This window comes from Aquarana catesbeiana, linkage group LG08, assembly GCF_042186555.1.
Source record: "Aquarana catesbeiana isolate 2022-GZ linkage group LG08, ASM4218655v1, whole genome shotgun sequence".
NCBI classification, from domain to species: Eukaryota; Metazoa; Chordata; class Amphibia; order Anura; family Ranidae; genus Aquarana; species Aquarana catesbeiana.
Window position 1 is genome coordinate 168,149,243 of NC_133331.1, and position 130,027 is coordinate 168,279,269.

The window sequence follows — 130,027 nt, forward strand, 5'->3', positions numbered from 1 at the left end:
GTCGAGGTAGCTGACATGTTGCCTCGGCGTGTCTTCTGGGTATTGAGGCTCCAGCGCTGTGAGTGGCTGGAGCCGCGTGTCGTCACTCCCACGCATGCACGCGGGAGATTTCTTTCCGGCAAGGTTCGGCGCCTGCCGGGCTTTCAGCCAAGAATCCCCCGTGCGCATGCGCCGCTGCAGTCAGTGGCTGATTGCAAGGGGAATATCTCCTAAACCGTACAGATTTAGCAGATATTTTTTTTACCTACAGGTAAGCCTTATTATAGGCTTACCTGTAGGTAAAAGTTAAAAATGTGACTATACAACCACTTTAAGACAAAAGGGAGTCAAAACCGGTACTAGCATGGTGTACCTAATAAAGTGGTCAGTGGGTGAACATTCTAAGGGGCGTATTGTGATCTCTGTGAGAGGAAATAAACACTTACACATTAGTTGGCATACACAGTCTTCACATGATCAAATATATTTCATGTTAGGTCCCCCTTAAAAGAGGAGTATGGCCAAGGCTTTTTTGGCCTTACATGGGTCAAAGAAGTGCACTTACTTTTGCCAACAGTGGATTAAAGCCCAGTGTCAGCTGACATAATAGAGCCACTCCAGGCTCTGAAATGATCCCAACCATATTGTCGAGATCCACTTGGATGTCTGATTGACTGCTGACTTTATTCTCAGCGTGCCACAGAGAGCCGGAACGAGCTGCTCCCATCCCTCCCCAACCCGCTACTTCAGTGAGCACTGGAAACACTGACTGACAATCACCGCTCTCAGCTCTGAGAAAACGAAAAACTGATCAATCAGTGGTCATTTGATCTCTCAGTTCTCAAGCTTAGTGCCAGCAGGGGACAGCTGCAGCATGGAGGTGAGTATGTAAGTCCATACTGCTCCTTTATTTTCTTTATTAAAGTTCTACCCTCATGTTTCATAATTATTTTTTTTGATTATTTATCTTTGCTTTATTTAACAAATAAGAATTGAATACTGTGTGCATCCAAGCTTTTCTAATAAAAAGGCCTAAATAAATAGTACTGCCCAAATGATTGTTGATAGCTTATGTAAACCAATTCAAATAGTTTCATCCTAGCTAAGAATGTCCCTCCTCTGTGTCATTCTGCAGCCTATGTGTTTTGGTAGTACCTGCTAATCTAGTCTGAAGGAAAAATATAATTGATGGGGCCAATTTTATTTTACTTTCTTTTTTGGTTTATAAATTTATGAAACTAATGTTTAGATCTTTTTGCATTATACAATACATACATATACAGATTTTTTCATAAATAAACATACAATGGCATAACAATGAATTCCCAGAGAACTACGGGTTATCTAAAGAGACACCACAGGGAATGCTCCTAAAGCCCCATACACACTATCAGATTTTCTGATGATTTTTGTCTTCAGATTTACCAAAACCATGTAGTGCAAGGCCTGCCTGATTGCATACAAATTGAAACTCCTAAGGTTTGACCTCATATTATATGGTTTTGGTAAATCTAAAGGAAAAAATCTGCAGAAAATATGATAGTATGTATGGGGTTTTACTTTGAGACTTTGGCTGTCGAATCTTTCCGGCAGCTGAATGCCCAAATATTTTAGGGATGACTTGGCCCAGGTGAACAGGAAGGTCGCTTGAAACCTGCTAGCCAGGGAGGGTGGCAGCTATATAGGGAGTATCTCAGATTTTGTGTCATTCATTTTAAAGTTAGAAAGTGTCCCAAAATGTCAGAGTTCTCGCATCAGGTTAGGCAATGAGATCATGGGGTCCGTGAGGTGGAATAGCACATCATCAGCATACACTGAGAGCTTGTGCTCCGTATTACCAACCGTCAGGCCCCTGAAATCCATGCTCATCCGCACTGTGCGTAGGAGGGGTTGAGGCACCAGGGTGAAAAGAATGGGTGAGAGTGGGCACCCCTGTCTCGTGCCATTTCTGATCGAGAATCTGGGGGAGAGGAGTCCATTGACCTTGACCTGAGCACTCGGGTCAGAATACAAGGCCATGATCCACGTCAGCATATGCGTTCATAGTCTCGGGGTCTCTAACACTGCACGCAGATAGGTCCAGTCGACCCGGTCAAATGCTTTTTCCGCATCGGTGGACAAGATCAGATAGGGAGGGGAGTCCGGGGAGGTATGTGCCAAGTGGATAGGTTGTATTGCCCTGATGGAATTGTCTCTAGCTTCATGACCCGCAACAGAGTTGGCTCTCCACTCGAGGCTCTGTGCCAGCAGGTTACCGCCCTCACACAGGCAGTGCAGAGACTCCAGGAAAGCTACTTTCAATTGGAGGGTCGTCTGCAGCACCTGCTCCTGTAGATTCAGGTCCATCATCTTCCAATACAGCATCCTCCTCTTCTCCATAAGACCGGGCAAGCTCAACTTCCGCAGTAATGGTGGCACCCCCTGAACCAAGAGTTCCTACACCTGAATGCTTCCTGGGGAATCGGAAGAAATTCAGAGCCTTCAAAAATGCTTGCTCGTTGTATCTAGCCCTCCAGCCCAGACTGTAGCGTAAGATGAAGCTGCGTGCGTTTGAGCAGGAGTCCTGGGGATTGTGGGAGCCCTGGGCACACTGGTTTGTGGAAAATGGTATTATCCACTTGAAGACCGGACACCTGACGTGCCAGGACAGGAGAAACACACACAGAATGACCCCATTTTGAAAAGCAAACACTCCAAGGTATTTTTTTGAAAGGCATAGTGAGTCTTATTAAAAAGTAATTGCAGGAAAGAAAAAGAAATTATCTTTTTTCTTACACAAAGTTTAAATTATTAAGATATTTCTCACACACAGGCATACTTAAAATTACACCCCTGTAGTGGCACCCCCACAGAGGCTACTGAGAATTGCGGTATGTCTGTCACCCTGCCCAGCCCTGCATTCACTCTCAGGCACTCCATGACATAAAGCAGTCCAGCACTTCACTTGATTCCCCAGGAACAGCTAGCACTAATTGTTGGTTAGGCCTGACACTGACTTAGCTAGGCCTCAGCAAATGCCCTTTGTAGGCTGAGACCGTGGGCCCCAATGGTGTAGCAGAAAAGTGCTTGTGCTAGCTGCCCTATTATGGCTACTTATCCCAGTTAGCCCTCTTCAGGCCCTGCCAGCCCTCCTGGCTGCAGCTGCCTCTTTCCACTGCCCCTTCCACCACAGTCCACACTTCTGGTTCTGCATCCATCTCAGACTGCAAGCTCCCAGTTCTCTCAGGCGTGCCTCCCTAGTCTTCCCGACTGTGCCTTACTCACCAGCCCTCCTGGTTGCGACCAGTTGTCCTCCCTGGAGCCTCTTAGCAGTGCTCTCTCCAGCTGTCCTCTCCTTGCTCTCTCTTGTGCCTCGGTCCAGGACCTCTTCATGAGTTCCTGAAAGTGGTCTCGACTGCACCCGAGCCCAGGCCCAAGGTCACCCCTACCCCAGACTGGGGAGCTCCCTCAAAGACCCAACAGCCTCCACACCCTCTCACTCAAGCTCTTACACCCGAAAACTCCTCAATAGCTGGGCTGACCCTGGGTATTTAAGGAGGCCTGCCCCCTGACAATCCAGATTGGGGATTGGTTAGGGCTCCTTATACACCACAGGTGGCTCCACCTCCCCTCCCAACTCTCTTTCCAGAAAGCACTAGCAGCCTCTGGAAAGAAATGGGAGGTCCTGATGACACCACCTGTGAACCACTCCCAGCCCAGAACGAAAACAAACAGGCCTAGCAACCAGCCAGGCCTGCTTAAATGTAACTATCCTCTCTAGCACACTACTAGAGGGTGCTACAGTCACCCCCCCCCCCCGTAAAATCCAAATGATCCCTCAGCTGGGAAATTGAATAATAGGGCTTTCAGACTTTGTTCGGACATTCCGACAACAAAATCCTAGGATTTTTTCCGACGGATGTTGGCTCAAACTTGTTTTGCCTACACACGGTCGCACAAAGTTGTCGGAATTTCCGATCGGCAACCACGCGGTCACGTACACCACGCACGACGAGACTAGAAAAGGCCGGTTCAGAACCAAGCGCGGCACCCTTTGGGCTCCTTTTGCTAATCTCGTGTTAGTAAAAGTTTGGTGAGAGACGATTCGCGCTTTTTCAGACTCGTGGCTTTCAGATCGTTTTCTGCCGTTCAGTTTGTGCTTGTGGGTTTGTATCTGCTCTTCAGTGCGTGCAGTCAGTTCGTATCAGAGTTTTCTGTGTGATCTTGCCTGCTCGTTGCTGTTTTTCAGGTCGCTCTTCACAGGCCTTGCTGTTCTTCAGTGCGTTCTGTTACTTCGTTCTGAGCAGCCGACCGTTTTCTAGCCATGTTTCGCATGTGTACTCCTCGTAGAGTTCGTGCTGTGCGGGGGCTTGGTGTTGGGGTCCTGACCTTGACACAAGTCCAGTCCATGAACAGGGTGAGGAGGAGTTCATGGACCAAGAATTGGTTGCTTCAGCGTGACCAGTTCTGTCATATGCCTTTGCTCCGTGAGATCCGTGAGAATAATCCTGATGATTTCAGGAACTTTCTCCGGATGACGGACCCCGTGTTTCACCGTTTGTTGGCTTCGCTGACCCCCTATATTAGCAGGCAGGATACCTGCATGAGGCAAGCCATCACTCCAGAGCAGAGGTTGGTCGCTACCTTGCGGTATTTGGCCACAGGGAGAAGTCTGCAGGACTTGAAGTTCTCGACAGGCATCTCACCCCAGGCTCTGGGGATCATTATCCCAGAGACCTGTTCTGCCATCATACAGGTCCTGCAGAAGGAGTATATGAAGGTAAGATTTTTTTCCTTTTATATCACATTTTATTGTATTTAATGTTTGCTAATATATTGTATTTCTTTCCTCATTCCCTAATTACCATGATTGTAATATGCTGTGAATATCCCCTTTGTCCTCATGCATGCTGGATTTTTATGTAATTATTATTTTAGGTCCTTCATACATATTTGGCCTTCACTAACCTCCCCAGCATGGTGTCTCCTGCCCCTATATAATGTATTTTATCAGAGGCTTTTTTTTGTGGTGTCCCCAAATAATTTTTAGTAACCCTCCCTCCCCCCAACTGCTAAGTCAGCTGATCCCAATTCTCTATCCTCAATCATCTATCTGCTGACTTTGCCAAACCCATACACACTATACCCATCTATTTTGTGCTGAGATTTATGGATGAATTCCCCAAAGCATGTAGTGCAAGGGCCTGCCTGTATACTTTCAAATTGTACTGTTTAAAGTTTTTGTATCCTATTATTATCTTGATAGGTAATAGCAGAATGTCCAAATGTGTACAGTGTGTATTTATATCTTTGTATTATGACACTTCTTACCTGTCCAGTGGGCTGACAATAGTGTAAGTAAGGAGGGGCTGTTCCAAGTAATACCCATTATTTAGGCATTCATCTCTCAATGAAGTGAAGAGGGTTACCTGTCCAAGAGTTCCCCCCCCTATAATGTTAGAAATGGCCCATGAGAGGGGGGGAGGGGGAATATGATAGGTGTACCTTATACTTTGGCCTTGTTAAATTCCCCTTAATAAATGCTATCTGGAGGTTGCCCCATAATGTTTGTGTCTAATCTGCTTGCCATGTTTCTGTGAAAAAATAGTAATGTTTATTGTTTTTTCCTCAACAGTTTCCTTCCACGCCACAGGAATGGCAGACCGTGGCCTCCCACTTTGCCCAGCGGTGGGACTTTCCTAACTGCGGAGGGGCAATTGATGGGAAAAACGTCCACATCGTCCCACCACCTAACTCGGGGTCGTACTATTATAATTACAAGGGGTTTAATAGTATAGTGATGTTGGCGGTGGTGTCGGCTAATTACGACTTCTTGTATGTGGACGTGGGGAAGAATGGCCGGATGTCCGATGGTGGAGTCATCGCCCAGACGGAGTTCTACAGGCATCTCCAGAATGGCAGCTTGGACTTGCCAGCTCCAGAGAACAATGTGGAAGGTCTCCCATTTGTGTTCGTTGCTGATGAAGCGTTTGCGCTGGGGGACCACCTGATGCGGCCATTCCCGATGAGGACCCTCACCCCGGAACAGAGGGTTTTTAATTACCGGCTGGCCAGAGCCCGAAGAGTGGTGGAGAACACATTTGGAATACTGGCCAGCCGGTTCCGACTATTTCTGACACCCATCCATATGGCGGAGTATAAACTGAACCATATAATACTGGCATGCTGTGTTCTCCATAATTTTTTAAGAAAACATTCTGCCAACTATGCTGGCTCAGTTGGGCCTGAGGCCGGAATCCTACATCCAACAACACTGACAGCGCTTGAAAGTGGCCGTCCTGGCTTGCCCTCCCTGAGTGCCCGTGATGTCCGGTTACGATACCTGGAGTTCTTTGCGGGTAGGGGGGCTATCAATATGCCAGACAATATGTGAAGCCTTTTTCAAATAATAAAAAAAAAAAAATTCTTTGTGGACATTTATTGCTTGTGTTTGTTTTAGCTGAACCTGACAGGAATGTTTTGAGTGCAGAAAATGTCGTGATTGGGTAACCTTATACAAAGCACTGTTGGCTGGTATTTCCTAAATGCAAAAACACATTTCACTACAAGTGCACTTGCAACTGCACTGAAACTGCACTTGTAGTGCAAAGAGGATTTGCCCTTAGGAAATAACCCCCATTTTTGCATAAAACAGCTATTACATCACCCCAAAAGTATTGTAGTGTTGAGACAATAATCCACACATTCTTGAGTAAGCAACTTTTTTATACCTGCACAATCACATGTGCATTTACCAAAGGTTTTTAAAACAAACCAACATGTTTGTTGTATAACAATTTTTGCAGTAGCATTATCAAAAATCGAAATATCCATTTCAGATAAAACAGGCCTGTGTAAAACCAACAAGAAAGCCAAAAAACTTGAACTTACAAAGTTCACATTAGGTAAAACCTGAAGGCTATATCAGACATCAGTATTTAGGAACTGGGTTTGATATAGCGTTCAGATGGGGGGAAATCACCCCTGGAAAAGCCAAATTTGGAAGATGCACACCAATTTACGAATGTCAACATGTGCTATCTGCCATCAGGGGGGATCAAGGGACGTGTTTTGGGGGAGCAAGCCCTTCCTCAATGCTACTTTATAATTGAGGAAGGGGTTGCACCCCCAAAACGCGTCCATTGATCTCCCGTGATGGCAGATAGCACATGTTGGCACACTGTGTGCATCCTCCAAATTTGGCTTTTCAAAACATTGCAAAAAAATTTAAAAGAGTGGACCACAATCCAAAAATTGATTTTGTGGGGTTTAAATTCGCCCCAAAACATCAATGATGTTATTATTTTTTTTAATAACATCATGGATTTTTTGCTGGATGTTTTGCAGTTCGGCATTACACCCCATGATCTCCCCGATCAGGATCTGGGCACTTTCAGCTGTAAAGCGTTCGGGATCCACAACCTCACGATCACCTAAAAAGAGATAAATAAAAAAAAAAAAGGTCTTAAAAATCTGCCACCATCCATCTCGTTTACCTGAGTCTGTGGTCGCAGACACTCACCTGTTGTGGTGCCAATCTCCACCACATCTTCTTCTTCCTCCTGCTCAGCTTTGTTTGGGGGTATTTCACCTTCTTCCATAGGTGGGGGGTCTGAGGGGTGTCCTCCGAGTCTTTTCTCCCCTATGTAAAACAAAAATGGTATAATTAGCACACAGATATTTGATGGCAGAACTAGAAATAGGAAACATTGCTTGGAAGTGGGGTACAATTGTCTATTTTAGCCGAGTTCCAAGATGTATATTTTTTATTGGCCTTTGTCAAGCTGCAATACTTTACCTGTTTGGTACAAGCTTCACAGATGTAGCCCCCCCTATAGTATACACTGGAGCACCTGTGTGGCCCCCTAATAAAAATGGTGTTCTTGTGTCCCACACTAGTGCTCCAGTGTCCAGATGTGAAAACAGCTGCTCAGTGTCCTCTCCTTACACACAATCTAGTTGGCATTTCATTCTAGTAACAAACCCATCTACACAAACAAATATTTGGCATCCAAGTAGGCCCAAAAAAAATGTGTGAAAATGCATATGGCCTAAACAATGGTGTTCTAGAGGCCGAAAGAAAAATGTTTGATACGAACGAATAATGGGCCCATGAACATTAAAGTTGCCCTTTTAAACGTTACAATTAATACAAGCATATGGAGCAGAACGAACGGAATAAAGACAGAAAGAATAGGAACACAGCACAACTACTTACTTTTTTGCAGCACTCTCCGGATCTTTCGGTACTGCTCTGGCTCTCTCAACTTCAGGTCCGACCACCGCTTCCTGAGCTGATCTTTAGATCTTCGTACCCCGAAATTCCGTCATAGTCGGACTTCCTCATGATGTCGACCATCTCCAACATCTCCCCAAAGGACATATTTGTGGCCTTAAAACGTCTCCTTCTGGATCGGGACGTGTCCGGATCCGGGCTTTCCTCCTCCTCGTTGCTATAATTAGCACACACCTGCTCTAACTCCGCCATCATGCTCTTCACCCACTGCGCCGAACAAAAAGGGGCGGGGAATAGACTAGAAAGAACGTCAGGGGCGGGCGGAGTTACACGCATGCGCAGTGTGTATAAAGCGTAACACGCGTGCGTATTACGTACGATCTGTGAGCGGAGGAAGGAGCATTGGACGCACCAATCGTAAGAACAAAGGTAAGAGACAAACTTGTGCCTATACTGCTTCTAGATTGAGGCCTATATTGTAACAAGATTAGGAGAGTTTTGTCTGACATTAGGCTTTGTCTTGTGTTGTGTCTTGCAGTGAACATGGATATGGTACTCAAAGATAATGACTTCATGTCAGTATTCATAGATATGCTAAGGGAGCTGCCCTGTCTGTGGGAGATTAACCACCCCCATTTCAAGAACCAAACAAAGAGGAAGGCAGCACTGGTGCAATTGTGTGAAATTGTGAAGCAGGTGATCCCCACGGCAGACATCACCTATTTAAAGATATTAATTGGTTGCCTGAGGAGCACATATCTAAGGGAGCGCAAGAAAGTCCTGGATTCACAGAGATCAGGAGCTGCTGATGACATCTATGTCCCCAGGATGTTGTACTATGACAGGCTGCACTTTCTGGCAGGCCAGACTGAACCCAGGCCATCCCTCTCCAGTCTTCCTTCCACGCTTCCTTCCCCCCCCGGCTGAGGCTTCTGATGCCCATGTGGAGGAGCCCAGATTGAGCCAGGTATAGCATTCCTCTAAATATTTCTGCTTGTCCAATCAATGATGTTAACTAGATGTTAGTTGGGAGTACTAATTTAGGATTGTGATTGATGAAGCAAAAACTAAAACCATGTCCCTTTTTCATACACAGGGAAGTCTCAGCCAGGAGGTGGCCGGGCCGAGCCGGATGGCTGATCTGCAGGTCCCTCCACCCCCCCTGAAAAGAGAAAGTGGCAGTAGGAGGAGTGCCCTAGAGGAGGCTGCTATAGGATTCTTTTGGAGGGCTACAGAGGTCCTGGGAGCACCCCACACCATGGAGGAGAACATTGCTGCCTTCATTGCATATAAAATGCAGAGGATGGAGGAGGGCCAAAAAGTCATGTGTGAGGCCCTCATATCGGAGGCTCTGGAGAAAGGTATGAGGGGCCAAATTACACCTCAGACACACCTTCGCGATGGTCCTCCTCCTCCTCCTGCAGGTCCTCCTCCTCCCTCTCCTCCAGGTCCCCCCAGTCCTCCTCCAGGTCCTACTCCTCCTCCTGCCACATCTCCAACTGCACAGCCACAGCCGGTGTCTTGTCAAATAGAGTCCCCTATCATATAGTGTCCTCCCTGTACTGCGCAGGCGCAGTACGGAGGACAAACGAGACGCCGAAAGTCTCCGAAGTTTAACAGCTGATCATCAGCTGTACACGGCGCCTGCGCTGTTATTCTCACCCTATGTCCAGGATCATTCCCTACTATCCAAGTGGACATAGAGTGAGAATATATAGTTGCCGAGCGCAGCGAGGCCGTGCCCGAAGCGTGGCGAGCGAAGCGAGGCCGTGCCCGAAGCGTGGCGAGCGAAGCGAGCCCGCGAGGGGCCCTCTTACACTGCCATCGCTAAGAACTGCCGAAGCGCCGTGTACAGCTGATGGTCAGCTGATCAACTTCGGACATTTTCGGCATCTCCTTCTGCTCCGTACTGCGCAAGCGCTGCGCCTGCGCAGTACGGAGCGGACACTATCCGATAGGAGGACACTATATGGCAGAACACCGGGAAGGAAGCGTGAAAGGAAGACCAGACAGTGATTGCCCTGGGTTCAGTCTGGTCGGCCAAAAAATGCAGCCTCTTGTGGTACCACAGCCTGGGGACACAGATGTCATCTGCTGCTATCCGGATCTCTGCGAATTCTGGACCAGACTGCCCTCCCTTACATATGGACTCCTCAGGCCACCAATTTTGATGTTGAAGAATTGATGTCTGCCGTGGGGGTCCAAGGCTTCGCTAATTTCTCCTGTTGATCCAGTGTTGCCTTCCTCTTTGTTTGGTTCTGATCCCTTAATAAAGGATTTTTGTTTTGAATTATACTCTCCTATGTGTTTTACTTCAAAAACAGTTGGTTTGTGAGGATTCAGGTACATTTCAAATATACAATGTGAAATGAACAAGGGACACCAACACCAAACAATCTCCTTGAGATTAAATAATAAAAGATATCAATGGTGTTGGGGTAACTTGACACACAAAACACACCCAAAAATATTCTGGAGTAAAAATAAAAATAACATTGAACAAAGATCAGCCTTGGAAAAAATCCAAACATTAAAGAAAAAAAAGGCTGAAAATCCAAAAAAAAAAAAAAATATATAAAACTGTCAGATGTGACAACTAATAACAATATATTCAGGGAATCCCACTAAAAAAACACAAATCAAACTTTGTGAGAAGTGTGTGTGAATATGAGCAGCAAAACTACTTAATTCTTGTCACATTATAAAGAAGAAGAGAGTGCGCTGTATTAAACCATTTTTAACATTGCAGCGTGACGAAAGTGCTGTATCCATTGCGAACGCTAAGTTTACCAGAACGAGCTGTCCCGTCTCGGAATTTCTTCTGAGCATGCGTGGCACTTTGTGCGTCGGAACAGGCCACACACGGTCGGAATTGACGCGATCGGATTTTGTTGTCGGAAAATTTTATCTCCTGCTGTCCAACTTTGTGTGTCGGAAAATCCGATGGAAAATGTCCGATGGAGCCCACACACGGTCGGAATTTCCGACAACACGCTCCGATCGGACATTTTCCATCGGAAAATCCGACCGTGTGTACGGGGCATAACAGCTTCTGGGCCCAGGAGCAAGGGCACCCCACAAATTGAATAGGAGGGGAAAAAGGGAACAAACTTGGATGAGAGACATACACTGTATATATACAAATAAATATGTATCAAAAATATAGAAGATTATTTTGTTCAGTATCTACAGCATATATATTGCATTCGTACAAATCCCTACAACTAGGCAAACATTCAAATACAATGGACCAATGTATCTCCCCCCCAAAGGAAACCCTCCGTCCGCAGTATTCATAGCTCCAGCCGGAGATAGATAGACAGCCGTCCCATCCAAAGGAGTCCTGTGAAAACAAACACAACTAGCATCCTATTCTACCAGCTACCTGTACACTTTACAAACTTTCTGTCAGAAGGAGGTTATGACCCTACTGACAGAAGGAACAATCAAATTACACGAGTCACTTCAAATACACTTTCACCTATAGTTCTGTGAGGAGACGGTTATGACAAGCTGACAGAGCATTAAAGGAGAAAAAAAACACAGCAAAAAGAAGCAACATCCCTCTTCGAATTACATGATGGGAGGGGAAAAATGAACAGGCTCCTTAAAGAGTTAGTTCAAGAAACAGACCTCAACCTTAGTGTCCTTGCAACAGGAAAAGAGATTCATCCATTGGGCACAACAGGGTGGCAGCCCGGTCTGATCCTACAAAGTCAGGGAAAAGAAGCACTTTACATAGTTACATAGTAGGTAAGGTTGAATAAAGACAATAGTCCGTCCAGTTCAAACTGTGTAGGTGCACATGTGACAGTGTCTAGAATTATTTTCCATATCCCTGTATGTTGTATTCTTTAAGATGCACATCAAAGAGTCTCTTAAAAGTATCCATACCCCCTGCAGCCACCACTAATTGTGGAAGAGAGTTCCACATCCGTATTACCCTGACAGTGAAAAACCACCTGCACAGTCTAAGGTTAAACCGCTTCTCCTCCAATCTCATTGTGTGTCCGCTTACACTCCTTGAGACTGAATTGTTTTTTTCCTATGCCGGGATCGCCATTGAGGCATTTGTAAATCGGTATCATATCGTCTCTCAAGCTTCGCTTCTCCAGCGAGAATACATTTAGTGTTTGCGGTCATTCCTCATAATCAAGGTTCTCCAGTCCCCTTATTAGTTTTGTTGACCTTCTATGGACTCTCTCCAGTTCCAGCACATCCCTTCTGAGGACTGGTGACCAGAACTGGACAGAATACTCCAGATGTGGCCTAACCAGAGTTTTATAAAGTGGCAGGATTAAAGTTTTATCCCTGGAGTATATCCCTTTTTATATGCATGCTAATATTCTGCCGGCTTTGGTAGCTGCAGCTTGACATTGCATGCTATTGCTCAATCTGTCATCTACTAGGACCCCCAGATCTTTTTCCATCCTTGATTCCCCCCAGCGGTTCTCCCCTAGTGAGTAGTTTGCACTTATGTTTTTTTGCCCCCAAGTGCATGACTTTACATTTTTCCACATTAAACCTCATTTGCCATGTATTTGCCCACTCTATTATTTTGTTCAGGTCTTTCCGTAAAATTTCTATATCCTGATGTGAAGTTATTGCCCTGCTTATTTTTGTGTCATCCGCAAAAACTGAGATTGCGTTATTTATGCCATCCCCTATATCATTTATGAATAAATTGAATAGAATTGGCCCCAAGACAGAACCTTAGGGCACCCCACTTACCACTCCAGACCAGCCTGAGTACATGTATTTATCACCACCCTTTGGACACACCCCAGTAACCAATTTTTTACCCAAGAACAAACCTTATGGTCCACGCCTGCAGACCTCAGCTTGTAGATTAACCACTTGCCGACCGCCTAACGTAGATATACGTCGGCAGAATGGCACGGGCAGGCAGAATCACGTACCTGTACGTGATCTGCCTCCCGCGGGCGGGGGGTCCGATCGGACCCCCCCCGGTGCCAGCGGCGGTCGGCATTTGACTGGGAGCGTCGGGAGGCGAGGGGGAGACCATCCGATCGTGGCCCCCCCCTCGCGATCGCTCCCAGCCAATCGGAATCCTCCCCTGCCTGTGTGTAGTTTCACACAGGCAGAGGATGTGATGTCATCTCTCCTCGGCTTTGGCAGTTTCCGTCCCAGCGCCGAGGAGAGAAGACATGTAAGTGCACAACACACACACACACACAGTAGAACATGCCAGGCATACTTTACACCCCCGATCCCCCCCCGATCGCCCCCTGATCCCCCCCCAATCACCCCCCCCCCGTCATAAACTGACACCAGCAGTATTTTTTTTTTTTTCTGATTACTGCATGGTGTCAGTTTGTGACAGTTACAGTGTTAGGGCAGTGAGTATTACCCACCTTTAGGTCTAGGATACCCCCCTAACCCCCCCTAATAAAGTTTTAACCCCTTGATCACCCCCTGTCACCAGTGTCACTAAGCGATCATTTTTCTGATCGCTGTATTAGTGTCGCTGGTGACGCTAGTTAGGAACGTAAATATTTAGGTTCGCCGTCAGCGTTTTATAGTGACAGGGACCCCCATATACTATCTAATAAATGTTTTAACCCCTTGATTGCCCCCTAGTTAACCCTTTCACCACTGATCACCGTATAAGTGTTACGGGTGACGCTGGTTAGTTCGTTTATTTTTTATAGTGTCAGGGGACCCGCCGTTTATTACCTAATAAAGGTTTAGCCCCTGATCGCCCGGCGGTGATATGCGTCGCCCCAGGCAGCGTCAGATTAGCGCCAGTACCGCTAACACCCACGCACGCAGCATACGCCTCCCTTAGTGGTATAGTATCTGTACGGATCAATATCTGATCCGATCAGATCTATACTAGTGTCCCCAGCAGTTTAGGGTTCCCAAAAACGCAGTGTTAGCGGGATCAGCCCAGATACCCGCTAGCACCTGCGTTCTTCCCCTCCGCCCAGCCCAGCCCAAGTGCAGTATCGATCGATCACTGTCACTTACAAAACACTAAACGCATAACTGCAGCGTTCACAGAGTCAGGCCTGATCCCTGCGATCGCTAACAGTTTTCTTGGTAGCGTTTTGGTGAACTGGCAAGCACCAGCCCCAGGCAGCGTCAGGTTAGCGCCAGTACCGCTAACACCCACGCACGCACCATACACCTCCCTTAGTGGTATAGTATCTGATCGGATCAATATCTGATCTGATCAGATCTATACTAGCGTCCCCAGCAGTTTAGGGTTCCCACAAACGCAGTGTTAGCGGGATCAGCCCAGATACCTGCTAGCACCTGCGTTTTGCCCCTCCGCCCGGCCCAGCCCACCGAAGTGCAGTATCGATCGATCACTGACACTTACAAAACACTAAACGCATAACTGCAGCGTTCGCAGAGTCAGGCCTGATCCCTGCGATCGCTAACAGTTTTTTTGGTAGCGTTTTGGTGAACTGGCAAGCACCAGCCCCAGGCAGCGTCAGGTTAGCGCCAGTACCGCTAACACCCACGCACGCACCGTACACCTCCCTTAGTGGTATAGTATCTGATCGGATCAATATCTGATCTGATCAGATCTATACTAGCGTCCCCAGCAGTTTAGGGTTCCCACAAACGCAGTGTTAGCGGGATCAGCCCAGATACCTGCTAGCACCTGCGTTTTGCCCCTCCGCCCGGCCCAGCCCAGCCCACCCAAGTGCAGTATCGATCGATCACTGTCACTTACAAAACACTAAATGCATAACTGCAGCGTTCGCAGAGTCAGGCCTGATCCCTGCGATCGCTAACAGTTTTTTTGGTAGCGTTTTGGTGAACTGGCAAGCACCAGCAGCCTAGTACACCCCGGTCGTAGTCAAACCAGCACTGCAGTAACACTTGGTGACGTGGCGAGTCCCATAAGTGCAGTTCAAGCTGGTGAGGTGGCAAGCACAAGTAGTGTCCCGCTGCCACCAAGAAGACAAACACAGGCCCGTCGTGTCCATAGTGCCCTTCCTGCTGCATTCGCCAATCCTAATTGGGAACCCACCGCTTCTGCAGCGCCCGTACTTCCCCCATTCACATCCCCAACCAAATGCAGTCGGCTGCATGAGAGGCATTTTCTTTATGTCCTCCCGAGTACCCCTACCCAGCGAACCCCCCCAAAAAAGATGTTGTGTCTGCAGCAAGCGCGGATATAGGCGTGACACCCGCTATTATTGTCCCTCCTGTCCTGACAATCCTGGTCTTTGCATTGGTGAATGTTTTGAACGCTACCATTCACTAGTTGAGTATTAGCGTAGGGTACAGCATTGCACAAACTAGGCACACTTTCACAGGGTCTCCCAAGATGCCATCGCATTTTGAGAGACCCGAACCTGGAACCGGTTACAGTTATAAAAGTTAGTTACAAAAAAAAGTGTAAAAAAAAAAAAAAAAAACACAAACAAAAATATAAAATAAAAAAAAAATAGTTGTCGTTTTATTGTTCTCTCTCTGTCTATTCTCTCTCTATTGTTCTGCTCTTTTTTACTGTATTCTATTCTGCAATGTTTTATTGTTGTTATGTTTTATCATGCTTGCTTTTCAGATATGCAATTTTTTATACCTTACCGTTTACTGTGCTTTATTGTTAACCATTTTTTTGTCTTCAGGTACGCCATTCACGACTTTGAGTGGTTATACCAGAATGATGCCTGCAGGTTTAGGTATCATCTTGGTATCATTCTTTTCAGCCAGCGATTGGCTTTCATGTAAAAGCAATCCTAGCAGCTAATTAGCCTCTAGACTGCTTTTACAAGCAGTGGGAGGGAATGCCCCCCCCCCCAACGTCTTCCGTGTTTTTCTCTGGCTCTCCTGTCTCAACAGGGAACCTGAGAATGCAGCCGGTGATTCAGCCAGCTGACCATAGAGCTGATCAGAGACCAGAGTGGCTCCAAACATCTCTATGGCCTAAGAAACCGGAAGCTACGAGCATTTTATGACTTAGATTTCGCCGGATGTAAACAGCGCCATTGGGAAATTGGGAAAGCATTTTATCACACCGATCTTGGTGTGGTCAGATGCTTTGAGGGCAGAGGAGAAATCTAGGGTCTAATAGACCCCAATTTTTGCAAAAAAGAGTACCTGTCACTACCTATTGCTATGATAGGGGATATTTACATTCCCTGAGATAACAATAAAAATGATTAAAAAAAAAAAATATGAAAGGAACAGTTTAAAAATAAGATAAAAAAATAATAATAATAAAGAAAAAAAAAAAAAAAAAAAAAAAAAAAGCACCCCTGTCCCCCCTGCTCTCGCGCTAAGGCGAACGCAAGCGTCGGTCTGGCGTCAAATGTAAACAGCAATTGCACCATGCATGTGAGATATCACCGCGAACGTCAGATCGAGGGCAGTAATTTTAGCAGTAGACCTCCTCTGTAAATCTAAAGTGGTAACCTGTAAAGGCTTTTAAAGGCTTTTAAAAATGTATTTAGTTTGTCGCCACTGCACGTTTGTGCGCAATTTTAAAGCATGTCATGTTTGGTATCCATGTACTCGGCCTAAGATCATCTTTTTTATTTCATCAAACATTTGGGCAATATAGTGTGTTTTAGTGCATTAAAATTTAAAAAAGTGTGTTTTTTCCCCAAAAAATGCGTTTGAAAAATCGCTGCGCAAATACTGTGTGAAAAAAAAAAATGAAACACCCACCATTTTAATCTGTAGGGCATTTGCTTTAAAAAAATATATAATGTTTGGGGGTTCAAAGTAATTTTCTTGCAAAAAAAAAATTGTTTTTTTATGTAATCAAAAAGTGTCAGAAAGGGCTTTGTTTTCAAGTGGTTAGAAGAGTGGGTGATGTGTGACATAAGCTTCTAGATGTTGTGCATAAAATGCCAGGACAGTTCAAAACCCCCCCAAATGACCCCATTTTGGAAAGTAGACACCCCAAGCTATTTGCTGAGTCCATGGAATATTTTATATTGTGACACAAGTTGCGGGAAAGAGACAATTTTTTATTTTTGCAGTATTTTGCAGACCTCACTTTTTGTCACAAAGTTTTGAAAATTGAAAAAAGAAAAAAAAAAATTTTTTTTCTCGTCTTTCTTTATTTTCAAAAACAAATGAGAGCTGCAAAATACTCACCATGCCTCTCAGCAAATAGCTTGGGGTGTCTACTTTCCAAAATGGGGTCATTTGGGGGGGGTTTGTGCCACCTGGGCATTCCATGGCCTCCAAAACTGTGATAGGTAGTGAGGAGTAAAATCAAAAATGTACGCCCTTAGAAATCCTGAAGGCAGTGATTGGTTTTTGGGGCCCCGTACGCGGCTAGGCTCCCAAAAAGTCCCACACATGTGGTATCCCCGTACTCAGGAGAAGCAGCTAAATGTATTTTGGGGTGCAATTCCACATATGCCCATGGCCTGTGTGAGCAATATATCATTTAGTGACAACTTTGTGCAAAAATAAAAAAAAAAAAAAAAAAATTAGTCACTTTCCCGCAACTTGTGTCAAAATATAAAACATTCCATGGACTCAACATGCCTCAAAGCAAATAGCTTGGGGTGTCTACTTTCCAAAATGGGGTCATTTGGGGGGGTTTTATGCCATCTGGGCATTTTATGGCCTTCAAAACTGTGATAGGTAGTGAGGAGTAAAATCAAAAATGTACGCCCTTAGAAATCCTGAAGGCAGTGATTGGTTTTCGGGGCCACGTACGCGGCTAGGCACCCAAAAAGTCCCACACATGTGGTATCCCCATACTCAGGAGAAGCAGCTAAATGTATTTTGGGGTGCAATTCCACATATGCCCATGGCCTGTGTGAGCAATATATCATTTAGTGACAACTTTTTGTAATTTTTTTTTTTTTTTTTGTCATTATTCAATCACTTGGGACAAAAAAAATTAATATTCAATGGGCTCAACATGCCTCTCAGCAATTTCCTTGGGGTGTCTACTTTCCAAAATGGGGTCATTTGTGGGGGTTTTGTACTGCCCTGCCATTTTAGCACCTCAAGAAACGACATAGGCAGTCATAAATTAAAGGCTGTGTAAATTCCAGAAAATGTACCCTAGTTTGTAGGCGCTATAACTTTTGCGCAAACCAATAAATATACACTTATTGACATTTTTTCTACCAAAAACATGTGGCCGAATACATTTTGGCCTAAATGTATGACTAAAATTGAGTTTATTGGATTTTTTTTAGAACAAAAAGTAGAAAATATCATTTTTTTTCAAAATTTTCGGTCTTTTTCCGTGTATAGTGCAAAAAATAAAAACGGCAGAGGTGATCAAATACCATCAAAAGAAAGCTCTATTTGTGGGAAGAAAAGGACGCAAATTTCGTTTGGGTACAGCATTGCATGACCGCGCAATTAGCAGTTAAAGCGACGCAGTGCCGAATTGTAAAAAGTGCTCTGGTCAGGAAGGGGGTAAAACCTTCCGGGGCTGAAGTGGTTAAGCGCTTATGGGGGACTGTATCGAATGCCTTTCAAAATCCAGATACACTGAATTCAAAGGCTTTCCCCTGTCTAGATGGCAGCTCACTTCTAGAATGTTAACAGATTGGTCTGGCAAGAACGACCTTTCGTAAACCCATGCTGATTACTACTAATGACATTTTTTCCTCAGTAAATTTCTGGATATAGTCCCTTATCATCCCCGCCAATAATTTACAAACGATTGATGTTAGGCTAACTGGCCTGTAGTTTCCAGGGATTTGTCTCTGTCCTTTTTTCAATATTGGTACCATATTGACTTTTCTCCAATCAGCTGGTACAAATCCTGTTGGTATGCTGTCCACAAAGATTAGAAACAATGGTCTGGCTATAACCTAACTGAGTTCTCTGAGGACTCTCGGGTGTAAGCCATCTGGTCCTGGTGATTTATTTGTATTAAGTGTATCCAGTCTTTCACGCTGCAACTCTCCAGCAGTCCATGTGACCACTTTTATGATGACTGTACATCCAACAGTCCTTTCAAGCATAAGAGTGTGGGTTGGGCAATCTCCTCCTGCTGCCCCCTTCCTCCCTGATGGCGACAGAGTGACTCTTCGTAGGCCGTCCCATCTTGGCAACTATCACTCTGTCCCTGTAGATGAACCTCCCCAGCCGCCATTCCTTACGAATGTCCTCAAAGCAGGCCCAGGTCTCCTCACATTCTGGCACCACAACGGCTTGGGGATGTGTAGATACTCCCAGACCAGGTCATTCTCCCACTCTCCCCTTGAGCTCTCTACGATGTCCATGGTTGCGGGAGGGACATAAGGGTAGTCCCGACCCCACTCCATAGCTACTCTATGCTGAACTTCCCGCTGGAACCAGGAAAATCTGGGTAGCTCCCTTGGTTTTCCTTTCCCGGGCAGGACACAGGCATCAGAGGACTTCTGCACCCACTGCCGGTATTCAGCTGCTCTGGTCTGGGTGGTGGATGGTCTGTTCATAAAGATTTGTCTGTAACTGATGGTAGTTCCTGCAGCATCTTCAGGCCTCCTAGCAGAGTCTGGCTCCTCTCCTCCCTCGGACGAGACCTCCAGGACCTGGGAACCTCTTGTCTCCTATTCCTCCTCCGAGCTGCTGCTTGGGGACGACCACTCTGCTAACTTTTCCAGGGACCCGAATTCCGCTATCGGTCTGAGAGAACCCCAATCTATAGCCTTCCCCCTGCATTCCCCAGCCAGCTCACCTGAGGGCACACCCCCCTTCAGCACTGGGTCCTTCTGGACTGAGATAGCAGGGGACATAGGAGCGCCCGGCACTTCAGGGAGAGTTTCTGGTTCCTGCTGGGCAGTACTCACAGTTATCAGGTCCCCGACCAGGCGGCAGGGGAGTCACAAGGCTCAGACTCTACCCCGCCTTTCGACGATGATTCCAGGCCCGCTACAGCCTTCTGGAATTTTCGCGGCTGCACGCGACACAATCCTGAGTGCAGGTCCACGCTGTAGTACTGTGGTTCCTGCTGGCTGGATGCAAGCCAGGTGAGCGGTCCACCACAATGACCGCACCGGATCCAGGCACTGACCACTGCGGTCGGTATCCGGCAATCTGGACACAACAGGCATAGCCGCTCCATCCCATCAATCACCCCGAGGGTGAATCCCCCGCGATGCTCCAACCGAACACTGGTGTCGACCAGTGTTCGTTCCTGCACATCAGACAGCCAGGTTAGAGCTGAGAGTATGCGACCACCCTCCACCACCTTGCTCCTCTGCCTCGTGGTATCTGCTGCTAGCAGGGAATGCTGGGTCTCCTCTAGGGTGTGGAACCGCCTTCTAGCTTCCAGACAAGCTGGCGTCTGTTAAACAGATAGGCAGGCCCCTCGCTGCTGTAACCCCTCGTTGGATGAACTGAAGTTTGCAGGCATGTTGCGACTAGCAGCGATTTCAGCCATTTTGTATGCATCCGCACCAAAATGGTGCAGGACCTTTTTTTCCCCACACCTAAATCGCATTGCATGGATGTTCACACCTATTCAATGTGATTCTGGCAATCGCACCGTGTTTTGCAATCTGTTTCAGGGTGTTGTTAATCTATGACTGATACCCGCAGCAGATTGCCATGCGATTGCCAAGGAGTGCAATGCAATGCAGGGAAACGCAGTGTATCGTGTGCATTTCCCGAATCGCATCAGTGTGAACCAGGGCTCAAACTTGTGTGGTGGTGATCAGAGACACTGTGACTGGCATGGCAGTGGGCACTGGACTGGACTGGGCAACCGTGGGTGCGTTTTTGATGTGTTTTTGCTACAGTTTTGATGCTTTTTCTGTTCATTTCAATGGGGAGGTGCATTTTTGGAATGCTTTTTTTATTGAACTAAACATGCACCAAAAGTGCAGCAAGCAGGACTTTGAAAAACGCAGAGGAGTTCCATAGGATTTAGGGTTAATGCATTTTTCTTCCGCTTTTTTTAATGCAAAAACTGAAGAAAAACGTATTGGTGTGAAAGGAGCTTAACTGTGTCACAAACTTGTGCCCGCAAAATCAGTAACACTGGTGGTTCAGACACAAATACAGTAACATTGGCATTCGACAGGGGAGCCGGAGCTGCTGAATTACATGACCGAACCAAATTAAAAAAGAGGTAGGTACGAAGATTTTTTTAACAGAGTATGCAGAATAAGTATGAGGAAGGGGGTGAAAATATTTTTAAGAATAGTTAGATGTGGTCTCTACAACCACACTAAGAGCCCTTTCACACATTGGGGGCATCGGCGGTAAAGCATCGCTATTTTTATCGGCGCTTTATTATCGTTTTTTTGCCCGCTAGCGGGGAGCTTTTAAGGGTTAAACGCGCCAGCAAAGAGCTGCTGCAGCTGCGCTTTGCCAGCGCTGCCCATTTATTTGGGCAGGGGCGCTTTAGGAGCGGTGTATACACCGCTCCTAAAGTGCATCAAAGATGCTGCTTGCAGGACTTTTTTTGACGTCCTGCCAGTGCACTGCTCCATTGTGAAAGCCCTCGGGCTTTCACATTGGAGTGACAGGAGAGGCGCTTTACAGGCGCTTTGCAATCGCTATTTTTAGCGCTATAGTGCCTGTAAAGCGCCTCAGTGTGAAACGGGTCTAAGGCTAGGTTCACACCTGTGCATTTTTAGTGCATTTTCAGAAGCACCAAATGCACAACAATCGATATAACATGGTTTCCTATGGGTTCGGTTCACATCTTTGCAGTTTCCTACAGTGCATTTTTAGAAGAGGTGCAGGGACTTTTTACACAATGCCTTTTTGGGTCCATAGACTTCAAAAGAAGCGCATAAGAAATGCATGAAAAGCTTTTGTACAATCGTTAATGGTGCATTGTTGATAGGGATTTGTGTTTAACCCCTTCCCGCCTCTCGGCCCTTTAAGAGGCTCTAAATGCCAGGAGGCAGAGGTGGGCATTCCCATCATGTGACCTCTGTGAATGTCTTTCACAGTGGTCACATGATCGGAAAGCTTCCGATCACAAGTATACATCAGGAGATTTCCAGTACCTGGCGATTGCTGTGCTGGCTGGTTTACACAAGGCTGCATATATATATTCAGTGACTTGGCGTTAAAGACCACCCACCGAAAGGCCGCATTTAGGCGTATGGCTGGCGGGAAGTTGTTAACAGCCTATTTCCCCCTCCTACCAAAAAAACCCCAAAAATAAAACACAGGAGGCACGCAAGCATTGCATAAAAATGCATTGCATAAAAAAATGAGTAAAAAAAACACATCAGCCGCACACGCAAAGGCGTAAACCTAGCATGAAGCCTCATTTGCACAGCCGCAGAGGGCCATACACCATTAGGAATCAGCATATTTATGCGGCCGGGATTCACAGGTGTATGCGCTAGCAGCCCGTATATTATTAATAAATAATAACAGGCTGACAGACGCTGCAGCTGTATGCATGTAACCACACATCTGAGCAGTAACCTGCAATTAGGGAGCGAGCAGCTTGGTAGACGTAGACAGTTTGAACGCAAACACCTGTGAATTCTGGCCGCACGCATACGCTAGTAGTGAATAAGGCCTAAAAAAGTGCAGCCCAAAAGGAGCATGCTTTTGTTTTGTTTCCTGATGGCGGTGATAGGGTTAATGTGTGTACGTATTGGTTTTAGTTTCACCTCAGGCCTAGGTTTGTGCGTTCTTCCTGTCACACAGCTCATGCATCCTGCTGTGTACACATTGTAGCTGAGCTCCATTATAATGGAGGCTGTTTAGCATGTCACTGTCCTTTGCTGCCCTCGGCCTAAATAAACACACAGCAATGAGGAAGCAACCTTCTTCCTATATATATAAAAAAAAAAGCAAAGGTTAAAAGCATGCATTATTATCGGCTTAGAAACACATTCGGTTTCAGGTGTGGCGAAATCAAAAAAACTTTTGCGCATTTGGTCTTTCTCTGTCTATGGCATGTATCCCTTTAAGCCCAAACTTTGTGCTTTCATGGACGCTTAAAAAAAAAGCACAAGGCTGCTGCTCTTCCAGACAGTGCAAACCCCACCTAGGGGTGGTGATAGATTTGAATGTGTACTCAGAGCAGGGCCCTCTCCCCGCCTCCCTCCCTCCATCCCTTCTCTCTCTCTTCTGTGCCCTGTGTCCCACCTCCTGGTTTTACTATCAGCTTTCAGAGCTTCCATTTACACACTGGAAGGGGGGAGGGAAGAAAATAAAATAATACAAAAGGAATCCAAAAGACAAAACAATAACAATAGGAACAATAAAAAAAAGAAGAGGCCAGCCTTCTCCAACTTGCATCCTGGCATCTCCTGGAAGGAACAGACAGGAGGGATAGGAGTAGTCTATAGAGGAAGGTAAGCCTGGTGTGCAGATCTCTTTTCAATGAATGGCTGCTGCTCTGCAAATTAATAGGCACAAACAGCGAGGATCAAACAGAAAAATAAAATGCATTTAAAGGAGAACCACCCTCCCACCTCTTCCCCCCCTTATCCTAGCTGTGCGATGACTGTGATTAGAAATGACCCCGGTGTGGATTATGATTTAGACCCAAGAAAAAATGAGCACCCGGCGCCGAAGGGGAGGAGACACAAATATAGACTCGTCGCCCCCCTCTCGCAATGCGAGATATTTCCACTTTAATATCCCTTTTTATTAGGCTCCGTCTCTTGTCTTGTTTACATGTGGTTGGGGGTAAGAGGATGAAATCTAGCCGTCACATAGTTCCTCCGAATACCCCACGCCAAATTTGACGGCAAAGATTTCTACGCAGGGTTCACTTATTGTTACTCGCGTCCCCCCCACTTCCTGGGCCTGCGTGCCATAGCCGAATCAAAATGATTTGAAATTAGTATTATTTTTTTTTTTTTTATGTATTTTTATTATTATATTTTATTATTTTTTTTGCATCTGTTTTTTTAAGGTTTTGCTGTCTTTATTTACATATATAGATTTTTTTTTTTTTACCTATTTTATTCCCCGGCAGTTCCCTCGCAGTAACAATAAACGTGATCTGCTAAGAATGGATGAGAGCACCTTGGTAACCCATTCTGCTCTTTTCATTCCAGCTGTCATTTTAATTCCTAGACGCCGGTTTGTTTTCAGATCCTGAGTATGTGGTCTGGTCCTTCTGCTTCACTCACCCCCCACCCCCCTCCAAGGCCTCATTTCTCCCCAGGGCAAAGATTCTTGCCCTTTAGTGTTCATCGTTTTACTCTTCAGTGTACGTTTGAATTCCATTTTATTTGTACATTTCTGTTTTTTTTTTTTTTTTTTAATTATTTTTAAGTGCAATTTCTGTTTTAACCCGGAAGCACAAATTAACGATTTCAATATGCCCTTTTCCTTAACCTGTAAAGAAGGTGTCGTGCTATATGGGTTTCTTGTCATATTTCTACGGATAATCCGGATCTCAAGGCTTTGCTGCCTGTGGTTTTGCAACTAGGCCTCTTAAAGAGGCAGACACTGTGTATTCGGAGTCTTCGAGGAGCAATCCCACATTCTTCCTCCATTTACAGAAGGTTTTCTGGCTCCATTTTCCTGCAGCGACGTGACATGTTCCGTGAGGTTTTTACGCGGTCAGACGGGCGGTCTGTGCAAACGCCAGGTTGCCTCCATTCATTGTGTGCTGCTCAGTCTGCAGAGGTGATAAAGTGAAAGTTCTGACATCACCTCGGTGTGAAGGATTTATTCCACCTTGTCGGGATGGTACTGTTATTGTAACAAAAGCGTGTACTTCAGCGCTTAAATAAATCCCATTATGCCTCGTCTTTGAACTAATCCTCGCCACTTCAGCTGTCTTCATCATTTTTCCTCATCGCATAAAAATAAAGCAGATTGATTGGAAGCAGATTTATGGCGCAGGCGTAAAACGAAATTATTATTGAGTATATGTCATCGATAAATATTTTATATATGCCCATCAAATCATTTATTTGGTGTTTTACAATAAGTGTGATGTATAAATTGGGCGTCGGGACATAAATACATCCATTTGTTTCAGTTTTTTTTAGTGAGCTATAAACATATTTACGTCTGTTTTTCTGAATCCACACACATACATGAGCAGACCTCAGCATAGGCCCTATGCACGTTTGTGGTGCGATTGACGTGTTTTTGGTGTGTTAAAACCGCACTACAAACACCTATTATTAACTGTAATGTACTACCGCACCGCAAACTTACAGCACCTGTGTGCTAGCGCGGTTGCGGCACGTTACCATACATTTTAATGGAAGGAGCCCAAATGCTTCAACTCCGTTTAAACTCAACATGAAGCATCAATTTTGAAGCGAAGCGATGCTAACGCTTCATGTTTTCATAATGTGAACAGCACTGTGTGCTGTCCATATTATCATCTGCATAGGCATTTGAGGAGCATTAAAAATGCCCCTCAAACACCTGCTTTCAAAGCAGTGTGAACTAGGCCTAAAGTGGGTGTAAACCTCAGACATGAAATATGAACAAAGCATATCCCTCTATAGTGTGCGCTTGTCTCAATAAGAGCACTAAGCCCCTCGTTCACATTGGAGCGACTTGTCAAATCTCATGACAAGTCACACCCTATTGTCAGCAATGGCACTGTTTAAATCGGCGCCACACTGACTTTGCAGTGCCGCATTGTTTTGAAAAAAGTAGTTCTTGCTGTTTTGCTGATTTTGGGTGCGACTTGCATAGACATCTGTGCATGAAGCCACACAGATGTCTTCAAAGTTGCACCTGAAGTCAAACTGACATGCAATGAAGTTGCACGATTTCAAAGCCACACTCAATGTGAACGATGTGTAAGTGTCATTTCTGCCTGCTGACACTTGCACATCGTTCCTCTGCTATCAGCATGAATCACTTCTGACAAGTTTTCCTGACACCAAGAGAAAAAAGGAGACAGGGGAGGGACTAGCAGCTGATTGACAGCCTCAGCGCTGTTTCTGTGTGCTGTTAGAAGGGGGTGTGTCTCTTCCCTCTAGTCAGCTCTCAGAGCTCTACTCACTGAGCTCTGCAGAGTGTAATTTCAGCTCTCCGCACCCTTTTTTCGGAACCCTCACACAAGCTTTAAAAATGCAGCACATTGAATGGATGTAGAGAAGAGAAGACTGCAGATAAATGCGTACAACTTATGTAGGGGATTTGTTTTAATCTTTGTGTATCACCTGAGGCCAATCACTTCGATGGGTATATGTACGGATTTAAATCCATTTTACCAAATAACAACCAGTTACAATTTATCTGTTACTGATCTGACATCAGTAAACCAGCTCATATTCTGTGCATTGCCCGAAAGCTAAATGCCTCTCTAAACCCCTCAGAGCCAGCGCCTGCAGGGTTTAGAATGCCAGGAGGCGGGGTGGGGCTTATGGTCATGTGACCGCTGTGATTGGGTGTCACGGCGGTCATATGATCGTAAAGTTCCCAATCACAAGCAGCGAACGGGAGCTTTCCATTAGCCGTCGGTAACTGTGCCGAGAACACGCAGGGCATGCGTTGTTCACACAGCTCTATCGGCGCTATTGCACGCAAATATGCGGCCGCTCGGTGCCAAGGCCTGGCTGGCGAGAGGCCGCATATTAGCATGCGCTCAGCGTGAAGAGGTTATTTATATCCTTCAATAAAAACTATAAAAACTAGAAATCCACCTTGTGTGCACCAAATACCTTTGCAAACTCAGATATTGCCATGTAAAAGTAGCAGTGACATCATCACAGTGCTGTACATAGCCTGTTCAGAGAGTAGAGATGTGGGAGGGACCCAGCAGGCCACACCTACTGCAGGCTGCCTGCAGAAAAGTACAGCAGGGGGCGGAGACAAGACCAGTCACCCTGTACAAGGAGAACAGCAGTGACCGGTCTTTATTACAGGAAAAGACAAAGCGCACATAAGTGAAGGAAATACACAAAGGACTTCAAGATTTTGGCGCCATTCACACTTGACGATTTGGAATCGCGGGCGCAATCGACATGATCTTGCCTCAATTCCACAAAAAATCACGTGGCAATCGGTGCAAAATGCACATTTGGGTGCCAATTCATTCTAAACGGCACCACAAACGCAGCTCGATTTTACCACGATTGTTGTGTGACAGAGACCACGCTGCAATTGTGGCAAAGCGCAACTTTTCAAATCGCATGAAGTTTGCCGTTCAAAAAGTATCAGGAGCTTGTTTTGGGTGACAACGTGAATAGGCTGTCCTATGCCAGGCGCCTGGAAAAGTTTGAATATCGCCCACACAAAACCAATAACCATGTCTCTTGTATTCAGACAGACAGTTTTGCCTGGAGTCAGGTTTGAAAAAAAAAAATGCTGTATATTCTTTTCAAGTATGTATTCTTAAAGAGGAGATCCACACAAAAATGGAACTTCCGCTTTTCGGAACCCTCCCCCCCTCCGGTGCCACATTTGGCACCTTTCAGGGGGGAGGGGGGTGCAGATACCTGTCAAAGACAGGTATTTGCACCTACTTCCGGCATAGACTCCCATGGGAGTCTATGCTTCTTCCTGTCCCGACCGCGCTGTCTGCTGGGAACACACAGCTCCCAGCAGAGAGCGGGGACCACTAGGGACGCGCAGCGCGACTCGCGCATGCGCAGTAGGGAACCGGGAAGTGAAGCCGCAACGCTTCACTTCCTGATTCCCTCACCTAGGATGGCGGCAGCAGCTGCCGAGAACCGAGCGGGTTCTCGGCGTCCCCTGCCGACATCGCTGGACCCCGGGACAGGTAAGTGGCAATGTATTAAAAGTCAGCAGCTGCAGTATTTGTAGCTGCTGGCTTTTAATATTTTTTTTTTTTTTGGCGGTGTGGGTGAACCCCCACTTTAACTCCCTTAAAGTCCCTTCCATTGCTTTTGCTATTGCTGCTCCAAATCTTCCTTTTGCTGTGATTGGACTTCCTGTTAGAGGGTGGCTTCATTCATTCTCCATGATCTCACTGTATGTAGGAATGTAGCCACCCTCTTTCTTGCCCCTGAGATGTACTAGGGGCTGTGGACTATGGGATGTGTAGTGTGCATAGAATAGTGCACATAACCGCAACTAATGCTCACTGCTCATTCCAAACAAATAGAAGTGAGGGGGGGAAAAGGGGAGGTTTGGTAGCTTGTGCAGAATGTTATGAGATGGAAAAACAGTAATAAACTAGCTGCTTAATTGCTTTTAGAGGCAGTGGGAGGGGATGTCGCCCCCCCCCCCCCCCTTCTGCGGCTTCCTCGGGCTCTACTGTCCCACCGGGAGATCCAAGCAACCAGCCGACACATCCACCAGATGATCGGGAAGCCAAACAATGTCGGGATCGGCTTTGATCGCCTCCTGGCTATGGTGCCCCAGAATCGATGACCTGACATTACTTCCGGTTAATCCGGATGTCAACAGCGCCATTTATAAAAAATCAAAAGCATTAGACAACACCAATCTTGGTGTTTTGAATGCTTTTAAAGTGGTAGTAAAGTCCGCTTTGTTATTTTTACATACAGGTAAGCCAAAGCTTACCTGTAGGTAAAATGAATATCTCCTAAACGGTGCACGTTATTCTCCCTGGATGCTCCCGGTGATGTCACCGGCGCATGCATCTGAAGGTCCGGCATACCGTGTCCGACCTTCAGTGCACCATGCTGTAACCGAGGGTTCCCGTGCGCATGCGCGGGAGTGACGTCATTGCGGCTCCAGCCACTCACACAGCCACAGTCCGTGAACCTGTAAGGAAGACCTGGGAAAGATGGAAGCCCTCTCAGTGGTGACAGTGTGCCACAGGAGGGCTTCGTTTTAAGGTTAAGTATTTCATAATGTGCTTGTATGCATTATGGTATTATTTTGCAGGGTAAAGTATTTATTTTTTATTTGCAGCGGTTTACTACTGCTTTAAAAGCAGAGGAAGAATTTGGGGTCCTATAGACCTCAGATCTCTCCATAAAGAGTACCTGTCACTGCCTATGGGATTTTACACCCCATTAACACCCATCATACCATAAGAACATACCTAAAATACAGAATAAAACGCACAAGGATTGTGAAGAAGTTTAGGCCGCGACCCCTTTATTGGGTTTAAAACAATTTTGATTATGAAATGAACTTTAACCTTTAATACCAAACAGAATCGCTGTTAACCCTTAACACTCCAACATGCTTTGTCACTACGACTCAAGCAGCAATATCTTATATCAACCAAATAACAGTTTATCAACCACTGTCCACCCACAAAGTGGGCGACATTACCCAAAAAGATGGACCTTCAATATTAAACAGAACTGTTGGTAACCAATAACAGACCAACGTACTTAGTCACTAAGACTCAAGCAGCAAAATCTTATACCAACCAAGTAACAGCGTAAAGGCAAACATGCACGTCGGTCCCACACGCGCACAAACAACGATAGCTGCACACGTGTGAGGTATCACTCCAATCATGGGCAGTACTTCTAACACTAGACCTCCTCTGTACATCTGTGGTAACCTGTAAAGGCTTTTAAAGCATGGCCTATGGATAGTAAAATGTACGTCTTTTGTCGCCTTTGCACGGGCACATGCAATTTTAGAGTGTTATGTGTTTGGTATCTATTTACTCGGCATAGCATCATCTGTTATATTTTACCAAAAATTGGGTTATGTATTGTGTGTGGTGTTTTTTTTTTTTTTTTTTAAAGTGTATTTGTTCCCAAAAAATTGCATTTGAAAAAACGCTGCACAAATACCGTGTGACATAAAAACTTGCAAAACCCACCAATTTATTCTCTCGGGCCTCTGCCTTAAAATATATATATATATATATTCGGGCATTCTAAATAATTTTCTATCAAAATATACCGATTGTTACATGTAAACAAAAAGTGCCAGAAAAGGCCCGGTCTGGAAGTGGATATTCTACTATTTGCAATCCCAGAGTACACGTTTTGCATCCATGTGTATGTGTATAAATGCGTTTACACATGTCTGCACATAGGATGCATGTCCTCCAATGCAGATTTTTCAATGTGTGGTTAAGGATCTGAACGTAACACATATTAATGCACCTTTTGCACGTCCCCCATTGAAAACAATACACCTGAATGCAGATCTTTATACAAAAAACGCTTTGAATTGCGTTTTTTTTTTTTCTGGCCATGTGCATATATTGTAATACTATGTGTCAGCTGTCAAGTTCTAGGCAAAATAATAGAAAGTCGAGTATATGTATGACTTCCACTATACACAGCGGACACCATTTCCTTTCCTGCTTTGTTTTTAAGAGGCCTCTTGTGCATACTTCCTGGTTAGATAGAAGACTTGCCTGACTGGAAAGGATTTAACCTATTAGTGACTGACCACACTTCTCTGTAAAGATAGTTTATTACAAAACTGATATGGTGACCATACACGCTTCTATAAATTATCGATTTCTTCTCCGATCGATCTCTTCCGATAGGAATAATTTATATATAGCCGACAACCCATACAATCAATAGGCCACACATAAGGAAGTGGATTTTGATTGATAGCTAAATGCCATTGTAATTTATTATAGTGAGTTATCATCATTCGCAGTTTTATTTCCACCATGTAATCTCATAATCTGATCGATCAAAGCACAGTCGTATTTATGAAGAATGTATCACAATACTACTGATTAATGCGAAATGATTGATAATATTCTGCCCTGGACTTCGTAGGTATAGAATAAGCCTGTATAAGGGCAAGTTTACACCAGATGCAGTTGGGTGTGTTTTTAAACGCACCATAAAGGCCGGTTCACACCACAAAAACGCACTTCTGATCCGTTCTGGATGCGTTTTTGCATTTGTGATTTTAACGTGTTTTTGATGCGTTTCCGGATGCATTCTAAATCCTTTTTTCTTTTTTCCTGTTTTTTTTTTCTCACTTTACTGGGATCTGGTGCATTTTTGATGCATCCCGGTGTGTTTTTGATGCGTTTTACTGCAATACAGTACAGTTCAGTGCAGAAAAAATGCAGCATGTTCTAGTTCTTTTTCTGAAATGCACTGGAACATATTGCACTGGTGTGAACTATGTCATTGGAAATGATATAACCTACTATCCATGAGTTTTTGATGCAGAAAAAGAAAACACACTGGACTGCAAGTGTTGTGAACCAGCCCTAAGACCGCTTTCAAGCTAGGGAGCTTTTCAGGCAATTTAGTGCTAAAAATAGCGCCTGTAAAGTGCCTGAAAAGCGCCTCTCAAGCCACCCCAGTGTGAAAGCCTGAGTGCGATTTGAGCCATAGATTTGTATGGCTCAAATCGCACCGCATTCGCATCAAACTGGTGCAGGACACCAAAAAGTCCATGCTGTTTGCAGGACTTTTTTTCCTGTCCTGCAAGTGCACCACCACAGTGTGAAAGCACTCAGGCTTTCACACTGGGGCGGTGCACTTGCAGGACAGGAAAAAAAGTCCTGCAAGCAGCATCTTTGGGGCGGTGCAGGAGTGGTGTATACAGCGCTCCTAAACTGCCCCGGCCATTGAAATCAATGGGCAGCGCTGCCGAAGCACCTGCAAAGCGCTTAGGCAGTGCTGCAACACGGGTGCTTTTAACCCTTTCCTCAGCCGCTAGCGAAAAGCGCTGCTATAACAGCAGTAAATCGCCGTGAAAACTAGTGCCCTGTATAAAGGCTGGTATGGTTGGGTGCGTTTTTTTGTTTTTTTTTAAATGCATCCAGAATGCACGCACTGTAAGCCTGAGTTCACACTAGATGCGGTGCAAATTCGCTGCAGATTTGGCAACGCATCTAAATCGCAGGCCCTGCTGAGGAAGTTCACAGGAACGCAACGCGTAGGGGGGAGAGCTGCGTATGAAGTCACCCGCTGCTGCCTTTCAGAATCAGACTGATACATGCTTGCTTTATGCCTGTACCAAACCGTTTAAAATGTGAGTAGTCCGTGTTTGGACATAAATACATTTTGAATAAATAAACAGTGAGCACTTAGATCTTCTCCGTTTTATCATTTATGGTCGGGCATCCGTATTTATTTCTGAGGAGTCTGGAAGTGAATGTGTGATCTACTTCAACCCATTTGGTATATTGGGATCGGCTTGCATGCCCTGAGGTGAGAGTAGATAATAAGATCGGAGGTGGCAGGACTGTCACCTAATGTGGATTGTATCATCACTGGTGAAGGCTTTCTGGGACTTGTTGTCCATCAACTCTCTGGACTTTCTCTTATTATACGGAAAATTACTTTCTGGGACTTGTTGTTTATCACCGTTTTGGAGGTTTTGTTTGCGCTGCACTTTTACCCTGTTATAAACGCATCAAAATCGCAACCCGTCCATGCGAACCGATTGTATGTTAAGTTAACGACACCCCACAATCGGCTTGCAAAATGCAGCACAATTTGCATAGTTGCATCGCATGAGTGTGAACACCTATGCTATGCGATTCTGGTGCAGACAAAAAAGGGTCCTGCACCAGTTTGATGCAAATGCGGTGCGATTTGAGCCATACAAATCTATGGCTCAAATTGTACCCTGAAGACACCGCATTTAATCGGCGCAGGAATGTGCTGCGATTCCTGTGTGAATTATATACGGTGTCTCGCACCGCAGCAGTGTGAACCCAGACTAAGGGGCAGTTCACACCACAAAAGCGCACTCCAGATCTGTTCTGCATGCACCTTTTTAACGTGCTTTTGATGCGTTCTGATTCATTTTTTGATGCATTTCCGGATGCGTTCCAGATTATTTTTTTTTCTTCTGTTTTCAGTTTTTTCCACTGTACTGGAGTGTGGTGTGTTTTTTCATGCATTTCGGTGCGTTCCAGTGTGTTTTTGATGCATTTTACCATGTTCCAGCACAGAACTAGCCCTATGGGCTGATTCACACCAGATGCAGTCCAGTGCGTTCATCCTATGTAACATTATTGCGTTCAGTACCAGTGCTTTTTTTAAAAAAAAAAGCAGCAAGCAGAAAAAATTGTTTGCATACTAAACACAGATATTAGTAGTGATGAAAAAAATGTATGCCAAAAAAGACACTGCAAACACATTACAAACGCATGCAGAACTGTAGATTGAACGCAGGGATTAGGTGAAAATAAAAACTTGGATTTTATTATCAGATCAATGTGCAAATTTGTTCAAAACGATAAAATACCCAAACTATTGAATTGCCATATCTTTCCTCCGATCAATTTAGAGATCGGATTTAATTTGTATCAGTCAGCCAGGGAGGAAAGTTATTGTTTTGCAATGAAAGGCGCACTAAGGCCAGCCATAGATGGAGCAAATTTCTTACCTGCAACCAGGGGTGATTGTGTTGACAAAGGGATCCCTCCCACTGAGCCATTGGGTTCTCCCGGCGGGGAGGGCGGGGGAAGCCATCACCACTAGTGATTATTGCTAGCGGCTATAACAGCCGCTAGCGATAAATCGAATGTAAGATGCGGCAGGCTGATTGCTCAATCAACTGGGGTACATTCAGCCTACCCATACATGGTTCGAATCGTCTATGGCCGGCTTAAGATACTTCATCAATACAATTGTATTTTGAACGTTCAGTTTATTACACAGTGGAAACAGATCTGATCGAAATTACAATTGTAAATTAAAATCCTAACTATTAATCAAAACCCACTTTCTTGTGTGTGGCATATTGATCAAATAGGTTGTCAGCTGTAGATCGATTAGACCTATTGTAAGAGCTTGATTGCAACAAAAATCGATCATTTATCAATGCATGTATGGCCACTATAAAACGTTGCATCCTTAAGCCCTGGTTCACATTGGAGCGATTTGCCGGCAATGGCACCATCCGAATCGGTGCGTCGCCGCACCGATTCCCAAAAGTAGTTTCTGTACTACTTTTGGCGACTTCGGGGTGCGATTTCCGTTGACATCTGTGCAGCAACCAGCACAGATGTCTCTGAAATTGCCCCCCAAGTCGGGACTGACATGCAGGAATGAAATCGTGTGAGTTCAGCTGAACTCGCACAATTTCATTCCCGCTGTCAGTGTGAACCTGGGCTAACTGGTGCAATACACAGAGGGAGAGGGGGAGATTAAGGTTTAGTTCACACTAGTGTGACTCCAAAGTTGCATGATTTTGAGTGCCACTTTCATGCCACTTTACACTCTCTGGCACTCAAGTCACAAGAAAGTTGCATCGTAGTAGTGTAGGAACCTGCGACTTTAAGTGGAACGATGCCATTGAAATCAATGGGCTGCGACTTGTCATGTGGCTTTGTGCCTCCAAAGTCACATGACAAGTAGCACCAGTGTGAACGGAGCCTTACTAAAACTAGAGCATGCAAAATCTGGTGCAGCTCTGCATAGAAACCAATCAGCTTCCAGTTTTTTTTTTTTTTGTCAACGCCTAATTGAACAAGCTGAAGTTAGAAGCTGAGTGGCTACCATGCACAGCTGCACCAGATTCTAAGTGCTGCAGTTTTAGTAAATCTACCCCATAGTGTTATAATCTGCTCATACACTATACAATCTGATTGTACAATCTCCTTTTAGTTTTAACAAAACTGTGTAATATGAGGACTTGTACTTTACAGTTGATGGTGAATTTAAAGGAGATTGTGCAGTGTGTATTACAAGGACCTGTCCTCGTATTACACAGTTTTGTTAAAGCTAAAGGAGATTGATTGTACAGAGATTGCACAATCAGATTGTATAATCTATGAGAAACCTTAAATCTAGACCTTTAGAAATGCCAATTGGAAATTATTTTGCACCTTTTACAGAATAATTTAGGTTCAAAGCTGAACTCAGGACCTAAAGACTGTGGAATTCACACTTGAGCGTGAGTGTTGTCATGTGACTTTGGAGCGCTTTTTTTTTCTGTGTGTTTTTTCACACATTTTTAGGCTTGAGTTTTGTGTGCGAAATCGAGAGTTGCGCTGTTTTTTTTAAGGCGTTTTTCAGATGCTCCCGTTGAAGACTATTGGGGCCAAAAACAAGCGATCATGCACCATGTATGTTTTTTGAATCCACAGTTTACACTGCGATCTGGCGATGTCATTAACATTGTATTTACACCCGCAGCGGTTCGCAGAGGGCAGTGTGAATTGCCTGCGGGAGAGATGCAGGAATCGGTGCCGGAATTGCGCTGGTTCCCGCATCGCTACAGTGTGAACCCAGGCTGAAAGCATATCACTCAGCTGTAAACCAAGTCTTGGATCATTCATCTTGAAGAGATGCAGAGCGCTTTTACTACAGTATATACAAGGTTCAGTAACACATGGTGACCAGATTTAATTTTTTTGAAATGAAGAAATGATTGGACACTCTGACTTTCTAAGGCTGGCCATACATGGTGCAAATTTCTTTCCTGCAACCATGGGTTGCAGGAAAGAAAATGGCATGATTCCCCCATCAACACAGACAGTGCTGACTCAGCAACTGTCTTCTCCCGGCAGGGGATACTCGCAAGAGAATCTGGCAGGCTGGTTGTACCCAATTTGATTGATCGATAAATTTGGTACATCCAGCCTGCCCATTACTAGTTCGAATCTATGTCTGCCTGCTCAATCGGCCCAGATTTGAACCGTGTATGGCCGGCCTTAGATGCTCTTTTTATACCTAGTCATGTTACTGACTTGTTGCCAATTAACTGAAAATGCTTTACCTCATTAGTACCACTTACTTTGCCAGCTTCTGTTGTCCTGTGACAACTTTTTTGAGACCTGTTGCTGCCATTAATTTAAAAAATGTTTTCCCAAAACGGTACATTTTCTCGGTTTAATGTACAATTGCATTTCAAAATGCATGCTATAACAGATTTTTTTCATAACGTTTTATATTGTGAATCCAGCCTTAAAGCGGCGTTCCACCCATTTAAAAGTCAGCAGCTACAAAAAGTGTAGCTGCTGACCTTTAATAATCGGACACTCACCTGTCCCATGGTCCAGTGATGTGGGCAAATGAAGCACCGCTCCTCTTCTCCTCCTTTCTGTGGCGCCGACATTGTAACTGTGGGCGCCCGGCTGCGCGCTGTGAATGGCCAGGCAATCTTCTGGGACCTGTGACGTGTCCCAGAAAATTGCAGGGAGGGAGGGGGGAGAGGTGAACTTCCTTCTGGCGCTGCAGAGGAAGGAAGTGGGAGCTGGATGGGTCACCATCACTTAAAGTAGAAGTTCCATTTTTCGGTGGAAGTCCACTCAGGTCGCAGCCAATGTACTAACAATCCGATGTTAGTACATCGATCTCCCCTGCTGTATAATAATGTTCTGACAGGGGGGCCGCCCCCCGCCAGAACACTCTGGCCAGTGCGCTCAGCCATTGGCTGAGAGAGCTAATCAGAAGCTGGTCAGCAGACCTTGTTCGGTCATGCCCCTTCGACAGAAGCCGGCTGAATGACCAGCTTCTGTTGGACTGGCTGCAGCACACGCGGGCCGAATGTCAGGTGGTTTCTATTGAACCGGCTGATGCCGCTCGACATTCAGCCCATGTGTATGGAGCTTTAATGCCTAGTCATTTCATAATTACATAGTAGGTGAGGTTGAAAAAAGACACAAGTCCATCAAGTCCAATCTAAAGGGGGGGCATTTCATTTTGCCCATTAGTGTTTGTAGTACCTTCTCCTGCCTGCAGGTCAAAAGTTTGAGGGGCGGGGGGACTGCTGCAAGTATGATGTGCAGGCACATTAAGGTGCAAATACCTATAGCAGCCTCCCAAACCTCCCTCTCAGGGTCACATCCCAGACAATTATGACAGTCAAAGCTACTGGATAGTGTCGGCACTATGTATTGGTCTGTCACTATGATGGGCAGTAAGCACTGACCAGTAGTAACATTCAAGAGGTAGGATAGGGTGTGTAGAAGAGTCTACATATTCATAACAGTTTGTTAAAGTCAGGCCTCCCCTTAGTGACTGGGATACGTCAGAGTTGCAATCACTCCTCTGTGAAGGTTCATCTTGGATTCAGAATCCTGCAAGGGCTTTCCAAAAAGTTCTAATGTAGGAGGGTTGGAAATCCAGATCGTATCTATGGATACACAATTTAACATGGGGAACTCTTTGATTCAAGAGACTTCTCTGTTCCCAATAGCTCCAATTTGAGCGGCCCACACTGCACAAGGCCAGCAGAACGCTGGAGCCCCAAGCAGTCAATTCACTGGAACTAATGAGAGACCCAAGAATTTTACTTTTTCCCAGTGCCCTCCCGTACAGTGTGACTACTCCTTCTGCTCATTAGCAGTCTCACTTCTTCTCAATCTTTTTCCCAGCACATTAAATACATGGAATGTCCAATGGGGTTTGTATCGTATTTTTAACAGTTTTATTTCAACATAATTTGTTGGCAAACAATTTTGTTGTCATAAGAAAGCATTTCCAACATAGCGGTCCAAGGCAACTCTCAATAAAATAGACATCCTCTATAACTTTTACTATCAGGTGCTCACAGTGATGTGGGTGCTCAGTTAGTCTCCTAAAAGAAACTTTTGTCTTGTCTGCCCCTCCCAAACTTTCTGCCACTAAGGGTGAAGTCTTTCCCAAAGCCTTGCATTCTCTATTCTGGTGCACTTAGGGGTTCTCCCTCTTCCCCCAAAAGGGAAAATCCTCATGTAAGATAAACCTGTGTCTCATATGACGGCAGCCTGGTCTAACTTAACTTCTATGAAGGACTCTTGCTCCGTCAGTAAGCAACCATCTCAGTAGAAGGGGTAGTAGAACGGGCCAAACTCTCAGTTTCACATGATGGTGGCTGTCCTCTGTGCCCATCAAGGGCCCCACTTTTTTTTTTTTTTTTCTTCCACTTCACAATTATGTGCCACTTTGTGTTAGTCTATCAAATAAAATCCCAATAAAATAAGAATAATAAAAAAATAAAAAAAAAGGTAGCGGGACTTTATATATAGACACTCGGGAGCGGAAATAAAATTAATAATTTTTAATGGAATCAAATGATTATAGAGTTTCTGTATTCGAATAATTCAATGCATAATGCTATATATAAAATCATTCGTACAACTATTACAATTCATTGAAACCAAAAAAGATATACATACATACATGTTCCAACAAGGAATCAATACATAATACATAATGTAAAAACATTTAGAGCATGATTACATGATTAATTGGAAAAGTTGGAGACCAGAAAGAAAAGGGAGGGTTACAGATCATAGGGGGCAAAAAACAAATTATTATGGAACGGCCTGGTAGAATGCATCAATATGTACACTAGGTTGATATTGGCTCTACGCGTTTCAAGGTATTTGACCTATCATCAGGAGCAAGGAACCATAGTGATAATCTAAAAATTGAAAGGAAAAATGTTTAAATTGAAAGAGAGAAAAAAAAAAAAAAAAAAAAAAAAAGAGGAAAAAACTCAGAACAGGCAGGAAGGGTCCTCACTAATGGACCCGAACCGCCTGTGCACTTACATGTGTGGTCCACACAGTGGCGGTGCGGCCACGAAATGCACAGGCCAAACCAATCATGCCATGCACGGGAGCTGAGGGGACATGTAGCAACGGGCAAGACACAGGAATGGACGACGTCCCGCAGGAGTGTCATTGTAGATGATGGTGAAACAAAGGGACCAAATCTGTAGGGGAAAGAAAATGAAGTGGCTGTAAAGTGGATGTGGGGCAAGGTGCAGGAAATGGGTGGAGAGGGAGGAGATGTGGAACAAAGGGAGGAATGAAGGGGGTTAAAAAAGGGTTAGTGTGATTAGAAAAAAGGTTGAGAACATGAGAGAGGTAGATAGAATAGGAATGGGAAAATGAAAATGAAAAAGGGGAAAAAAAAGGGAGAGGGTAGGATAGGCGGGGTGATACAAGAGGGACAAAATAAGGAACAGAATAGAGAAGGAAGGGCAAGAAAAAAAGGGAAAGGGCAGAAGTGAGAAGGAGAAAAGGGAAAATTACAAGGATGTGAAAGTGATGAAGGGAAGTGAAACTCGGTTTGAAAGTCAAGAATAATGAAAGAGAAAATGTGTACCTGATAAACAAAGTGTCCAGACAAAATTGCATTGATGCATGGGTGATAGATAGGAAGGTGGAAACAAGTGTGTACCAAACGAGGTGCAGAATCCAAGCGGGAATGGGGTCCATAGCCGTCAAGCCCCCGCAGTCATGCCCCCAACATTTTTGGTTGTAACATGAATTTGAAGGGGTATGAATACTTTTTCAAGGCACTGTAGAAGGTCAGGGGCAATCCAGACCAAGTGCTAGTAGTTGACAAATTAGGTCTTTACTAGTAATGAAAGATGGATGGAGAGGAAGAGAAAAACAAATAGACTCAAAGGGGTCATAAATCTGTCATTTTGTTTGTCTTCCGGACCAATAAGCTGAGGCTGTATTGTCATTCCAGCTTTTCTCTTATTAGAGTCTGGTGACATTTCGGCAGAAGAGATAGACGGCAGTCAACCTTTTAGAGGTTGGAGATCGCCTGCAATGAACAGTACAGCCCTAAAGTGTGTATGTATTAGTGAGCATACTCAGCAGCTATGGTCACTGTCACATTGTTCCACTGATACCCCACAGGACCAGTGTATCCACGTGTTAAACCCAAATCTTGAAATATTTTAAAAATAATTTAGGCTCGTTTAGAATTTTTTTTTTTTTGTTTTAAATGTCTGCAGTTTACATATTCAGGCCAATCATGCTCTGTGTCACCATACTACACTATGTATCCAATTGTGACCTCTTTAATAAATTGTAATATAATTTCAGTTTCGATTAATAGTTAAGATACAGTCGTAATTTATGCTTGTAAATTATCTATCACATATTTGTTGCTACCATGTAATTTCATAATCTGATCAATTGAAATCTGATCATATTCATGAACAAAGTATCTCAGTGCCGTCAATCGATGCAAAACCATTGATAATTTTCCGCCCTTGCAAAATCTGATCTAATTGAGATTAAATCGATTTGGGGGGAAGTTATGGCTATTTGATTGTTTGCGGATTTGATGGGTTTTATTTTCCATTTCCAGGGACAGAAAGTGACAAATATTCCACAGACCAGGAACAGTCCCTCGAAATGTGGCTGAACAGCTACAGATTCAGATGTGCTGGTGGAAGACTTCTTACTGTTATGCTTTTGAGTTTAAAAAAGTTTCTTTCAGAAATGTTTGCTCGATTTTTGAATCATTGGTGAGGTCAGTTCATCCTTCATTTTGACCTCAGTGATGGGAAAATTCGAAGGAGCAGGATGGAATTTTTTTTCTTGAACAAACAAAATTCTAACAATGAACATGGCTTTCATTTGGGAAATTACAGTGCCTTGAAAAAGTGGTCTCATTGGACTGCTGAATACAAATGCACGCCACACTTTTCACATATTTATTTGTAAAAAAAATTGAAAACCATTTATCATTTTTCTTCCACTTCACAATTATGTGCCACTTTTGTGTTGGTCTTGCTCTGTCAGGAAGCAACCCTTCTCAGTAGAAGGGGTGGTAGAATGGACCAAACTCAGTTTCACATGATGGTAGACCCCACTGGCCTAAAGTAATGGGCTCATCTAGAGGTGTCTGACAGCGACACCCACTTCACTTTCTGTACAACAAGGTGTAGGAGGAGGATTCTTCTTCTCTTAAGCTGGCCATACACAGTTAGATTTTTGTTTGAACATTCCCAGAAAAAACATTTGTCAGAGCATTCTTTCTTTCCATCAGTCAAAAGCCTTTAAAATTTCATCCAGGCCTGCTATTCGAACGGAATCCAAGACATGTATAACAGGTTTCATTACAACATGTACAATTTTTCCTTAATGAAAACCACATTCACGGCTAGAAACTTGCTTGTTTGAGGAAAATTTTCCATCCTGCTCTTTTGAATTTTCCCATCACTAGGGTTGAACCCAAACATTAATTCAACCCCACTAACCTTTGGGGAAATTGTTAATAAGTGGCTTGGCCACTGCGCCTACCTGTGTAATGGGCACAGAGGCCAGTAGGAAGCTCAATAACCCTGAATCGTAGTTGGACAGAGTGTCCGGTATGGAGACTCTGGCCTCAGTGCCTCCCCCCATCATGCCTCCATGAGTGGTGCCTGATGCAATGATGCAGCCACCTCAGTTGGCCTCCCTGGGGCCATAGCCCTTATTATCGATGTACTGGAAGAAATGGGAGTTTCCGCTGAACTCCTTCTGTGAATTTCATAAATAGTGTTGTAGAAACTCATTATCTTTCTTGCGGTAGAGCAATAAATGGCGCAGCTTGCAACAGATTCATGTGCATGTCGTATGGCATGCATGAATCTGTCACAGAATTGCCGCACTTAGAATTTTAGCATGTACAGTCCAATGAGACCACTAAACAAACGCCCGAGAGTCCAAAGTTTTTAATAATAAAACTGATTTATAGCAGAAAAAGGCTGTGAATCAATGTTATCATTAAAAACTTGGGAATCTTGGACGTTTTGTCTGGGACATAGTACATACGTGTGTGAAATAACTTACTCTAACATGGAAAAGGTCTTAATTACTTCTGCTTTCCTTATCACTAATATGGCGGAATACCTATATGAAATTGTCACAACAATAGCAAAACTGTTGAACAAAAAAGAATTACATGAACGTGTTGAACATGTGAGTATTACCAATACAAATGTCGTACTGGTGTTATGAATTTGTTTCCAACAACATCCACGGTGCCAGAAATGCGTCACAAATGCCGTGTTGAATCACCCGCTTTGTTTTTAGGTGTTTTAAAAAGTTGTGTGTAGTTGTTTGAAGTGTGTAAAATGAAGGTTTTGTGAATTGAAACTATTTTGATGCTACAGACCTATTATAGGATAATACTACGTAGTTGCTTATTATTTTGAACCCTGGTCTAAAGCAGGACAGCTACTGTACAAATTTTAGCCGGTTCCTGATGTACTAGCCGAAAATTCTGTCAGGTGGCCCTGTCAGCTGTTTCCTGCCAGGCATCCTTCAGTTTAAAAAAAAAAACGAGTGGGTGGAAAATTGTTAGCCAAACAGCCACTGTTCAGGTACCATGATAGCCGTCAGGGCCACCCGCAGCAGGAGATATGTCCATCTGCGCTGTATAGTGTGGATGAAGGAATCTGCTACACTTTTTTTTTTTTTTTTTTTTTTTTTTTTTTAATCTAGACTGCCAGCTGAATAAAAAAAAAACTTTATTGAAAAAGCAGATTAAATTAAATATTTTATTTATACAAATTGTTAAACAGCGAAGACATAAAACACATAAAGCAACACGCTCTAGTATACATGTCAAACTAATACCAGCAATGACTCAACATCCAATATGCAATTTCACCAGTCCTTCATAAAGAGTAAGCAATATCAATGCTCAAGTCGATTTTCATAAATTCTGGGAAAGCCAATACATTTTGCGAGGATTGCTCGCTTCCTCAGGGCTGGTTGGGTGGGTGTTACTGCAAAATGTCAGAGAATACATGTATAAATGCACAGTATATACAGCGTATATCAAAAGGTAATTTACATGCTAAGTTATTATATCAAAATTGTAAATTTAAAAAAACAATAAATATTAGAAAATATGCTTGCCTGGTTAGGAAATGTATCAAGAGTGATGTGTATGGCCATCACCTTTGCATAAAAAATGAGCTCCCAGTAGCTTTATGCCATAATGTATTAGTATGCACAGCGTAGCCGCACATTATAGCAGACTTGCATTGGAAGCAACTCCTCCAGCCCTGCGGTGTCAGCGCTCTCAGCTGTGACGGGTGCTTCGATCTTCTGGTGTTCTTTGCAGGTTCGGCCGCTTGATTGGCCGGGCTGTGGTGATGTGCATGCGCCACACCGCGACTGTACACTGAGCTGCGCATGTACAACTCAGTGTATACAAATGCCGACAGGCAGGGATAAAGATCTAAATCCTACCTGTCGAAGTTTTTAAAAAAAAAAAAAAAAGAAATGTAGGTTTAATTCCAACTTAGCTGAATGTTATGTGATTGCAGTGTCCAGGTAAATTCGAATTAATAGGAGCGCATCCTTCTATAATCCTCTTTTGCCCAATCCACATCTGTTAATAGTGGGCCCTAAATCTCAGAGGGCCCCTGTGCAGCTGTATATAAATAGCATGGCCTCCTCTGTGTGCATATACAGTATATGTGATTGGTGGAAGACATGCAAATCCTTCATCTGTTCAATTGCTTCCCATCACAGACTCCTTCTTCTAAGGTGATCATTAGATAATGATACCTGATATGGGAAGGTGACAGATTTGTATTCTATAGCACAATGTAGACGGTCGGTCTTTTTTTCTTTCCCATACGCCCCAGTATATATAACCATTGTACGCAGAGCGCAATTATGGCTCCATAGATCCTGCTGCAGTACAATTGGCAGGCATGCTCAGCTGGAAGGGGGGTTATTTATAAGTGGCATGTATAAACCATAACAATCAAGAGTCCTCCCGGGTGCACGTGTGAAAGGATTCATATCCCCAGTGTGTTAAGGGTTGTTGATTCAGCGGCGGCTGTTACAGAATTATTTTGCATCCATCTGTGTTTTGTGTTCAGATCTGAAACCATATTATGTTCGACATGAGTTTTCAATGTAGAGCTATTTGCTCTGGTTTCCCTACCGCTAGATCCCAGATTTATTTGTGTTAATATTTATTATACTATGTTTTTCTTTCGCACCCCCTAATGCTCCAATCCAGACGGCCTAGGTCTGGGACAACAAAGCCTTTTCAGTTATGTGCACACAGAGGAGTACTGCTAATACACAAGCCAAACGACTCACTTCAATCCTATGGAGAGTTCTTCCAGTACTAAATCATGGAATATAAACTCTCTGTAGGATAATGACTGCAGACAGGGCTGAGGTCATGTCAGATTTTCAAAACGAAAGTTTTTACCAAAACGCTTTGTATATTTTGCTTTTAATATTCGTTGTTGGAATAAATGTACTTTCCCAAACGAAATTAGAGATGCATTCAGCAACAAAAATTTCCATCCTGCTCTTTCGAATGTTCTCATCATTGTGATTGAAAACGAATAATCATTTTGACCTCACTAGTGAACGAATGTTCACAAGTTTTAAATTACAAGTTTTAGTCGTGTAATGCCGCGTACACACGGTCGGACTTTTCGGCTACAAAAGTCCGACAGCCTGTCCGACAGACTTTTGGCGGACTTGCGGCAGACTTTCTAACGACCGGACTTGCCTACATACGATCACACAAAAGTCCAACGGATTCGTACGTGATGACATACACCGGACTAAAATAAGGAAGTTGATAGCCAATAGCTGCCCTAGTGTGGGTTTTTGCCCGTCGGACTAGCACACAGACGAGCGGATTTCTGGGTCCGGCGTAGTTACGACGTAAAGATTTGAAGCATATTTCAAATCTAAAGTCCATCAGATTTGCGGCTGGAAAAGTCCGCTGAAAGTCCGGGGAAGCCCACACACGATCGGATTGTCAGCCGTATTTTGTCCGTCGGCGTCTGTCGGACTTTTGTAGATGAAAAGTCCGACCGTGTGTACGCGGCATAACAGATTGTACTGATGTGTTTCTAACTGTAAAAGCTCAATTCACTAAGCCGCAACACATGTGTAATTTGGCATCCCAAGCATTATTATTAGCAGCTCCCAGTGCCCTCTTTGCAGAAAATACCTGTCGTTATACCTGTCGTTATGTGAAATAACTAACCTTCTAACTTTGTTTAATTGAGCCTAAAGTGCGGTGGTATGTGGCAGCTCATAACAGCCAGCCCAAATTCAGTTTCAAAAAGAATAATGAGATTTTTATTCTCAATCTGTATGTCATGTCCTTGGAAATATAAAGTAAAAAGGACATCTTAATCCTTTCTTATTAACCACTTGCTTACTGGGCACTTTTTTACCCCCTTCCTGCCCAGGCCAATTTTCAGCTTTTCAGCGCTGTTGCACTTTGAATGACAATTGCACGGTCATGCAACACTATCCCCATATTAAACTTTTATCATTTTTTTTTTTACACAAATAGAGCCTTCTTTTGGTGGTATTTAATTGCCACTGGATTTTTTATTTTTTGCTAAACAAATGAAAAAAGACCAAAAATTTTGAATAGTTTGTAATTTTTGCAAAAAGTTTGCACGGGTAATTTTTTTTCTTCACTGATGTGTGCTGATGAGGCTGCACTGATGGACACTGATATGCCGCACTGGTGATTCGGCACTGATGGGCGGCACTGATGGGGAGGCATTGATGGGCACTTATTGGAAGCACTGATGGGCACTCATTGGCAGCACTAGTGGGCACATTGGGACTGCACTGATAATCAGGACACTGATAATCAGTGCTCTGACTCTTAGTACCAATGTTCCTTTAACACAAGCTGGTTATAAACTCTTTTTCTCTCCTGCTGTCAGCATGAGGAAAGAAAAGCCGATAACGGCTTGTGTTTACGTCCGTGATCAGCTGTCATTGGACACAGCTGATCACGTGGTAAAGGGCTACTGTAATTGTCCCTTTCCCCCTATCTGTGATCAGCTTAGTCCAAGCGTGGGCTTAGTTTGCCGGGAGGGTGTCCATGGACGCCCTCCCATGATAGTGCTGTCCGCACGCCCCCTGCAGCACGCTCTGTGATCACAGAGCACGCTGCAGGGGGCGTGCAGGCCGCACAGTCACGGGAGGACGTCCACGGACATACTCCCGGCAAACTAAGCCCACGCTGTAGCTGTCTTTCCGCTATAGCGCGGGCAGGAAGTGGTTAAAGAAAAATTTTACCTGGCAGTGCCGTCCATTGAGCTGTGCCACGATCATGACTCCCGCATGTACAGGAGTGAGATCAGCCAATCAAACAGCCGTAGCCTGCCAACCGGGAAAGAAGACCAGGTCAAGATGTAATCCCTGTTAGTGGTGACACCAAATCACTGGACAGACTTTTTTTTTTTTTTTTTTTTTTAAGTCTATTATAGTTTGCTAGTATGCGGGGGAACACCATTTTGTTTATCTTACACAGTTTACAACTGCTTTAAGACTGCTTTCACACTGGGGCAGGCGTTGACGGTAAAACGCCACTTTACTGTCATTTTAGCGGCGCTTTACAGCATCTTTTAACCCCCGCTAGCGGCCGAATAAGGGGTTAAATGCGCCTGTGTAGCACCGCTGCCGAGGCACTGTGCAGGCGCTTCAGCAGTGGTACCCATTTATTTCAGTGGGCAGGAGCGGTGGTGGAGCGGTGTATACGGCTCTCCAGCACCGCATCGAAGTGCTTTTAGCCCAAAAATACCTGAAAAACGCCCCAGTGTGAAAGGGGTCTAAGCGTAAGGCTGGGTTTCCCCGCATCCAATTCGCACGACAGGAGATTGTGACTGGCTCTCTATGGAGCCCGTTCACATATCTCCCATGTGGCTGCAGAGCAGATTGCACAGGACTCCTGTACGTCTTTGGCTCCGTTTCAGGGCTGAATTCAGGCACCGGACGCACCGGACCCCTGCTGCGGGCCGCATCTGTCGGAGGTGTGAACCCAGCCTGAGATAAAACATTATTTTAATCAGTAAAAGGAATGTTACTTACATTTAATGGGAAGTGAAATTGCCCCTCTCCCATACCCCATGGTGGTAAACTTTCAGTGCTACAGGTGTTAAAGCAGAACTAAACACTCTTTTCATTTTCAGCCAAGGAAGCTGCCATCTTAGAGCCCTTGCACACTGGGGCGGGGGGCGGCGTCGGCGGTAAAACGCCGCTATTATTAGCGGCGTTTTACCGTCGGTATGCGGCCGCTAGCGGGGCGGTTTTACCCCCCGCTAGTGGCCGAGAAAGGGTTAAATACCACCGCAAAGCGCCTCTGCAGAGGCGCATTGCCGGCGGTATAGCCGCGCCGTCACATTGATTTCAATGGGCAGGAGCGGTAAAGGAGCGGTATACACACCGCTCCTTCACCGCTCCGAAGATGCTGCTGGCAGGACTTTTTTTACCGTCCTGCCAGCGCATCGCTCCAGTGTGCAAGCCCTTGGGGCTTGCACACTGGGATGACAGCAGCGGCACTTTCGGGGCGGTTTGCAGGCACTATTATTAGCGCAATAGCGCCTGCAAACCGCCCCAGTGTGCAAGGGCTCTTAGCCTCCTGTTTGATCTGCAATTGTCATGGTACTGCGCATGTGATCAGTTATGACACATATGATTGTTTGACAATTTGGTTGAGAGCCCAACCAGTGTGACAGTTGGCAACTGAATGACGGCTACAGCGCGGACCTACTTTGCTGGGATGCCGTCAATAGACGTCCTCCCTTTTGCATGCAACTCGGGTGATCGGAGTAAAAATTTCATTTGGGTACAGTGTTGTATGACTGCGCAATTGTCATTCAAAGAGTGACTGACTGCGCTAAAAGCTGGAAATTGGTTTGGGCAGGAGGGGGGTTTAAGTGCCCAGTAAGCAAGTGGTTAATGAAAATCAATGGCATTGAAGGCAGTAGGCATTCCAGACAAGAATACTGTATATAGAGATATAAAACACTGCACCATTTCTTTGGATAAATTATGGCCGCTGCTTTATTATCGGTTTAATAAACATCAATATCAGTAAAACACTTAAAGGGGTTGTAAACCTTCGTGGTTTTTCAGCTTAATGCATTCTAAGCATTAAGCTGAAAAACCTTCTTTCAAGCTGCAGCCCCCCAGACTCCCCCTTTAATTTACCTGAGCCCTGTCTTTCTCGCCCCAGGGACGAGCACACCAGCTATGGCTGGTATCTTGTGTCCTGATTGGATAGATTGATAGCAGCGCAGCCATTGGCTCCCGCTGCTGTCAATCAAATCCAATGACGCAGGGGGGCGGGGCCGAGTCCTGCTTTCTGTGTCAACAGAGGCAGAAGCAGGACACGGGAGCGTGCCCGCACGTGTGTCCCAAAGGAGAGCACTTCCTTGACAGGGCACTCAAGAAGAGGCGGAGCCACCAGCGCTGCTGAGGGACCCCAGAAGGGGAGGATCGGGGCCACTCTATGCAAAACCAACTGCACAGTGGAGGTAAGTATGACATGATTGTTATTTTTAAAAAAAGTAACCCTTTAATAATTCAATATTACATTTTTATCATGAATGTAACTTAAAAAAACACAGCCCAGTCATTATGACTCGGGCCAAATCAAACTTTAATTTCAACAGTTTCAATCCATCATCCCCCATCATTAAGGGGTCCCACCACATAACAAGCTGCGACATGGGATGGGGAGCGCGGGGAGCTGTCCTGAAGAAAATCCCCTGGCGACTGGCAAAATCCTAATCCCGGAGCTCCCTTTTATAGGGATTCCTAGGATTTATGGAACCTTCCAGGGGGTCATATGACTTAGACTGACCAAACAGCTGACTTTGTTTGGGCAATGACCCCCCCCCCCCCATAACTTGTAATCCCTTGAGGAGCTAGAAACCTCCACTACCTCAATCCCATGAGGAAAGGGGGGGGCCTTGAAACCGCCTTCCCCCCTTTTCGCCTCACATGGGTTTAGTTCCACTTTAAGGCCTTGTACACACTGGACATTTGGCTTCAGGCATTTTTTTCTGCAGTCAGTAAACTCCTCAGCATGTTCTCATATGTGTCCATGCACACATAGGCTGCTATCAGCGTTTTTTGGTTGGAAAAAACCCAGAACTAGTGGGTTTGAAGAGGAGTTTTTCAGCTGTAAAAAGCTTTTGTGGGAGTATAGTTTTGCTAAAAAACGCTATTGCAAAAACGCTGCAAAACACGTTTTTGTAACTTCTAGTGTGCATGAGGCTTAATACTGCACTGGACCTGTGACAGGCACTCATCAAGTGTGGTGACTATGCTCACCCTTTTTGACCCCCTGCTTCATTCATAGAAGTCTTACTATAGCTTTCTAAATGAAAAGTGATCCATGAATGGAGGACAGGCTGATGAATGAAAGATCCACCTCTTCCATTCATAGATTGCTTCTCATCCATGGAAGCTATAATATGCAGTGGCGTCGGCGGGGGGGCTGACAGTGGCTGAAGCCCCGAGTGGGTCCCCAAAAAGCCCCGGGTTTCGGGTGGGCACGGTTCTTTTATTAGCTCCGAGCACCAATCTGATCCCAAGTGCGGCCGAGTGTAATAGCAGGTCCCGCCTTCTGGAGCCTGCAGCGCTGTTGGACATCCCACTGGTCCAATGCCGGGACCACGGGAATTGCGACATCCATCATAGGCGCTGCAGGCTCCAGAAGGCGGGAATTACAATGCGGCCGCCGAGCCACTGTCAGTAAATCCTCATTTGGCGCTTGGGCCGGCGGCTCTCCTCTCCTCATCATGGCTCTGGCTGCCTAGAGTCTACTCTACTGTGTGATGGGAGCACCGCTGAGCTACAGGAGGACACCTGAAGTCTGGTCAGGTAGGTCAGTGTGTATCAGGTAGGTCAGTGTCAAGTAGGTCCGTGCGCGTCAGGTATGTACTACCCCCCGGGTGCTCGGCTCGGATTTCGGGCTGAAGCCCCTGTATTTTTTGCCACCTAGCAACGCCCCTGATAACATGGCTTCTATGAATTGAGGAGGGGCGAAGAGGGTGGGCATAGTTGGCACTCTTGATGAGTGCCTGTCACAGGGGGGAGTGGAGAGCCTCCACTAGCACAAGAGACACTGCTCATTAAGGCCCCTTTCACATGGGGCGGATCTGCTCAGCAAACTCCGCTAGCTCAGCGGGAAATCGCTCCATTGATCCCCACTGAGCAGGTGGATGACAGGTCCGTCTGTGCTCACTGTGCAAGGACGGAACTGTCAGCACCGCTGTTCTCTATGGGAAGATCGGACGAAAACAGACAGCTTGTCCGTTTTCATCCAATCTGCTGGACGGATGGCGACTATATTGCCATCCGTCTGTTTTCAGCAGATCGCGTCGGATCTGATGGCAAGTGGGTGTCAACAGACCCATCTCTGCTGACATCCGCCTGCCCATACAAGTCAATGGGTGGCCCGCTCAGATCTGCCTGAAAAAACGGACAGGCGGATCTTTGCGGGCCGATCGTGTGAAAGGGGCCTAAAGGTAAGCAGTGTTCCTTCTGCTGACTGCTGCATTTTTTTCTTTTACCTAAACTTAGACTTTAATGCACGCAACAGCAAATCTGGCCTTATACATTAGCAATTTCCTCCTATGATATGATTAGTTACACCACAATAATAGTCCCAAAATGAGAAACTGAGAAAAAATACTGCAAAGATTAGCGCGCAGCTTTTCTTCTGAGTGACATTAATTGTCTTTGAGGTGTCTGTGGAGGAGAATCAGTAGACTTGTGTAGAATCACAAAAAAAGATATTTAGGGATAAAAGCAGAGTTTTCTGTACATGTAGGTTAAGACATTTTTCTTTTTTTATGTCAGGAAATTCTAATGGTGAAACAATAAGCGTTAAAATAAAGCCGTTTACCTCTTCCAATCCTTATAAATAGGACCCAAAGGCTTCAGTAGCTAAATAATATAATATGAAGGATTAATGATCTCACGATTATGAATTATTTATATATGTAAATTTAATGTTTTGATGAGAATAATAAAGTAAGATAAAATTACAAAGATAAAAATAGCTGGTACAGTTTAGAAAATTGACCCCAGGGGCTCATTTACACTTGCTTTGGCTTCAACACACATTAACGGTTAGTTTACACTCGCTTCAAAACAAGTCTTCGGACACACTTTGTTAAAGCTCTCTGAACGCCAGTCAAAGCCCCTGTCACTAAATAAAATGGTTAGCTTACAGTCCTGTTTACACCTTGCTTTGGTTTCGCTTCAAAAATTATACCCCATGTCGTTTTAGTGGTGCTTCAAAGCGTCTTCAAAGCCTCCATAGAAGCCTATGACAAAGCTCGCTTGAAGCACCTGCAGCTTTTTTAGAGGCTTTAATTCAGCTTTAGCTTCACTTTGTTTTGAAGAAATTGCAGATATGAGATGCACACACACAGGGCATCTGCCAAGCTTTAACAAAGCATCACCAAAGTATTGCTAAAGCTTTACCGAAGCACCACGAAAGCATCGTAAACACATCATAAAAGCATGTTGAAGCAGTAGGCGCATTAATGTGTGTTGAAGCCGAAACACGTGTAAATGAGCCTTATTCAGGCTTAATTAGGCCTTATTTACAAGGGGAACTGAAGCCCATAGACTTGTGAGGCTGGGTTCACACTAGTGCAAATTGTATGCGGATTTCTCCACATCCAATTCGCATGACGGGAGATTGTGACTGACTGACTCTCTTTGAAGCTGGTTCTCATATGTCTGGGGTGGCTGTGGAGCACCTTGCACAGGAGTCCGGTGCACCTTTGGCTTAGTTTCAGGGCTGAATTCAGGCAAAAATTCAGCCCTGATTCATTCCTGAAATGGAGAACAGGGATGCTCTGGACCCCCTGCTGCGAGCTACATCCGGCAGCAATGTGAACTCAGCCTGAATGGGCTGAGTTTATGCAGCTTGACACTGAGGGAGTCAAGCAGGTTTATGCGGCTTGATGCTGAGGAAGTCAAGTGTGTTTATACGGCTTGATGCTGAGAGGGTCGAGCATGTTTATGCGGCTTGATGCTGAGGGGATCGAGCGGGTTTATGCGGCTTGATGCTGAGGGAGGCGAGTGGGTTTATGCGGCTTGATACTGAAGAGATCGAGCAGGTTTATGCGGCTTGATGCTAAGGGAGTCGAGTGGGTTTATGCTGCTTGATGCTGAGGGGGCCGGGTGAGTTTATGCAGCTTGATGCTGAGGGGGTTGAGCAGATTTATGCGGCTTGATGCTGAGGGAGTTGAGTGGGTTTATGCGGTTGATGCTGAGGGAGTTGAGTGGGTTTATGCGGCTTGATGCTAAGGGAGTCGAGTGGGTTTATGCGGCTTGATGCTAAGGGAGTCGAGTGGGTTTATGAGGCTTGATGCTGAGGAAGTCCAGTGGGTGTATGCGGCTTGATGCTGAGGGGGTCGAGCGGGTGTATGCAGCTTGATGCTGAGGGGGTCGAGCGGGCTTATGCGGCTTGATACTAAGGGGATTGAGCGGGTTTATGCAGCTTGATACTAAAGGGGATTGAGCGGGTTTATGCGCCTTGATGCTCAGGGGGTTGAGCGGGTTTATGCGGCTTGATGCTGAGCAGGTCAAGCAGATTTATGCGGCTTGATGCTGAGGGGGTTTATGCGGCTTGATACTGAAGGGATCGAGCAGGTTTATGCAGCTTGATGCTGAGAGGGTCGAGTGGGTTCTTGCGGCTTCATACTGAAGAGATCAAGCAGGTTTATGCGGCTTGATGCTGAGAGGGTCGAGTGGGTTTATGCGGCTTGATACTAAGGGGATTGAGTGAGTTTATGCGGCTTGATACTAAGGGGATTGAGCAGGTGTATGCGGCTTGATGCTGTGAGGGTTGAGCGGGTTAATGCGGCTTGATGCTGAGGGGGTCGAGCAGGTTTATACGGCTTGATGTTGAGGGGGCTGAGCGAGTTTATGCGGCTTGATACTGAAGGGATCGAGCAGGTTCATGCGGCTTGATGCTGAGAGGATCGAGCGGGTTTATGCGGCTTGATGCTGAGAGGGTCGAGCGGGTTTATGCGGCTTGATATTGAAGGGATTGAGCAGGTTTATGCGGCTTGATGCTAAGGGGGCCGAGTGAGTTTATGCAGCCTGATGCTGAGGGAGTCGAGTTGATTTATGTGGCTTGATGCTGAGGGGGCCGAGTGAGTTTATGTGGCTTGATGCTGAGGGGTGTTGAGCGGGTTTATGCGGCTTGATGCTGAGGGAATTGAGTGCGTTTATGCGCCTCAATGCTGAGGGGGTCCAGCGGGTTTATGCGGCTTGATGCTGATTAGATAAAACAGGTTTTTGAGCCTTGATGCTGAGGGGGTCGAGCGGGTTTATACAGGTTGATGCTTCAGGGACATGCTTTCCTGCCACTGACACCACAGATCCAAGGCCATTTTTTCCTTCCAGTTACACCACTGATGCTGGGACATTTTTTATGACACATTGTTGTGCCCATTTTTGAGCATCACACATACACTTCTGTTAGCCCCACAGCCTCCTCTTGGGGGAAGTTCAGCTGCAGCTTGCAATCTGCCAATTTTCACACTGGGCACTGGATGGCCTTGTCCTGGCTCTGAATATAGTAGTGCCATTTTTTTATTGATATTAGAGGTTTAGTAAATACCTGTCGATCCTGCTGTCTCTGTTGCCTTCCGGTAATGACAACATTTACCATAAGCTCCCAGTGCTTTGCTAGAATTGTCACTTGTGCTGGGACTACATAATGCCATGTGAACACACAGCATGCCTAGTACAATGTGCCATTGGGTGAAGAGAGGCTTGCAGTGATCATGTTTTAGTGCAGCTTAGTGGCCTAGTGTATGTGCAATGGGAAATCCTGCAAGGATGCCTGGGACTTTAGTTTCTGAAGCCAACGTTTTATTGGCAGTGACAAGCCACCCCAACACCACAGTCCTGGCTCTTCAGAACTCAAGTTGGTAATCCACAGGTCACATGACCACTAAATAATTAAGTAGTATCGATATTCCCATTGCACACTTTCTAGGATAGCTTTAGGAGTAACGGGTGCTGCAGCAACAACCAGTTGGAACTGGAGACTTCGCAGATCAAATGCGCGTATTCACCTGCATACCACAGATTGTTAAATACATTCAAATCATTTATTGAAGAATGATCACATCACAGAAGACATAGTGCAATGGTGCCCTATATCTTTGGTGATGTGATCATTCTTCAGTAAATGATTTGGACATATGTGATGATCCGTGGTGTGCTGGTAAATATGTACATTTGATCGCTGGCTATTTCAAACACAATTCCTCAGGCCTCAATCAATTATATAGTCCTGAAACCCTTGTTTGAACCCTATTACGTGTGTCATTTACAGTAGGAGAATGTTACATACCAGCTGTTTTGTTTTCTAGTAACTGTTCTACACCAACCCCTAAACAGTGTGAGCAATTTTCTCTTATAATACTACAAATTGCATCTCAGCCTTCCCATGAGCCTCTCAGTATTGAACAAAAGTCAATCATTTCCATGTTTGGCCTGAAATTCCATCATAAAAGATTGTGCTGTGATTAGGAACCGGACTACACATTCCAGACGACTAATTCTGTCCAGTCTTGTGGTTAATTGTAAAATTGAAAATTCTTAGAAAGCCATTTGGGGGCATGCATTATAAAGGCAAAAACTGAGCTTTTTTTCTGGTAGCAGGGATCTTCGAAAGTACTCCTTCCAGGAAAAACTTCCAGTGCATTTAGCATTTCTTTCCTATGGACTATTACTTACTTGTACCGAAAGCCAAAAATAAGTTCCTAGCTGATGTGTAGGAGCAAGCGTTCAATAGAATGCAGAAACGTGGAAAGCCAAAAGTTGTCTCCTACTGCTATCTCTGCATTGTGAATGTTCTTCACCGGGATTCATAATGGGCCTGGATTACTAAAGTGTGAAGAGCGATGAAGTGAGCTGAAGTGCAGTTAAGCAACATTCCCTGATTTACTATTATTATATAGGATTTATATAGCGTCAACAGTTTTCTAAGGTGTAATGCTAGCCGAAGGGAATGATGAAAATCTGAAATGCATCAACGCGTTCTACAATTCTTTTAAATATGGATTAAAAAACGGGTGGGGATAAGCAGTACATCTGTGGAGGTTTTGGCTGTGTATATTGAAATAAACCATAATAGAACTGCTTCTTTATCCTTTTTGATTGGATGTTTGACATCAATTTGCTTTTACACTTTATTATCTGGCCCAGTTTCACCTTATTTTGTGGCACTTTAGCTCGCATCACATTTTAGTACATCAGGCCCAGGGAAAGGCTGCTTGCATCAAAGCCTAATTATGGAAATGCTCTAAGTCAAAGTCTTTTTAAAAGACAGGCTTATTGTTCACTAAACTTTTTATAACCCCCTTAAGCTAAGCTGCACTAGCCCCTTCCCCTCATTGGCTGCTTACTTGCCTTAGGCTGGCCATACATGTTTAATTTTCTTATACAACTTTCCTTTAGATTTACCTTAAATTATGTAGTGCAAGGGCCTGCCTAATTGAATACAATTGAAAGTTGTTTAGTTTTGACCTCATATTACATGGTTATTGGTAAATCTCAAGAAAAGTGTAACATGTATGGCCAGCCTTAAGCCCTGTACACACGATCCGAAAATCTTACGCCGCAATCGAATTGATCGTACAATATTCGGATCTTTAGTACAGAGTTTGAGAGCCGATCAGGACAGTTCATCCGATATTATTCTATGGGACATGCACAGAAATTTTTTTCGTACAATGCCAGATTGTACGAATTTCGTTTAATAAGTACAGCTATCGTTCGAAAATGCAATACAAATGCATTACAACACATGATATCACTTCCAAATTTTTATTCTGTCGTACGGGAATTTTCGTGACTTTAGTAATCTCTTTAGATTTGACGTGAGATTAGCATGCAAAAAAAAATGGACGATCATTCGTCTGATAATCGGATCGTGTGTACGGGGCGTAAGTTCCAGACCCACGGCCCTCTTCTGTGTCAATAAGTTTGAATGAAGCCATATACCAGATCTTGATATAAAAACCTATTTGGGGATTAAAAAAAAAAAAAAAAAAAAAAAGAGAGAAAATGCTGACAAGAATGTAAATATAGGAATGGTAAGTAAGCAGCTATGGCTGAGGGCTAGTTCAGTTTAGCATTGGCGGTTCCTGAAGGTTTAGTAAAATGTACAGCTGTCCTGAATTTCATCAGGTACTAGAAATGAACACAAGTGGGGCAGAAATACTACTTTTATAAATAAACCCCATAGGTACAACAGAATTAAACCATCGATTTAACGTTTTCAAAAAAACATTCTGGGAATGCTAACTGTCACATTTCCTTGTGCTGTCAAACCATCAAATGGCCGGTATTATAACTGATCACATGTGCAGCACCATGGCAGTTGTAGATCAAACAGAAGCTAAGATGGCAGCTTCCTTGGCTGCAAAGGATAGGAGGGTTTAGTTCTGATTTAAGGTTTTCGGGTTTCAAAGAACCTTTAGATGTTTTTTTTTTTTTCTGGTACAAAGCACAGGCATACTGACACCATCAAATATGCCCTTTAGCAATGGGTGGATGCTTTGTGCAGGGAAACAAAAAAACCCTTCTTAAGAGCCCCTTCACACTGACAGCAGGGATGTGTCGGCAGTAAATCGCCACTAAAACTAGCGGCACTTTCCTGATGTTTTAGTGGCGCTTTTCGGCCACTAGCAGGGTGCTTTTAAAGCCGAATAAAGGGTTAAAAGCGCCGCTGCCGAGGCGCTTTGCAGGCGCTGCCCATTGATTTCAATGGGCAGGGGCGCTTTTTTGTATACATCGCTTCTAAAGCGCCTCAAAGAAGCTGCTTGCAGGACTTTTTTTGACGTCCTACCAGCGCAGCGCCCCAGTGTGAAAGCCTATGGGCTTTTACACTGGGCTTACAGATGAGGCATTTTTCAGGCACTTTAAAATTTCTTCCTCAGTTTAGGCCAATATGTATTCTTTTACATATTTTTGGTAAAAAATAATTAAATCGCAATAAGCTTATATTGATTGGTTTGTGCAAAAGTTAAAGCGTTTTACAAATCAGGGGATAGATTTATGGCATTTTTCATAAGATAGTATACGTTTAATTTTTTAGTAGAAAGATTGTATTGATGCATATGTGTTTGTTTTGTTTTTTTGTTTTTGTTTTGTTTTATTGGGAAAATGTAGAAAAAAGGCAACATTACAGACAATCCGTAGGGAAAACAGTTTCCAGAAGGAATAAATGGAAGTGGAGTAACAATCCCTGAAACAGGGATATTAAACTGCTCAACATCAGAGACGTATGTGACACTACAGAAGTATCGAAAAATATTAGCCTAAAATAAGACGTACAAAACTCGAGCTCCAGAAGGCACATGTATAGAGGTGAGATAGTTGTGGTCTAAATGCAGGAGAAAAGAAAAAAAAGGGGGGGGGGGGGGGGTAGGAGAGTGAGAAGGATCACTAAGGATCAGGAAACCCTCTCCGTGGTTTAGAAAGATGGAGCAGAGAAAACAGAAACCAAACATAAAAATAAGAAGAGGTAGGGTTTCTTCGCCTAGCAGATTAAACCCTACAGGAGATAATACATAAGGAAGAACAGCAAAAAAGAAGGGTAAAAGATGCTCTGGAGAGCAATTTATCGTCTGTCCATATATGCAGCCATTTTGTAAAACAACTAGCAATGCCAGGTAGAAGTCAACTTTGAAAGCTGTTCTAGAGAGATAATTAATAAAATTGAAGAAATAGAGGAACCCATTAGTAAGTCTATGAAACCATTGCCCTACTGTTGAAACCTGTGAACTATTCCGGGGTTTAGCATTCATTCTAGTTTGGACTTCTAGTTCTGTCCTCTTGTTCCTGTGGGCTGCACAGAGGCACAAAACTTTGACAGTTCTTTTCTTTCCAGATTAGGGCATTGGATTAACTGGTATCTGCTATGTTGCTGATTGATAGGGATGATTTAAATATTTAGGTGCTGAAGATCATTATGTTGGACTGAAGCTAAAATCTACAAAGTTTACCTCCTAATGTCCTCAGACTTTTGTAAAGTCACAGCAGCTTTAGATGATCTCCAGATGACTCCTTGGGTGACTTTCGGCGCTAAATAAAGGACTAGTCATACTGTTGGCTTGTAGTTCTTTTTTCAGCCACAAACTGTATAAATCTCAATCTTCACTTCAACCTCCTTGTTTGGAAGAGGTTCCTCAAGGTTGTTTTTAATCAAAGTAGTGTGAAGTACAAACACTTTTTGACTAGCATCTCTTTGTTATACAGTATAAACCCACAGACTTTAAATGTTAAACCCCACCATAGTTCCAGGAATTTTCTGAAGTAGTATTGGCCTTGGGTGATAACTTGGAAGTCTTAGTTCTTTGTATTCTCCTGTTCTTTTAACTTTGTCTAAGGTTCCCTGGCAAACTTTGAAGCCTTATCTTTATTTCATCCCTGATCAGATTGAAATAATCCTGTAAGATTTCCACTTCTAGTCTTCTAAAATGTCAGACCCTTTTTAGATTTCAAGAATTCTTTGATAAACTACATAAATACCACTGTCACTTCCACTACTGACCTAAGATTCAGCACCATTGTCATAAAATTGTAACTCTAACTTTCAATAAATTGCCCTTCGTTATCCGGGGGGGGAAGTGCTTGTAAACTTCCCTAATGGGGACACAGATAGAAATAACATTCTGACCAAGCTTTTAACTGCTTCAGCCCCGGAAGATTTGGCTGCTCAATGACCAGGCCATTTTTTGCGATATGGCACTGCATCGCTTTAACTGACTAGTGCGCGGTTGTGCAGCGCTGCACCCAAACAAAATTGCCATCCTTTTTTTTCCCACAAATAGAGCTTTCTTTTGGTGGTATTTGATCACCTCTGCGGTTTTTATTTTTTGCGCTATAAACAAACAAAAAAAAAAGCGACAATTTTGAAAAAAAAAACACAATATTTTGTACTTTTTGCTATTATAAATTAATAACTATCCCCATTTTTTTAATAAAAAATCGCAATAAACGTATATTGATTAGTTTGGGCAACAGTTATAGCGTCTACAAAATAGGGGATAGATTTATAGCATTTTTATTATTTTTTTTTTTTTTTTTTTTACAAGTAATGGCAGCGATCTGTGATTTTTTTTTTATCGGGACTGCGACATGGCGGACACATCGGACACTTTTGACACATTTTTTTAAAAATGCACTGATTACTGTAAAAATGTCACTGGCAGGGAAGGAGTTAACACTAGGGGGCGATCAAGGGGTTAACTGTGTTCCCTCTCTGTGTTCTAACTGAAGGGGGGGATGGGACTGTCTAGGGGAGATGACAGATTTTGTATGAACACACGATCAGTCTCTTCTCCCCTCAGAGAACCGGGATCTGTGTGTTTACACGAGCTATCGCAGGAGCCCGGCGGTCATCGTGCCTGCCGGGCACTCGCATCGGCTAGTGGCCACAGGGCGAAGCAAAGTAACATAATGTCGTTTCGCCCAGCTGTGCCATTCTGCCTCAGTAAAACTGCGGCGGCTGGTCGGCAAGTGGTTAAACCTTCCTGACAAATCTCACATACTATTAGGCCTCATGTACACTGCTGCTGCTAAACGGACGTTTAGGAGCAGTTGGGCATTTTTTTCAACTGCCTCTGAACTCTCCTCTGTTATCTTATCAGTACATGTACACATGGCGTTTACAGTAGTTTCTAGGCAGTTGAGTTTAGAAGCATTTTTTGAAACGCAAAAAAATGCATTCAGAAGCTGAGTTTACAGGCATTTCAAGCTCCAAACACGGTAACTTGTGTTTAGCCATGTTTCGTTTACAAGCGTATTTCATTTTTGGCCATTTAAAAAAAATAATGCTTCCAAACGCAAATGCAGCTAAACGCGGCAAAACAGACGTTTTAAACGTCGGTTACTATCTGTCAAGTTAAATCGTTCAGGAGAGGTTGTAAAAACTTCCCGTGTACATGAAGCCTAAGAAAATTTAGTTTTTACTCTTGCTTGTTGGAGAGGTTTCCCACACCAGTCAAATAGACCTGAAATGGGAAGATTTTTCTTCACTTCCTGTTCTGTCTGATTAACCCTTTTCAACTGGCGGGAGCCAGCTCTTTAAAGTTTGTGACACTGCAGGCATTACATGGGCTTCCCCATCAGGTGATTGGATGTCACAGTGATCATATGACTGGGAACCCATCCCACTGGCTCAAGATAAGAAACATTGACTGGGAGCTGTTGGTGGTCACAGTTCTGCCGGAGCTGAGTGCGCACACTCACAGCACAGAACAGCAGGGCCAGCTGGACACACATACTCACCAGACACTTTATTAGGTACACCTTGCTAGTACTGGGTTAGACCCCTCTTTTGCCTTCAGAACTGCCTTAATTCTTTGTGGCATAGATTCAACAAGATGATGGAAACATTCCTCAGAGATTTTGGTCCATATTGACATGATAGCATCACACAGTTGCTGCAGATTTGTCGGCTGCACATCCATGATGCAAATCTCCACCACATCCCGGAGGTGCTCTATTGGATTGAGATCTGGTGACTGTGGAGGCCATTGGTGAGATGATTTGATCTTTGTGACATGGTGCATTATCATGCTGGAAGGAGCCATCAGAAGATGTGTACACTGTAGTCATAAAGGGATGGACATGGTCAGCAACAATACTCAGGCAGGCCGTGGCATTTAAATGATGCTCAATTGGTACTAAGGGGACCAAAGTGTGCCAAGAAAATATCCTCCATACGATTACACCACCACCAGCCTGAGCCATTGATACAAGGCAGGATGGATCCATGCATTCATGTTGTTTATGCCAAATTCTGACCCTACCATGTAGCAGCTGAAATCAAGACTCATCAGACCAGGCAGCGTTTTTCCAATCTTCTATTGCACAATTTTGGTGAGCCTGTGCAAAGTGCAACCGTATGCCGCCTAAACACGATCGGAATTTCCGTTGGAAAAATCTTGGGTCGTTTTTCCAACGGAATTCCGCTCAAGCTTGGCTTGCATACACGCGGTCACACAAAAGTTCGCAGAACTTTCGACCATCAAGAACGCAGTGATGTACAACACTACGACGAGCCGAGAAAATGAAGTTCAGTTCTTCCGAGCTTGCATCGAATTGTTTCCGAGCATGCGTAAGAATTTTGCGCATCTGAAATTCAGATCGGAACTTTTTCTGATCGAAAAATTGACAACATGCTTTCAATCTTTTACTGGCTGGAATTCCACCAGCAAAAGTCCGATGGAGCATAAACATGGTCTCATTTTTTTGGACCAAAAGCTCTCATCGGACTTTTGCTGACGGAATTTCCGCTCATGTGTACGGGGTATAAGTTTCCTGTTCTTAGCTGCTGACAGGAGCCGCACCTGGTGTGGTCTTTTGCTGCTGTAGCCCTTTGCTGCTGTAGCCCATCTGCTTCAAGGTTCAATGCCATGTGCGTTCAGAAATGGTATTCTGCATACCTTGGTTTTAACAAGTGGTTATTTGAGCTTCTGTTGCCTTTCTATCATCTCAAACCAGACTGCCCATTCTGACATCCAGAAGGCATTTTTTTCTCTTTGTCGAATCATTCTCTGTACACCCTAGAGATGGTTGTGCGCAAAAATCCCAGTAGATCAGCAGTTTTTGAAATACTCAGACCAGCCCGTGTGGCCATGCCACAACCATGGCACAGCCAAAGTCAATTAAATCCCCTTTCTTCCCCATTCTCATGCTCAGTTTGAATTTCAGCAAGTCATTTTCACAACGTGTAGAAGCCTAAATGCATTGAGTTGCTGCCATGTGATTGGCTGATTTAGCAATTTGTGTTACCAAGCAATTGAACAGGTGTACCTAATAAAGTGGCTGGTAAGTGTATGTGCATGTATGTATGCTTGTTATTAATGTATATGTATGTACGTGTAGCACTAACTCACAGTGGAGCTGCTGGTTTAAGTGGGTCTGTTACCTTCACTTTGCTTCCCTCTGTTTCACCGGCACCGGGTCTAGGGGTTCCGTTGAGTTTACTGCTGGAGTACGTTTAACACTGGAGTACGTTTTCAATGCTTTATTGAACAGTCAAACTTTAGAAAGTAGTAGGAAAGAGACGGAAAAGGAAACCTTCAGGAGAAAGTCAAATATCTTCTTACAAGATCTTAGCGACAAATGTCCCGGTAAAATTCAGATGATTATTTAGGGGCCTAGGCAGACCTAAACGTGTGTTAAAATGCCTGAAATTGTTTAAAAAATAGATGTGCATCGTCTATTGCAGTGAATTTTTATGTGCGGTAACGCTCATTTTAACGAGCGCTGGCACACGTTTCTATGCATGTTTAAATTGTTTAAGGTCTCTGCAAGGGATAAAATAATTAAAAAAAATGTTTTCTCAAAAGATTATCAAAAGATTTGCATTTCGTTGATGTGCATTTGCATGCATTGTTTTGCGTTAAAGTACATTGATGTAGCATCTGATCCCAATGCATCGCACTGCACATGACACCAGTGTTGAATTGTGAACAGGGCACATAGGCAATGAGTTTGTTGCTGTGGTTTTGTGGGGAGGGTTTTATTTACTGCCCCTTTCCATTAAAGAGGAAGTAAACCTTGATGGGTTTTACTTCCTCTTTTTTCCCCTGCAAAAAAAAAAAAAAGGGGCTAGTATGCATTGCATACTAGCCCATTATGTGCCACTTACCTCCAATCAAAGCCCACGCTGTCCCCACTGGTGGCTGCATCTATCTTCACCCCTCCTGCTTCTGTGGCCACGGGTTCCGGTTCTGTGAGTGGCCAGAGTCGCGTGATGTCACTCCCGCGCATGCGTGCGGCAGCCGTCAGTCACGGCACTTGCTAGTAAAGAAACAGCACTGAGGGCCGTTTCTTCACAGCGCATGCACCGATGACATCATCGCCGCACTACAAGGTAAATAGCGCAAGTTTAGGAGATATTTACAGTACCTATAGGTAAGCCTTTTTATAGGTATAACTTTCGCATTGGGGGTATACAACCACTTTAATTGTAACCATCTGATAATGAAATAGTTGATGAACTGAATACTGGCATATGAGCTAGCCTACTTGACTTAAAACTACATATGGATGCAATACCATGGAGGTCTGTTATTTCAGCACATATTTCTATTATCACTTTCCGTTTTCAGTGGTTTAATAAATGATTAGGCCTGCACAAATGAAAATGTGAGGGTTTTTTTTTTTTTTTTTTTTTTTAAGGAGTGTATGGAGTTTGCAGTGACCTTACAGCCTGAAGTTCTTTAAATTCCCTCCATTCACAGCACAACCTTTGTGGTGATTGAAATGACCGTTAAAGGAGTTATAGTATGGAAGTTAACGGAACTGTTACATTTTGAGTTTGCATTGCAAGGAAATTTAGCTGGTGACAATGTGAATTATGTCACCCAGACCTAACCGCACCCACATCCTGTGCTCCTGCACCCTGCATAGCAAACAACGGTGAAGGAAATCTCTCGCTTATGAAAACTTCCTCAGTTACACATTTCTCAGTACAGTACTTTTCAGACATGACTGCAAAGTGATGGTAGTAAAATACATCTACGGGATACCTGGAGCCTTTTGCAGTTTAAAGGGTAGTAAGCTGTTTAATTCTGGTTATTTTAGGTCACAATCAAAGCTGCTATTAAAGTGTTACTACACCCAGGATCCTGCATTCACTATATCTGGTCTCCCACAGAACATGGAAATGTAATTATTTTAGTAAATATAAACTACTAAATACCTTTTCTCATTAGCAGTTATAGCAGTCTTGCGACTTCTGTCAGTGTCTGGTTAAAGCTTGTAGGAGGAGTTTTAATTCTACTCTGACTGTCCTTTGAGGCTGTATGATCCCGACCCTTTGTGTGGACAGTGCTAATTGGCTATATGCTGATCACATGCACCTTTCCAAGAAAAAAAAAACAACTCTCCAGCAATAAACACCAAACTGAGCATGTGCAGAGTGATTCCAAAGGCTCTGTCTTAAACCACCATTTTAAACAATACAGAGGATTAACTTCGGTTCCACAGTGAGTATAAAAAGCATGCTTTACTGCATATACAGACTGATTTTACTGTTGTGGGTTTAGTAACACTAGTCAGACAGCTGATTTCTGCCAACAGCTGTGCCTGGCAAAACCTGTACAAAGCAATGACAGGCTGACAAGGGCTGTGACTGTCTGCCTCTGTTTGCATGTTTCTGCACATTAAAGAGGTTGTGAACTCTTTAAAAAAAAAAAAAAGTATGCATTGCATACTAGCTCATTATGAAATACTTACCTTAGAACGAAGCCTTCCAGCGGTGCCCACACACCGCTGAGACGGCTGACATTTTCCCCGGAGTTTCTTCCGGGTTTGCGGGCTCCGGCGCTGTGAGTGGCTGTCTCCGCGGTGACTTCACTTCCGCCGTATACAGCACTGTGCTCAAAAGGAACAGGACCCGTAGCCGTTCCTTCAGAGTGCTTGCACCAGTGATGTCACTGGCTGCATGTAATGTAAATATCTCCTAATTGGTACATGCTTAGGAGATATTTACACTACCTATAGGTAAGCCTTATTATAGGCTTACCTATAGGTAAATGTCTGCAGAGGAAGTTTACTTAAAGCGGGATTCTGGCCTAAAAAAAAAAATAAAAGTAAGCAGCTACGAACACTGTAGCTTCTGACTTTAAATGAGCATTTACCTGTCCTGGGTGCCCGTGATGTCGGCCGCTCGAGGCCGACCCGTCCCTCGGGTCCCAGCACCGCCATCCTAGGTAAGGGAAACAGGCAGTGGAGCCTTGCGGCTTCACTGCCAGTTTCCTACTGCGTACGCTCGAGTGGCGCGGTGCTCTGTGACACACACACACACACACACACACACACACACGGTTCCCAGAAGACAACGGGGGTGCTCGCCGAGGAGCAGAAGACTCCACGGAAAAGGAAGAGGCAGATTAGGAAGACTGCCTAGCAACAAGGGTTTAGGTAAGTTTAAAAAAATTTTTTTTAATTTTTTTTTTTTAATTTTTTTTTTTTAGGATTTTTGGTGTTATTGTTTTTTTCAGGGTGGCCCTCCACTTTTAAAGCGGAGTTCCACCGAAAAAAAAAAAAAAAAAATAGTTAGTAGCTACAAATACTGCAGCTGATGACTTTTAATAAGGACACTTACCTGTCCAAGGAGCCAGTAATGTCGCCCCCCCCCAGGCCGATCCATCCATCGGATTGGGTGCAGGCGCCGCCATCCTAACTAAGGGAAACTGGCAGTGGAGCCTTCAGGCTTCACCGCCGGTTTCCTACCGCGAATTTGCGAGTCGTGCAGAGCTTTCTGAATGGTCCCGTCTTCTGGGACACACACGTCCCAGAAGGCAGCGGGGGGAGCAGCAGGATATGACGCCCTGGGCCGTGGCGAGGATAGAAGTACACAAGGTACTTCATTTAAGGCAAGAAAGGAAAAGAAAAAAAAAAATATCCAAAAAAGAGTGGTGAAGGGGTGGTCATTCCTTTTAGGAACAAGTTGTAAAAGTGAGTGGAACTCCGCTTTAAGTGGTTAGGGATAAATGACTGGCCTGGACACAATCTGCCTCCAGGCTAATCCTCTGTCCCTAACCTCAGGTAACCACTGGATGTACGTATACATGTGAACAGAGGCGGACATGCAAAGAAGAAGCTATATCTGAACATAAACCAGAAATGCTCATTTAAAATGGTCTGTTGCAAAGTGGAAAACTGTTCTGTGGTCACATGAACCAAAATTTGACATTCTTTTTCACAATGGGCGCCGCTTCCTCCGGACTAAAAAGCAAAGGAATTTGACTGCTGAAGACCATAGGCTTAAAGATCCAACACCTCCACTCAGTAACCTGGCACCCCCCCCCCTTTCCTGCTCTCTGAGAAGTGCACTGTTGCTGTTAAAATAGAGTTAATTATCTGTGGGAGGGTCTACAGACTTTCTTGAAGCATCATACCGACAATGGGAGTCTGGATTCACCCCCTTCCTTCTCCTCTGTGATTGACATCAGCTCTGGGCCCCTCCCCCCCTCACTCCTCTCTCCTCCCTCTTCTCCTTCCTTACCCCTCCCCCCTCGCTGTTGCACACAGAACGATCTCAGCACACATTCAGGATTCGCAGCAGGCATTAGTGAGTGTAGAGGTCAGTGATAGTGCTCTGTACAGTGTATTCTATTCTTCTTTCCTGCTAAAATTATAATGCAAAGAATACATTTTTAAAGTAAAATACAACTCTGGCTTTTGTCAGCATTGCCTGCATTTACTGTAAAACAATTAGAGCTAATGTTGTGATTTTATCATTTTATTGGCTATTCAAATTGTTCTATGTGATTGAGGTCATGGAGCCTTTATTTACATATGCTTAGACTGGTATACACTGCTAGGATTACAGGGGATGGGGATGATGGGATTGTATAGGAGTACAGGGGATGATGGGACTTTACAGAAAAACAGGGGATGGGGATGATGGGACTGTATAGGAGTACAGGGGATGGGGGATAGGGATGACATCAGTGGCAGAGGGATGGTGATGGGGGGGTGGGATCAGTGGCAGAGGAATGATTTTTTTATGTACATTAAAAGAAGACTCTGGGGACATATCGGGGGTCACTTCAGATGTGGGGGGAGTTGTGAGTCTCGCTCTCCTATGTACTGTACACAGGTATGCTCTCTACACATAGCACTGTGTTAATGTCAGAGAACAGACACAGAAAGCCGATTACTATGCTTCTCGTCTCCTCTTCTGATATAACAGTGCAATGTGTAGAAAGCTTACCTGTGTTCATTACTGGACATGAGAAGTGTTCAGTGACACTCTCCCCTCCCCCTGTCGGCTGGATGAGACACTGATATGGACATTGAGTGAGGGGAAGGGGGGGGGGGAGGGAATTCGGAGGACACAGTAACATCAAAGCCCACTGAAGGAGGTGTTGGAGGCTTGCAGATAAGAGCTGCAAACATGGTCCAGCTGTTGGGAGGTGAGGAAAATGGAGTGCTTGTGTCACGCTGCCTCTGCTTCTGGGTTTTAGCTGGGGACATGCTGCCATGGAAACAGAGGCACGTGAAGAACGTGCTCACTCTAGATAGCAACTTGAGTGTGCACCTCTTCACCAATCACACTCACATGTCCTCCAGAGGGAGGGACTGAAGAAGTGGCTGGATTGTGGAGCTGTATCCACCCCCTGGAAACTTTTGAACAGAGAGAGAACCGTTAGAGGCTAATTCTGGACTTTTCAAAACACTATTCTGCAAAAACTAAAGGACTGAGGAAAGAAAGAAATATAGTGGAGGTATGAGGGTAGCATGTACTACCTATTTTTGCTTTCCCATACTTCTCCTTTGAAGGGCCTGTCTTTACCATGAGTGCTGGGCAGACTTTAAACCCATTAAGGCTACTTTTAACACTGGCAAGGGAGATAATCCACTAAGAAAGCTGTGACCAACATCATAGACAGGGCGGGAGCGCGGCCAACTCTTCTCAGCTGCGATTCCTCATGGCTCATATGGCAAACTCAGTGAGAAGTTTTATAAGAGTTCAGACTCTGCCTCCTTACCCCACATCTAAGTAGCCAATCATTTTGTGCTACTTTACATATTGTGTGTAACCATGCCCAGTTCCTAGCCATGCCTCCATCAGTCAAGGCTCCCTTTTCCTATGGGTTCAAGGGGCCTTAATTTCGGCTAGTTATCGCACTCAGTTCAAAAGCCGGCATCTCTGATATGGGGGCGCATTAGTGCATATGGAATGGGCAGCTTGCACATTTGGAAAAGCACCATCAATGCTGAAAGATATATCCAGGTTTTAGAGCAGCATATGCTCAGGCAAACATGGGACAACATTCCTCCCCAAAAACACCTGGACTTCAGTTCCCAGACATTAACCACTTGCTTAGTGGACACCTAAACTCCCTTCCTGCCCAGATCAATTTTCAGCTTTCAGCGCTGTCACAATTTGAATGACCATTGCGTGGTCATGCAACACTGTACCCAGATTACATTTTTATAATTTTTTTCCCAGAAATGGGGCTTTCTTTTGGTGGTATTTAAAGAGGAGGTCCGTCCACCTTAAAAAAAAAAAAAAAATATTAACCCGGTTACCGACCGGCTCCTGTAGATATACGTCGGCAGAATGGCACGGCTGCGCAAAGTAACGTACCTGTACATTACTTTGAATGTGCCGCCGTGTGCGCGCGCCGCCAGCAGCGTGTGTGCGCGCCTGCCGCGATCTCCGTGAGTCGGGTCGCGGGTCCCGCGGACTCGATCGCCGCGGGCATACCCGCGATCGCCTCACGGAGAGGAGCTGTTATAAACAGCATCTCCCCGTTCTGCCTAGTGACAGTGTCACTCGATCTCTGCTCCCTGTCATCGGAGCAGAGATCAGTGACATCACACACACTGCCCATCCCCCTGACAGTTAGAATCACTCCCCTAGGACATACTTAACCTCTCCCCGCCCCGTAGTGGTTAACCCCTTCACTGCCAATGTCATTTACACAGGAATCAGTGCATTTTTATAGCACTGATTGCTGTATAAATGACAATGGTCCCAAAAATGTGTCAAAAATGCCCGATGTGTCTGCCATAATGTCGCAGTCACAATAAAAATCACTGATCACCGCCAAAACTAGTAAAAAAAAAATATATTAATAAAAATGCCATTAAAATATCCCCTATTTTGTAAACGCTATAAATTTTGCGCAAACCAATCAATAAAGGCTTATTGCGATTTTTTTTTTTTTTTTTACCAAAAATATGTAGAAGAATACGATTCGGCCTAAACTGAGGAAAAAAAAATGTTTAATATATTTTTTGGGGATATTTATTATAGGAAAAAGTAAAAAATAATGCATTTTTTTTTTTCAAAATTGTCGCTCTTATTTTGTTTTAGCGCAAAAAATAAAAATCGCAGAGGTGATCAAATACCACCAAAAGAAAGCTCTATTTGTGGGGAAAAAAAAGGACATCAATTTTGTTTCGGAGCCACGTCGCACGACCGCGCAATTGTCAGTTAAATCGACGCAGTGCCGAATCGCAAAAAGTGCTCTGGTCAGGAAGGGGATAAATGCTTCCGGGGCTGAAGTGGTTAAAAGCCAGCAGCTACAAATACTGCAGCTGCTGACTTTTAATAAATGGACACTTACCTGCCCAGGGTGCCCGCGATGTCGGCAGCAGATGACAAGCAATCGCTCGGTTCTCGGCTGCCCCCGCTGCCATCCTCGGTCAGGGAATCAGGAAGTGAATCGTTGTGGCTTCACTGCCCGGTTCCCTACTGCGCATGCACGAGTCGCACTGCGCGTCTTCACTGGTCCCCATTGTGTTGTGGGAACTGTGTGTTTCCCAGAACACAACGGGGGAGGGGCGGGCTATCTGCGGCTAGCTATTCCCAGAAGTGGGTGCAATTACATGTATTATACAGGTATCTGCACCCCCCTCCCCCCTGAAAGGTGCCAATTGTGGCACCGGAGGGGGGAGGAATCCGATGAGCGGAAGTTCCACTTTAGGGTGGAGCTCCGCTTTAATCACTGCTGGGTTTTTTATGTTTGTTAACAAAACAAAAAGACTGAAAACTAATGGGTAGCACTGATAGGTGGCAGCGATGGGCACTGGTAGGTGAAACTGATAGGCAGCACTGCTAGGTGGCACTGATTGGTACCACTGGTGGGCATTGATAGTTGGCACTGGTGGGCATTGATAGGTGGTACTGATTGGCGGCAATGATTGGTGGCACTGGTGGGCACAGATGAGGTGGCTATGGCTCTTCCTCTTCAGGACCGATGTCCCTTCCACAGAAGCCGGTGATCGGCTTTTTTTTCTCGTGAGGAGATAAAAAAAAAAAAGATTACCGATCTTCTGTTTACATCACGTGATCAGCTGTTATTGGCTGACAGCTGGTCAGGTGGTGAGGGGCTGGGATCGGCCCCTTACTCCGATCTGTGATCAGCTGAGTCTCATTGACACGGTGATCACAGAGCGTGCCGCTTAGGCCCCACAGGGGGCGGGCAGGCACCTCATGCACTTGAGGACGCCATATCACGGCGTCCCGGCAATGTAGGTCCGCGCTGTAGCCATCATTCGGCTATAGCGCGCACATGAGGAGTGTTGTTAAAAGTGGGGATGCTACACTGTGGTAAACATGGTCCTGTCCCAACTTTGAGACGGGTTGCTGCCATCAATTTCAAAATTACCTATTTATTTTCTTAGATTGGTACATTTATTCACTGTTGTGATAAAAATATGGGTTTATGAGATTTGCAAATTATTGCATTCTGTTTTTATATAGATTTTACACAGCACCCTAACTTTTTTGGAATTGGGGTTGTGAATGAATGTATTTAAAAAAAAAAAAAAAAAAAAGTTTGTGTGTACCTAACCAACTTTCAATGTTGAGGCTTCAGGCACACTAGAAAGCTGAAAACTGCTTTAGAAACGCTGGACAAAAAAACACTAATGTTGTAGCATTTTTTGCCAGCATTTAGCAGTGTTTAGCCTAGTGTGTAAGCTATGTTTAGTAGCTTCAGTGTTAAAGGGGTTGCAAAGGCTTGTGTTTTTTCACCTTAATGCTTTCTATGCATCAAGGTGAAAAAACGCCTTGCAGTCACCGGCCCCCCAGCCCCCCGTTTTACTTACCTGAGCCCCGAATTTCTGTCGGCGTGTCCCCGCCGTCCCTCTCTTCACGGGTTCCCGGCTCTTGATTGGATAGATAGCAGCGCAGCCATTGGCTCCCACTGCCATCAATCAAATCCAATGACGCAGGCTCCGGGGGGCAGGGCCGAGCCCTGCATTCGGCCTCTATGGATGCCGAATGCTGGACTAGGGAGCGTATCCGCAAGGTAACCCCCTCGGGAGAGCGCTTCTCCAAGGGGGTTATCTAATGCGGGGAGGACCACTGGATGTTCAGGACCATTCTGTGCAAAACGAGCTGCATGTGGAGGTAAGTATGACAAGTTTGTTATTTTTAAAAAATTCTTTAGTATCACTTTAAGGAGCGGGGCCGCCGGTGTCTTTAACAACCAGTTTTCTTTATGAGGCTGGATTTAGTACTTGTTTAGACTGCAATACATGAAGTTATAGTTGTACTTTACAATTCTTCACTATATGTTAGATTGTTAAAATTAAGAAAATTAAATTTTTGCAGTGTAAATTTATATTGGCACAAATAAGAAAATAAGTAAAGCAATAAAATATATCCTGCACCAATTCTGTACATTCTACTGAAGGTTTTATATTTTTTGTTTCCTTTTTTTAAAATCCATGATTTACATTAGTCATTTTACTAACCACAATCTTTCGTTCAGCTAGATTCATCCAATGAATAAAATGTTAAAGAACTGTATAAAACATTAACTATTTAAAAAGCCTGTCTCTCTTTTCCAGTAGGAACCTATTACTTCAAGTTTAATTATCCCTGACTATTATAAAGAAACTTTCCATTATAGAAGGCAGAAAGAATCATTAAACCGTGACAGGTGACCATACACTGAAATTGATTTTTAGCAAAGATTCATTTTTCATTTAATACCAGACACTCAAAAATGTTCTCAAAACACCATAAGTATATTTAACTGCTTGATTAATTATCCTTTTCTTTTATCACCCTGTGCTGCAGGTATAACAATTAGGTTATATATAATTTCTAGAATATCTCTGGCAGTAGGAACATTATATAAAACTAATTTATTGATCTTTTTTGTGTAAGACAATTATCTTAATTGCCTGTTTCATTAATCAGCTTGGTCAAGAAGCACTGCCTGTTGAGATCAGAGATCGGCTCTGTACACCAAGCGGTCCTTAATGTTTACATTGATTATTATGCATTACCCTGAGGCTAACATACTAGACCCGGAACACTTCTTTCCAGATTAGGAGAAACCATATGCAACAAATTGAAAGCACTGTTGGCGCTATTATAAATCCTGTATTATTATTATTATTATTATTATAATAATAATAATGTTAAAAAACACATTTTTCTATCAGTCTCAAAAGATTAAAAAAAACATTTTTTACCTTAATGCATTGCTTGCAGGAGGGTGTGCTTAGCTGATAAAGCCCCTCTTTTCCTCCTCAGGGTTCCATGGATGTATGACATCATTTGCCTAGAAACCATGCACATTTTTAAATTATTTATTTATTTTTAATTTGAACATACATATCTGGGCTTTAAGCAAAATGTCTGGTGTCCTCTGACTGGTTACCTGACATCTCAGAGCTTTTCCTCTTCTCCTCTGGTGTCAGCGATGGGGGGTCCTCAATGCTGTATTAAATGTACAATACTGCTATTTAAAACAAGTTGGGGTCAGCTACCCTCCTGATCCCATAGATATGCCCCACTACCTACTTCAGATGAACTAGCTACCTCCTGCATTGGCTGTGGCCTCTCCAGCTTGGATAGTTCAAGATCTTGTCACTCGTCATGTGAGGACATTACTCCACAAGGCCTATTAGAGAAGACATCTGCTCAAATCCTACATCAGAGGGAGTTGGTCCCAAGAGGGTGCTAGGGTAGAGTTGTACAACAAAAGAAAGCTACTGATTGCATGAGGTTAGCAATGCAAAACTTTGTCTTTTTATCTTAGCCTGAACAGATAATATTTTGCTTTTTACTACTGTATGCTTTTGTATTTTGTATCGTATATCTCCGATGTAAATGGAGTCCGTGGTGTATGAATTTCTGCAAAAGTTTAAGAAATGTTTATCCATCCACACCTCCTTTGCTATTTGACTTGGTATTTAGTGTTATAGCATGCTGGCATCAGGCTATAAATCTCTCTCCTAACAGCAACAGTTAAAATGGAAATACCGTTCCATTCTTGTATAACATCCATGGAAACCTTCATCTTTAGAGTACTTCATATGCAGCTGCTCTCCGGGGAATCGGGATGGTGGTGGCATTATTGGAAAAAGTCTGCTTTTTTCTTCTTTGTTCTGCCAATTACACTCATTAGACAAGCAAACATGGATTGCTGTTTTGAAGAATTCCCCAGTCAGCTATTCTCATTAGATCTTGTGTTTTAACAGTTCTAATTATGTTAGTCTTTGTGCTGTGAAAAAAAGAAATGTTCTATTCTTCATATAAATATTGAAAATAAATCACTGAATGGAGATATTACACAGAATTTGTTGTCAAGCCATAGTGATGATGTCACTTCTGGATGTTTGACTCTTCTCAATAGTTACTCTGTCCTTGTATATGCGTGTCTGATAAGTTATCGCGCAATCAGTACTTTCTGATATAAAGATTTACTTGTGATTTACTTATGTTTTCGCTCAAGATATATACAACTTTCCCCCAAAATTGACACATTTTTCTAACTGAATCTTAGGTAACAATGCATGTATCTTGGGTGAAAGCTTTAATAAATTGAACCTTGAAATGTTCTTTAAATACAAAACTTCCAATAACCTATCAGATGCCACATCGATTCCTTTTTTTGTGTCACTCTATTCTGATCTATTCTGACTTGTTTTGCAAATAACCAGGTTCTGTGGTTCTAATTGCTGCTTTGCCCAACTTGACTCCCACACCTCACCATTGGTTTCATCACTGTGATAGAAGGTGTGGCTTTTGTAGTGCTGCTTATTAAATATTCAGTCTCCTTATTCGCAGCCTTGGGATTCCACAGCCTTGGCTGTCAAATCAAGATATACAAATTATAGAACAAAAAATATGGCAAAGAGTATGTCCAAGTATGAAAGTCCATTTATTGATTAAACAAGCCAATATTTTTCAGAAGTTATGGGAGACACCCTTCATTATGGCTTCAAACTTCCAAGAGATACGAATACTTGGACTGTAAGAAACTTTAATTTGAAGATAGCTTTGGATATGGTAGTATCCCTATGGCAGCTTTCTTTGTTCTATATTTCATCACTGTGATATGGTAGCCTAACTGACCAGCTGTGAGGTGCATGGAGTATGAGGATCCAAAGCTCTCAACCACAAAAGCTGGTTGCCATTTTAAAAACTGAACGCCCGGGGTTTCCATATTGGGTGTCAACTGGGAATTATGGCTCCAGCTACTTGGAGGCATATAAATGTATAAAATGATTACATCAGATTTGCTTTAAAGCAATGTTTTTCATACCCTTAGTTCAAACAATTGTGTTTTATGGACAACCGCAAAAGTAGGCTGAATTGCTAGAACACTGTATATTCAATCATTGTATAGGCAATATCCCCTGCAAAATTATGCACTGTTAGAACTTCTTGAAATACTTGGGAAACGCTGAATAAAAAAAATGATATGCTAATTTAAAAAGGTATAGCAAAGCTGCCCATAAGTATTTTGCACTGGTATTCTCCCTTTGTTCAGATTAACTTTATGTTGAGATACTGGCAGGGATGTTATATTAATCTGATTTTATGGTTTTATTTTGCAGTCATTGGTTCCTTTTAACTAAGCAGCACAACTTCACAGTTTATAGGAACGGACACCAGACAAAACAAAGATGTCTGCCAGAGGGGGGAAAAAGAAAACAACCAAGCTGTCTCGCTCGTCAAGGGCTGGAGTCATCTTTCCGGTTGGTAGAATGATGCGTTACTTGAGAAGAGGAACACACAAATACAGGATAGGCATGGGAGCCCCTGTGTACATGGCAGCTGTCATAGAATACTTAGCAGGTAACTATTATTTTCACGATGTAAATACTCAGCCAAGACTGTGGGCACACAAGTCAGATGATTTATTGACACCTAGAAAACTTCTAATCTTACCGGAATTTTTAATACTTGGTAAATGGGCTTCAAAAAACGTATGCTGTTCTACATAAATTTAGGTCATACAATTGTACAGATATTTAACCACCTCCTAAATAAAGCCAAATTCAACTTTCAGTTTAAATCAGCTATATACATTTCAGGAGTGTTAAAACAAAAAGGTGTTCAATTTCTTACAAATAATTTTCTTTCTAAAAAAAAAAAAAAAAAAAAAAAAAAAACCACACTACAGTACTGAGTAAAAAAGCCTGTCCCATCTGCAGGGTGGGACCTTTGCTGAGGAAGCAGTGGTCTCTCTGGAGAGGTCTGAGGCATTCTACGGAGTGACCCCTAGCTATGCAATAAGCACAGCTCATTTTTCCCACCAATTGAAGAGCTCTAGCTGTAATTCATCAGGTACATGTCAGACCTCTGCAGAGAGAATACTGCTTCTACACAAATAGCAAGTGTCCTTGTGAGTGAGGCTTGTTGACGAGAGACAGGTATTTATTTTTAAGCTGTAGCTGCTTTAGAAAGAAAACAAAAACTGTAGGACATACAGCACATTTCATTCTGATACACGTTGAATGTATTTAGCTAATTTAAACTAAAGGTTTAATTGGATTTCAAAGCTGAACTTCAGAAAAACAGCTAAATACACAGATAAACTACATTCACCTCTCAGATGATTTTTTTTTTTCTGTCCATTCAATTCTGAGATTTTCACAGGCCTGCGAAACTGTAAAATCAGGCTGGAAACCTGTAACAACTAGGTATTGTTCCTGTCCCTAGTCTGATTGGATAGTGAAGAAGAAGCAGCAGACTAATGAGCTCACATCTAGGTGGTTTTGCTCGCTACAGAATTGCAGTGTTTGCTGAACAACATAATTTTCTCACTGATTGGTTGCACTTGTTGCCCAGTCTTAACAGAACCCATATACCAGTCTTCTAAACACCTAGCGGCCTAATAAAAAATTATCCTCAGAATAAAATGTACACAGTAAGGGCCAGTGTTTTGGCTTTTGATTGCTTCAGAACTGCTTAACTTCCCAAACAAGCCTATGAGAATGCAGAAATAGCTGAAGCAGGTGAAATGCAAATTAGCTGTACTGCCAGTGGATTCTAAGGCCTCATTCATGGGCATACCTATCCGTACCCCCTTTGTGAAGGGCAATCTTTGCCCACATGGGATGCACAAGTGTTCCTTGCATCCGCATGCCGGCAGTCCAACTTATGTTCATTGGAATGCTGCAACTGCATGGACACAGTCGGTAGTTCTAATTTGACAGCCATACAGGTGCATTTAGAGACACACACCTGCATCCACATGTCTGTCAAATTGGCACCAGCTTGAGTGCAAAAGTCAAAGTGCCACACCAAGGTTTATAATCTGAATTTAGGTTTTATTCCAGACATATGCTGTAGTCAGTGAGTTTCAGGGAATGCACATTATCTCCTTCATCGGGGCTTTAACCCCTTCCCTGGTGTTTCCAATGAAAGTTCATAACACCCAGGGGGCAGGAAGGTTCGCGATCATGTGACCACTGTGATTGGCTGTCACAGTGGTCACATGATCAGAAGCTGGCCCCGCCAGCTACTGATGTCTTCTTGGCACCAAGAGACATTTTCACTCTCCCTGGTGTCTCCATTGAAAGTTCTGTACACCCAGGGGGGCAGAAAGGTCAGCAAACATGCGAACACTGTGATTGGCTGTCAGTAGTCACATGATTGGAATCCAGTCCTGCCAGCTACCAATGTCTTCTCAGGACCAAGAGTCGTTTTTAGCAGCTCGATCTTCATGCTGGGAGCACGCAGGGAACATGCTCCCAGCACATAAACATTGCCTGGCCAGCGATGCATTTATGGGGTCGCAAAAAAGCTGGGCTTTAGCACCCACATACCGCACATATGCGCTGCTGAGCAGACAATGTTTATATGGATTACTACATGTAAAGGGGTTAAAGTGTTACAAAACCCAGGACTGAAGCAGACTTCTATCAGTGTCCGGCCGAGCACTAGTTAAAGTTTGTAGGAAGAGTTTTCATGCTGTTGTGGGTTTAGTAACACTTTAAAATGAGCATTATCCACTGGTAGTTACTCAAATTGAAAGTTTAAACTCTGTGTCCTGAGCACTCAGCACTGGCTCAGCAACTGATAGGAAAAAGCTGCTGCATCCCAACAGACATGATTGAAACTGCCTGCATGTGGATTCACAGAACACTTGTGCATCCCGTGTGGGGAAAAATGCTCTTTGCATGGGTGATAGGAAAGGTCCTCATGTGAATGAGGACTAAAAGATCTCTGAAGCATCTCAGACTGATTTCAAAACCACATTGCATTTACCCAACAAGGCCGCCCACACAGATCCTAAATATTTACTTCAATATGTTTTATTCCGGTAAACACTAATTATTTACTTTTTTTTTGTGAACATAAATCATAAAGTGACAGAATGAAATTAGCCACTGTAAATTAAAACATTGATTCATTTTATTTAAATCAAAGATCTTAGATATATAAGTGCTGATTTTGGATTTGTTGGTAATGGCTGTTCTGTTGACTCACAGCTGAAATCTTGGAACTTGCGGGGAATGCAGCTCGAGACAACAAGAAAGGCAGAATCACTCCAAGACACATCCTTTTAGCAGTTGCTAATGATGAGGAACTTAATCAGGTACTGGTGTGCAATTATCGGCCTTTTAAGTTGTACACAGATCTAAGTTTTATGTTTATAATTTAAACAGCATATTTGTTCAGTTAGAATTGAAGATAAGCCTTGTAGTATATTTTGCAGGGGTTTTTTTTGTTACATTAGGCGTCAACAGGAAGCTTGGATATCCTAATAATTAGAAACTTTTAAAAGGAAACCAATTCCATTGGCTAGAGATATATTGCTTTCTGTGCAGTAGCACTTGTGCTGTAAATATAAAGGGAGACCTGGTGGAGAGAATGGAAGGAGGGGTGGCATTACTAAGGGAGGAACAGGGTCAGGGAATGGTCAGCTAGGTCAGTGTATTTGGAGGGGGTGTAGCCCTTACCCGATTGGAGGCAGAGGTCCTTGTTACCTGCTACTTCCCCACCTGATCGGAAATGTGCTAGGAGGGTTCGCCTGTCCCCCAGGTCCAGCGGCAAGGTAGGAGCCCCTGTCATAGGGACCCTCCAGGTCCTGCTACAGGGCTTCATGCTTCCAGTCCCAGCGGTGGCCCTGGGAAGAATCCTCATCGGGACCCGAGGGGGGAGAAGGGCATCCTGCTCTTACTCTCCCTCCTCCCCCTCTCTTCAGGTACCAGAGCCTGCGGCACCCCCCCCCCTGCTGAGGTGCTGAGCAGGGGGCGGCTCAGCATGGGAGACGATCGGGAACACGCAGTGGGGGTGTCACGGCCCCTCAGCTGCTCCCAGCAGGAGATCATCTGCCCTGGATGTTGGAGGAGATCACACGGAGGGGAAGTCCGCTTTACTCCCCTGCCCGCTACCGCCACGGGGATCTTGAGCGTCGGCTCTCTGTGTGGCTTAAGTGCAGAGAGGAGCTTGACCTGCAAATAGATAATCTATGGGATGCAGGAGGGTTTCGGGCGCCCTCTGCTGGTCTTCCAGGGCCGCTGCAGCCTGGTAATGTCAGTGGAAGAAGGCCGGAGCTGGTTGATCTGCCCCCTTAAAGTGACAGCATGTCCCTGCTGCAGCTGGGGGTTCTAAGGTACCCCGCAGCTCATCATACTTACAAGATACGGCTGGGGCAGATGGTGATGCTTCCAGGAGCCCTGAGCCAGAGTTGCCAGAACGCAGGGAGCAAGGGACGCTGACGCAGCGGGAATCTTCTGCCGAATCCGGTGAGGTCACCAGCAAAGATGATGGGCGGTCTACAGAGAGGCACCCTGCCTTGCGGAGCCAGCTGGGATCCGGACAAACGGCTGTTCGTGGTTCAGTGCGGCTGCAGCCTGGTAAGTCGCATTCTATGTCTGTTTCTGGTTGTCAGGGTGGGACGGTTAGTTTAGGGGTTCCACTTGGGGTTCTTTCGAGGGTGTCAGGTCGGCGGCGATTCAGGCACCCCCAGACTTGCGGCTCTTCAGGATCTTCTGTCGGGGCCCCCCGGGCGCGTTCCGGTTTTGGCTGCATTTTTTGAAGGTTTATAGGAGTTATTGGCCCGTTGTGACACGGCCGGGTCTTCTTTCCCATCCCAGGGGCCCGCGGGTGGATCAGGTAGTGTGGGCTTGGTGGTTCCTTCTTCACCTCCCTCAGCAGGGCTGATATCTACCGGGGGGGGGGACACGGTGGCGCCTGAGCAGGGCCACAGAGAGGCAGCTGTCAGGACTGAGGCAGTTGCATCCTCTGTTTCCAGTATTACGTCTGCATTGCAGACGGAGACGGCTGGGGGAGTTGGAACCCCTCAAGGCAAAGGTGACCACGGAGAATAGGGTGCGGTTGGCGGATGCGGCAAAGTGCGAGATTTATGTGTACTTTGAGGGCCTGCTGGGGGTCTATCTTAAGCAGGATGTCATTTTGGAGAAAATGTAATATAGAGAAAGGGTAAGGTGGACGAAAGCAAGATAGAGGAGGAGGCGAAGCGACACTGGCAGCTTATCCCCTGCACTTTTCTAATTGGCTTCAGGCTTTTGCCATCTTGGCCAGCATCATTGGCAAAAAGGCACTGGAGAATTGTTCTCCACTTTTTTTTTTTGCTATCTTGATGCCATTAGGAAAGCGTATAGAGTTTTACGGGGGTACTGCTTGGCTGCGTTTATGAAGAGCACTTCCGCCAGCAGAAGGCCTTGCGACCTGGCTTGCGCTGGGATCATAAGGACATTGGGCTTTGGATGAAGCTCATGGCTCAGGCGAGAGGGCTTCAGGGCAGCCCTTTCTCGGGGGGCTAGCGGTGCAGGTGCATGTTGGACAGTCGGCCAACCTTTAAAAAAAAAAAGGAGTTTGTTGGCAGTTCAGCGAGGGGTCATGCCGTCTTGGCGTGGCCTGTAGTTTTCGCCTTGAGGGCTCTGGTTGCGGGGGCTCACACAGTTATGCCATATGTTTTAAGAGAGAGAAGTCCCAACTAAGGGGATTCTGCTTCAAAAAGGGAGGGCACCGGTAGGCCTTCCCGCGATGGTGCCATATCTAGGTAGATGTCCAGAGGGAGGCAGCATATTTCCTGGCAGATGGTTTTGCTCATGGCTTTCGCATCCATGTTCTGTGCTGATGGCTCCATCTTCACGGCCTCGGTATTTGAAATCCACGTGGCATTCTCCTCAGTTTGTTTCTGACAAATTGGCAAAAGAGTTGGAACTTAGGAGAATGGCTGGACCATTTGACCTTCTGCTCAGTCTGTCTTTGCATGTGTCTCCGTTGGTGGTGGTCCTGGAAAAGGAACCCAACATCAATTAGGTTAATACACCATTTGTAGTACCCGAAGGGAGCTTCGGTGAATGATGCCATTTCTCCAGACTTGGCTGCAGTGTCGTATACATCGTTCGATGCCGCAGTCAGTTGGGTGCAACGCTACAGCCAGGGATCGTTGTTATCAAAGACAGATATCGAATCTGCTTTTTGCCTGCTGCCGGTTCACCCTGGGAGCCAACATTTTGCTGGGTTGTTTGGGGATGGGCAGTTATTTTCCTGACCGCTGTCTCCCGTTAGGCTGTTCCATTTCCGGCATGTCTTTTGAGGTTTTTAGCATCTTCGTTGAATGGGTGGTATGGGAAAAGACGCAGGTAAGATCGGTGATACACAATCTCGACGATTTCCTTTGCATTGGTCCCCCAGATTCCTCGGTTTGTTTTGTTTTATTACACACTTTGGAATCTATTGCGACACGGTTTGGGATTCCTCTGGCGCCTGAAATCACGGAGGGTCCTGCCACGGTCATACAATTCTGGGGTATTGTCATAGACACGCAAATGATCAAATGATGGAATGTCATTTGCCGATTGACAAATTGGAAGATCTGCAACAGATGGTTGACGAGGTCAAGACAGCGAAGGTTAAGCTTGAACAATTGCAGTCCTTATTGGATATGCTTAATTTTGCCTGCCGCATTATGCCTATGGCTCTAAGTTTCGGGATCATCTAATTTGTTTTCATTGTGACAACATGGGGGCGGTGGAAGTTTGTGTCCAGCCTGTCTGTCTTCATTGCCGCGGTGATGCGCTTACTGTGTCACCTTGTCTTGCGATGTTTAAGTTTGAATTGTCTTTGTGCAAACTGTTCATGTCCCAGGTGTTCAGAATTCCATTGCCGATTCATTGTCTCGTTTCCAGTGGGAGAGGTTCCGAAGGCTGGCAACAGAACGGGGGGGGGGGGGGGGGGGGTTTCCTTGTCATGAGCAGCTGTGGAGACTGGCATTGGAGTAGGAGGGGAGCTGTTGCGTTGATCTGTGAAGGGGGGCACGTGGGCTGCCTAATCGTCGGTTTGGGGTGAGTGGTCTGCTTTGGTAAGTTCGGGCGGTGGTTGCTTTTCCACTGCAGATGTATTGTCTTTGCTATTGTATTTTATTGGGACGGAATTTGCCAGGGGCACATCAGTTTTGAAACTGAACAGGGGCTTGGCCGCATTCGCTTTCCTCTTCCGGATGCATGGCTTGAGTGATGTTACCAAACACTTTATGGTGAGACAGGCCAGGATGGGTTTTCGGCACAGGGGGGGTGAAGCTAGATACCAGGCGCCCGGTTCTCGTTTGATTTGCGTCAGGAATTGGTGGAGGAGTTCCCCGTGGTCTGCCTCTCTGTTTATGAGGTGCAGCTGTTCACTGTGGCTTTTGCACTTGCCTTTTTTGAGGCATTCCAGATTGGGGAACTGGTTAGCCGGAAAAGGTGTGGTGCAGGTGGGCTGCGAGCCTCGGATATGACAGTGGCTGACGCCCCAGCATATGACTGTGGATATGACAGTGGCTGACGTTAGGATTTATATTGGGAAATCTCAAACTGATCATCTGGGAAAGGGGGTTACTGTGTCCTTGTTTTGGGTGCTACCAGACTCAGTTTACCCAGTTTCTTCTGTTCAGCGGCTTGTCGAGGCGAGGGGGTCGGCACTTGGTGCCTTTTTGCTGCACAAGGATGGATTGATTTTCTTTGTCATGATTTCAGTTTTTGGCTATTTTTTGCCGTTGTTTTGCTGGGGCAAGCAGCGGGGTTTTCCCAGTTCAATACTCATTCTTTTCATGTGGGGGCGGCTACAGCGGCGGCTAGATGGGGTTCAGGTTGTGAGACGCATAGGGAGGTGGGAGTCCGATCATTTTAATATTTATGTTTGCCCTCATTTGCTCTGAAGGTGTCAGCTGTTCTTTGCATTGTAGGTTTTTGTGTGGATCTCTGTTTTCTTTTGTTTTCCTTCAGATCTTCCTCCTGGTTTTGTCTGGATCTTGGGGGATTCCTATGTTTTTGTGGGGCTGTGAGGGCTGACGCTCATCCTGAGGGGAGGCAACTTGGCAGCCTACAGAGTGAGGCCATTCTGAAATGGCTGGGGTTTCAGGGCATGATGTGGGGCTGGGTTCTCCCTGCATTTCATTACTATTATGAGTCAACAGGCCCCCCGGATATTTTAGTGCTGCAGGTTGGGGGTAATGAGTTGGGGGTCCGGGCCGCTTGAGACCTGGTGAAGGTGGTCAAATTTGACATTTGCATTTGATGCGTGACTTTCCCGGATGTATCATTGTATGGTTAGATATCGTGGCTAGAAATGTTGCCATTTTGCTCACTCCATTGGTCGTCTGAACAAGACGAGAATTAAGTTAAACAAGGAGGTAGACAGGTTTGGGGCTTAGTGGTTCGCCATCGGGAGCTGGAGGATTAGTCTGTCCGCTATTGGAGGGACGATGGTGTTCACCTGAATGTGGTAGGGACAGATATTTGGTCTCTGGGCCTGCAGGAGGGGGTGCTGAGGGCGTGTGGAGGGATTTGCTTGAATGAGGTGTCACTCAAGCTCATGTGGCGGGCCAAGGGGTCTTTGGGGGTCAGTAAACACATGGTTACAAAAGTGTGGGGCCCATCTAAGGTATGCCGCTTCCACTTGGTTAGCAGTGGTTTTCCCAGGAGCGAGGTCTCCTGGGGGAGGGGAATGTGGAATTATGTGTGATGTCGGAACGTCTTCGAGCCGGTTGGTGTGCAGCAGAGGACATGGAAAATTCCAGGTAAAATTGTGCCTTAAGGACACCCAAAGACCTCTTGTTGTTGGGTATTACATTGTTGAATTTGCACTTATTGGTATGTTTTAATGTTATGATATTTTATTCTTTGGTTAATAAAATTGGCTGCTGTGGCCGTATAAAAACCATGTTACTCAGTCCGTGTCTTTATTCTAAATTTGTAAGGACCCAGGTTGACGAATCCTTTCGTCAAGATCATGATAACGTTTTCATGTACTCTATTGTATACACAGTAGCCATACCTGTAGTAATTAATGAAGGTACAAGTAATGAAAACAAAAAGGGTGTATATCCGTGCTCGGAACTGATTACAAGCAACTGTACAATATACACAGATACCAGGCACATTCAACATATATAAAACAAAGTGCAACGCTAAACATATGATTAAATAAAAATAAAGTGCAAAGTTCTGTGCAATAAAGTGCATAAATCAATATATGCAAATAAACAGTGATCAAACTAAAGTCCATAAAAGGAGTTCCATAAAGAAATCCAAAATTCCGTGCTGAGGATGGAAGATCTGTGTGGTAAGTGTACACGGAAGAATCACCAGCGTGTCACCCTTCACACAAACAATTTAAGGCGCTTACCGGAAAACCAGTGACCACCCATACTCAGCGAGTCATAAAGCGCTCAATCGGATCTCAGATCTACTAAATAGGAGCCTGGATGTCCTCTCCGATGTCCATGATTTATGGACAATGGCAGACTCGCAAACAAGCCAGAGGACAATGTCCAAAAACACTCAGTGATGCTCAGTAATCATAGTGCATGAAAGATCCACATAGCGCAATACTGTACAAGTTTCACATTTAATAAAATCGTAGTGCACTTACATGAAAGTGGCATAAATGAGCGTTTATACACATATCCAAGGCTGATCAGTTTCCCTAGTGTAAAATGGCCGAACTTCGATCGCGCATGCGCAGCAGTAAGCGCCTTCAATTGTTTATGTGTGAAGGGTGACACGCTGGTGATTCTTCTGCGTACACTTGCCACACAGATCTTCCATCCTCAGCACGGAATTTTGGATTTCTTTATGGGACTCCTTTTATGGACTTTAGTTTGATCACTATTTATTTGCATTTATTGATTTATGTACTTTATTGCATAGCACTTTATTTATATTTAATCATATGTTTAGCGCTGCAATGAAGGTACAAGTGGCATGGCCTAGAGATCTATTGATTTATACTCCTATAACATTACTGCGTTGGCATTGCCGCTTGCACTATTGGATGAACAAGTCTTAAAGCTTCATATATTGCAGAAATATGTGTGAGGCATGCAGATCCAGAGAAATACCTAGCTGCAGCTGAACATGTGTCTACAATATTTATCTTAATATGTCCTTAATTACAGTTACTCAGAGGAGTCACTATTGCAAGTGGAGGTGTCCTGCCAAGAATTCACCCCGAGCTTCTGGCTAAAAAGCGTGGCTCCCGTGGCAAGGAGACCATTCTCTCTCAACCAGTGGAGAAGAAAAAGAAGAAGGGTGGCAAAGCACTGGATAAAACAGCAAAGAAACCAAAAGCGGGGAAAAATAAACTACTGAAAAAGGTCAGAACAAAAATAATGACTATCTGTAGAATACAAGTAATGCAGTAATTGCCATTTGTGAATTGATAGTGAAAAATGTTTTACTAGTAATTTCTTTTGCTAGTTACTTCTCTACAAGCTTGTCACGTACAAACAAATTACTCTGAACATCTATAAAGCTCACACCAAATATATTATTTGTAGAGGTGTGCTGCACCTGCTATTGTAATGTAGAGTGCTTTACTATTTCCTTATAAAAGTCTGATAAATTGCATTTATAGAGACCCCTAAGTGTGGTAAAGGTTTTGTAAGCAAGCAGGTATGCACATTAATACATATGCATAAACACCTTTTTCATTCCAAAGAATTCATTTCTGTCACACAATTCTCCAGATCCAAGAACGCACTTTTCTCCACTACAGTTAAAGCTTGGCCAAAGACCTGGCCCAGACTGACTGGATAAAGATAGAACAGCAGAACACTGATATAATTATCCCTGTGCTCCTTCCTCCTGTCGGCAAGCTCCAGTGTTAGAATGACAGTATGGTGCAATTCAGTAGAACTTGATTGACTTGCGCTGCTGTTCCTTCTTTTCCCAGGTTTGAGTCCTGTGGTTTTTTTTTTTTAAGTTTTCTGAAGATTAATTAACTATGCATTACTGATATGCATGAAGGTATTATTTCAAAATTAATTAAAGCCCAACTCCAGGAATATTTAAAATTTGCACTGGGACCACTGCACAGGTTAAATACTCATTATGTCTAGAAGGGCTCTATCGCTTATCTGTCTCCCCACTCTAGTGGCTTCATCTTCAACTCCTTTGCCCAAAGCTCTGGCCAGTGGGTGGAGTATCTGTGTCATCACATACAATACAGGGACTTTATTGCATGGATTGTATGTTGAGGACGCTGGAGTATAACCATAGCTGGTCTCCGTTTCAAAGAGGCAGCTACTGGGGACCAGTTGCACTGCTAGAAGGACCCTGCTGGAGCGAGGAATCAGGTGAGTATTTCTCCTAGTTTCTCTGCCCCTAAACATAACGAGCATTTAACCCTTGCACTGTAGGGGGGGCCCACTGTAAGGGTGATTATTTTTATATTCCTGGAGTTTGACTTTAAGGATTTTGATAAATGCATCATTTTTATTAAAAATGGCTGTATTATATCTCCATGTAGTTCTGCTTCAATGATCTGACATTACAATATTATTTCAATACTAACCTTTTGATGATAATGGCTTTATTACCCCCATGAACTCACATGCACAATGTATCACATTTGTAGAAATATGCTGTGTTTCTTATACAATCAGATGAATGTGGATCCATATAATCCATACACAACTATCTCTTAATGGTATCACAATGGATAAAAGAGCGTAGCCGGATTAATTATAGATATTTAAAGAAACCTGTCTCTTTTTGTTCTCCTTACAAGGATAAACAAGTGGATGGAAAAGAAGGTGCATCCAGTTCAGTGTCAGAGGATGGACCTGGCGATGGCTTCACCATCCTCTCATCAAAGAGTCTGTTGCTTGGGCAGAAGGTGATTATGATGACTATATCTGAACTATAAAAGGGATTACTAAACCTGTATTGTTGTCACTGCCAATCTTGTCAAGACTCTTCTTTCATTTCTGTAATTCAGCACAGTTTTTTTATTGCAGATAAGTGCTTTTGTGGCATTTCAAGCAACCCTGTTGCTAAAATGAAAATGTTAATAAAAAATGCCCTTGTGCAGACAAAAGCATATACTTGCCTCTTGTCAGGAACGGACACTCGCAGAATGGTAAACTCCAGGTTCCACGTGGGACTTAGTAATTTCTCCTGCCGGCCCCAAGTCACTACTGTGAAGAGTGGGGGGGGATCACCAAGCGCAGAGGGGTACGAGGAAATTAACAGACCCCTAAGTTGCGGTTTCAGACAGACTTGGCGCTTGGCTCTACAGGCAGCAGGGGAGGTATTTTATTGACTTTGGGGTTGGTTTGCTAAAACTGGAGCATGCTAAATCTGGTGCAGCTCTGCATTGAAACCAATCAGCTTCCAGTTTTTTTGTCAAAGCTTAATTGAACAAGCTGAAGTTAGAAGCTGATTGGCTATCATGCACAGCTGCACTAAATTTTGTAGTCTTCAGTTTTAGTAAATCAACCCATTTGAGTTTAACAACAGAGTCACTTTAATTCACTCAATTAATTGCCAATCTTTGGGTGGGCATTAGTGGGTTGACTTACCCTTTAGTTTGTTATATTTATGGAGGACTACAGTAAAGAAATTTCCCTGAAATAGTCTGTTTTTAAAAACTATGAAGATGTCCCTCTCTTGAAGCTGAATTCACAAAGCAATCACTCATCTGATATTGCTAAGAATCTTGCCATCATTTCCATTTGCATCAGCTGCATCAAACTAGGGGAAATCCCACTGATGGCATTCTGAATGCACCAAGAAATCCCTATTGCAATTCTTACTAGTATTGTGTCCACAGCAGCACAGCACAATGATTTAGTGACCAGCACTTCAGCCTTGCAGCACTAGGGTCGTTGGTTTGAAACCTAACCAGGATGCCATATGGATGGGGTTTGCATGTTGTGCTTGTGTGGGTTTCCTTCAAGCACATTGTAATAGGTTACTCCTGAATAAACTGGTCCTATTTTTTAACACTTGTATAAAGTAAATATTTAAATAGTACCAAAATGTTACGCAGTGCTTTACACATACAGTATATTGACCTCACCCTGCCCGCATGGAGCTTACAATCTAAGGTCCTTACCTCACATGCATGCATTCACATGCTGTGGTCAATTTAGACAGGAGCTAATGAATCTACCAGTATGTCTTTGAAGAGTGGGAGGATATTGAGGTACCTGGAGGAAACCCATGCAAGCACATGGAGAACATGCAGGTTACTAGTTGCAATTTAATTTACGTATAGTGAAAGCTATAGTATCTGGCATGAATAAACAAGAATTTCATTTAGAATTAATTGAAAAATAACAAGCTTCCTGGTAATAATTCTCCATGCAGATAATGTCCTAGTGGGGATTTGAATCAATGACCTTAGTGCTGCAGGGCAGATGTGGTAACCACTAATCCTCTACACAGCCCTATTATCTGCTGTATATGTGGGCATATGAAGTGGAGGACTTAGATTGTAAGCTCTTAAAGGGCAGGGACACATGTGAATGTGCAATATACATGTAAAGGGCTATGTATTGTCAGCATTATATAAATACCTGCATACCAGCCATACTGTCATTTATCCCTCTCCTTTCCATTTACAGACCGCTTTGTATTCTGTGAAGCATTCACAAAATAAAAAGGAAAGCACTCTATAAATGGATCAGGTGGACATTTTGATCATCCGCCTCTCCTCTATTCACAGAGTGCTTTTCTTTCTTGGAAACTTTAACACAGTTTCTGTGAATGCAGGAGGGGGGCAGAAAGGGTCTCTTAAAGCGTGTCTGACAGGTCCCTCAGCTCTAATAACCCCACAGCATCAGAAGATAACGGCTGCAGGGTATGGGAGAAGTGTAGAGCACAGAGGATTTCAACTATGACAACTGGCACCAGCACAAGGACATTTCTTATTAAATGTAAGTGCCATCCCTTGTGCTGATTTTTTTTTAAACGGAGGCTTTAAACACAAGTCTGCAATGCCAGCCTTCAATTTCATCCTGGAATTTCCCCCATGAATTGGTCAGTCTTTGGTGATTTGTGTACAGTGGACAGATTATGAAGCATGATGTGCTTTTATATTAATGTCAATAGGAATTTGAGACTCTTTTACAGTCACTAATGGATGAAGCCATGCTTAGACGTTGTCCTTTCTGCTTATTACTGATGTTCTCTAAGAATGTATTGCTACATCACACCAATAGTCTGCAACAGGAGTCATTTATCAGAAAACAGAAGATGAAAACATATATCCAGAGAGCAGAGCTTCTAGATTTGATTAAATGACATTTATCTTCCTTTTCTATGTTTCTCATCCAGCTGTCTTTGACTCAGAGTGATCTTAGTCACATAGGATCAATGAAGGTTGAAGGCATTATCCATCCAACTACAGCTGAAATTGACCTAAAGGAAGATATAGGTAAGTTTTACACTGATGTGCATGGATTAGGTTACAGTGTCACTTAATTAGGTTACATCCAGTTCAAGAAGTACCTGAAGGTTTTTGGTATGGATGGGAAGTCTTACTTCACTTCAAAAACATGTTGCCATGTGTTCATGTGCCTGGATTTTCTGTTGCTTCCCTATAAACCTCTGATAATGTAGGCCTATTGTTCCTTAACCAAATGCAACTTTTAAATCAGGGGAGCCCAACCGCTGGCCTGCGGAGCCCTCTGATGTGGCTCTCAACCTCCTACTCTGAGATGGCGGGTCAGCAAGCCCAGATCGTGGGTACCCAACCAGCCATCCCAGAGCATCAGTGTTCTCAATGGAGCCAGCGCTAGAGGGAGCATGGTTGTGGAGGGAGCAGAGCCACATAAGCCAATGCTTCCTGTATCATGCCGGCTCCTGTCACAGCAGAGTGATACTAATTCCACTCCTCCTGGGACAGCAACAGCCGGAAATACCTGTAGCAAGGGAGATTGCTGATTGGAAGATTAATATTAAAGGTCAGTTTATACTCTAAAATCACAATGTGTGTATATATAGGCATATCTCTTCTGCAGTGGTTACTGGGCTGCTGTCAAACTGATCTGCAGTGCACCTGTGGGTTACCTGCACTAAGCCATAGATTTCTGTTATTACCTGTGTTTTTGGTTGGCTTTCAGAAAGTGCACCACACCTGCAGGATATAATAGAAGTCTATGGCAAAGTGCAGCTAATTCGCAGGAAAGCCACAGGTGCACTGCGATGCACTCACGGTGCAGGTAAACCACAGCACATCAGTGTAAAAGCAGCCGTAGGCCCCTTTCACGTGAACAATTTGATCCGGTCTGCCTGTCCATTTTTCAGGCGAATCCAATTGGACCCTCCATTCACCTCTATGGAGTGGTAGATGTAAACAGACAAGCGTTTTTAATGTGATAATATACGGGGAAGTGTGCATGTATTGCAGAGACGTCCTAAAAATAATTTTTTTTATTTCACTGGACATGCACTTTAAAGTACCTTAAATGTGATTGCTACCATTTTAGGAGGTAACTCGCCTTGGCTAATAAGCGCCAGCTTTGGTGGTCAAGAGCCTGGCCTATTCCCTTCCCTCATCCATCAATGCTCTGTCGGGTCAGGTCATCACTGTAATGCAGTCTTAGGCTGAGGAGGGTGACCTGGTTGATGGTGACATGCCAGAGCACTGCGGTACTTAAATGAGTGCTGACTTGTTACCAGTGGGTTTATATGTTAAGAGACATGTGACCACTATGCCTGAGGTATCACAAATGCTTGTGCATTACCAGAGGGCAGGCATGTTAAATGAACTATAATAGGGTAAGTGCATGGCTTTACGGTGTTACTGTGTGGAGTCCAACAACAAAAAATATACCAGCACAGCAAGAAGTCGATTCTGAATCGGGACTTACTGAAGTCTCATATCTCCAAAAAAGTTACACCAACACTTCAAGAGGATGGTGGCTCTCATTTGCAAGGTGACAGATAAAGACTTTTTTAGCTGATATAGGACTACCATAACAGACTTCTTGTAGCATAACAGGAATAGCTTAACCCATTTCTTATTCCCCTGACAATACTGTATGTTCCCATGGTACTAACCCCTGTTGAGGTCAGTAATTAGTTGTAAAAGAGTGCAGTTATGTAAATCCCAAAATACAATATTCACAGAAGGTCTAAATTTTATTAGAAATTGTTCTAATAAACATACACTTTAAAACTTGACACATGGATCATTTGGGTAATTTGGGAACAAGAGGGAGGATGCCCATATCTAGGCAGTGCAGGGCAGAAAAGAAACCTAGGGGATTTGCCACCTTAACTACTTCCCTACCGGGCCAATTCTGGCATTTCTCTCCCACCTGTAAAAATCATCTTTTTTTTTTTTGCTAGAAAATTAATAAGAATATATATATATATAGAGAGAATAAAATGGTGTTGCAGTTTTTTATATCATTCTGTATTTGCGCAGTGATTTTTCAAATGCAATTTTTTTACCATAGTTAAAAATCTCTATAGGCAATGCTTTACATTTTTTTACAGGTTACCAGTTTAGAGTTACAGAGGAGGTCTAGCAGTAGAATTATTGCTGTCGCTATAACATTTGCGGAGATACCTCACATGTGGCATGTGAACACTGTTTACATATGCTTCTGCGTGCAAGCACGAGGGGACAGGGGCGCTTTAAAAAAAAATTATTTATTATTTTATTTCTTTTTTAACACTGCCCCTTTATTTTTTTTTTTTATCACTTTTATTCCTATCACAAGAAATGTAAACATCCCAAGGCATGATCCCAAGGCATGACAGGTCCTCTTTATGGAAACATCTGGTGTCTATAAGATCCCAAATCTCTCCTTTACCCTGGAAAGCATGAGATTTAAAAAAAAAAAAAAAAAAACATTGACCTCTACTTTCCTGAAAAAAATGGCAGTGTTTACATCTGCCAAAACCAGAAGTCATGACGTCGCTTCCGGCTTGCCAGGAGCATAGAGATGGCTGTGGACCAACTAGTCCACGGCTGGCTCTGTGGTAACCTGACAGAAGCTTGGGATTGGATCCTGGCCTTTACGATCACACGGGAGAGCCCGGAGAGGCGCCAGAGGATGGTGGGAGGTAAAGTCCCCTCTCGCTGCCTGTAAAAGTAAGTCAGCGGCTAATCAGCCCCTAGAATGGCTTTTACAAAAAAGTGTGTCGCTGGCTGAAAAAAAAGATACCAGGATAATGCCTGTAGCTGCAGGCACCATCCTGGTAAAACCATTTCAACCTAAGGATGTCCTACGATCGGGAAGTGGTTAAAGCGGTGTTGTTTTAACTTTGGATAGTAAAACATTTTTTTTTCTGACCGTAAATACCTTATACAGCCCACTTCCTGTTTCTTGTCTGGTCAGTAGCCTATGCTTATGACCTCATGCGCAGCTTTCTCTCTCACTCTCGTGAGAGTTTGCCAGGAAGGGAGGGGGGATGAGTCATAAGAGGGCCAATGAGAGCTGCAGAGCTGGAGGTGTGTCTGTGTAAATTCAGGAAGTGAACAGGCAGCAGCTTCAGCTGCCCACACTTAAAATGATTGCAGCCAGACTTAGTGGAGGGAGATTTCTGCAACATATTTTTCAAGTACAGAATCACAATATATATATAAAATAATATGCAAAGTGGTTGGAGGGAAGCTTCAGAATGGCAAAAATGTTTTTATTACAAATTATGTGAGCAGACTGCAGTTCCTCTTTAAGGCCTTAGTGTCGTCTGCTGGCATGTGTGCATTATGCCCATCGAAAAAAAGTAAATATATTCAGTGAACGTATTTCTTTATCAGGTTTTTCACTGTTAAGTTCAAGTTTAAATTTATCAGTAGGTATGCTACATGGGCACCACTAATGACAATTAAAACTGTGAAAGAAAGCAGATTAGGGACTCAATCACACCAATCAATGCAAGCTCAATGTAATTGCACAAAAACGAAAAATTTTATCAAATACTGTAATTTTCCTTTCCTGGCGCCAATCCATGGTAGCTTACATGTGTTTGTATGCTGCCATGTTGGTGTCAAGAAATAAAATTGTCCTCTATGTGTCCTGTTTACGCTATACCTGTGGGTTGCGTAAAAATGCAGCATGTCTGCAATGCAAAACACCACAAGGTTCTGCAGTGTGTAAAGTTCAATGACGTGTTTATTTGTTGTTTGGAATACAGTTTTAAAAATAAGAAAAGCGTGAACAGAGCAATGACTACAAGTTCCTACCGCAGAGTTTTTATATACAAACTTATTAAAACGAATGAAAGTTACTGAGGTGTAAATATAACAACCAATTAATAATAAATCATTCTTAGAATTATCGCTCCATCCTGTCCTTTGAGGAACTAACTTAACCACCTCAATACAGGGCACTTACACCCCCTTCCTGCCCAGACAAATTTTCAGCTTTCACCGCTCTCACAGTTTGAATGACAATTACTCAGTCATGCAACACTGTACCCATATGAAACTTGCGTCCTTTTTTTCACACAAATATAGATTTCTTTTGGTGGTATTTAATCACTAGTGGGTTTTTTTTAGTTTTTTGTGCTATAAATAAAAAAGTCTGTAAATCTTGTGAAAAAAATGCCTTTTTTCTTTGTTTCTGTCATAAAACTTTGCTAATTAGTAATTTTTCTTCATAAATTTTGGCCAAATTTTATACTGCTACATATCTTTGGTAATCATAACCCAAATTAGTGTATTTTTGGTCTTTGTGAAATTTATAGAGTCTACAAACTATGGTGCCAATCACTGAAAATTGATCACATCTGATCAGGCCTTCAGTACATCAGGTGAATCTCATTTCTTGACACTAACAAGTCAGGAAAGTACAAATACCCCCCAAATTACCCCTTTTTAGAAAGTAGACACTCCAAAGTATTAAGTAAGTAGCATGGTGAGTTTTTCATTTTTCCCCACAATTATTTACAAAATAAAGATTTTTTTTTTTTTTTTTTACAAAATTGTCATATCAGGTTATTTCACACACAGCATATGCATACAACAAATTACACCCCAAAATACATTCTGCTACTCTTCCCGAGTATGGTGATACCACATGTGTGAGACTTTTTTTTACACAGGCTAGCCACATACAGAGGCCCAACATTGAAGTAGCACCTTCAGGCGTTCTATGAGCATAAATGACAACATCTCATTTCTCAACCACCTATTACACTTTTGAAGGCCCTGGAGCATCAGACAATGAAATTGCCCACAAAATGACCCCATTTTGGAAAGCAAACACCCCAACATATAATCTACGGTTCATTTTTTTCCAGAAGTTTTTGGAAAATGTGTAAAAAAAAAAAAAAAAAAAAAAAAAAAAAGTTTTCATTTTTTTTCCACAAAGTTGTCAATTTATAAGATGTTTCTAACACATAGCATGTTTATAGCAAAAATTACACCCCAAAATACATTCTGCTACTCTTCCCAAGTATGGCGACACCACATGTGAGACTTTTACACAGCCTAGCCTACCTTTAGGCGTTCTAGGAGCATAAATTGCACATCTCATTTCATTCCTACCTATCACACTTTTGAAGGTCCTGAAGCACCAGGACAGTGGAATTGCCCACAAAATTACCCCATTTTGGAAAGCAAACAAACCAACGTATATTCTATGAGGCATGGGCTGCAAATAGGTACTTGGGTACTCTGATGGTCTGGAGACAGGTACTCTGGTAACTTGATGAGCTACAGACAGGTACTTGGGTGCTCTGATGGGCTGGTGACAGGTACTCAGTTACTCTGGGCTTGTGACAGGTACTCGTGTACTCTGATGGGCTGGTGACAGGTACTCGTGTACTCTGATGGGCTGGTGACAGGTACTCGGGTACTCTGATGGCCTGGTGACGGGTACTTGGGTACTCTGATGGGCTACAGATAGGTCCTCGGGTACTCTGATGGGCTGGTGACTGGTATTCGGGTACTCTGAAGGGCGGTGACAGGTAATCAGATACTCGGGTACTCATATGGACTGTGACAGGTAATCAGATGAACTGTGACAGGTACTCGGGTACTCTGATGGACGGTGACAGGTTCTCGGGTATTCTGATGGACGGTGACAGGTACTTGGGTACTCAGATGAACGGTGACAGGTACTCAGGTACTCGGGTACTCATATGGACTGTGACGGGTACTCAGATGAACTGTGACAGGTACTCGGGTACTCTGATGGACTGTTACAGGTACTCAGGTACTCAGATGAGCTGTGACAGGTACTCATATAGACTGTGACAGGTACTCGGGTACTCAAATGAACTGGTACTCTGATGGACTGTGACAGGTACTCAGGTACTCTAATGGACAGAGACAGGTACTCGGGTACTCTGATGGACGGTGACAGGTACTCAGGTACTCGGGTACTCATATGGACTGTGACAGGTACTCAGATGAACCATGACAGGTACTCGGGTACTCTGATGGACTGTTACAGGTACTCGGGTACTCTGATGGACGGTGACAGGTACTCGGGTACTCTGATGGACGGTGACAGGTACTTGGGTACTCTGATGGACGGTGACAGCAGGTACTTGGGTACTCTGATGGACGGTGACAGCAGGTACTTGGGTACTCTGATGGACGGTGACAGCAGGTACTTGGGTACTCTGATGGACGGTGACAGCAGGTACTTGGGTACTCTGATGGACGGTGACAGGTACTCGGGTACTCTGATGGACGGTGACAGGTACTCGGGTACTCTGATGGACGGTGACAGGTACTCGGGTACTCTGATGGACGGTGACAGGTACTCGGGTACTCTGATGGACGGTGACAGGTACTCGGGTACTCTGATGGACGGTGACAGATACTCGGGTACTCATATGGACTGTGACAGGTACTCAAATGAACTGTGGCACGTACTCGGGTACTCTGATGGACGGTGACAGGTACTCGGGTACTCTGATGGACTATGACAGGTACTCAAGTACTCGGGTACTGATATGGACTGTGACGGGTACTCAGATGAACTGTGACAGGTACTCTGGTACTCTGATAGACTGTGACAGGTACTCAGGTATTCAGATGAACTGTGACAGGTACTCGGGTACTCAGATGGACGGTGACAGGTACTCAGGTACTTGGGTACTCAGATGAACTGTGACAAGTACTCATATAGACTGTGACAGGTACTCGGGTACTCAAATGAACTGTGACAGGTACTCGTGTACTCTGATGGACGGTGACAGGTACTCAGATGATCTGTGACAGGTACTATGATGAGTGATGACAGGTCCTCTTTATTGGGGGGGGGGGAAATCAGTGTGATTGGTGTACAAGCGGTAAAGAAATGTTACCGCAATCTCCTCCTCACACGCCGAGGAGAACCCGGTAACATCTCATTACCGTGGTTTGTTGACATTTAGTGATCGGCTGTAAAAGGATCACAGCCGATCACGTGGTAAACAGCCGCCGGCCAATGGCTGTTTACCAGCGTCGGTAACGAGCAGTGTTCCCGGAAAAACGCCTGCGATCGCGCGCATGCGCCGTGCACAGTGGGGCGGAACCATCTGTGATCAACCGTGACTTCATCATGACCGATCACGTGGTAAACAGCCATGACCAATGGCTGTTCACCCCCCTTGGTGGCGAGCAGTGTCTCCGCGACACGCCACCACCGAAGGAACAGGGATGCATGAGCACGCGCATTCCCTGTTTAAATGGAGGGCCGTCGTACGACGCCCTCCCAGAACGAGAGCCGCGCCGCCTGGCCGTCATATGACGGGCGGCAAGCGGTTAAAGTGATTGTAAGGCTTCGAGGTTTTTTTTGTGTTTTTAAATAACAAACATGTCATACTTCCCTCCCTGTGCAGATCGTTTTGCACAGAGTGGCCCCAATCCTCCTCTTCTGGGGTCCCCCAGCGGCGCTGGTAGCTCCTCCTCGCATCGTATAACCCCGGGGGAGGGTTACCTTGCGAGCGAGCTCCTGAGTCCAGCATTTGCGTCCAAAGAATGCCGGACTTGGCCCCGACCCCCGGCGCTGCATCATTGGATTTGATTGACAGCAGCAGGAGCCAATGGCTGTGCTGCTATCAATCTATCCAATCAAGAGCCAAGAACCCTGGGCAGAGGAAGAGCGCATCTCCGCCACGGGAAATTCCAGGGCTCAGGTAAGTAAAACGGGGGCTGGGGGGCCGGTCACTGCCAGGTGTTTTTTCACCTTAATGCATAAGATGCATTAAGGTGAAAAAATATGAGGGTTTACAACTAGACATGTGCACACTGAAATATTTTGTTTCGGAATTTCGTTTTCGTCAGAAAAATACATTTAGTTACTCCCGAAATTTGTTTTTATTTTTTTCGTTAAAAATTGCATTCGTCCGAAAATCCAATATAAGGTTGAGTCTGACATTGAAGGCTTATGGTGTCTGTCGAATGTTCAAAGATTCGACGGAGCAGCTAAACTGTATGACGCCGTATAGTTTACCTGCTTCGTCGAAACTTCTTAGAACTTTCAACAGACACCATAAGCCAAAGTACGTGTGTACTTAGTTCTAGCTGTTTTACTGCTCCTCCTCTTTGGTTACAATCAGCCAATAACATTCATCATCATCATTATTTTTATTCATCTTTTCTCCCTACGTCGAATCTTTTCTCCCTACGTTGAATCTTTTCTCTCTATGTAGAATAATTTTGGACTAATAGAGTTAAGGTTAGGCACATTCGACCACAGGTTTGATGGACACAGATTGTTATTGTCATCATCATGTCGAATCTCCTATCTATATCAAACTGTTGTAGCAACGAAAATGAAAATAAAACATTTGTTTATGTCGGATCTTTCGTTTTTTCGGATTCTGCTCTTTCGTTATCGTTTGTTAAAACGATAACGAAAATACCTGAAATTCGGACGAAAATGCATTCGGACGAAAACGAATGCACATGTCTATTTACAACACCTCTAAGGCAGTTTAATGAGAGGTGGGGTCTTCATGAATCATATATTATATATTTCTATGGAACGATAGCACTGTCTGGAACTCCCCTTCATTTCAGCTGATTCATATTCTGAATGTGACCTAGTGCAATCTCCATTCATCTGACTAAACTACAGGCCTGTCCCTGAGATGTCATTAATATATAATGATTTACTTTATTGCAGGGAATGCCCTGGAAAAGGCAGGAGGAAAAGAGTTCTTGGAAGCTGTGAAAGAACTCCGCAAGTCTCATGGACCCTTGGAGCTGACTGGAGGTACAGTAATGTAGTGCAAAAGCCACGATTACAGGCCTTGGGTGAAATAGCTGGATTACTGGCACATCCCAACAGTTCAACTACCAGGGCTCCTTACAAAGCCACATCTTGTTTTTTTTTACTTCTTGTATTTTGTGAATATATGGCTCTTGTGCATAGATTTTATTTAAACAACTTCTATTTTTTTTCTTAAAGGCGTATTAAACCCAAAAGCAAATATTTATTACATTGCAGCTTAAAGATATGATCGCTGCATTAGTTTTCTTTTATAGACTCTTTCCTTTATTTTCACCTGGTGATCTGGCCGGTTTTCAACAGAACAAGCAAATGTATCAGTAAAGAGTGCTGAGACAAACTATTTACCACTGACAGGGGTGCTTTCAATGATCAACTTTTATTTATTTATGTAAAACCTTTATCCCAAAAGGGAAAAAAACTTTGCTGTACCTGCTTGGGTAACTGCAGTGCGAGTTGGAGTTTGTCTTATATGTGTTATTGTATCTAAATCTGCTAGTACATCTAATACTCCCCTCCCGCCAGATTTACAATGCTGTTACCCAAAGGTGTCGCTGTTGCTGCTTCATCCAGAGTGGAGGCACTCTAATACAGGAGGTGTGTTACTGGCAGATCACCAGATGAACAAAGCAGGGAAAAAAGCTTAAAAAAAAACAAATGCAGCCACAACATCTAATGATTGGTAAGCTGCAATATATTACACTTTTGGTTTTGGGTTTAATACCGCTTTAAGTTATACACTCATTGGCCACTTTATTAGGTACACCTGTTCAATTGCTTAGTAACACAAATGGCTAATCAGCCAATCACATGGCAGCAACTCAATGCATTTAGGCATCTAGACGTGGCGAAGATGACTTGCTGAAGTTCAAGCCGAGCATCAGAATGGGGAAGAAAGGAGATTTAAGTGACCGTGGCATGGTTGTTGGTCCCAGACGGGCAGGTCTGAGTATTTCAAAAACTGCTGATCTACTGGGATTTTCACGCCTAATCATCTCTGGGGTTTACAGAGAATGGTCCAAAAAAGAGAAAATATCCAGTGAGCAGCAGTTGTGTGGACGAAAATGCTTTGTTGATGTCAGAGGAGAATGGGCAGACTAGTTTGAGATGATAGAATGACAACAGTAACTCAAATAACCAATCGTTACAACCAAGGTATGCAGAATACCATCTGAGGCTACAATTCTCACAGGCTCACCAAAACTGGATAATAGAAAATTGGAAAAAAGTTGTCTGGTCTGATAAGTCTCGATTTCAGCTGTGACATTCAGATGGTAGGGTCAGAATTTGGCGTAAACATGAAAGTATGGTTTCATCCTGCCTTGTATCAACGATTAAGGCTGATAGTGGTGGTGGTGTAATGGTGGGGGGGGGTAATTTCTTGGCACACTTTGGGCCCCTCAGTACCAATTAAGCATTGTTTTAACGCCACGACCTACCTGAGTATTGTTGCTGACCATGTCCATCCCTTTATGACTACAGTGTACCCATCTTCTGATGGCTACTTCCAGCAGAATAATGCACCATGTCACAAAGCTCAAATCATCTCACCACTGGTTTCTTGAACATGATAATGAGGACACTTTACTCCAATGCCCTCCACAGTCACCAGATCTCAATCCAATAGAGCACCTTTGGGATGTGGTGGAACGGGAGATTCGCATTATGGATGTGCAGCCGACAAATCTGCAGCAACTGCATGATGCTATCATGTCAATATGGACCAAAATCTCTGAGGAATGTTTCCAACACCTTGTTGTATCTATGGCATGAAGAATTAGGGCAGTTCTGAAGGCAACAGGGCTCCAACCCAGTACTAGCAAGGTGTACCTAATAAAGTGGCTGGTGAGTGTACAGTATCTCACAAAAGTGAGTACACCCCTCACATTTTTGTAAATATTTTATTATATCTTTTCATGTGACAACACTGAAAAAATTTGCTACAATGTAAAATAGTGAGTGTACAGCTTGTATAACAGTGTAAATTTGCTGTCCCCTCAAAATAACTCAACACACAGCCATTAGACCCCTTTCACACTGGGGTGCTTTTCAGGCGTTTTTGCGCTACAAATAGTGCCTATAAAGTGCCTGAAAAACTCCTCTCAAGCCACCCTATTGTGAAAGCCTGAGTGCTTTCACACTGGGGTGATGCGCTTGCAGGACGGGAAAAAAAGTCCTGCAAGCAGCATCTTTAGGGCGGTGGGAGAGCGTTGTATACACCACTCCTCCACCGTCCCTGCCCATTAAAATCAATGGAAAGCAGCACTTTTTTGCCACTGCGGGCTTTTTTAATCCTCTATTCGGCCGCTAGTGGGGGTTAAAAGCTCCCCACTAGCGGACGAAAAGTGTCGCTATAACAGCGGTAAAGCACTGCTAAAACTAGTGGCGCTTTACCGCTAACGTCCCCCCGCGCCCCAGTGTGAAAGTGAGTACAGCCCTAAGTGAAAATGTCCAAATTGGGCCCAATTAGCCATTTTCTTTCACTTTCAACCAAAAAAAAAAAAATACAATCTCATATACACAAACCTACACCCACAGTTGATCCAGAGGAAGGCAAAAAAACCCAGCAAAGCATGCTCCAATTTGCTACAGCAAAAATTCCTTCCTGATCCCCCGTGAGGCAATCGGATTTTCCCTGGATCAACTTTACCTAGAAATGTTAGTACCCAGTTATATTTTGTACAGTTAGGAAAGAATCCAGGCCTTTTTTAAAGAAATCGACTAAGCTTGCCAGAGCCACCTCTGGAGGGAGTCTATTCCACATTTTCACAGCTCTTACTGTGAAGAAACCTTTCCGTATTTGGAGATAAAATCTTTTTTCCTCTAGACGTAAAGAGTGCCCCTTGTCCTCTGTGATAACATTAAAGTGAATAACTCAACACCAAGTTCACGATATGGACCACTTATGAATTTGTACATGGTGATCATATCCCCCCCTTAATCTCCTCTTCTCAAGAGGGAATAGATTCAGTTCCTCCAATCTTTCCCCATAGCTGAGCTCCTCCATGCCTCTTATCAGTTTAGTTGCCCTTCTCTGCACTTTCTCCAGTCCCCGATATCCTTTTTGAGAACCGGTGCCCAAAACTGAACTGAGGTCTTTAGTAATGATTTGTACAGGGGCAAAATGGTCTCTCTCTCTGTCTCTCTGTCTCTCTCTTTCTCTGGAGTTTGCTCGCTTTGGAAACCGCAGCTTGGCATTGCATGCTATTATTGAGCTTATGATCTACCAAAACCCCCAGATCCTTCTCCACCATTGATTCCCCCAGTTGTACTCCCCCCAGTATGTATGCTGCATGCATATTCTTAGCCCCCAAGTGCATAATTTTACATTTATCAACATTAAACCTCTTTTGCCACTTAGTAGCCCAATTAGACAGTGCATTGAGGTCGGCTTGTAAATTGGAGACATCCTGTAAGGATGTTATTCCACTGCATAGCTTAGTGTCCTCTGCAAAAACAGAGATGTTACTTTTAATCCCAGACCCAATATCATTTATAAAGATATTAAAAAGTAATGGTCCCAGCACTGAACCTTGGGGTACACCACTGATAACCTTAGACCATTCAGAGTACAAGTCATTAACCACTACTCTCTGAATTCTGTCTTTTAGCCAGTTTTCTATCCATTTACAAATTGATCTTTCCAAGCCTGCAGACTTTACCTTTTACCTTGTATTTTATATCTGCCTGGAGTTCAGCTTTAAAGTGGTTGTAAAGTCAAAATAATCAAGAACTGGTATCCCCTCAGTTTTATCAAGATATAAAGTACTGTGTGTCTGTCCATTTTTTTTCAAATTCTAATCCTAAATACGTCCTCTGACAGCACGTCTATGCTGTCACATGTCGTCCTCCGCTTTCCTTTCCCCAAGAGCATCTGGAGGGGCTTAAATTCCTCTCTGTCAGCCGACCAGCAGTGGGAGGTCACGTGACCGTACATCGGTGCTGTGCATAAAGGTATTTAGGATTAGAGTTTAAAAAAATGGGACACATTTTACATTTATATTTTGTTAAAACAGAGGGGTGGCAGTTATGTATAAATGGTATTTTCAAGCCACGGGGAAGAGCAGCAGGAGGGGAGGGGTGGAGAGGAGATTGGCTCTCACACCCAGGCTTCGGAACTGACAGGCAGGGGAGTGGGAGAGGGAGACTCAGAGCAGAGAGTGGGATGATGGAGGCACATAAACTGACCACGGTATCATGGATCAGCAGCCATGATTACTGTGGTCAGCACACACAGGGGGACTCAGGATCAACCAGGTATTTTACAGCATAGAAAGGAACAGAAGATTTTTTTTTTTCCTTTTAGGATTACAACTGATTTAAGGATATATAAAATGATCTAATTGAAATGTATACCCTATGGCTGAGCTATACAATTGCGCAGAAATGATGGTTTCGTGTTCTCCCAGAGAAGCTTTCATATGTGTTTTTTTCTTTTTTCTTGTTAGCTGCTCTTAGTCAAGCAAATGGATTAGCAGCCAAATTTGTTATCCACTGCCACATTCCACAGTGGGGATCAGACAAATGTGAAGAGCAGCTGGAAAAGACCATCAAAAACTGTTTATCTGTCGCAGAGGAAAAGAAACTCAAGTCTGTGGCATTTCCATCTTTCCCTAGTGGCAGGTATGTTGACTACAGGCTTGAGTAAGAGAGCATTCATTATGCCTGGCTGATAACAGCATCTCTTTCATATAATATTTTTCTAAAAGAATTTAGATGTGGTGTAAGACACACTTTTTTTTTATTTATGAAAGTTCATAAACCTTATAGTGAAGGGGAATGGTGAATTTAATATTGGCAGGTATGAGTTTGAGTGTTATACTAGTCAGCAGGAACTGGATAGTATACCTAGTAAGAAGAAATACACATTGTGGATATTTTCTTGGTAAAGTAAACCTGTCAGAAACCTGGGAATTGATTTCAGGGAACACCATGTCAAAATGACTAATGGATTCGAAAATACCGACTACTAAGGTTATGGACAAATTTCTACTTTTGCTGTAAAAGTCAAACCGAAAGTACATATTCTTAACAAGCAATGCAAGAGCTTTATAACAAGCCATCCCAGATCCGTATAGCGACGTTTAATGTAAATGTATAGGTCTCATTAGTACAGGTGCTGAGGACCATAGATGGAGAATGGCCCTGTTTATTTATGTGGCTTGAGCCCCCAGATGCTGCATGCGTGAAGCCCTGAACGCTGACCCGTGTGCATTTAGGGCCACTCACCTATACCTACACGCCTGTCAGATTGGTACGAGTCCCCAAACAATTACACTGCACACAGTACCTGGCAGCTCAAGTCGCATAAACAAATGGCCCATTCAGGCCTATGAATTCAGCACCCATGTGAATGAGGCCATACACTCTCAAAGACCGTACTCTTTACTCAAGAAGGGTTTCAGTGCTCCTTTTGCTTAGGAATTCTTGCATATGGGGCCATCTAGGAGCAGTGTGTCCCTCTGTCTTTTAGTGCTCTCGGGAGGGACATATGCAGGGTCCAACCCAGCTGCAGGCAGCCTGTCAAAGTCTATGGCAGGCTGTGGCTGGATGGTGCTGAATGCTATACTGAGTGGTACATGTGTTTAGGGCTCTTTATGTTCAGAGACAAAGTTACTGTAATTAATAGGCCCATAGCAGAATTGTAAAAATTGTCCTGGTCCATTAAAGGGGTAAAGGATGAAGTATCTAATATTTTTGTGGTAATGTAACCGCTGCTCTCCTGACCAAGCCCGTCCGAAATAAGAATAAGAAACAACCTCAGCCTACACTTCCCTGCAAACCACACCCCACTGATGCGTTTAACCCCACCCACCGGGGCTTAGTCATGGAGGTAGGGGCTTGGAGCAGGACAGAGGTTTTTATGCATCATCAGTCGCTTAGAAGAGTGAATGATGTAAAATGAATAAAACACGTGTGGTAAATAGGACTGATTGCTATGTTGGAGATTAAATAAATACATGAAGAGAGACACACAAAATAATAAAAATAAAAATAAATGATAAGGATGAAATAAAGATGGTAGTATAAAAATGTAAAAGAATAACCTATTTAAAAAAACTTCCTTCACATTATCATTTTACACTTACACTTATTTTCATCTTTTATTCACTTCCACTTTTCATTATCGACTTTACTGCTTTTATTTTCATTTTTATTTTTTATTTTCCCCAATTGTTTTGGATATTACTTTTTTCACATTTAACTAGTTTCATTAATTTTTATTTTTAATTTTTTTTCTTTCATATTCATTGCACCCTTTTATGTTTTTTTTATGTTTTATTTATTCTTATTATACACTGTTTAATTATTTATTCTTTATATTCTCATCTTTATATATTAACATTCACTTTTGATTTCTATTTTTTTTTTTTTGTGTATCTCTCTTCACTTATTTATTTAATCTGTAACACAGCAATTGGTCCTATTTACCACTCATTTTTTTTTATTGATTTTACTCACATCATTCACCTTTCTAAGCGGCTGATGATGCATAAAACCTCCATCCTGCTCCTAGCCCCCATCTCTATAACAAAGCTTGTAAAGAAGTGTTGGCTGAGGCCGTTTCTCACTCTTATCTCACACAGGCTGGTCAGGAGAGTGGCGGTTATTTTCCCCCATGATATGTTGTTTGAATGTATACAGTGAAACGCAGGCACCCTGCTTTTTAGATTAAAGGGGAAGAGTCTCTTATTCTGCTTGTGCGACGCTCCAAGCTTCATATTAAATATTTTTGTCTGCTATCTTTTGTCAATCTTAATGGGGTTTAGAAGACTACACAGAATGAAAATGATTGCTAAGTGCCAAGAGGCCTAGTTGCTTCTTTACAGTATGTACTTTTGCCACTGCATATATTTTGTTTTAACAATTTACTCTTTTTCTGTGCCCAGAAATGGTTTTCCAAAGCAGACAGCGGCTCAAGTCATTTTGCGAGCCATCTCCAACCATTTTGGCTCCTCCAGCTCATCCACTGTGAAGAATATTTTCTTCCTGTTGTTTGACAGTGAAAGTATTGGTATCTACGTACAGGAAATGGCCAAGCTTGATACAAAGTAGAAAGAATGCCGACCTTGGCTGGAACAGCTTACAGACAGGGATGGTTGGAAACCTGTAACAAGAGAATCAGAAGACCAAGAGCTGATGTTTTATTGTTAAGAATTATAAGAAGGTGTGAACAATGTTTGAAGTTTTGTGGTTTAAGGACAGATTTTGATTTTATTTTCCCATGGTTGAAGAGGTATGTTTGGGCTAAACAAGTCTCATTATGAATCCCTCCCCCTCATGTAACAAGCCAGCACCCCCTTTGCATTTTTATAGAATCTGAAAAATATATCCCTCTGTCGTCATCAGCCATGTTTTTCTTCAAGAATCTTGTTCCCAATGTTTTCTCTTATTTTTTTCCTGTCTTATTATTTTAGACTTAGTGTTAAAAAAAACAGCTGAAAAAACTTGTTTTAGATTTGTAGTATTGGATTTTACAAGAGAAATAAGACCACAATATTATTTAAAAAAAAAAAAAAAAAAAATCAACGTTCTTATATTGCTTGTCTTTTGTGTATTTCATTGGATTGTTACTTTTAGCCAAATACATGGCTGTCAGACTAAATGCTTTTCACTTAAAAGGGGCAAATGCAGTTTTTTTGCCATGGGCAAACATATAATTTTGTGCAGGGCAAGCCATGTAGAATATTGTGCGTGAGAACATGTGTGCGTGTCTACATATATATATATATATATATATATATATATATATATATATATATATATGACCCGGCACATTGATATCCCTGCCGGCGCAGTGAAAGAGAAGTGCGTAAACACTTCTCTTATGGCAGAGCCAGTACGAGGGGGATCTTTCCCATCTTCCTGCTGGTACACAGAACGATAATGCTAATGCTCATGGGGTGATTAGGGTGTGCCCAGGCACCTCGGCACACCCTGTGCGCATGCCTACTTACTACAAAAAGTTCCTTTACCATACATTAACCACTTCAGCCCCGGAAGGATTTACCCCCTTCCTGACCAGAGCACTTTTTACAATTTGGCACTGCGTCGCTTTAACTGCTAATTGCGCGGTCATGCAATGCTGTACCCAAACGAAATTTGCGTCCTTTTCTTCCCACAAATAGAGCTTTATTTTGATGGTATTTGATCACCTCTGCCGCTTTTATTTTTTGCGCTATAAACGGAAAAAGACCGAAAATTTTGAAAAAAAATGATATTTTCTACTTTTTGTTATAAAAAAAATCCATTAAAATCAATTTTAGTCATACATTTAGGCCAAAATGTATTCGGCCACATGTCTTTGGTAAAAAAAATGTCAATAAGCGTATATTTATTGGTTTGCGCAAAAGTTATAGCGCCTACAAACTAGGGTACATTTTCTGGAATTTACACAGCTTTTAGTTTATGACTGTCTATGTCATTTCATGAGGTGCTAAAATGGCAGGGCAGTACAAAACCCCCCCAAATGACCCCATTTTGGAAAGTAGACACCCCAAGGAAATTGCTGAGAGGCATGTTGAACCCATTGAATATTTTTTTTTTTTGTCCCAAGTGATTGAATAATGACAAAAAAAAAAAAAAAAAAAAAAATTACAAAAAGTTGTCACTAAATGATATATTGCTCACACAGGCCATGGGCATATGTGGAATTGCACCCCAAAATACATTCAGCTGCTTCTCCTGAGTACGGGGATACCAAATGTGTGGGACTTTTTGGGAGCCCAGCCGCGTACGGGGTCCCGAAAACCAAGCACCGCCTTCAGGATTTCAAAGGGCATACATTTTTGATTTTACTCCTCACTACCTATCACAGTTTTGAAGGCCATAAAATGCCAGGATGGCACAAACCCCCCCCCAAATGACCCCATTTTGGAAAGTAGACACCCCAAGCTATTTGCTGAGAGGCATGTTGAGTCCATGGAATATTTTATATTTGGACACAAGTTGCAGGAAAGTGACAATTTTTTTTTTTTTTTTTTGCACAAAGTTGTCACTAAATGATATACTGCTCAAACATGCCATGGGCATATGTGGAATTACACCCCAAAATACATTCTGCTGATTCTCCTGAGTATGGGGATACCACATGTGTGGGACTTTTTGGGAGCCTAGCCGCGTACGGGGCCCCGAAAACCCAGCACCGCCTTCAGGATTTCTAAGGGCGTAAAGTTGTGATTTCACTCATCACTACCTATCACATTTTTGAAGGCCATAAAATGCCCAGATGGCACAAAACCCCCCCAAATGACCCCATTTTGGAAAGAAGACACCCCAAGCTATTTGCTGAGAGGCATGATGAGTACATGGAATATTTTATATTTTGACACAAGTTGCGGGAAAGTGACAATTTTTTTTTTTTTTTTTTTTGCACAAAGTTGTCACTAAATGATATATTGCTCAAACATGCCATGGGCATATGTGGAATTACACCCCAAAATACATTCTGCTGCTTCTCCTGAGTACGGGGATACCACATGAGTGGCACTTTTTGGGAGCCTAGCTTCATACGGGGCCCCGAAATCCAATCACCGCCTTCAGGATTTCTAAGAGCGTTAATTTTTGATTTCACTCCTTACTACCCATCACAGTTTTGAAGGCCATAAAATGCCAAGATAGCACAAAACCGCCCCAAAATGACCCCATTTTGGAAAGTAGACACCCCAAGCTATTTGCTGAGAGGCATGGTGAGTATTTTGCAGCTCTCATTTGTTTTTGAAAATGAAGAAAGACAAGAAAAACGTATTTTTTTTTTCTTTTTTCAATTTTCAAAAGTTTGTGACAAAAAGTGAGGTCTGCAAAATACTCACTATACCTCTCAGCAAATAGCTTTGGGTGTCTATTTTCCAAAATGGGGTCATTTGGGGGGGGTTTGTGCCATCTGGGCATTACATGGCCTCCGAAACTGTGATAGGCAGTGAAGAGTGAAATCAAAAATTTACGCCCTTAGAAAGCCTGAAGGCGGTGCTTGGTTTTCGGGGTGCTGTACGCGGCTAGGCTCCCAAAAAGTCTCACACATGTGGTATCCCCGTACTCAGGAGAGGCAACAGAATGTATTTTGGGGTGTAATTTCACATATTCCCATGGCATGTTTGAGCAATATATCATTTAGTGACAACTTTGTGCAAAAAAAAAAAAAAATAATAATAATTTGTCTTTTTCCCGCAACTTGTGTCACAATATAAAATATTCCATGGACTCAACATGCCTCTCAGCAAATAGCTTGGGGTGTCTACTTTCCAAAATGGGGTCATTTGGGGGGGTTTTGAACTGTCCTGGCATTTTATGCACAACATTTAGAAGCTTATGTCACACATCACCCACTCTTCTAACCACTGGAAGACAAAGCCCTTTCTGACACTTTTTGTTTACATGAAAAAATTATTTTTTTTTGCAAGAAAATTACTTTGAACCCCCAAACATTATATATTTTTTTAAAGCAAATGCCCTACAGATTAAAATGGTGGGTGTTTCATTTTTTTTTTTCACACAGTATTTGCGCAGCGATTTTTCAAACGCATTTTTGGGGGAAAAAACACACTTTTTTAAATTTTAATGCACTAAAACACACTATATTGCCCAAATGTTTGATGAAATAAAAAAGATGATCTTAGGCCGAGTACATGGATACCAAACATGACATGTTTTAAAATTGCGCACAAACGTGCAGTGGCGACAAACTAAATACATTTTTAAAAGCCTTTAAAAGCCTTTACAGGTTACCACTTTAGATTTACAGAGGAGGTCTACTGCTAAAATTACTGCCCTCGATCTGGCCTTCGCGGTGATACCTCACATGCATGGTGCAATTGCTGTTTACATTTGACGCCAGACCAACGCTTGCGTTCGCCTTTGCGCGAGAACAGGGGGGGACAGGGGTGCTTTTTTTTTTTTTTTTTTTTTTTTTTTTTTTTAATTAATTTTTTGATTTTTTATCTTATTTTTAAACTGTTCCTTTCATTTTTATTTTTTTTAAATCATTTTTATTGTTATCTCAGGGAATGTAAATATCCCCTATGATAGCAATAGGTAGTGACAGGTACTCTTTTTTGAAAAAATTGGGGTCTATTAGACCCTAGATCTCTCCTCTGCCCTCAAAGCATCTGACCACACCAAGATCGGTGTGATAAAATGCTTTCCCAATTTCCCAATGGCGCTGTTTACATCTGGCGAAATCTAAGTCATGAAATGCTCGTAGCTTCCGGATTCTTAGGCCATAGAGATGTTTGGAGCCATTCTGGTCTCTGATCAGCTCTATGGTCAGCTGGCCGAATCACTGGCTGCATTCTCAGGTTCCCTGTTGGGACAGGAGAGCCAGAGAAAAACATGGAAGACGGTGGGGGGGGGGGGCATTTCCTCCCACTGCTTGTAAAAGCAGTCTAGAGGCTAATTAGCCACTAGGATTGCTTTTACATGAAAGCCGACCGCTGGCTGAAAAGAATGATACCAAGATGATACCTAAACCTGCAGGCATCATTCTGGTATAACCACTCAAAGTCCAGCAACATACCAGTACGTTGCTGGTCCTTGTTGGGCATATATTGTAAACTTTTTTTTCATGCAGCCTGTGGGCTGAACGAAAAAAAGATATTGATCGGTGGGTATGCCCACCATTAGAATACCTCCCTTCATCCACCCACTTCTAATGATGGGCATACATGCACCATTTATATATGCCGAAGCATGGGGGCATCCTCCCGCAAAAGGCAGGAGCAAATTGCTCCTCCACCCACTGCCCCCACGCTTCGGCATATATGCTGAAGTATGTAACTGTGGTGGTGAAATCACCTCCGACAGCGCTGGAGTCACGGCTTTATGTATCGTGGGAGCAAACGCTGTTGCTGTCAAGATAAATAAATCCGCGCTGCAACTGAATGGCGTACCTGCTAAGCAAATGATGGTTAACAAAAAACAAAGTAACATTACAGTATAACAGTAATACTTACCATACCTGCAAAGCAAATACAAAAAAAAAACCATAGTAAAAAATAAAACATTTAACGCAACCTGTGCCTACCTAAAATATATATATGCCGAAGCATGGGGGCATCCTCCCGCAAAAGGCAGGAGCAAATCGCTCCTCCACCCACTTCTGCCCCCACGCTTCGGCATATATGCTGAAGTATGTAACTGTGGTGGTGAAATCACCTCCGACAGCGCTGGAGTCACGGCTTTATGTATCGTGGGAGCAAACGCTGTTGCTGTCAAGATAAATAAATCCGCGCTGCAACTGAATGGCGTACCTGCTAAGCAAATGATGGTTAACAAAAAACAAAGTAACATTACAGTATAACAGTAATACTTACCATACCTGCAAAGCAAATACAAAAAAAACCATAGTAAAAAATAAAACATTTAACGCAACCTGTGCCTACCTAAAATATATATATGCCGAAGCATGGGGGCATCCTCCCGCAAAAGGCAGGAGCAAATCGCTCCTCCACCCACTTCTGCCCCCACGCTTCGGCATATATGCTGAAGTATGTAACTGTGGTGGTGAAATCACCTCCGACAGCGCTGGAGTCACGGCTTTATGTATCGTGGGAGCAAACGTTGTTGCTGTCAAGATAAATAAATCCGCGCTGCAGCTGAATGGCGTACCTGAAAACACAAAGGTGGTTAACAATAAAAAAAAACAAAGTATAAAAAAATTACATACCTGAAAAGCAAACATGATAAAACATAACAATAAAACAATGCAGAATAGAATACAGTAAAAAAGAGCAGAACAATAGAGAGAAAATAGAGAGAGAGAGAGAACAATAAAACGACAACTATTTTTGGTTTTTTTATTTTATATTTTTTTTGTGTATTTTTTTTTTTTTACTTTTTTTTTTTTTTTACTTTTTTTTTTTTTTATAACTGTAACTTTTAAAACTGTAACGGTTCCAGGTTTGGGTCTCTCAAAATGCGATGGCATCTTGGGAGACCCTGTGGAAGTGTGTCCTAGTCTGTGCAGTGCTGTACCCTACGCTAATACTCAACTAGTGTATGGTAGCGTTCAAAACATTCACCAATGCAAAGACCAGGATTGCCAGGACAGGAGGGACAATAATACCGGGTGTCACGCCTAAATCCGCGCTTTCTGCAGACACGACATTTTCTTTGGGGGGCTCGTTGGGTAGGGGTACTCTCGAGGACATAAGGAAAATGCCTCTCATGCAGCCGGCCTACTGCATTTGGATTGGGAAGGTGAGGTGGAGCACCGTCTGGAAACAGAAGGGCTCTGACGATCTCTTCCTGGAATTTAAGGAAGGATCCAGTCCGTCCTGAAGCTCTGTATAGCACATGAGCGTTCAGCAAAGCCAATTGAAATAAATAAACAGACACTTTTTTGTACCAGCGTCTGGCCTTACGGGCAATTAGGTACGGCGCCAACAACTGGTCGTTGAGGTCCACCCCTCCCATATTAAGGTTGTATTCGTGGACACAGAGGGGTTTCTCCACAACACCAGTCGCCGTAGTAATTTGGGTCGTCGTGTCTGCATGAAGGGAGGTGAGAACGAAAACATTCTTCTTATCCCTCCACTTCATAGCGAGCAAATTATTATACTTCAAGCAGGCTCTCTCCCCCAGCCTAAGACGGGACTCTACAAGCCGCTGGGGAAAGCCCCGGCGATTAGGTCGCACGGTGCCACATGCTCCAATCTGCTGATCAAACAAGTGACTAAAAAGTGGCACGCTCGTATAATAATTGTCCACGTACAAGTGGTACCCCTTTCCGAATAAGGGTGACACCAAGTCCCACACTATCTTGCCAGCGCTTCCTATGTAGTCAGGGCAGTTGATCGGCTCTACGTGACTATCTTTGCCCTCGTAAACCATAAATCTACATGTATAGCCTGTGGCCCTGTCACAGAGCTTATACATCTTGACCCCGTATCTGGCACGCTTGCTGGGAAGGTACTGTTTGAAGGACAAGCGGCCAGAAAACTTAATCAGGGACTCATCAACGCAGACAACTTGATGGGGGGTAAACAAGTCTGCAAAACGTTGGTTGAAGTGGTTTACGAGGGGCCGAATTTTGTAGAGCCGATCGTATGCAGGGTCTCCACGAGGACGACAGAGTTCATTGTCGTTGAAGTGCATGAACCGCAAAATCTGCTCGTATCGTGCCCTGGTCATGGAGGCAGAGAACACGGGCATATGGTGAATTGGGTCAGTGGACCAATATGACCGCAACTCACTCTTTTTAGTTATGCCCATGTTGAGGGAAAGGCCCAGAAAGATCTTAAATTCGGAGACCGTAATTGGTCTCCAATCTCTGGCAAGGGAGGACTGGGGATTAGCGGCGATGTGTTGACCAGCGTACAAATTGCTTTGGTCCACAATAGATCTATAGAGATCTTCGGTGAAAAACAGTGAATAAAAATCCAGTGGCATAAAGTCAACTGTTTCCACCTGAATTCCGGGTTGGCCAGTGAAAGGGGGAAGTACGGGTGCTGCAGAAGTGGTGGGTACCCAATTCGGATTGGCGAATGCAGCAGGAAGGGCACTATGGGCACGACGGGCCTGTCTTTGTCTTATTGGTGGCAGCGGGACACTAGTTGTGCTTGCCACCTCGCCAGCTTGAACTGCACTTATGGGACTCGCCACGTCACCACGTGATACTGCAGTGCTGGATGTACGACCAGGGTGTACTAGGCCGCTGGTGCTTGCCAGTTCACCAGAAGGAGTAGCGGCACTAGTACCTCTCTGCTCCCTACGAGAGCCCTGCGGTTCTTGCACTTCAAGGACAGAAGAAGAAGATCGGGGTCTGGTACGCCTGACTCTAGCAGGGACCACAACTCCGTCGTCAGAGCTATCTGTCATGGAGCCGCTCTCCTCTACAGGTTCGTATTCTGAGCCTGAACTTGACAGATGAGTGACTTCCTCTTCACTATCTGTCATACTCAGAAACGTGTAGGCCTCTTCACTAGTGTACCTTCGATTTGCCATTTTGGCCTCTAAATTTAGGGGTACACTAGTGAGACTCACAGGCAAAAAAGCTCCTGACTGTCAGCGACTGATTCAAACCGCTACCAAAAAACTGTTAGCGATCGCAGGGATCAGGCCTGACTCTGCGAACGCTACAGTTATGTGTGCTTAGTGTTTTGTGACAGTTATCGATCGATACTGCACTTGGGTGGGCTGGGCTGGGCTGGGCCGAGGAGCAAAACGCAGGTGCTAGCAGGTATCTGGGCTGATCCCGCTAACACTGCGTTTTTTTGGGGGACCCTAAACTGCTGGGGAGTATAGATCTGATCGGATCAGATATCGATCCGTTCAGATACTATAGCACTAAGGGAGGTGTATGCTGCGTGCGTGGGTTTTAGCGGTACTGGCGCTAACCTGACGCTGCCTGGGGCGACGCAGACCTTATCTGACCCTAAAAACTTAACTTCTATCACCGCCGGGCAATTAGGGGGTTAAACCTTTATAGGGTAATAAACGGCGGGTGCCCTAAAACTGTAATAAACTACAATAAACTACAAAAAACAAACCAACTAACCAGCGTCACCTGTAACAATTATATGGTGATCGCTGGTGAAAGGGTTAACTAGGGGGCAATCAAGGGGTTAAAACCTTTAGTAGGTAGTATATGGGGGTCCCTGTCGCTATAAAACACTGACAGCGAACCTATATACTTACCTCCCTAACTAGCGTCACCTGTGTCACTAATACAGCGATCAGAAAAACGATCGCTTAGTGACACTGGCGACGGGGGGTGATCACGGGGTTAAAACTTTATTAGGGGGGTTAGGGGGGTACCCTGGACCTAAAGGGGGGTACCCTAGACCTAAAGGGGGCTAACCTAACTGCCCTAACACTTGTAACTGACACAAACTGACACCAATGCAATAAATCAGAAAAAAAAAAAACCTGCTATTGGTGTCAGAGTGACAGGGGGTACAGGGGGGTGATCGGGGGGTGATCGGGGGGTGACAGGGGGGTGACAAGTGTGCCTGCGTGTTCTACTGTATGTGTAGTGTTGGTGCACTTACTTGGATGTCTTCTCTCCTCGGCGCCGGACGAAAAGACCGACTAGAGGAGAGATTACATCACTTCCTCTGCTTCTGTTTACATTCACAGAAGCCGAGGAAGCTTGTCATTGGCCAGGAGCGATCGCGAGGGGGGGGCCACGAATGAGTGGCCTCCCCCTCACCTTTGATCGACCCTGACCTCGATCCGACCGCCGCTGGCACCGGGGGGGGGTCCGATCGGACCCCCCACCCGCGGGCAGGCAAGGACGTACCTGTAAGTCCTTTTGCCTGCCCGTGCCGCTCTGTCGACGTATATAGTCGTGCGGCGGTCGGCAACTGGTTAAAATAAAAAAAAAAAATTTCAGTTTAAAGTAAACCTGTGCTTTGCCCATGTAAGACATCCAACACTACTATCAATGCTGGCCGCATTAGCAGTATATATTCGCCTCCTTTTGTGCCCCTGCCTCGGTTAACCTGCTGCGAGTGAAGAAAAATACACGATACTTCCAGATATGGAGGATCATGCTACAGTAATTTTTACCATGTAAGCTCCAATTTGCTTCTTGAAGCTTACCCTGGGCTTCCACTCTTTGCTCCCTGAGGATGAACACCTCTGTGGAGTGAAGGTGAGATATAGTAAGTATAGCATGTGGGTCTGGAATTAAAAGAACCTTTTTGCATCTTATTGTATAGGAAAATTGCACTGGTTCACTTTAGGCATAGCAGGTAGAATATGCAAATCAATTCTTTAGACCCCAATGGTCAACTTCATCAATAAGAGCAGTTTTAGCCTCTTCTATCTTGGATACAGCTGTGTAGGCTTGCTGGACTTTAACAATGCAAGATGTGAGCTACATTCTTCTAATGAAAAAAATAGAGCATATGAGCAATGAGATAAATTAAAGGGTCTATCACATACCTGGTAGCAGAGCTTGATATGATGAGAAAGGCCTCTCTTACACCTCTGACTCGGAGCCCTTGATAGTGTGAACAGAAGGCGCACAAGTGCCTGTAAGTCTTGCTAGCAGAGAAGGTGTCCACCCCAGGCAGGGGTAGTCGCCTGAGGTCTTTAGTGAAGCAGGGAGGCTGGGTGGCAGCTGGTGAGCAGCAGACCGAAGCAGGTTAGTACTAGCAATAGCAGGCAGGTGAAGAATATACAGGTAGCAGACAGTGGGTAAGCAGGCACAGCAGGTTGATAGGTAAATCCTGGTGACAGCAGGAGAAATAGCAAAGTCAGGCAAGCCAGGCCATACACTGGCAAGACAGATCAGGTACACATCTCTTTCAACATGGTGATCTCTCTATTCATTGCTCTGCCCGCTCGTGCCTGTTTCATATCGAATTAGCATTTAGCTCTCACCTGCATCTAGGGTTGCCACCTCATCCCTTTAAAACCGAACAAATATTGATTACACAGGTTAAGTGGCTGATTAGGGTGGTAATTAAACTCACTTGGTGCCTTATCTGCATTAAATTAGCCTCAGAACCTTCATGTTCGGTTTTAAAGGGATGAGGTGGCAAACCCTACCTGCATCACTGTTTGACTTAGAGACCCAGGAGTTGTGATGTAGTTTCTTCACAGGATGTGCCAGTTCTTAGATTACATAGACTATGAAACTACATGATGAAGGTGCATCTTCTGCACAAGGTGCAGCCAGGAAGGCTTACCAAGCCTGTAACATTTCTACTTCCAACACTTCATACTGGTTTTCTAAGATAAAAAAAAATGCTATGTATATGTCATATAATGCAATTTTTTTTACACACTTCCTGCATTAAAAGTTAATTAGAAAGTATAATACATAGATAATAGGGTTAAAAAAAAATATTCATTGAGTTCAGCCTTTGGCTAAGAGGACAGGAGACAAACCCCATTGTTAGCTGAGTATACACAGGCCTAAAATCATCAGAAAACGGTCGCTTCGGCAGGAACTGGACGACTTTCACCCTGTCTTACGACAGGTTTCTGTCAAACCAGCATCTGACCAACGCTGGTGACCAAAGGCTGCGAGCGCTGACTATTGTGTTCTGGAAATGGGGGGGTCCACCTGTCAGAATACAATAGCACAGTGGGGGAGATCGCCACACTAACACTCGTGTTAGCATGGCGATCTCTCCGTTTTTTGGTTTTTGTTGTGCATCCCACAGGGTTAAATTAAAAAATGTGCCCAGCATTATTCACACTGGATGCAGCCGGCGTCACCGGAGAGTGCGCTCTGAAAGTCCGGCATACCGTGCCAGAACTTCAGAGCTCTGTGCTGCAGCCAAGGGCGCATGTGTGGGAGTGATGTTCTTGTGGCCCTGGTAAGACTGCGCTATATCAAGATACCTCTCAACTCAACTCACTCACACTCAAACCGGGAGAGAATGGAGGCCCTGTCAGCGATGACAGCCCGCCGGTGCATACTGGCACATTATGCCATTGCCTTGCAAGGGAATTTATTTTATTTTTTCGAATGCTGCAGTTTACTACCGCTTAACTGCTGCTAATCAAACTAGTTCTCCTAAATTCCATTTTTATTTTTTCTATTCCTTCAACATCTTGTATTAGCCATACAACAAACATTCTCCCCTAGGTTGAAGGGCACTGCAATTTCCACTAAATTAGGGTTAAAATCTAGTCAGTTGCATGTTATGACCTGCACCATGTTTAACCCCTTCCAACTGACATAACACATATGAACTGGGCTTTTTTCCATGGGGCCGCATATTTGCGTATCTCTCTTGGAGCTGGGATTGTGCTCAACACCACGCTCCCAGCACAGAGACTGATGTTTCACAGAGAGCCTAACGATTGGGACACAGAACTCCTAATTCCGGTTCAGCTGATTGCTCTGGTAGCCTCTGATTGGCTGCCACAGTGATCAGTCACTGTGAAGTCAGTCCCTGTATTTCTCTCGGTGTGAATAGAGAGAAAAGATACATTGTATCTTTCGCTTTCCTTGCATGGAGGAAAAAAAAAGTGTATGTTAAAAAATTTAAATAAATACAGTGGGGAAAATAAATATTTGATCCCCCGCAGATTTTGTAAGTTTGCCTACTTACAAAGAAATGAAGTCTTGTTATCATAGGTGTATTTTGAATGAAAGAGACAGAACGTCAACCACAAATCCAGAAAAAATACATACAAATGTTATACATTGAGTTGCAGTTCAGTCAGTAAAATAAGTATGTATTTGATCCCCTACCAACCAATAATAATTATGTCTCCCTCTGACTGGCTACAGTATGTGCTCATGTGGTACACAGATTAGTTCTGTCAATTTAGGGTCCTTTCACACTGGCGGTCCGCTCGGCGGACTCCGCTTTGCTCAGCTGATCCCCACTGAGCAGGTGGATGACAGGTCTGCCTCCGCTCACTGTGCAGAGACTGTCAGTGCCCCGTTCTCCTCTATGGGGTTATCAGGTGAAAACTGACCGCCTGTCCGTTTTTTATCTGATCCAACGGATGGAAAATAGGGTCACCATCTGTCTAGATTTGGCAGATCAAGTCAGATAGCGGCGGGTGTCAGCGGACATGTCACCGCTGACATCTGCCGCTCCATAGGGGTGAATGGATCGGCAGACCTGATTGGACCACCAGTGTGAAAGGACCCTTAAGAAGGTGCTCTTAACGACAATTTGTTATTTGTATAAAAGACACCTGTCCACAGAATCTCTTTCTTCCATTCAAACCTCACAATCATGGGCAAGACCAAAGAGCTGTCAAAAGACGTCGGGGACAAGATAGTAGACCTGCACAAGGCTGGAATGGGCTACAAGACCATCAGCAAGAAGCTTGGTGAGAAGGAGACAATTGTTGGTGCAATTATTTGCAAATAGAAGAAATACAAAATAACCACCAATCGCCCTCGGTCTGGAGCTCCATGCAAAATTTTGCAGCACGGGGTAAGGATGATCATGAGAAAAGTGAAGGATCAGCCCAGAACTACACGGGAGGAGCCTGTAAATGATCTCAAGGCAGTTGGGACCACAGTCACCAAAAAAAACAATATGCCACCATTGAATGAAATCCTGCAGCGCCCTCAAGGTCCCCTTCCTTAAAGTGGATGTAAAACCCATTCATGAAATCTGACTTGGGCACATATATCTGTAGTGTTTACTTATCCCTTGCCAAAGCCCTAAGTCCCACGTCTTTCTGCTGCTCCATTCCTCTGTTATCAGCATGATACCTTCTGACAAGCTTTCTGACACAGGAGATAAAACCTGCTGGACATTTGTGTTGAGACAGATAAGCAGAGAGCTTGTCTATTCACATCACAGCTCTGCAAGTTTTTTAGTTCCTATGCCTATGTGGAGCGGGGGGTATGTGTGTCTTTTCTCCAATCAGCTCTCACACAATGTATTCCCCTCCCACTGCTGAAACAGGAAGAAAAATTTCTAACACAATGTGCACTTTCTAAAGAATATAGAAAGCTGAAGACTGCAGATATACATGTAAAAATATGTAGGGAGATTTGTTTCATCTCTGTGTATCATCTGAGGCTGTTCACTTCACTGGGTATATGTGAGGGTTTACATTCACTTTACATGAAGTTTGCCAATGAACATCTAAATGATTCAGAGAAGGAATGGGAGAATGTGCTGTGGTCAGAGGAGACCAAAATTGAGCTCTCTGGCATTAACTTGACTTGCTGTGTTTGGGGGGGAATAAAAATGCTGACTATGACCCTAAGAACATCCCTACAGTCAAGCACGGAGGTGGAAACATTATGCTTTGGGACTGTTTCTCTTCTAAAGGTACAAGCCGACTTTGCCGCATTGAGGGACCAATGAATGGGACCAGGTTTTGTAAAATCTTGGATGGGAACCTTCTTCCCTCTGCCAGAACACTGAAAATGGGTTGTGGATGGGTCTTCCAGTATGACAATGACCCAAAACATACCACTAGGCAACAAAGGAGTGGCTTTAAGAAAAAGCACATTCATTAAGGTCATGGAGTGGCCTAGTCAGTCTCCAGACCTTAATCCTATAGAAAATGTATGGAGGGAGCTGAAACTTTGAGTTGCCAATCAACAGACCAAGAAACCTTAAGGATTTAGAAAAGATCTGTAAAGAAGAGTGGACCAAAATCCCTCCTGAGATGTGTGCAAACCTGGTAACCAACTACAAGAAACGTCTTACCTCTATGCTTGCCAAGAAGGGTTTCCCCACTGAGTACTAAGTCATGTTTTGCTTGGGGATCAAATACTTATTTCCTGACAGACTCCATGGCAGCCTACGTGTGGGTTAACCCCGCCTCCTCTCCAATGCTATAGGACCCCATTCCCATAAATGAGTGCTCACCACTAGCTACTGCGTTCCTTTTTTGTCCTCCTCTATGGACCTACACATGCTGTTCGCATCAAGATTGATTGAATCCAAGATTGGCATACCTGTGCGGTGCAGCTCAAAAAGCCCAGCTATGAGCGGGCGAGTAGCTTAAAGAGGCTTGAATGTTCCCCCTTGGTGGATGGGTGGTCGCCTCTGTATGCCCGGCGGACAGTTCTCATCAACGGCTGGCAAGGTCTGTGGCTGTTTTCTCATACTCCATGGCAGTATTTCTATGTGTTGTCTGTATTTTCCCTGGTGGTCCAGTGTGTCCTATCCCCCTCATGGCGGCTGGTTCGCGTGCGTTCCAGCCCGCCTCGGCACTTCCGGGTTGCGGCAGTCTCCGCCGCTGGCACCTGCGCTGTAGCCACCCTGAGAGCGAGGTTTGGCTCGCGCATGCGCAGTACGGCGGCTCGTTCGTCGTCCGCGCAGGCGCCGTACGGCGGTTCCCCTTTGCGCGTGCGCAGTAGGGGATAATGATGTCACGGGCGGGGAATTTAAATTCCGCCCTCCTGTCCTGTTGAGTTGGGATCTCCCTTGGTAGGGAAAGGAGGAGCGGATCCCTGCTGGTCTCCAGGTGAGTGGTGGAAACCTCTGCAAAAAAAAAAAAAAAAAGAGAAAAATAATGGAAAATGTTCTTTTATCATTATATATGTTTATCTAAATATATATACTTATGCGGCTGGAAGTTGTTTTTCCTTTGCCTTGAATATACATTGGTACATGCTTTGTGCATATTAAAAAAAAAAAAAAAAATGAGGCAAGCAGAGTTTTTTCTTTTCTCTAAAACCTTTTCATATTTGATGCCTAGGTTTTCTTAGACCATTATCCCTGCAGACTATTAAAGTGACATTTCGTGTCCCTGGTTATGGACAATTCACCGCCTTTAAGTGGCCAGCCCTCACGCACAAGGTATGTGCTCGTGAGGGGAGGGGATGAGATTTATGCACATTATTGTCGTGCTGATACCATGTTCTGCCTTTCTTCTCTCCCCTTCCCCTATTTTTTTCTCTTCCCAGCCCTTCTAGGTCGGACCCGCTAAATGCGGTCCAGAATGCCAATGACCTTGCCAAGCCACAATACAATTCATCTTCATCCAGACGAGACTCACAGTCCGGATCCCACCAGAGGAGACGCTCTCGTTCCTCCTCAAGACACCGCTCCCACCGCCATGACAGCCGCTCAGACCACAGAGCCTGCTGGGGATGTAGGACATGAGTTCCGGAGGGCAAGTCCTTATGTGACCGTTGTTTTGCCCGTGCGGTTGGGGAAAAAGAGACGGAAAACCAGCGTTTAGAGTCTCTTGTGAAACGAGTGGTACAGCAATCCCTAATGGAGAGGGAAGCACCTCGCACATTGAGCCAGTCTACCACCGCGTCTGGCCCGCCGGCGGAAGAGGCCCGCGATGATCCGGGTACTTCGCAGCCCTATATTACCTCTCCTGACTCCTCAGAGGATGAGTCTATTAATGAGGAGGTCATTGGAGGGTTCGACTTCGCGATGGTTTCCCCTTTAATCAAAGCAATCAAGGAAGCCTTGAAGTGGGAAGACCCTTCCACTCCCCCAGCCAAGCAGAAAAAATTCTTCAAGCACCTGGGGAGAGAACGCGCAAACTTTCCGCTCCTTCCAGAGCTAAAGGAAATCATTGAGGAAGAATGGAGTAAAACAGAGAAAAAATCCTCCATGTCTAATAAAACCTCCAGATTGTACCCCTTCAAGTCAGAAGAAGTAAAGAATTTGGAGAATACTCCCCTTGTGGACGCAGCTCTTATGCGTCTGGCCAAACATGTGACTCTTCCTCTAGAAGACGCAGTATCTTTTAAAGATGGGCTCGAGAGGAAGATAGACCTAGATCTAAAAAGAATCTATGGGCTCGCGGGTATGGCCTGTAAACCAGCCCTGGCATTAGCGGCCATGTCTAAGGCCATGGAGGCCTGGACGGAGAACGTGGAAGCCTTCCTTAAAGGCGTGTCAGAAGAACTGGCTGGAAGTTCAGCAGCCGCAGAGCTGAAGCTTGCAGCGGTCTTCCTGGGGGAGGCGTCCATTGACCTGATCCGCCTTCTGGCTCGTATTATGCTGTCCTCAGTTACGGCCAAGAGAGCCCTCTGGTTGCGTCCCTGGCTTGCGGACCCTGGTTCTAAGCAAGCGTGGTGTAAAATCCCGTTTGAGGGGTCCTCACTGTTTGGCAATAAGCTTGACGATGCCATTACGCGAGCCACAGGTGGCAAATCGGGTTTTCTTCCCCAGGACAGGCGCATGCTGGGTCGAAAGAAGCCCCAGTTCAGAAGACGAAGTCCGGAGCGCTCCAGGGAAGCACGCTCCTACAAGCCTGGCCGGGACTTTAGGAAGAATTGGAGCAGAGGGCAGTCATCCTTCCGCAAACCCGTTAAAAATCAAACGTCCAGTGCTCGTGATCAGGCTAAATCTTTTTGAGGTTACGCCCCCCCAGGCGGGCCGGGTGGGGGCTCGTCTGCTCCTCTTCCGGCACGTCTGGGTGGCCTCGATCTCAGACTTCTGGGTCATAAGGACGGTCTCGTCAGGCCACAGATGGGCCTTTTCCAGGACTCCGCACCCAAGGTTCGTCTCCACTCTTCTCCCTCGGGCAGAGGATCAGAAACAAATTTTGCTGTCCTATGTGGACCTCCTGAAAATTCAAGGAGCAGTAGTACATGTACCACAGGACGAATGGTTTCAGGGGATATACTCCCCTCTCTTCCTAGTTCAAAAAAGGGGGGCTCTTGGCGCCCAGTCATAGACCTCACATATCTCAACGGATTCATAGAGAATGGAAGGTTCAAGATGGAAACCTTGGTGACCATTCAGAGAGCCATACAACCAGGCGACTGGATGATATCAATCGACCTGAAGGACGCTTATTTCCACGTTCCAGTGGAAAAAGAATTTCACAAATACCTCCGCTTTCACATTGGGTCAGATCATCTTCAATTTATTTGCCTCCCCTTCGGGCTGACAACGTCCCCCCGGGTCTTTTCAAAGGTCCTCCTAGCTACGGTGGCACTAATAAGATCCAAAGGGGTACGTCTTTACCACTACCTGGACGACCTGCTGGTGCTGTCCCAGAGCAGGGAGCAGTTGCTGGTCCACCGGGATCAAGTAATCTCCACTCTGTCCAACTTCGGGTGGCTCCTAAACATAGAAAAGAGTCAACTGAGCCCAACTCAGCGTCTAATATATCTGGGAGCCCAGTTCGATACAGTGGCAAACACTATCTCCCTTCCACTACAGAAAATTCCTACAGTTCGAGACAGAGTCTCCCGGGCTCTACATGCACGGCAAATGAAAGCCTCTCAGTGCCTGAAAGTCGTTGGCATGATGGTTGCTTTGACTCCCATGGTCAAATGGGCCTTATGGAGATTGCGTCCCTTCCAGTCAGGCCTCCTACGGCAATGGAAGTCACGGGACAAGAATCAGGTCATCCGCATAACATCTACAATGAGAAACAGCCTCTTCTGGTGGCTTCAGCGCAAGAACCTCCTGACTTGCCACTCCATCACTCCCATCTCCTGGGTGACGGTCACGACCGATGCCAGCGGTACCAGTTGGGGAGCCCTTTGTGGGTCGAACCTGGCCCAAGGCAAGTGGGAAACATGTCTCCCCAACCCAGGGTCGAATGTCTTGGAACTTCGTGCGGCCTGGTGTGCCCTACAGTTCTTCTCTCATCTCCTGATGGGGGAGTCAGTGCTGTTGAGAATGGACAACACCACAGCAGTATCATATGTGAAGAGGCAAGGGGGTACTCGGAGTCCCACACTCCTTCGGGAAGTCGAGCCCATCCTATCGTGGGCGCAGAAATACCTTGCCAACATCTCGGCAGTCTTTGTCCCAGGCGTCCAAAACACTCAAGCAGACTTCCTGTCACGGACCGAGTTGGACAACAACGAGTGGTCTCTCCACATAGAGACGTTCAGGTGGATCTTGTCACTAAAGACCGATCCCGAAGTAGATCTGTTTGCTTCCCCCTGCAATCGCAAGCTGAAGAAGTTCTACACCCAGGGGCTCTGCAGTCAAGCCATCGGGACAGATGCCTTGACGGATCAGTGGAGGTTCAAGCGGGCATACGCCTTTCCGCCACTGCCAGTTATGCTGAGATTCCTGCAGAGGCTCCGAGCGGAGCCAGTGGAAGTGGTGACAATAGCTCCCTACTGGCCGAACAGGCCCTGGTTCCCTCTCCTGGTCCAGCTCAGCTGTCGGGACCCAGTGCCTCTCCCTCTCAGACCGGACCTTCTTTCTCAAAGGTCAGTCCTGCACCCTTGTCCTGCGGTGCTGAGACTGATGGTCTGGTTCTTGAGAGGGAGAGGCTGGAATCCCTAGGTTGTGCCTCAGAAGTAATATCCACTCTCATGAGCTCGAGAAGATCCAGTACAAATAAAGTCTATGGAAGGATCTGGTCCAAATTCGTGGAGTTCTGCTCTCCTCAGGGCAGGTCTTTTAGACATCCAGAAGTCCAGGACGTTCTCAGTTTCCTCCAAACGGGCCTAGATTTACATCTATCTGTCAGCTCTCTGAGAGTCCAAGTTTCGGCACTTTCGGCCTTCTCCGGCACTTCATGGGCAGTTCATCCTCTGGTTAGACAATTTTTCCGAGGCGCATCGAGACTCAAGCCCCAGAGAAAGCCTAGGTTCCCCAAATGGGACCTTCCATTAGTCCTTGACTCGATCTCTGGACTCAGTACTTCGGGGCCCTCCCCGCTCCCTATCAAGGTCTTTTCAGCAAAGGTGGCCTTCTTAGTGGCCATTACCTCAGCCAAAAGGGTCTCTGAAATTGCATCACTTGGTCACGAAGAACCCTTCCTAACGTTTTTCCCGGACCGGGTAGTCCTAATTCCTATGCTGGGTTCCAACCCAAAAGTGTCTTCAGTATTTCACGTCAATCAAGAGATCGTTTTACCTACATTTAGGACCCCAGGGTCCACTGAGAATCACCCTCTAGATGTGGGCGAAGCTATTAAAGAATATCTCAAAGTTACTTCTCCCTTTAGACGTTCTAGTCATCTCTTCGTGCTTCACTCAGGCAGCAATATAGGGAAGAAAGCCTCAACCAGGACTATCGCGTCCTGGATCGTACAGACCATACAACAGGCATATAGGGCTAAGGGCTTGGCTCCTCCAAAGGCGGTGACAGCCCATTCCACCAGAGGAATGGCAGCCTCGTGGGCAGCGGCTCGACATGTGGCTCCAGATACCATCTGCAAGGCAGCTTCATGGGCTTCTATTAATACCTTCATGTTGCATTATTGTATAGAGCCTGCCTCTCTATCCTCTGTAAACTTTGGGTTACAAATCCTATCGACCGATAGGACAAATTAAAATTTATGTTTTGATCATGCATACCCACCCGTGTGGTTGGCTAGTTATTTCCCACACGTAGGCTGCCATGGAGTCTGTCAGGAAAAAGGAAAATTTATTATCAAATACTTACCGTAATTTTCCTTTCCTGATGGACTCCATGGCAGACAGAGTTCCCACCCATTGGTCAACGAGTAGGCTAGTTACGGAACGCAGTAGCTAGTGGTGAGCACTTATTTATGGGAATGGGGTCCTATAGCATTGGAGAGGAGGCGGGGTTAACCCACACGTAGGCTGCCATGGAGTCCATCAGGAAAGGAAAATTACGGTAAGTATTTGATAATAAATTTTCCTTTTTTATTCACTGAACTGCAGCTCAATTTATAACATTTGTATCATGTGTTTTTGTCTGAATTTTTGATAGATATTCTATCTCTTTCATTTAAAATACACCTATGATAAAAATTTTAGATCCTTAGTTTCTTTGTAAGTTGGCAAACTTACAGAATCTGCAGGGGATCAAATAATTATTTTCTCCACTGTAATAAGAAATAAAGAAAAAAAAAATCCTAGATCAAGGTTTGATCTAGGTTAGTGCCAGGGTTAGGATTTGGGTCAAAGGTCAGTGTCAGTATATTTTGGGCAGGATTTTTTTTTTTTAGCAGCATCAATGTCAGTAACTGTCAGTGTGTTATGTAGGACAAAAAAAAGCAAAATGCGCACTATTGTTTCTGGGCTGTACGACAGGGTACAAATAACATACACATATGTGGTATCGCTGCAATCGTCAGGAGCAGAATTTATTTTTGGTGATACATTATGGTAGTAACAAGAAATATGCAGCAAAATTAAAAAAAATAATAAAAAATATATATATTTTGGGCCAGTTTTTCCTGTAATGGTGAGGATTAGGGATGGGACGAACACCCCCCGGTTCGATTCGCACCAGAACATGTGTACATGCAAAGAATTTGTGCGAACATGTGAACCCTATTAAAGTCTATGGGACACGAACATGAAAAATTTAAAAGTGCTAATTTTAAAGGCTTATATGCAAGTTATTGCCAAAAAGTGTATAGGGACCCGGGTACTGTCCCAGGGGACATGTATCAATGCAAACAAATTTTTTTAAAACAACCGTTTTTTCAGGAGCAGTGATTTTAATGATGCTTAAAGTGAAAAAATAAAAATGAAATATTCTTTTAAATATCGTGCCCGGGGGTCACCTTGGTCTGCCTGTAAAGTGGTGCCGCAGCAAAATTACATTTCCAAAGATAAAAATGTCATTGTTCGCGGCTGTAATGTATTGCTGAGTCCTGGCAATATAGATTAAAAAATCGGTGTGGGTCCCCCCCCCTTTCCGGTCTGGTATGGACTTTAAGTTGAACTCCACGCCAATTTTTCTTTTTAAAAACAGTGTTGGGTCCCCGCCAAAATCCACATCAGGACCTTCGGGTCTGGTATGGATTTTAGGGGAAACTCCACACCAAAATGAAAAAATAAATTGGCGTGGGGTCCCCACCAAAATCCATACCAGATCCTTATCCGCGCATGCAGCCTGGAGGTCAGAATAGGGGGGGGGCGAACGAACGCCCCCCCACTCCTGAACCATACTAGGCCACATGCCCTCAACATAGGGAGGGTACTTTGGGGTCCCCCCAAAGCACCTTGTCCCCATGTTGATGGGGACAAGGGCCTCATCCCCACAACCCTTGCCCGGTGGTTGGGGGGTCTGCGGGCAGGAGCTTATAGGAATCTTGAACCTCTCTTTATTAAGGGGATCCCCAGATCCCCCCCTATGTGAATAATGGGTATGGGGTACCTCTACCAATTCACCAAAAAAGTGTCAAAAAGTAAAAACCACAATACACAGTTTTTGACAATTCCTTTATTAAAAAAAGTGTCCCACGATGTACATCCATCTTCAATCAGGCCGCCCGAAGGACCTGAAAAATAGAAAAAAAAAAACGAAAATACCCCGCCTCCATGGGAGGCGTCCTGCCGACTGCTGTCTTTTCGCTGGACACTTTTTTATTTAATAAAGAAATTGTCAAAACCTGTGTATTGTGATATTAACTTTTTGACACTTTTCACATGGCAGGAGTCGTGATCTGGGGGCCCCCTAGTTAAAGGGGGCTTCCAGATTCAGATAAGCCCCCTGCCCGCAGACCCCCCACAACCACCAGGCCAGGGTTGTGGGGATGAGGCCCTTGTCCCCATCAACATGGGGACAAGGTGCTGTGAGGGGGACCCCAAAGCACCCTCCCCACGTTGAGGGCAAGTGGCCTGGTATGGTTCAGGAGGGGGGGCGTTCGCCAGGCTGCTTGCTCCGATGGGGGTCTGGTATGGATTTTGGGGGGACCGCACACCAGTTTTTTTTTACATCTTGCCGTGGAGTTCCCCTTAAAATTTATGCCAGACCCAAAGGGCCTGGTATGGACTGGGGGGAACCATGCCATATTTTTTCTTAATTCTGTCATAGGGTTTCCACTTCAATATACTATATTACTGTACACTGCACTATATACACTGTATAATATATACTACACTGACTGCACTATATACGCAGAAAAATTGGGCCTTAGGTATTGGTGGTGCCAGAACACTGTAACCCCTCACAGTTACTCTTGTTGGGTGCAGGAACGGGCCCTGCTGCAAACAATTATTTTAAAAATTGTAATTACATGTCCCTGTTAAACAGGGACAGAAAAATTGGGCCTTCGGTTTTGGTTGTGCCCTAAACCAAAAATATTGTTAGAAGCTAGCATCATCAATATTCAGGAGGAATAGGATAGGCAGCATAGGCAGTATTCAAGGGATCCCAGATCCCTAACAAACAGTTACATCAGCATTAGCGGCTTGATTGCTGCTGATTCAAGACTGATTAATTTTTATAAATGTAAGCCTATCAACGGAGTCTGTGGACAGGTGCACTCTTTAAAGTGGGGTTCCACCCAAAAAAACAAAAATACATGAAAAATCCTAAAAAAAACCCCAAAAAAACATTTGGATATTTTTTTTTTAACTTACCTCTAAATGCCTGTTGCTAGGGGGTCCCTCGTAGTCTGCCCCTTCCAGTGCCTGGGCTGGTAACATCACTTCCCCCTCGGCACAGGAAGGGCTCCGCTCTGCTCCCTCCCTCCTGTCAATCATCTGGGACCCATTACAGGTCCCAGGTGACTGAGCGGCCAATCACGGCGCGCGGCGCCGCTCGCGTATGCGCAGTGGGTGCCAGGCTGTGAAGCCACAGCCCGGCGCCCACAGTTGCAATGCCAGTGCCGCTGAACGGAGGGGGAGACGAGCGGGGCTTCAATCCCCCGCATCACTGGACCCAGGGACAGGTAAGTGTCCAATTAAAAGTCAGCAGCTGCAGTATTTGTAGCTGCTGACTTTTAATTTTTTTTTTAACTCCTCTTTAACCTGTTACAAACCCTCCAGCAGCACTGAATGTGCGTTCAGAAATGGAGGGTATGACAGGCCAGTAGCTCGATTGCATATTGAGCAAGTTCTGGCCAGTGGTCCATCCTCAAGACCCAGTAACCCAGTGGATGCTCTGTTGGAAAGGTCTCCAAGTCTGCTCTTGCCCCTAGATATTACTTTACCATATAATGCAGACGCTGGCAATGGTTGCTGGAAGTAGGGATGAGCCAAACACCCCTCGGTTCGGTTCGCAGCAGAACATGCAAACAGGCAAAAAATTTGTGTGAACACCGTTAAAGTCTATTTGACACGAACGTGCTAATTTTAAAGGCTTATATGCAAGTTATTACCATAAAAAGTGTTTGGGGACCCGGGTCCTACCCCAGGGGACATGTATCAATGCAAAAAAAAGTTTTAAAAATGGCAGTTTTTTCGGGAGCAGTGATCTTAATAATGCTTAAAGTGAAACAATAAAAATGAAATATTCCTTTAAATATCGTGCCTGGGGGGTGTCCTTAGTATGCCTGTAACGTAGCACATCTTTCCCATGTTTTTAACAGTGCCACAGCAAAATGACATTTCTAAAGGAAAAAATTTCATGTAAAACTGCTTGCGGCTGTAATGTATTATCGGATCCCGGCAATATATATAAAAAATACCAAAAATACCCCCCAAAAAATGGCGTGAATGTCCCTCCAAAATCCATACCAGGCCATTCAAATCTGGTATGGGTATTAAGGGGAACCCTGCACCCCAATTTTTTTTTAAATGGCGTGGAGGTCCCCCAGGCACTATATACTCTGAACAGCAGTGTATATACACTGTACGGCCTGCCCTATATACTCTGCAGAAAATTGGCTCTTAGGTGTTGGTGGTACCAGAACACTGCAAGCCCTTACAGTTACGCTTGTTGGACGCAGGAACGGGCCCTGTGTTGAAATATTATATCAAGAATTGTAATTACAGGATGAGGAAGATGAGGATGGCTTCGTTATCCACTCCACCAGCTCTTCTGCATGTTATGGCTCAATAACACGGCCAGCAGCAGAAAAAAAGGACAAGTGTGCCCCACGGCCACCTGCAGAGAATGCCCCATGTCCACAACCACCACTGTTGACTGTAGACACAGAGGCTGCTTGCCCTCTTTTAGTGGCCTGTGAGCGTCTGCCTCTCCTTGGTGACCTTCCGGACATAATGTATTTTTTGTTTTGCAACACCACACTACACTGTATTAGATACTGTGTACGCCACCTGCTGCTTAATATAACTCAAGCTAACTCTTTGTCCATGCCAACAACACTACACACGGCCACTCTGTAAGCAGCCTTATATAGTGTGGGGCATGGACTTAGTTCCCCTGAGCCATGATTGACCAATTATGGCTCTCTCAGCAGAGCGTGCTGTGATTGGCCAAAGCATGCAGGTCAGGTGCATGCTTTGGCCAATCATCATACGGCAATGCACTGCGATCTCACAGTGCATTATGGGGCGTTCCACGGCTCTAATTTCCCGCGAACACCCCATATGTTCGGTTCATTTTAGAACAAACGAACACCTTACGTTCGACTCGAACTGCTGGCTCATCCCTAGCTGGAACCTTGGCACTGAGGACTGAAAAATTGTTTAAAGGCATCGGTCAGCTGGCCACCTTCTCTACCATTCTTCCTCTGACGGAACAAAGCCTCAGAAACACGCTGTCCAGCAGCAGGAAATGGTAACCTCCTAAGGTCTGGAAAGGCATTACACAAACTTTTCTTTAAGGCCTCCTGAAGATGTTTCATCCTCTGCTCCCTTTGCGAAGGCAGGGTGAGTGCTGCAACTTTACCCTTGTAACGTAGATCAAGAAGGGTTGCCAGCCAGTAATGATTCCTCGCCTTGATACCATGAATCCCGGGGTCCTTTCGCAGGCTTTGCAGAATCAGGGAGCCCATGCTAGCATTTAGATGCTAAGCATGTGGATGGCTGGGAAAGTATTTTTTTTTTTACGATTCAGCAACTGGGGTAGCGAAATTTGCCTGCTGATATCAGCTGGTGGTGTACTGCTAGCAGATTGGCTGCAAGTACTTGTGGCACCTATTGCTATACCTTCATTCTTCTCAGTGCAGGTTTTTGAGAGGACTGGAGGTATAGTAGGGGTTGAATTCACAGATAAGGAGCAAGGAGAAGTCTGCCTTTTTTATTATGTGGGTCTTTCAGGTGCTGTTGCCAACGGACTGCATGGCAGGTCATCATATGTCTTGTCAAGCATGTGGGGCCAAGCGGGTGCTGTCCTAGCCACACTTGATCCGCTTCAGACATAGATTGCAAACAGCAACGGTGCGATCTACTGCACATGTGTCGAAAAAAGCCCACACCAATGAAATTTTGGAAGTCAGCGGGGAGTCAGCAGCGCCCTGCACCTGTGGAGCTCTGTGGTGTGTTGAAATAGGGTGGCTGCTCTTAAGCTGCCCCCTGGAGGACATCCTGCCTCATTGAAGTCGTGCCTCCTCCTCCTCTTTTCTCTTAGGCACCCAAGTACAGTCAGTGACCTCATCATCCTCTCCCTCCTCGGCACTGGAGCAAACTTGGCAGTATGCTGCAGCTGGGGGACCATGACTGCTAATTTCTTGTCCTTCTGTGGCACCCCCTCTCTCTAGGCTCATGTTACTTCCTTCCTCAACCTGGGAACCAATATCGAGCTTTCAAATTTCTGCGCATCCTCCATCAGCATGTAACCGACACTATGGTCAAATAATTATGGTGACGCCTCCATGCATGATGATGGGGCTATGGAAGGAGTAACTGTGGACAAGGAGCCGGTGGAATAGGCCGCTTTGGCAGCTGCATTGGAAGGCAAACTAGTATGAGCCTGGATGGCAGAGGATGAGGAGAATGAGGACGGCTTAGTTATCCACTCCACCAGCTCTTCTGCATGTTGTGGCTCAATAACACGGCCAGCAGCAGAAAAAAAGGACAAGCGTGACCCGCCTGCAGAGGATGCACCATGTCCGCCACCACTTTTTACTGTAGACACAGAGGCTGCTTGCCCTCTTTTAGTGGCCTGTGAGCGTCTGCCTCTCCTTGGTGGCCTTCCAGACATGAAATACAGTATCTCAGAAAAGTGAGTACACCCCTCACATTTTTGTAAATATTTTATTATATCTTTTCATGTGACAACACTGAAGAAATGACACTTTGCTACAATGTAAAGTAGTGAGTGTATAGCTTGTATAACAGTGTAAATTTGCTGTCCCCTCAAAATAACTCAACGCACAGTCATTAATGTCTAAACCGCTGGCAACAAAAGCGAGTACACCCCTAAGTGAAAATGTCCAAATTGGGCCGAAAGTGTCAATATTTTGTGTGTCCCCCATTATTTTCCAGCACTGCCGTAATCATCTTAGGCATGGAGGTTACCAGAGCTTCACAGGTTGCCACTGGAGTCCTCTTCCACGCCTCCATGATGACATCACGGA

General features: G+C 44.3%; 1 protein-coding gene across 1 annotated transcript; it reads left to right on the plus strand.

Annotated features, from left to right (window-relative positions):
• Positions 1-23,150: 23,150 nt before the first annotated feature.
• MACROH2A2 (macroH2A.2 histone) lies at positions 23,151-104,557 on the plus strand. The gene is made up of 9 exons (XM_073596696.1): positions 23,151-23,418; positions 73,749-73,989; positions 76,632-76,738; positions 83,555-83,752; positions 85,168-85,275; positions 87,720-87,819; positions 96,467-96,556; positions 101,020-101,194; positions 103,462-104,557. Exons 2-9 carry the CDS (start codon positions 73,818-73,820, stop codon positions 103,625-103,627), a joined length of 1,116 nt encoding a protein of 371 aa, XP_073452797.1. The 5' UTR covers positions 23,151-23,418; positions 73,749-73,817; the 3' UTR covers positions 103,628-104,557.
• Positions 104,558-130,027: the final 25,470 nt, after the last annotated feature.

What these genes read in the sequence shown, in the direction of transcription:
- MACROH2A2 (XM_073596696.1), top strand. Translation starts at nt 73,818, where the DNA reads ATGTCTGCCAGAGGGGGGAAAAAGAAAACAACCAAGCTGTCTCGCTCG. An exon ending in TGTCATAGAATACTTAGCAG is followed by an intron (nt 73,990 to 76,631) that starts GTAACTATTATT and finishes GTTGACTCACAG; the next exon opens with CTGAAATCTTGGAACTTGCG. An exon ending in GTCTGTTGCTTGGGCAGAAG is followed by an intron (nt 85,276 to 87,719) that starts GTGATTATGATG and finishes TTTCTCATCCAG; the next exon opens with CTGTCTTTGACTCAGAGTGA.